Consider the following 144,179-nt stretch of genomic DNA (forward strand, 5'->3'; position numbering starts at 1 on the left):
TACCCCTATTTTTAACCTTTAAAATTTTCAGTTATAGGAAACTCTGGGGGCAGACAAATATTTAATTTAACTTCAAAAAGTTAAAGCTTTGTAACTGTTAAAATAGCAATTATCAACATCACATATCAAAAGATACAAAATAAATATCTTTAAATCAAACTCCTAAGTTCTCAAATGGCATTTTTCTTACTTTGCTTACCTGTAATGATGATTATTGATGGAAATATGTTTTAATGAGTTTGCACATGTAGGCTACGTCTACACGTGCAGCCAACATCGAAATAGTCTATTTCGATGAATAACGTCTACACGTCCTCCAGGGCCAGCAACGTCGATGTTCAACTTCGACGTTGCTCAGCCCAACATCGAAATAGGCGCAGCGAGGGAACGTTTACACGTCAAAGTAGCACACATCGAAATAGGGATGCCAGGCACAGCTGCAGACAGGGTCACAGGGCAGACTCAACAGCAAGCCGCTCCCTTAAAGGGCCCCTCCCAGACACAGTTGCACTAAACAACACAAGATACACAGAGCTGAGAACTGGTTGCAGACCCTGTGCCTGCAGCATAGATCCCCAGCTGCCGCAGAAGGAGCCAGAAGCCCTGGGCTAAGGGCTGCTGCCCACGGTGACCATAGAGCCCCGCAGGGGCTGGAGAGAGAGCATCTCTCGACCCCCCAGCTGATGGCCGCCATGGAGGACCCAGCAATTTCGACGTTGCGGGACGCGGATCGTCTACACGGTCCCTACTTCGACGTTGAACGTCGAAGTAGGGCGCTATTCCTATCTCCTCATGAGGTTAGCGACTTCGACGTCTCGCCGCCTAACGTCGAAGTTAACTTCGAAATAGCGCCCGACGCGTGTAGACGCGACGGGCGCTATTTCGAAGTTGGTGCCGCTACTTCGAAGTAGCATGCACGTGTAGACGCAGCTGTACAGTGAAAGTGTCATTTGCTAACAAGCCTTACCCTTTGAAGTTTATGACTGATTACCAATTGTCTGGGGAACCAATTTTAAAAATATTGGCATCCACCTAAGTGACTATTTATCTTACTACACTACTAGTCGTGAATGAATGCAGTTTGCCTAACATGTGGGACTTTTCTTTAAGGACCTGACTGTACTGTACAGTCATGGTGAAGGAAGAACTGAGTAACATTCTAGCTGTTAAGTATTAAAGAGGTAGCCATGTCAGCCTGTATCTTCAAGAACAACAAGAAGTTCTGTGGCACCTTATAGACTAACAGATATCTTGGAGCACAAGCTTTCGTGGGCAAAGACCCACTTCATCAGATGCAAGGGGGTCTTTGCCCACAAAAGCTTATGCTCCAAAATATCTGTTAGTCTATAAGGTGCCACAGGACTTCTTGTTATTCTAGTTGTTGTTAGTCACCTGGAACAAAAGGGAGTCCTACTCTTGCCAATAAAGTAGGCATAGAAGGTTTCCCAGCTAGTCACTTAGGCTGGGTCTACACTTGCCACGGAAAATCGAATGCTTAGGTTCAAACTTCCGGGTTGCTGTTTCGTGCATGCGCAAAACAACTCATTCCGGGGTCAATGTAGACTCCGGAACTGCTCGAGAGCCGCAAGGATTAAGGAATGCTGATGGGAGGAGCACTCTCATTGGCATTCTGCAGTGAGGAGAGAGATGAATATCAATGGCTGTAAAATCGATTTTTGGTGCGCAACTGACATACCTATAATTGTGCAGCAGCCATCGATATTCAAGGTAAGTGTAGACCCAGACTCAGACAAGGTTAACACCAACTCCATACTACTTTGGTTCCCCCCCACAAGTAACTTTTGCTTTCAGAATAAACTAAAGAGATTGACTGGCTGCATGCCTGATCTGGGAATCTTTGGAGGGGTCCAGGAGTGACACGGTTTCAACATATGCCCTTTTCCTTAGTGCTTGACAACTGATTAATGGAAGAAAACACCTGGGGTGAATTGGCTGCCAGCAAAGCTAGCTCTCCTACCCCACTAGATGGCACTGTCCTCTCAGTCTCTAGGTACCATGAATGTTACCTCCTGCTGGTCACATGATTTCCCACCTCTACTCTAAACCCTAGTTTTGCTTTGAACTCCCTCCCCGTCCCTCTCCTCCCCCACCAGGAAACCTGGTCCTAATCGGTAGGGCTGTGATACAAAAGCAGATATGATTCTAAGCACTCTCCCCATCACTTTATTGGTTGTTTGAGGCATTCCTTAAGAAAGGTATATGACCAGGTGTCTCTGTTGTAACAATAGTAGTGCCTCCGTTCCCACAATCTTTCCCTGGAGTTCTCTACCATCAGGAAGTTTATGAACTAAAATCTGTCCTAGGAATGACTTAGCCAGGCTGATGCAGGGCAGGTTGAAGAAGTCTGGTCCTAACCGGGAAGATGTCTTCTTCTCTTTACCGAAGTGACTTGCTTGTTACTGGAGAGGAATTCCCATCAAGAACAGCCGTCGGGCTCCTGGAGGTGTCAGCTGGAGAGAAGCTGGGTTTTCTCTGGACAGCTTATCTGGGTGGAGAAGATGAAGCTTCCAATTCAAAGGGAGGGAAACAAACTGCAAGAAATACAGCAATGTTCATGAAACCAGGAACCCTGTATGTGTACCAGACCTATGGGATTTATTTCTGCATGAATGTCTCCAGCCAGGGGGAAGGGGCTGCAGTCCTACTCCGTTCCTGGGAACCTCTTCAGGGCCTGGACACAATGAGGCAGCTGCAAAGTGCTCAGAGAAAAGGATTGGCCAGACTCCTGAAAGGCTGGCAACTGTGCAATGGTCCATCCAAGCTCTGTCAAGCACTCAGTATTAACAAGACCTTTGACCAAAAGGACCTGACTCAGGTCTGGATGGAGCCTGGTTCAGAAGCACCAGGAGAGCAGGCTGTGGTGACTGCAGCCAGAATTGGTGTCAGTTACGGGGGGAGAATGGGCACCGAAACCACTGAGATTTTACATACGAGGGAACAAATGTGTGAGCGTTAGAGACAAGGTGGTAGAGAGAGAGCAAGGTGCTGCAGAATAGAATAGAGGGTGGGGAGTGGGAGGCTGACTGATCAGAACTGGACCATTGATAAGGCCTGTGCTTTCATTAACTGTCAGCCCCAGGCCCTGGCCTGATGGGGGAGTGCTAATTTGGATGCTGTTTTTAACAGTACACGTGCTTTGTTTAAAAAAATATAGTAGTGACAGCTGATTAAACATAACACCCATTTTGCTAACTTTTCTGTGCTGTTTGCAAGGAGCTTTGTGAACTTTCTTCTATCAATAAAGCTTCTTTGTTTCTTGCCCTCCAGAGGAGACACTGGCAGAAATTCCCATAGAAAGAGGAAGCTCGTGTCAAATGGAAGTAAGTGGATTACTAGTGTTTGTAAAACGGGCCATAGACTTTCATCAAGAAACAGAGTCCTGTATTAATAAAGCACCGGTCTAGTCATCAGCTGTTTGTAAACCTGACTCTAACTTCCCCTGCCTTCTTGGACGGTAATTGCAACAATAAAATGAACACAAAACTTTCCTTAGTGCTGCTGCTTGCTCAGGACTCACTAGACTGGGGAGACAGTCTGAGCAAGTCTCTGCTGTGTGTGCCCCAGCAGCACAAGAGAGTACAGAGCAAAGTTAGCAGCAGCACCCACAGCTTCTAAATTGTGTGTGTTATAGGGAGATATTAATAATGGGGGCTGGATCTAGCAGGGTCCCTACAGGCTCAGTTCTTGGTTCAATGGTATTTAAAAGAGAAGCTGAAGATCAGCTCCAAGTTGAAGAGAAATTATTTTAGGGTCGTTCTCCGGCATGTCTTATACAGCAAATCTGACTAGATAGATTACCAAAGACCCTCCCATGTGGCTTTGGAATCTAGCAGTCTATGGAAAGTGATGGGATTGAAGTATTGCCACGAAATGTGGCAGAAATAACTGAGATCTTCACAGTACGATTAATGCCTGTATTATTTGCTCCCCCCTCCACCCCCTTTATATGCTTTTTGCCCAAGGTGGAACTTCTTTGAGCTCAGTTCAAATTTTTCTCACATTGTGTAGAAATGTACCAGATCCAAAATAGGTTTCAGCATCAAATGGCCTGGCCAAATGTCATTGTATGACCCACTGCAGTTTTGGCTTGTAGGAAAAGCAAAACCATTCACAGGGTATTGACTTGATCACCGAGCCATCAAGTTCCTAAAGTGTCCCTAAGGACTTTTAGTAGAATACATGTGCTAATAAAACAGGTTTAATAAAACAGGTTTCCACTTAATATGTTGAACTTCACATATAAGAAAGACACATGCCCACAAATAGGATATACAGATTCAACAGATTACAACTTTTAAAATGACATGTTGTGCAATCTATTTTACATAAAGCGTCTTCAAGTTATGCATATTCATAAGCCAATTTTCATAAAGCATGGGTGAGGGCTCATTGCATATGGAAGTTTGATAAATACTTAACTGAAAAAATAGAGACGTAGCTGATTTCAGTCGAAGAGGTGCTTGTTGAAGAATGTCAATAATGATGACGTTGGTGACACTATAGCCAAAACAGGAATTACTATAGCAAGTTCCAGCTCCATCCCTGGCAGGGTGCATGCAGCTGACTCTAAAGATGGAAGAAATGTTTGATTCAAAGACAGACCATAAGTGGAAGTAGGGACAATGTCTCTGACAACTCCAACAGAGTTGCTTTCAGGCAGAAAACAACTCTTTAATTGTACTCCATAGCCTCAGGCATCTATGGAATAGAGATGAATTTAAAAGATATTTGGAGAATCCATAACCCCATTGGATGTGACTACTAATGATAAATAATCCAGTGAGTCGATACCAGAGCCAACCATCATTTGGTGTCACAATGCACAGCACATCACTCATCACCAGTCTATTCACTTATAATTTCAGACCTAATGCTCACCTCAGCTGCTGTGGAACTGAGGCCTTGTCTCCACTATGCAATGGATCAGTGTGGCAGTGATCCATCCACTGGCCATTGATTCATCATGTCTGTTGTAGACACAATAAATCTATTTTCGAACTTGGACAAGTTGATGCTACCAAAACGAGAAGAGTAGCTGGTGTTGAAAGGACAGCAGCCTTCATCAGCCTCACCAAACACAAGATTCTTGGTAGGTATGTCAACTTCAGCTACCCTATTTGTGTAACTGAAGTAGACCCATGATGCAGGTAAGTGTAGATAAGCCCCTGAGTAGGGCTAAAACAAAAGCTAGATTTTAGAGACTTCCTTCATATACAATTGGTCAAAAATTTTCCATCAGACCATAGGATGGAAAATATCTTTTGGCTAAATGGCAGTTGTCACCAAAATGTCCATTTAACACCAAAAATGTTAGTTTTGGGCAATCTGCCAATGCAGGTGGTCTCAGGGAAGGTGTTGCTCAGTACTATATGTAGATCATGATTTGTCTCTGGCTCTCCAAAGCCACAGTTCTGTTTAACTCACCGCATGGTTCACAAGACAATTCTACAATATTGGGAGAGGGTTTAATTTAGATTATTGCTCAATGAAACATCAATTCATCTCCCTTGATGTTTCTTAGTCAAAGATCATCAAACACAGAGTGCTAAATGCATACCAGTCTCTAGAAAACAGCCTTGCAACTCAAATCTATTCAAAGAATCTCCCTTGGTGGTCGCTTGATAATGAGTAGGATATCTTCATGTTACCGTCCTATTTGTGAGTCCATTGATGAAAGCTCCAAAGAATAGGATCTCGCTTCATTATATTTGTACACCTCTTGTTTACAGATTTAAGCAGGATTTGAATGAACTCTCCCCGGACAGCCAGTTGGGGTGGGGAAGAAACTTCAGGAGAAAATTGTGTTTACATGAACACAACTACTCTATGGCTATGTCTACACTAGACATGGAAGTCGACCGCTGATACACAATTTTAGCTATGCCAATTGCATAGCTAAAATTGACTTATCAGTGGTCCAATTCCATGTCTGCCTACATGGAAGAAGGTCAATAGGTTTGTTTTTCCTGTTGACCTGCCTTATTCCTCGCCTCTTGACTTTGACCCCTGAAAGCGTTATTTCGCACGTGCGAAATAAAACTCTGGCAGATCGACTCTGAGAGGGTCGATCTTTCCTGGTAGTGTGGCTCTAGCCTGAGTAGGTGTCTAACAGACAGGAGCTGTGTAGCTCCAAGCAATCAGCTTGGGCTTGTGTTGGGTGACAAGTCAATTCAGGATCCTGGCTAACACACCGCCTGCTGTGCATTGTGTGACTAGAAGCCAGCAGAACTGTGCTGAGCTTGTCCCATCTGAAGGGTAACTGTCCTCCAAAAGGAACTTTCTATGCCAAGGACTCGAAAGCCAGACTCCTGTGAAAGTAAGAGGGGAGGGTATGGGAGTCCTGACTAAGAGTTATGGATTCTCCCTAAGGGCTCCCTGTCCACTTTAACTCATCAAAGAAAGAGCTAAACCGGCTTAATTAGGAGCCTTTTGTTATTTTAAGTATTGAGGTAATTTGTGGGAAGGGCAATATTTCTGCCCAGCCTGCTGAGAGTTAAAAAAATCACTCTGAGACTGGCCTATAGAGGTCATAGCAGAGAGGCAGGTAGCAGCAGCAGACAAATGACAGGTGGCCAGTGAGAATGACAAGCAGTCAGCCATCAGGAGCAGCCAGTGACAATGGTGAGGCCAGATAGGTGGCAAGGCACAGCAGCTGGCAGGGTGGCCAGGAAGAGCAGCTAGCAAGGTGGCCAGCAGAGAACGGTGGCTGGTGGGACAGCCAGCTACAGCAAGTTCTCAGATGGTGGAGGGAGCCAGGTGCTTTCTTCCCTGGGTGGGAGGTGAACTAGCACAGATACGCTTCTGAACCCTGGGTCCTCACTCACCAAGGACAACCAGTGGGCGATGGGGAAGGAGATGCCTGATAAGGCCCATCTGGTGTTTCTGCCAGCAGAATACAAGACCATGTGAGCTGTGTGCAGTGAATGAGGAAAGGGGCTGGGGAAGCTACTGTATAACACGCCTGCAGGCCCCAAAAGGCAAGAATGGAAATTTCCTCATTTGCTGCACACAATTCACATGGTCTTGTATTCTGCTGGCATAAACACCAGATGGGCCTTATCAGGTGGCCTTGACCGCGTTACTGGCTGCCTCCCAGACACCTCTAGCTGAGAACCAAGTAATGAGGCAAACAACACTGGCCCATGTTTCAGCTCTGTGGGAATGTCATGGTGGCATTGAGCCAGCGCACAAACACCCAGTGAGGAAAAAAAGCTGAAGTATAAAACCATAGGGAATCTCGTCCCTCAGTGAATCTTGCCAGGGACTTCAGCTATTTCCCCAGCTGGAGTCATGTCCACCATGGCCCGGGTGTGAGTCTTCCAGACTGGGGCTCCCTGTGAATGAAGGAGGGTAAGCATTCCAAGTGCCTTTTACTTCTTTTTCTTAATTCATTGTTCTGCAATACTTTTGCTTGCAAAAGTGTGCACTGTCATGGTAGTAGCAGTGATGTAGTAAACTTAGTAAATACACTATCCCTAATCAACTCTGTGCTTAAATGAATCCCACAATCCTATCCATCTTTGGCCCTGTGCCCTGACGTGGGCAAAGTAGAGAGACTTTTGGTTGTAGAACTCAAGAACATGAGGCAGAAGACCCTGCCCCACACACTCTGGGGTTGTCATCTCATAGTATTAAGACTATGAATCCTGCTTGTGTTTTTTTCCTTAATTAATGTTGGGTGACTTGCTTCTCTCCTTTTATTAAAAGTTTCTTTTCTACACTCACATTCTGTGCTTGCAAGTGGGGGCATATTGCTTCTCAAAGGCACCCAGAGATGATGTGTGATTTTCCCAGGTTATTGGATGGGGGCTCAAGTTAGTTCTGGGTTGTACTGTTGAAAAAGAACCCTTAGATATTGAACTCAGCCCTACTTGCTCCCTGCTCTACCTGACAAAAGGGTTACACAATTGCCAAAAAGGTCTCCAAATTTCACTTAATCTTTCCATCTCCTCAACTTAATTTCAGCTTTTTTCATTTCTTTCCTTCTCTTGGCTCTGTATCTTTTTTTGGGGGTGGGGGGATATGGGAACATATGTGCCAATTATTTCTAGCACCTGGTCAAATTATTGCTAAGATTTTATCTAGTTAAAGAACATCAATTATCCCTAGAAGATTACCAACACTGCTTATAGGTGGCATCACTTCTGAAAGGTTCTACATAAATGATCAACAAGCATTACATACAATTTACTGTAAGCTTAACATGAATGCAAAGAATATTGGCAGTTTGGTTCATAGTCAGCATAAGTGCAAAAATACAAATTCTTCTAACAGTATAATAACACATAAATATTACCTACCAAGACATAGCTACATCATCTCTCTGCTTAGTCTCCTTCTTCTCCTCTGCCTGTCTCCTTTCTGTCTCTTTCTCCTTTCTTCTTACAACTACATTCACTTGATCCTTAGTCATATCAATTTATGGCCACCATGATTCTGTATTTGCAGCATTGCTCCTGCCATGAAGATCCCAGGATAGCTGAAAGGCCAGGTAGGCTAGACATTGTCTTGACTGGATCATCTGAAGAAGATCTCTGTGTAAGCTCAAAAGCTTGTCTCTTTCAACCCACAGAAATAAGTCCCATAAAGATATTGTCTCACCCACTTGTCTTTCTAATGATACTTTGTGTACTTTATGGTAGTACTATAGAATAAAGATTCTGTTTGGGGTACCCACTCAATAACCACAGCTGGTCTGGTAAGTAATTGTCTTAAGAATGGACCACCCCTCATTCTGGTTACCCCCACAGTATTACCAGCCATCCTAGCATGATAAGAACCTGTTTCTAAGCTGCTTTCTAAGCAATTATACATTGCCTTCATTGGTGTTTCTGCACAGGCTTGAAGAGAAGACGTGCAAGGTAGGTTAGAACTGATACTCCTTTCCTCACCTCTGTTTTTATGATGGCTATATATGAAGCCCTATTATCATGAGCAGTTACAGAAAGTCCAAATTGGATCCAAAATTAGAAGTAGCAGAGGAAGAACTGGGGGGTGGGGTGAGGGGAGAGAGAAGGGGTGGCTAGCGATAAGCATGCTTTAGTAACAGGGAAGGATAGCTCAGTTAGAGCACTGGAATTGTAAACCTACAGTTGTGAGTTTAATCCTTGAAGGGGAAGCCTTGTGTTCTGGGGCAGATTAGATTTAAAAAAAAATCTGTTAGGGATGGTGATAGGTCCTGTTGTGAGTACAGGAGAGTGGACTTGATGACCTCCCTAGGTCCTTTGCAGTTTTATGAGATATGCATATCTCCATATTTCAAAATACGTATGTGATGGAGATGAAAAAATACTGAGGTCTTCATGCTACAGAAGGAAATAAATCAATGATCTTTTTTCACAGATCTTCTTCAATGATCCTGTTACACAGAGCCTAGCTAGCAGGTCTCTAATTCTGCACAGTTTGATTAAACATTTAGGTTTACTTTCATTTCAGGAATGTAAAGCTGGCTTCTCAATTCTATAAGTCAAAGTACAGTGAGCACTGACAAATCAACTGAAAAATAGCATCTGTAGCAACAACCAAGCTTTTTATAACCCTTGTCCTTTTAACTTACTGCTGCACCTGGTTTGCTGACATAACTCACTGAATTTTCTCAAGAAGAGCCTGGAGAGGCTATGACCCACTGTACTGTTTTGTACTTTATCATAATGCTGCTGTGCAATGCTTGTCTAGTTGACAGTTCTCCAATGACGTGGATCAGGGAGGTCAGCCAGAGATGCTCAAGAAGGGACACTGTTCTGGTCAGCATAACCAAAAGGAAGCCAGCTCTCCTTAAAGAACACTTTGCATTTGCATAGCCAGTATTTGCTTTGTGTGATATTTGCTGCTGCGTTCATAAAGTGCATGTGATGATCTCTCATTTTCTCACACCCTTTCTCATGGTACTGTCATCTGTTCCTGGCTAGGAGCTCCCCTTCTACAGCCTTGTCATCCATCAAGGCATAAAGGTACATAACCCTCCAGCCAGGTTTTTCTGCAGATCTACACCTTTTGGATCGTTGGAGTCCTTCACCAATATCAACACCCATGTCTTGTCTATACTTACTGGAGGGTGAACGCTCCTGAATTTAATCTTCCGGGTTTCGATTTAGCAGGTCCAGTAAGAACCCATTAAATCAAATGCTGAAGGTGGTCCCATCAATACCAGTACTCCTTGTAGTGACAAGGAGTAAGGGAAGTCAATGGGAGAATATCTCCTGTCGACCTTCCACTGTGGGGAGAGCACAGAAAATCATTGGAAGGTATGTCGACTCCAGCTACACAATTCACGTAGGCGTAGTTGCATACCTTACATCAGTTTTCTCCCTTAGTGTTGACCTCGCCCCAGACAGCAAATCTCAGAGGTTTGCCCCAAAACTGACCCCTGCAGATCCCTATTTTTATCCATTTCCAGCATGACTGTGAACTGTTGATAACTACTCTCTGAGAATGGTTATCCAGCTGGTTATGCACCTACCTTGTAATCTATCTATGTTGTATTTCTCTGGTTTATTGATAAGAAGGTCGTGCAGGATTGTATCAAATGCTTTACTGAAGCCTAGGCAGATGACATCAACCACTTCCCCCTTACCCACAAGATTGTTATCCTGTCAAAGAAACCTATCATGTTGGCTTGACCGGGCTTGTTCTTGAAAAATCCATGCTGACTGTTACAAAAAAACTTCAAAAATAAAATGGAGAGAGAAATTTCTGAGCTGCAATTCATTTGCAAATTTGACTCCATCAACCAAGGATTAAACAGCAACTGGGAGTGTTTGGCCCATTACAAAAGCAATTTCTCTGCTCTTGATGTTCACACCTCCACATTAGCATCTGACAATGGGCCACATCCCCCCTGACTCAACTGACTTTTCTCCTCTCTTGATGTTCACTACTCCACATTAACTACCAATAATGGGCCATTTCCACCCTGACTGAATACACCTTGTCAGTTTTGGCCCTTCCCTTTACTGAGACAACCCTTGTTTAAATCCTCCTCTGAACCTCACGCCCCACACATGTCTGATGAAGCAGACCTTTGCCCACGAAAGCTTATGCTCCAAAATATCTGTTAGTCTACAACGTGCCACAGGACTTCTTGTTGTTTTTGAAGATACAGACTAACACGGGTACCTCTCTGATACTTGTCAATTAAACAACCTCTTCAAACTGGGACAGCTATCACTTGCCACCTAGTCTATGTGCTTCCCTGTGTGGAGAAGGTGCAGGCTCTGTTGGTGTCTCCAGCTGGGTACCAGCAACAGCCTTTGTAGGTTCAGGCCTGTTTTTTAAGAGCTAAGACCATGGTCAGCCACGCATTGAATTAACCTACCTGCACTTTGATCACGTTGAATGAGTGACCATGGACCATTGCTGCAGAGCAGGAATTCTTCTGGTTTTGGGATTTTCCTCTAGTTATTCCTGACATACCTACCAAACAGAGTCCAACTGGTTGTGACTGACAATTGTGTGTCACCACCGAGGACTCCCTCCAGGATGGAGCCAGCCTCCCAAGCCTCCCTGGTGGTTCAGTGTCTCTAGAAAGTGTCCTGGCGAGGTAGGGCTAGAAAACTGTCAGAAGCCTGGTACCTCACTGTACAATTCCTGCCCCTAAGCTCTTACAACTGCACCACTGCCCTGGGGGAAACAGGAATGATACTGCTGGCTGGATGTGCAATAAAGATCTCACCTTCAGCCCTGGCAATAGAGGAAATGTGCTCGTTAGCCAAAGCCCGTTCTAGGACTCAGGACATTCAGGACATTCGATTTCATCCTGTGCGGCTTTCAGCAAGTGACAGATTGTCTCTGCCCGCTTGTAGAATAGGCATAACTGGGATGCCGCACTTCACAAGGCAGTCGAGAGGGTAAATACGTTCGTGTCTGTGAGGTGCCTGATTCGACAGTGATGTGAACCGAAGGGGAAGGTGAGGGGGCATACCACAGTACAGTGGTCCAGGCACACTGCTGAGAGCCCATCTTGTCTTGAAAAATGCCTCTGTGTGGCTGTGTCTACACTAAAGGCTTTTGTCAACAGAAGGGGCCTTCCGTCGCCATACCTCAGGGAGTGTCTGCACACATAAAGCGTTCTGTGGACAGAGAGGGCTTCTGGTTCACCGGGCAGCCCTGTTTGCTGAGCTTCTGATCAGCCCTTCTGTCAAGAGAGCGCAGGGCAATCTGGCGGCTCTCTGGCGACAGAAGATTGCTCTACCGATGTACTTTTGTGCGTAGATGCACTCTGTCGACATAGTTTCTGTTGACACAACTCTGTTGACGTATCCTTCTAGTGTAGTTGTAGCCTGTAGGACTTGACTACTGAGCGTGCACTGAGCATGCTCAGACGAACTGCTCAGTAACTCTCCGGAAGGCACAGCCCTTCAGCAGCAGCAGCAGGTAACTCCCCGCATCTCGACCCCCCAAAAAATGCTCCCAGCCCTGACTCCTGCACCCCCCACACCCCACAACCTCTGCTCTAAGCCCCCTGCGCTCCACCCCACACTTAAATTTCTTACAGGTACTGTCATATCAGCTCTCCCACCCGCTGCCCTGAGCCCCCCAGGTGTGTAATAGAACAGTACCTGTAAGAAATTCAAGTCGCTTTCACCCCTGATGAGAACCATACAAATAGCAAGTGAGCTAATGCAAAAGAGAAATTGTTTAGAGTGAAATATACACAGCAATAGTTGCAGGCCCATAAAGCAAGGATTTAAAATTCCTTTCACATTTATTATCCCAAGGTGTCACAGCTGTACTCTGAAGATCTCACGCCTCTGAATAAATGTGTTGAAATGTCTTGTTATATTTGTCTTGCAGTGCCATTTCACTTTCATCGCACTTTTAAAGTGGAAACTCAATAAGGAGTAAATTCTCAAAAAAACAATGAGTCAACAAGTTTGTAATAGCTGGTTTGGAATATGTACATATTGTTAAAATTCAGTTAGTGTAGGAAATGGGACTGACTCCGACACCTGGTCTACTGAGACACTTAATTTCCACAGCCTGTATCACCCCCGGAGGGAGGTGCGCACAGAGCACTTTGTACATGTAGCAAATGTTGGTGGATTTGCTTTTCCATATTTGGAAGCGAGGTCAGCCTCCCAGCCCCCATCCCAATCATGCTTGCAATGATCCAGCTCCTGCCTACAGAGTTTGCAGAAGATTCAGGAAAAGGAAAATGTCTCAACATTACAGAGTTGTGTAAGACAGTTCCCATCATGAGCTAGAAAACTCATTAGCCCCTTCCTTTCCTGCTTTGTTACAATGCAGTGTATATATAAAGTAACTCTATGTCCTGCTTTTACTGGGAGTCCTGATTTTTCATATGATGTCCCAGTGACCCTGGAGTTTGCTCCGTATTTCTCATGAGCAATCAGTCTGGTGGAACAAAAGTTCCATGCGATGAACAGTTTGGAGTGGGAAGAAAAGATTGTTGACTGAGTCTAATCAACTCTATCTTTACCCGGTGGAGAAGGTCACATGGGGCTAGGACTGCTATCCATAAAGTCCTCTCCACAGAACACCTATCCCCACCTTCTTTTCACTAGGATTTGGCTTAGCGAGTGAGGTTCAGTTGAGGGTGGCTCCCTCACTCGGGATGCCAAGCAAAGTTCTGCCAGCCCCCATTACTCACACAGGAAGGATAACAGCATTGCAGTACCTTGCATTCAATACTAAAAGTGATTTGCAACCCAACACCAGTCAAAACTGATCACTTTGGCAATGCAGTTCTGCCTGCTGGATACCTAAACAGAGTAAGTGTGTTTATGCAAATAAGGTCGGGTCCTCAAATCCCCCTCCCCTCACCCCAGCTTATCACAAGATGTTAAGGTAGGGGCCATGCAAACCCTCCTTAAAGCTGGAAAATATCTTCTTCTCTGAGAAAGAAGCTTATGTGGCTGTTGTGTCAGAAGCTGGCAGCAGCCACACCAGGACACGTAGTTTTTAAAAAGCCGTACTTCTCTAGCACTACCTTGCAAGCTTCCAGAATGTTGTCAGGAAGCTGAATCCTAGTTTTTCATTTTGAAATGGTAGCCCCATAGCTAAGCAATGAGATCAGACGTTCTACAATTTAGCAGTGGCATTTAGTGGAGCAGCTTTAACAATATCACACGTTACACTGAGGTAGCCGTGTTAGTCTATATCGTCACAAAACGAAAAAAGCAGTTATGTTAGCACTTTAAAGAGTTCGGTCTGCCCCACAAAAGTTCATCACCTAATAATTATTTTGTGAGTCTTTAAAGGGCTACAGGACTGCTTTTTTGTTTTGCTTTCACGCATGTATCCTTTACTGCCAGTTGATTACACTGGTCTTTCTGGCTTTACCCACCACACAGAGCCCTTCTCAGGCTGTAAATGAGAAAGCCCACAAGTAGGAGAGAGCAATGAGAAGCAATTACATCCAAGTGCTCAGATTCATGGCAATACACTCATGGCCTGATCTGCAGAGTACCCTTGTGTGACGGGGTTCAGGAGTCCCCAAGCACTACACCCCGTCCGCAGGCAGGAGTGACTCTCACTCAGCAGGTAGAACAGGAAGTTTATTAGGCAACAGAGGCACAGCTCAGCACAGAGGTGCCAGTACAGCTGGCAGAGACAGTCATTCCAACCCATCCTGGGGAGAGGAGCCCGAGGGGTGCCCCTCTGGGGTGTAGCTTCCCCTCTAGCCAGGCTGGCTCTTTCCAACTTTCTCTCACCACAGCTTCTAACTGCTGCCTCAGATTCAAACCCAGCTCGGGTCCTCCCTTCTCTTTGTTCGGGTCAGAGGTGTTACCTGCCACCTTAGGTTACAGCCCCAGGGGTCATCCTTAGCCACCGTGAGCTGCTCTGCCTGTCTCACACACGCATCCAGCCTGAGTCTCACATGCACTCCCCCCACTCCATCACACCTTGACTAGCATTGAAGTGAATTTCCTGTGATGTTACTTATCATTTATTATTTCTAGAACCACACTGAGTTAGATAGTGTGTTCTTCAGAGAGAGTCAGAGGGAAGAAAGTAAAAGAGAGGCCATCAGTTATTTCCATAAAACGTCATATTTATATGAATAACTTCACAACCAGATCCAGGCTGCAAATTCAGTCTGATTTCCAAGTAGGAACAAAATACAAACAATGACAACCCTATAATCAAAGCACCAGTCCCCTGCCTACATTATCCCACTTACCTCCCTGTGGCTCAGGGAATCAAGTTGTGCTGTTAGAGAAGCATAATTCTTTAAAAACAGGGGAGGCAAAGATTTTTCAGTTTCTCTGTATCCAATCACTTTTAGAAATCTGACCATATTTACTTTGTGTTTTCCACTGTACCATTTACTGTAGTTTGTCCTTATGTATTATAATCAGCTCTGAAGCAACTTGGATACTTTTAAATAAAAAGAACCCTACAAATACAGGCTATGTTGCATATCCAAATGAAATACAATAGTCCACTGCTAAAGAGATGGGTCTATGGGATGCATGGAGGATGGACAAAGTAGCTTCTCCCTGGTCTTTGTTGTATAATAGAACTTTATTTCTTCCTGAAAATTAGGTTGTCCATATTTTGTTTTACTGAGTCTTCATTTCCAACAGCCCTAGATTCTGAAGATTTCAGACTATCAGATCACAGTTGCTGATGGGGAAGCAGAAAGTATACAGCAAAGCATTACCATAATTGCACTTTTTGTCATGTTAACGTTCCTTATCCTCTAGATGACTTAATTCCAGACTCTAGCAATGGGGAAAGGTGTGCATGTACCAATATCTCAACTGCTTCATTGGGTGTGTCTACACTAGCTGGCTACTTCAAAGTAGCCAGCACAACTTTGAAATAGCACCCATCGCGTCTACACACGCTGTGTGCTATTTCAACGTTGAAATCGACGTTAGGCAGCGAGATGTCGAAATCGCTATTCCCATCCGAAGATGGGAATAGCTCCCTACTTCGATGTTGAATGTCGAAGTAGAGTGTGTGTAGACAATCCGCATCCCACTACTTTGAAATAGCGGGGTCCTCCATGGCGGCCATCAGCTGAGGGGTTGAGACGCTCTGTCCAGCCCCTGTGGGACTTTATGGTCCCTGCGCGCAGCAGCCTTTAAAGCACCACAGACCTGGATTTCCTGTGGTAGAAAGCTGAGAGCATGCAGGCAACAGCACACGCTTGTGCTAGCCCTGCACGCCCTCTACAGGCTCCGACCCACCCACCCACCACCTATGGCATCGGGCCAGCCGCCCAAGCACCCCCAGAGCTCCCCTCCTGAGGGGACTCAGGCACCCCCGGCAGCCAAGTGGGGGGCCAAAAAGAGGCGGGTCCCCTCCTGGTCAGAGGCCGAGCTCCAAGACCTGCTGGGGCTCTTGGGTGAAGAGGGCGTGCTCCATGTGAGGGGGAGCAAGTGGCGGCATGCTTCCCCCAGCCGCGGCAGTGGATGGTCAGGTACGTACCTACAGGGCACACACCCACGGGCCATGGGACGGGGGCACCAGACATGACCGGGAGCGTCACACACCCCCAGCAGACCCCAACCCGCAACCGCTCAGCCACAGCATGGTCCCAGGACGGTGGCATGGCCATCAGCGCCCGTCAGCACCTGCACCCATGGACAGCACTGTGCCCTAATCCCAGGGGTGGGGGAACAATGCTACGGGGACAGCCAACAGGGACTTCGCACCCACCAAGGGGGACAGAGACCCAGCACCCAAGGGGGGGCGGGGGAAACGAGCCACGGGCCAGGGCACTGTACTAACAGCCTTCCCCTCCCTCTCTCCCTCTCTGCAGCTGCACCATCCAATGCACCTGGCAGCCAGGCACCCTCCATCGTCCCCAACAGCCCGCCGGAGGTCAGCCATTGCCAGTGCCCGGAGACACCCCCAAGGCCAGCGGGACGGTCCTGCCACTGCTGGACGCTGAGGATGGCCCCTGTGGACCCCGAGCTCCTGGCAGCTCTCCGGTGGCAGACGGAGGTGGCGGAGGAGAGACTCCGCTTTGACCGGGAGGAGTCCACCCAGCGCTGGGCAGTGTGGGAGGACTTCGTGGGGGTGTTCCAGGACATAGCCGGGTCGATCCAGGAGGCCGTTGCCCGGCTCCTGCCCCCCGCTGCCTCCAGGCCGCCCTCCCCACCACTCCACCTGATGCCCCCCCGCCGCGCCACCTGCTGCCCCACCTGCTGTGCTGCCTGCAAGCTCCACAGGACCAGAGCCCACTGGGGCTGAAGACCGGCCAGTGGAGGCATCCCAGCCGTACTTGCTGGTTCTCCCAGCCCCCTGCCAGCCACGCCAGGGACCGTGGACATGGGGTGAGGGTCACAAGCCATACCCGCCAGGGGTCATGCCCCTCTACCCCCACCTCAGACTGATGAGACAACGGCCGAGCTGTCCGCCGGGCTCCCATGTATATAGTTGTCCCCCATGTATATAGTTGTCCCCTTTTTTGTATATTGGTTGCAGTTTCTGTTGTGCACAAAACAAAGTTAGCAGTTTTCAGAAGAAAAAAATGGTTTTATTTTCCAAATAGCTGGAGGCGTATGCTTGTTGGGGGGGGTGGCATGCAAGTGTTGGGGGCGGTGTGCGGGCTGTGGAGGGGGTCCTCTGGGGAAGGCCAGGGAGGTGCTCAGGGGTCTCCCTGATCAAGTGGGCCCACAGGGCCTCACAGACCCATACCCCCTCATGGTGGGCCTGGCGGCTGGGTGTGGTGGCCAGCTGGGGGAAGCCCCTGCTGGTGTCGACCGCCCATCCCTGGACGAAAGCCTTCCCCTTGCTCTCAACAATGTTGTGGAGCACACGCCCACACACGCCCACAACCTGGGGGATGTTCTGGAGGCTGACGTCCAGTCAGGCAAGGAGGCACCGCCAGCAGCCCTTCAGACAGCCGAAGGTCCTCTCCACCACCTGGCGGGCGTGGTTCAGGCAGGCATTGAACCATTCCTGGCTAGCGTTGAGATGGCCGGTGCATGGGCGCGTGACCCAGGGCTGGAGGGGGTAGGCCACGTCTGCCACGAGGCAGAGGGGCACGGTGATGTCCCCCACAGGGATCTCCCTCTGGGGGATGTAGGTCCCCACCTCCAGCCAGTGGCGCAGGCCTGAGTTCCTAAAAACACGGGCTTCGTGTGTGCAGCCGGGCCAGCCCGCATACATGTCCTGGAAGCAGCCCCGACTGTCCACCATGGCCTGCAGGACCACAGAGTGGTAGCCCCTGCGGTTTATGTATCTTCCTCCGCTGTGGTCCGGGGCACGGATGGGGATGTGGGTCCCGTCCAGGGCCCCGAAGTAATTTGGGAACCCCATGGCGGCGAATCCAGCAACAGCTGCATCCAGGTCCCCGAGTCGGACGACTCCCTGGTGCAGCATGGCATTAAGCACACGGACCACTCATGGGGGGGAACACGCGCACCCATGAGGGTGTGCAGGGTGCCCCAGGGCCCTCCCCCCAGGCTGCCCTCCTGGGCAGCTCCCCAGGTACCCCCGTGCCCAGCCTCTCCCTCCCTGGCGCCCACCCCTCCCCAGCCCCACACCCGGCCCCCTGCCCCCCAGTGGGTGCATGCCTGGGCCTCCTTACCTCCATGACAATGGCCCTGACCATGGCCTTTCCCACTCCAATCTGGTGTCCCATGGAGCGGTAGGTGTCTGGAGTGGCCAGCTTCCAGACGGCTATTGCGACCCTCCTCTCGACGGGGAGGGCGCGCCGCATCCGGGTGTCCTGGTGCCTCAGTGCGGGGGTGAGCCACTGGCAGAGCTCCAGGAAGAGCTGCCGGCGCATGCGGAAGTTCTGCAGCCACATGTTGTCGTCCCACTCCCGCATGACCAGCTGCTCCCACCACTCGGAGCTTCTGCAGTAGCTCCAGAGGTGGCGAAGCACCCGGCAGGGGAGGAAGAGGGGAGCCCAGTGGTCAGGGGCATCTCCGTCTGCCTCCAGGGAGGGCTTCTCTGGCAGGAACCATTGGGCGGCCTCCCAGGCAGCACCTAGCGGGACGCTTGCCCCCTGGATGACTACCTGGAGGGCCTCCTCTTCCTGCTGCTGCTGCTGCCGCTGGGGGTCCAGATCTGCTGTGACTTGGTCTGCGAGAGTGTGGCTAGTGCTCTGCAGACCTCATGTTGTGCAGGCCGGGTGTGTCTGGGAGGGGCCCTTTAAAGGAGTGGCTTGCTGTTGACCCAGAAGGGCTAGCCCAGCCTGTGACCCAGTCCGCAGGCTTTTCTGGCCCCTTATTTAGACAGGGAGCTCTTGTGTGTGTGGAGGCTCCACGTTTCCTTCCGGGGTGGCTCCTTTTGACATTCCCCATCGCTACTTCGACCTTGAACATCGACGGCACCAGCCCTGGAGGACATGTAGATGATACGTGTCGAAGTAGCCTCTTCCGATGTTCTTACATCGAAATAGGCTACTTTGACATAGTGTGCTAGTGTAGACGTAGCCAATGAGACCTTCTTTCTCCAGCAGTCACAGTGGGCACAGCAAGTCATGTTAAGAACATGTTCAATGGTCTTTTTCTGACTATAGAAGCATTGGATGGGCAGTAAAGAAACACTGGAGCTGAGAGTTCTCCATGGCATATATGAGGCCTGACACAGATCATTGCACACATCTTTCTCTAATGCTATGATGCGTTTATCCAGAGTTAGCAGAACTCAGCTCTTTCTTTTTACACCACGGCATTAAATCCATACTCTGGTGATTTCCTACCTGACTTATTGCACTCCCTTCTTTCCTGGTGTTTCCCTCTCATCCACTCAAAAGGTAGCTCTTAAGATTGCCTTCCTTCTTCATCTCTCAGGGTAGATCTACACCACAGCAGAAGGTCAAATTAAGGTATGCCATTCCAGCTACATTATTTACGTAGCTGGAGCCAACATACTTTAATTCAGGCTTCTGTGCCATCTCAGCTAAGGGAGATCTATGGGAACATTCACTGTCAACTTCCCTTACTCCTCGCTAGGGGCAGGAGTAGCAGTGCTGACACAGGCGGTCTCTAAGTTTGATTGATTATAAAAAGTTTGATTATGTTTTTCCGTCTTGTTTTAGCAGGAAGGGGAGACATTTCCAGCCTCTGAAGGCAGCAGATTCAGACCCCTTAAAATAAACATTCAGCTCCAAGAGTTAAATTCAATAGTAATTCAATTTGCTGTAGGATGACAAAGAGCAGCGTTCCTCAACAACTCCATCCTTCTCCATAGCATTCCAATATGAACGTTAGCTATAAATGCAGCCACAGAGAGAAGGAGGAGGGGAAGACATTTCCCATTATTCCAAATTTTTGCCTTCCTGTTGCTGTCTCCCTCAGTGTAGATCCACAACTTGTGCATTTTCACACCAGGTTTCCCATAGCTTTTCTAAAGTACACTGTTATATTATTCTGGCAGTGACAGACCTTTCAGCTCAGATCATTGTGTTCTGCCTTGTTACATTGCCCCCAGGTGGTTTTAATTAACTGGTTTAGTCCTCATGATAATCTCCTAAATAGGGCCCTGGCAAATGAGCATTGCAAGTCACCCAAGAATGCAGATAGCCTTATGCTGGTGGGTGAAGGAGAGGTTCTGTTCTCCGCTCTCATAACACAAGAAGAAAGGGACAATTCATGTGTGAAATTGAAAAGTGGCAAATCCAAAACTGCTAAAAAGAAGTACTTTTTCCACACAATGCATAATAGACCAAGAAACTTATTGCCACATAATATCACTGAGCCCAAGACTTAGCAAGATTCAAAGAGGGACTGGAGATTTCCATGCATAACAAAAATATCCAGCATTATAACGATGAGTGCTAAGAAAAATCGGGAGGATTATAAAACCTTATGCTTGAGGAGCTAGCCAATCTCAATTAGGGTCTAGGATAAAATTTCAGAGGGGCAGATGACATCACATTGACCCACTGCAGTGTGTCTCATCTTCTGAAGCATCTGGTGCTGATCAGCATTGGGATCAGGATACTGGATGAAATTGACTAGGGTGTGTCAGATCTTAAGGAAATAGAATACAGACAGAGACAGAGAGCCTATAAGTTACCTTGTTCTCTGGTCTGTCTTTTTGAGAGGTATAAAAGCAAGGCAAATTAATGAGCTGAAACAAGGTAAGTCCTTTCTTTGTTTTTCACATGATGGTGATCTGTGCATGCTCTTCCCTTACCCTCATACCCTTTGTACTTTTTATAGAAGGAAGATGAGGAACAAAAGTCTGTATTGCCAAGAATGAGCAACATTTATCCTTTTGTTCCCGAAACACACGGAAGACCAAAAAAAATTACCCTTCTACACATGGCAACTTTGTAAACAGTATTATCTTCATCTACCACATCATCAGAGCAGACCACATGCACGTAAAAGGATGTGTTATCAAAATATCTATAATGGTGACCTTAAAAAAGGTGCACAAGAAATGCTTATGATTTTCTTGTTATTTTAGAAAGGGACTTTTTTGTTCTGTTAGAGCAGAGAGCTTCCTGGAGCAAAAACAAAGAGATGCTGTCTTTATATGCGAGTTTAAGAACTCTTTAAATAAGTTTGTATCATTTCTATTCAGTTTTTCAATTAATGAAAATTAACAAACAGTAATATTGCTTAAAACTTCTAGCATTGTGCATGTTCCAGTGGCTACAGCATCATTAATAAAGACAATGCTCGAACACCCCACTGAAGAAGACAAGGATTATTAGTATCATTTTACAGACGGAGGGAAATGAGGCAGGGACGTGACTTAGGGTATTTCTACACTTCATGAAAGATCAGTCTTGTTAGGGTTGATCCTCCAGAGTTCAATTTCACACACCTGGTAGCATGAATTGAACTATCTGGGGTCAGCAATCAATATTGCAAGAAGTAAGGGAGGTCGATGGGAGAATTGCATACCTTCAGTCGATTTACGTGCCTAGTGTAGATCAGGCCTCTGTCAAGGCAACGTAGTTAGTCAATGGACATGCCAGTACTAGAATTGAGGCATTTTAACTCTCTGCTCTGGGTTTGTTCTTCTACATCTTGTTGCCTCTTGGGCTAGGGCTACACTAGGGGAAAACTTCGAAATGGCCGTGCTAATGGCCAAGTCAGAGAATACTAATGCAGTGCTGAAATGAATATTCAGCACCTCATTAGCATGCTGCTGGCCATGGCACTGCGAAAGTGCTGCGTTTCACTAGCGTGGCTCATCTACACGGGGATCCTTTCCAAAAGGACATTGCAAACATCGAAATCCCCTTATGATAGGAATAAGCAAGGAATAAGGAAGGGGAAAGATTTCTAGCCTCTGAATAAGGGGATAAGTAATAGGAATAGGAATAAGGGGATTTTGACATTTGCAGGGTCCTTTCAAAAAAGGACCCCTGCATAGATGAGCCATGCATGAGCGAAACACGGCACTTTTGAAGTGCCACGGCTGGAAGCATGCTAATGAGGTGTTGCATATTCATTTCAGTGCCTCATTAGTATTCTCAGATTTGGCCATTAGCATGGCCATTTCAACATTTTTCCCCTAGTGTAGATGTAGCCTTGGTGGCAGAAGCTGCAACTTATTCCAAGATAGTAACAAAGAAGATAGTTCCACTTGCTAACTCCTTCTGTTCCTTTATTACATTCCAGTATTTATTATTAATCTTTCAAGAATGAAATTGGAAATGAAGAGTGCTTGGATAGAGCAGTTCAGAGGAAAATCCAGGCTGCTTCTAGGTGTCCTATGGAGGCACCACGCCTTGTTAATTAGTACTGTTGCTAGGTGGCGCTGTGCTACAGAAAATGCCGTGCTTCAGAGATGATAAACAATGAAGGTTTGCCTACCCATAGTTACCATAGGATGCCACAATCATATTGCTCTTCAAGACCAAGAGCAACAAAGCTGACTGTGGAAATTACCTGGGCATCTCTCTTCTCTCTACTGCTGGGAAGCTCTTGGCTTGAGTCATCCTCAACTGTCTAATCACCAGCATCTTAGAGAATAACCTGACAGAGGCACAACTTGGTTTCTGCCCAGGCCACAGCACCATTGACATGATCTTTACTGTCTGTCAGGTCCAGAAAATGTGCACAGAGCAAAACTTGGATCTATACTCTGTCTTTATAGACCTCACCAAGGCATTTGACACCATCAACAGAGAAGTCCTTTGCATTATCCTTTCAAAATTCAGCTACCCTAGAAGATTTGTCAACTTCATATGCCTGTTCCATGATGACATGACTGGCTTTGTTCTTTCGAATGGCGAGTGTTCAGATCCATGAATGGCATGAAGCAAGGGTGCATGCTGGCCCCAGTGGTATTCAACCTCTTTTTTCATGTGTGTCCTCAGCCACACAGTTAGGGACCTGGACCAAGGAGTCTACATAAAATACAGGATTGATGGGTCACTTTTCAACCTTTGCATGCTAGAACCAAGATGCTCGAGGGGCTCATCCTTGAAGCCCTTTTTGGTGATGACTGTGCACTTAGGGCACAAAAGGAATCTGATCTCCAACTTCTCAACAAGTTTGCTGAAACCACTCACCTCTTTGGTTTGACCATCAGCCTAGGAAAGACTGAGGTACTGTTTCAAGCCTGCTCCAGGATCTACTGCTTTCTCCACCACCTTCAATCTCTATTGAAGGAACAGAATTAAAAACAGTGGATGAGTTCAAGTACCTAGGCAGCGTGATTGTCAAGGGAGCCATCAGTGGCTAAGAAATCAATGCCAGGATCTGCAAGGCCAACCAGGCACTAGGATGTCTATGAGCACAAGTGTTGAATCAGCACACTATCCAACAGTCCACTAAATTGAAAGTTTGCAAGGCTGTAGTCCTGACCAGTCTCCTGTATGGACGTGAAGCCTGGACCTTGTACAGAAAACATGTGAAACTACTGGAGCGCTTCCATACATATGCAGCCTGAGGTCAATACCTCATATTTGATGGCAGGACAGAGTCACAAACCTGGAAGTCCTTGACAGAGCAGGGACCACAAGCACTGAAGCCATGATTCTGAAAGCCCAGATTCACTGGACAGGGCACGTCATGCTAATGGAGAAGTCAAGAATCCCGAAGCAACTCCTCTATGGTGAATGCTCCCAGAGCAAAAGGAATCAAGGTTGGCCTTGCAAGAGGTATAAAGACTGCATGAAGGCCAACATTGCTCATGATGAACTAAAGCCAAAGCAGCTACAGCAGCATGCAGAAGACCGAACAGCCTGGCGTGCTCTCGTACCACGTGCGTAAGACAACTTCAAAGAACAGCAACGCATATGCCTGATTGACGCTCGTGAGAGAAGAAAAGCAACAGCAGCAGCCACACTGCCAGAGCCAGGATAATTCACTTGCCCCTGCTGTGAGCGCCCATGCTGTTCAGGGCCTGGACTCCTCAGCCACATGCGAGTCCACGACCGATGAGCCTGTGCAAGCTCAAGATGTCGTCGTTAGACACTGTGGACCACCAAGATTGCTAGGCAGAACTGTGCTACCGAAAATGCCAGCTTCCAGAGATGATAAACAACGAAGGTTTGCCTATACATAGCTGTTATATTTGCCATGATTTTTTTCCCACAGAGAGTGGATATAACCTGGCCAAATTCCAATTGGGGTGACTATATTCTACTTCTCAAAAATCACCTTCTGTGTTCAAAATAACTTATTCTTAATACTTCCTGCTAAAAACTAAACCACCTACCCTGTTTTCTGCTCCGGACCAGAAGAGCGAGAGCCTGTGGGACTCTCATCAGAGGTCAGAATGAACTGTGTCATGACTACGTTCAAAACACAATGCAAAGTCCTCTTTTCCCAAGCAAAAGAAAGAAAAAAATCACTCTAAATATTAGTAGTGGATTCAAAGGCAAGGAAAAGCCAAGTTCTTTTCAAGCAAAACTTAATATTATATTAGGTGGCTACATACTGTGTTATCTTGGTGGGCACTCTATAAATAGAATAGACAGACAACCAGTAGGCAGGTATTGTCATCGGATTATCCTTCGCCACATTTCCATATTTCATCATAACACTTCTTCCTGTGTCACACATGAATATACCGACACATTGTGTCTGGAGAATTTGGCACTGGAAACCTTAAAAGAGCAAACAAAACATTAATAAATGAGCCTATTCATTGTCTGCGGTATTTATTACTCACATCAAACATTTTTGGTTTTCCATGATAACAGCTGATCAGAGTTTTTTTAAAGCAACATTTTGCATTGATGTAGACACTGGGAAGGTAACGAATGTTCCTGTTTTCAGGATCTCAGCTGATCTGTCTTTTTCAGTAAATTACATTTAAAAATTACATTAAGAGAAATTTACAGGTTGCTGAATCAGGCTCTCAAAAGTTAAGAAATGCCAGACAACATTAATTCAGCCCCTTTGTCTGTATGCATTAAGATACAGTCTTTAATGGTACTGCATCATTATTTTTCCTATAAATTCCCTTTCCTTTGTTTGCATCACCTTTAAGTATCCACATGTGCATAGTACGGTTCTGCCTGAGGGAGCTGGCTCCAGAATGAAACGTGCAAACTTTACCATCATGGGGCAGAACACAGCAAGGAAATGTATCAGAGGGGTAGTCGTGTTAGTCTGGACCCTTCGTTGCTGTTACAGCAAGGAAATGGTGACTCATGCTGCTAACATGTTTGGAGTTGAGCTGAGCTGTTGTGTGAAAGTCCACAGTAACTCTCCAACCTGATTTCTTATTTTTGTCCCTGACTGGGGTGATTTATTTAGGGCTGATCCTGCTTTGGGCAGGGGGCTGGACTTGATGGCATCTTAAGGTCTCTTCCAGCCTGAGGCTTCTGTGACTTTCTTGGCTGAGCGGGCTGCAGAGGCAACTAGTCAGGGAAGCGGTATGAAGCCCTGTTTCACTGGAAGAGTGAGGGCTTTATTTAAGGAGCCGCATTCACTGCTATCAAAAGAGGCCCCAAACAGTTCACCGTGTCTGGGAGCACAGTGGTGATAAAACAGGGTCTGGATTTAAACTAAGGCTTCATAAAGGACAGAGAAGACCCCTCTAGGGTTAGGGTCAGGCTATTTTAAATAGTTGCAGTTGTTCACGTCAGATGGACAACTGAAAGGCAAGCAGCAACAATTGTTTCATTACAGGGCCCCAGGGCGTCCCCCCACAAGATGGCTTTGGCAGGTGTACATCGTTCATTTTTTCCCCCATCCCAGCACGGAGCAGCCAAAGCACTAGAGCTGGCTGAAACATCGTCGAGCTCTCAGTACTACCGATGCCTCCTTAGACAGTTTCACATCCGCACAGCCTACGTCCCAGAAACAAAAGGGGTTGAACTGTGAAGGTTTTTTTAAAGTTCACTGTGTTTCAGGATGTATAATGCCATACATAACGAAAATATGATCCTCCGCACACACCATGTTGTCATTGTAGACTGACCCAACGACCATCAGCAAAAGCTGCCGCTGCTATTTTGAGCTAAGGGAGCAAATCAGCCCACTGTCAACAAATAGTAGGTGTTATTTATTTCTGCTGAGCCCAGCAACTGGGAGATGTGATCACAGGCTCTAGCTAGTGAATTGCACATGCACAATTACAGCAGATGGAGTTTGCTTATGTCAAGGAAAGCTGACTGGACACTTAAAATGCTAAAGTGTTCTCTGCCATGTACAGCAGACCAGACCAGAAGTATTTCTGTTGGAGAGTGGAGATAGAATCATAAAATACAAGAACTGGAAGGGACCTTGAAAAGTCATCAAATCCAGTCTCCCACTGCATGTCAGGACCAAACACCATCTAAATCATCCGCATTAGTTATGTCTCCAACCTGTTCTTAATTATCAACAATGATGGAGATTATACAACCTCCCTAGGCAATTTATTCCAGTATTTAACCATCCTGTTAGTTAGGAAATTTTTCCTAATGTCCAACCTAAACCTTCCTTGCTGCAATTTAAGCCAATTGCTTTTTGTCCTGTCCTCAGAGGCCAAGGAGATTATTTCTCCCTCCTCCTTGTAACACCTTTTTACATACTTGAAAGCTGCTCTCATGTCCCCTTCTCAGCCCTCTCTTTTCCAAACTAAACAAACCCAAATCTTTTAATCTTCTCTTGTAGGTCATATTTTCTAGAACTTTAACCATTTTAGTTGCTCTTCTCTGGATCCTCTTCAATTTCTCCACATATTTCCTGAAATGTGGCACCCAGAACTGGACACAATACTCCAACTGAGGTCTAATCAGCTCAGAGTAAAGCGGAAGAATGACTTCTCGTGTCTTGCTCACAACACTCCTGTTAATACGTCCCAGAATGGTGTTTGCTTTTTTTTTTTTTTTTTTTTTTTGCAGCTGTGTCACACTGTTGACCCACACTCAGCTTGTGGTGTACTATGACCCCCTAGATCTCTTTCTGCCGTACTCCTTCCAAGGGAGTCACTTCCCATTTTGTGTGTGTGAAACTGATTATTCCCCCAATGGAGGACTTTGCATTTGTCCTTATTAAACTTCATCCTATTTTCCTCAGACCATTTGTCCAGATCTTTTGAACTCTGACCCTATCCTCCAAAGCACATGCAATCCCTCTCAGTGCAAACTTGATAAGCGTACTCTCTATGCCTTTACCTAAATCATTGATTAGGATATTGAACAAACAGTAGCCAAAACAAACCCCCCGGACCCACAATTGTTATTCCCTTCCAGCATGACTGTGAACTCTTAAAAATTATGCCTAGCTGTGTCTACATGTGCACAAAATGTCGAAATAAGCAGCCCTCTTTCGAAAGAGCGGAAGAAGCATTCACATGTGTAATGCCGCCTTTGGGAAGGAAATCAAAGGAACAGAGCACAGACATCGAAATCCAAACCCCGATCCCATATTAGGAAGCTCAGCCCCCGCCCCTCGAAAAACTAAATCGAAAGAGGACACGTGTAGATGCTCCACATTCCGCTTTTTCGAAATACGGGCCTGCCATGGTGCCAGTGAGCTGCAGCACGGGGCCGCTCCAGCCTGCAACAGTGAGGCTCTCAAAGCTGGACACAGAGGAAACTAGTGGCAGGAAGCTGAGAGCGTGCTAGGAGCAGCCCGTGCATGTGCTCCAGCCCCATGCTCCGGCACCGCAGCCATGGCTAACAGCCAGCCTCCACGCAAGCCCCTTGCCCCCCTGCCCCAAGCCCCCGCAGGGCTCCAGGGTTGGGAGGGGAAGGGTCCCTTCCTGGATGGAGTGGGAGTTGTAGGACCTCCTCGACCTGTGGAAGGAGGAGGATGTCCTGCATGTGATGGGGGTCAAGCGGCGCAATGCCAGTGCTTTCGGCTACCGGGCGCAGGGCCTCCACACCAGGGGCCACCCGGAGCGTACCACGGAGCAGGTACGCTCCAAGGTCAAGGAGCTGTGGCAAGGCCATGCCAGGCCAGGGACCAGGCCGGCTGCTCTGGGGCAGTCACAGCCACATGCCCCTATGTGTGGGAGCTCCGGAGCTTCCTGGGTCCCCAGGACAGCTCCCCACCTCTGGTGTTCCTCGACACCTCGGGTGACGAGCCGCAGCCGGAAGAGGAGGAGCAGCCCGGACCACAGACCCCAGAGGGCGAGGCCACCACGGAGTGGTCGAGCAAGGAGGGGGACCTCGCCGTATACATCCCCTCTCGCTCCTCCAGCCAGGCGACCGGGAGCCAGGCATCACTGGATGTCATCAAAGGACCCTCTGGTACTTACATGGAGGGGCGCACACCTGCTTCACAAGGTGGGGGTGACACAATGGCTAGTCGGCTGCACACAGGCCCGGTGGTCCCGGACCTCACACAGGTCAGCCCCACATGGTGTGTGGCACCCCACAGTGGCCCACCAGTGAGGCCCAGCTCCTGCCTTCTGTGGACAGCCCCACAAGCCACACACAGGGTGGCGGCTGGTCAGTGCTGGACAGCACCTGGGGGTGCACACCCGCATGAGAGACCATTGGATGCACCCCCCCGCCATTGGCCGGGAGGCCAGCCTGTGTGGGGGGTGTGGGTCGGTGACCCTTGGGGAGTCAGTGTCCCGTGGGGGGACCCATAGGGGGACTCAGGCAGGTGGGTCACAGCCAGGTTCCACCGTCCGGGTCACATTACTGACATGCTGTCTCCCTCTCCATACAGCTGCACCATCCATGGGCCCGGACAGCCCTGCACTACCCTTCGTCCCCAAGAGTGCCCCCCTGCAGCCCTCGGAGGCGCCCAGACACCACCCCAGACAGCACACCATCAGGGCCATGGCCAGAGGGCCCCCTGCCAGGCTGAGAAGGACCCAGCCAGCCAGCACCAGGCCAAGGTGGCCATGCAGCACCTATGGCTCACCGAAGCCGAGATGGAGTGGCGGAGGGTGGCTGGGGAGAGGCTGCTGATCACCCTGGAGGGCATTGGCCAGACCCTCCAGGAGCATGCGACCAATGTTGCCCCCTCCTGGCCCCCCCCATGCAGCTCCCTCCCCTGAGCCCGCCCCCATCACCCCCGCTAAGTCCGCTCCCACTGCCCCCACCGGGCCCACTCCCTGGCCATACCTGCCGGTGGTCCCTGCACCCTCTCCTCTCCACCAGGGATGCCACTCATGGGGAAGAAGGGGTTCCAGTGACCAGTGGGGCTCGTGTCCAACCACCCCGGCACTGGAATGAGCCCCCCCACCTTCCAGGTTCAGGTTCCCCCCAGCTGTACATAGTTCACCATGCTCAAGTTCCCGATAAATGTTTATCTGCTATACACCACCCCATGCTGTGCGCCTCAGGGGGATGGTGGGTGGTGGATGTGTGGGTGATATGCTGGTGGGGATGGTGGGTGGCAGATGTGCATGGGATGTGGGTGTGCATGCGGGTCAGAGATGGCCATCAGCAAAGGCCTGCCTGAGGGCCTCCTGTAAGCGGTGGCCGTCCTAGTGGGCCTGGCAGATGGGGGTGGTGCCCAGCTGCTCACAGCCGGTGTCGTCAGGAGAGCCCCTGGACACATAGGTGTCCAGCTTTCCTTCCACAACATTGTGGAGGACGCAACAGGCGCCCACCACCTGGGGCACATTCAGGATCCTGACCTCCAGCCACGTGTGGAGGCACCTCCACCGCCCTTTAGGTGCCCAAAGGCCTGCTCCACAACGTTGTGGGCATGGTTGAGGCACTTATTGCATGCCTCGCGGGTGGGGTCGAGGTGTCCTGTGTATGGCCTCATGAGCCACGGCTGCAGGGGGTCTGCTGCATCTGCCACCATGCAGAGCGGCATGGTAACGTCCTCCACCACTGGGATCTCCTGCTGGGGGATGAACGTGCCAGCCCCAATGGGCCGGCAGAGGCCAGAGTTCCAGAAGACCAAGGCATCACGGGTGTGGCCGGCCCAGACCACATAGATGTTGGTGACCCAGCCCCTCGCATCCACCAGGGCCTGGAGCACCACAAATGGTCGCCCTTCCTGTTGATGTACTGGCCGGCGCTGTGTGGTGGGGCACGGATGGGGATCTTCAGAAAGCCGAGGTCCTGGAAGCTGGTGATGGTGTTGCCCAGATCCCCCAGGTGGATGACCCTATGGAACAGCATCGCGTTGATGGCTCGGATGACCTGCATGGGGGGGAGGTGGACAAGTGCTCTAGTGCAGGTGGCAGACCGTCTCTCCCCCTACCTCGGGCTCATTCTGCCCCCCTCCCATCCGGCCCCAGCACCATACAGCCCCCTGCTCCCCTCCCATCTGGCCCCTTGCAGCGGTGGGTTCACCTTGCCCCAGCCCCCTTGCCACCTGTGGGGGACACGTGACCCAGCCCTACCTTACCTCCAGAAGTACGGACCCAACGGCGGCCTTGCCCACCCCGAACTGTCGTCTCTTAGAGCAGTAGGAGTCCAAGGTGGCCAGCTTCCAGATGGTGATCACGACCCATTTCTCCAGGGTGAGGGTTGGCCGCATGCAGGTGTCCTGGTGCCGGAGTGACAGGGGGCGGTGAGCCAGTGGCAGATCTCATCGAAGGTCTGCCTTGACACGTGGAAGCTCCACAGCCACCTTTCCTCGCCCCACTCCTCTAGCACCAGGCGCTCCCACCAGTCAGTGCTGCCGGGGTGGGTCCAGAGGAGCTGAGGCACCTGGGGGCAGGGGGGCGCCCAGCAGTGCCCTGGGTGCCAGAGGGACTGCCCAGCCACCTGATGGTACACAGCACTATCAGCAGGGTGTCCATGATGACGGTGCCCTCTTGCAGGAGCTGTTGCTATGCCTCCATTGTGAGCACAAGTGGGCTCTGCTGGGCTGGGAAAAGCTGGGCAGCACTCAGCTGGTACAGAGTGGACGGTGCAGGGGGGGCCCTTTAAAGGGAGCAGCTGGCTGCAGCCCCAGAAGGGCTCGTCAGCCATGGGACCCCGTCCACGGCGTTTCCTGCCTTCCTTCTTTCAAAAGAGGGCTTGCAGCTGTGCGGATGCTCCCTTTCAAAAGACCTGCAGCAGCACTTGGAAGGAGCAGATCGAAATGCCAATCTGATAATTGGTGCTCCCTTTCAATGGCTGCTATTTCAACCTCCAAGGCTACGTCTACACGTGCAGCCAACATCGAAATAGCTTATTTCGATGTTGCGACATCGAAATAGTCTATTTCGATGAATAACGTCTACACGTCCTCCAGGGCCGGCAACGTCGATGTTCAACTTCGACATTGCTCAGCCCAACATCGAAATAGGCGCAGTGAGGGAACGTCTACACGTCAAAGTAGCACACATCGAAATAGGGATGCCAGGCACAGCTGCAGACAGGGTCACAGGGCGGACTCAACAGCAAGCCGCTCCCTTAAAGGGCCCCTCCCAGACACAGTTGCACTAAACAACACAAGATACACAGAGCCGACAACTGGTTGCAGACCCTGTGCCTGCAGCATAGATCCCCAGCTGCCGCAGAAGCAGCCAGAAGCCCTGGGCTAAGGGCTGCTGCCCACGGTGACCATAGAGCCCTGCAGGGGCTGGAGAGAGAGCATCTCTCAACCCCCCAGCTGATGGCCACCATGGAGGACCCGGCAATTTCGACGTTGCGGGACGCGGATCGTCTACACGGTCCCTACTTCGACGTTGAACGTCGAAGTAGGGCGCTATTCCTATCTCCTCATGAGGTTAGCGACTTCGACGTCTCGCTGCCTAACGTCGAAGTTGGTGCCGCTACTTCGAAGTAGCGTGCACGTGTAGACGCAGCTCAAGTGTCGATTTTCGCCCTCTAGAAAGGGTGCTCATGTGTAGACCCAGCTTCTGTGACGCACCAGTTACGCACCCATCTGATAGTAGCCCATCTAGGTTGCATTTCCTTGGTTTCCTGATAAGAAGATGATGTGATACTGTATCAAATGCTTTAGTAAAGTCTAGATATACCACATCCACTGCTTCCCCTTCATCCACAAGGCTTGTTATCCTATCAAAGAAACCTACCAGGTTGGTTTGACATGATTGGTTCTTTACAAATCCATGATGGCTGTTACCGCTCACCTTATTTTCTCCCGGATGTTTGCAGATGAATTCCTTAATTACTTGCTCCATTATCCTTCCTGGCACAGAAGTTAAACTGACTGGTCTGATATTCCCTGGGTTTCTCTTATTCCCCCTTTTATAGATGGGCACCGTATTTGCCCTTTTCTTGTCCTCTTATACATATCGGCCAGTGCTGTTTTACTGTGCGACTCAAGGACACACAGTACATTTTAGAACAGCAACGAAGGGTCCTGTGGCACCTTATAGACTAACAGAAAAGTTTTGAGCATGAGCTTTCGTGAGCACAGACTCACTTCTTCAGCTGCTCATGAGTCTGTGCTCACAGAAGCTCATGCTCAAAACTTTTCTGTTAGTCTATAAGGTGTCACAGGACCCTTCGTTGCTGTTACAGATCCAGACTAACACGGCTACCCCTCCGATACAGTACATTTTAGGGTTAATCTCTTTTCTGTGTGAAGAGTTGTAGGAGCAACTGCATTTTAAGCCTGGTCTTTTCAGCCTTTTCTCTGCCGCCAGATTTGGGGCTCATTCTGAAGGAACTGATTGATGCTCCATAGTTAAAGCAGGGTTGAGTTTGCCCTTCAATAGTGAGTTCTGTTTTAATTTGTTGGCTTCCCTTACAAATGCACTGAGGTGACTCTGGGCAGCATTTGATGTGAGTTTACAGATACAGTTTTATATATAAACTACATGCTCGGAGGTCCCGGGGTGCAGCACCGTTTTCTCAGGGTGGTAGCACAGTGGAGCCAGGACAAGTCTTTCCCATCATAGTTGTCTGGCTCAGCCTTTTTCTTTGTCCAGTCAGTTTTCCACTAGTGCCTAGTTTAGTCTTTTCCAGTGTGGTGCCTGCTCTTTTTCAGCCATTTCTGTCTCCTCCTGTAGTTTTTCTATGCAACTGTAATTCTGCTGCTCTGTGTCACAGAATCATAAAATTCCTAGGGCTGGAAGGGACCTCAGGAGGTCATAGAGTTCAGCCCCCTGCTCCCAGCAGGATCAACCCCAACTAAGTCATCCCAGCCAGGACCTTGTCAAGAGATTCCACCACCTCTCTAGGTAACGCATTCCAGTGCTTCACCACCCTCCTGCCGAAACACTTTTTCCTAATATCCAACCTACACATCACGCTCTGTAACTTTAAACCATTGCTCTTTGTTCTGCCATCTGTCACTCCTAAGAACAGCCTCTCTCCATCCCTTTTAAAGCCTCTGTTCAGGAAGCTGAAGGCTGCTATCAAATCGCCCCTCACTCTTCTCTTCTGTAAAGTAAATAAGACCAGATCCCTCAGCCTCTCCTCATAGGTCATGTGCTCCAGCCCCCTAATCATTTTGATTGCCCTCCATTTGACCTGGTCTAATGCATCCACATCCTTTCTATACTGGTAGTGGGGGAGAACTGGACATAGCACTCCAGATGTGGCCTCACCAGTGCTGAATAAAAGGGAAAAATAACTTCTCTATAGCCGTGTCTACACGTGCATGCTACTTCGAAGTAGCGGCACTAACTTCGAAATAGCTCCCGTCGTGGCTACATGCGTCGGGCGCTATTTCGAAGTTAACTTCGACGTTAGGCGGCGAGACGTCGAAGTCGCTAACCCCATGAGGGGATAGGAATAGCGCCCTACTTCAACGTTCAACGTCGAAGTAGGGACCGTGTAGTCGTTGTGCGTCCCGCAACGTCGAAATTGCCGGGTCCTCCATGGCGGCCATCAGCTGAGGGGTTGAGAGACGCTCTCTCCAGCCCCTCAGCTCCATGGTGGCCGCATGGAGCGGCCCCTTAAAGGTCCCCTCCCCCTCCCTTCCTGTGCAGGAAGCTGAGGGATCGTGCAGGCGGCAGCCTACACATGCGGCCAGCCTGCACCTCCCTCAGCCCCCCCACCCAGCTGCGATGGCTGCCCGGCAGCCCCCCCAGCGCCCCCAGGGAACCCCCCCCAAGGGGAGCCAGGGCTCACAGCCCAGCCAGAAGGGCAGCCAGGCTGGCAAGCGGCAGCGGGGCCCCTCCTGGACGGAGGCCAAGCTGCGGGACCTGCTGGGGCTCTGGAGCGAGGAGGAGGTGCTCCAGGTAATGGGGAGCAAGAGGCGGAACACGGATGCGTTCGCTTGGCTGGCCGACGGCCTGGCTGCCCGGGGTCACCCTGCCTGCACTCCTGATCATGTCAGGAGTAAGGTGAAGGAGCTGCGGCAGGGTTACTCCCGGGCCCGGGATGCGGCCGGCCGATCTGGGGCCGCCCCCATCACTTGCCCCTTTTACAGGGAGCTATGGGACATCCTGGGCCCCCGGCACACCTCCTCCCCTCCGGCCACCCTTGACACCTCAGCCGACAAGCCCCAGCAGGCCCTGTAGCCGGAGTCCGCCCCGGAGGTAAGCCCTGCACCCCGGGGGCCCCCCCCAGAGGCCACCCCTGGGACATCGCGGCAGGAGGAGGAGGAGGGGTGCTCCTCCTCTGCAGAATCCGGGCTGCAGATCCTCCTCCTGCCATCCCGGAGCAGCAGCAGCAAGGCCTCCGCCCCCCGGGGATCTCCGGACCGTGGGAGTGGACCGACAGGTAGGTACCCCCCTCTGGTGTACACCCCTGGGCTTGAGAGGCGGGGGTAATAGATATGTGTCCAGGGCCCCCCACATGCTCACATGGCCATGGCCCCAAGGACAGCAGGGCCATGGCCCTCACAGCACTGCATCAGCCCCTGCCCCCCACCCCACCCCACACGACAGTGCCATGCCCCATCCCTGGGCCAGGGGGGAGCGGAACCTCGAGGGGCCCCCGGGAAGAGGGGATGGGACACCCCCCAGCAGCAGCATGTGATGGAGTGGGGGGAGTGCAAAAGGGAGACTCAGGCTACATATGAGCAACAAGAGCCGAATAGCTCCCAGGGGCAAAGGAGGATCCTGGGGCTACAGCTGGCAGGTGACACCTCTGCCTTGAACAAAGAGGAGGGAGGAGCCGAGCTGGCTTGGAATTGGGGGGGCGAGGGCGGGGGCCACAGGTAGAGGCTAAGGGAAGGGAGAGCTGGAAGGCAGCCAGCCTGAGGAGGGGGAAAGCTGCATCCCAGAGCAGCTTTGGGTCTTCTCCCCACGACGGGTTGGAAGGACTGTCTCTTCCGACAGCTGGTGCTGTCACTCCTGGCAGAAACTGGGCATCTGTGGCCTAAGAAACCTGTCCTGCTCTCAGACCCTGCGGGGTGAAGTGAGAGTCGCTCCCACCAGGGGACGGGGTGCAGGGCAGGGGGACCCCTGAACCTCATCCATCACAGCAGCATCTCCCAGGGACGGGGATGGGGAACCTGCAGCACAGGGCTGGGGGGACAAAGGCCACGGCTCGGGGCCCATACTAACGCCTGTCTCCATTCTTCTTCCCCCCCTCCTCTCCTGTGTCCTGCACCTGCACCATCAGAAGGACTGGAAGAGAGCGCCGGCGAGGCCTCAGTTGTCCCGGAGAACCCTGCGGGACCCTCGCTCCAGGCCAGCCCCTCGGCCGAGGACCAACCGGCCCCACGGCGGGCTAGACAGCGGACCCCCCCCACCACCAGCCGACGGCGATGGACCCCCAGCTGCTGGCCATCCACCGTCGGCAGCTGGAGGTCGCGGAGCAGCAGCTGCAGCTGCAGGAGCGGGCGCTGGCCTGGCGCCAGGAGGCATGGGGGGCCTACATGGAGACTTTTAACCGCTTGGTGGACTACCTGGACCCCCATGCCGCGCCGGCCGCTGCATCGCCCGCCCTGCCTGCTCCACCAGCCCCACCACCAGCTGCTCCGCCCGTCGCCGTCCCGTCCGCCGTCGCCCCGCCACCCACTGCCGAGGGCCGGAGCGCCGAGGGACCCCTGGAGCCAACTGAGACTCGCCGGCCATCCTACCTTCCGGTCCGGCCCGCCCCCAGCCAGCCCCGGACAGGGCTGCGACAGCGGCGGGGCTCCCGGCCGCCCATGCCCAGTGCCGGGCTATAGGGGCAAGGGGCCCGGGACGTGGCCCCCCCCTTGTATATAGTTGGACCCTGTTATTTGTTGCCCCCCGTTTGCCCTGTCCCCCCCATGTAAATAGTTCTCCCTTTTATCCTCCCTGGTTTTCTTTTTATTATTGAGGACACTTGTTTCTTTGTATTGTTTTATTTCTGTACATATTATTTTTTCCCACGTTTGTACATAGTTTGTTCTTGGTTCCTATATTTACAGTTAAAAAAAAGGGTTCGGAAACAAAAAGAAGTTTAAGTTCAGCCACAAGTGCGTGCTGTCATTTGTCCAGGAAAAGTGGGACGGGGGTGCGGTGGGGTGCTCCATGGTGTGGGCGTTGGGGCAGGAGTGTGGTGGAGGAAGGGGCGGGCAGTGGGGGGCCTGGGCAGAGTTCACCCCGCAGCCTCATCATTGAAGTGGGCCCGCAGGGCCTCCTGGACCCGGGTCCCTTCGGGGTCCACCTGCCAACTGGGGGCAGCAGGTGGCTGGATGTCTGCCCTGCCGGCCTCCGCAGCCCAGCCCTGGAAAAAGGTGTCCCCCTTGCTCTTTACCAAATTGTGCAGGGCGCAGCAGGCACCCACAATCTGGGGGATGTTGTTGGGGCCCGCATCCAGGCGGGTGAGGAGAGATCTCCAGCGTCCCTTCAGGCGGCCAAATGAGCGCTCCACCACCTGGCGCGCGTGGTTCAGGCGCTCGTTGAAGCGCTCTTGGCTAGCGGAGAGATGGCCCGTGTAGGGGTGCATGAGCCACGGCCGGAGGGGGTACGCCGCATCTGCGATGATGCAGAAGGGCATGGTGGTGTCCCCCAGAGGGATCTCCCGCTGGGGGATGTAGGTCCCCGCCTCCAGCCGGCGGCACAGGCCCGAGTTCCGGAAAACCCGGGCGTCGTGGGTGCTGCCAGGCCAGCCCACGTAAATGTCCTGGAAACATCCCCGGCTGTCCACCAAGGCTGGAGGACGACAGAATGGTAGCCCTTGCGATTCACGTATCGTCCTCCACTGTGATGCGGGGCGCGGATGGGGATGTGAGTCCCATCCAGAGCCCCAAAGCAGTTGGGGAAGCCCAGGGTGGCAAAGGCCGCGATGGTGGCATCTGGGTCCCCCAGCCTCACGAGCCTGTGCAGGAGCATGGCGTTGATGGCACGCACAACCTGCAGAGAAAGCACAGGGGACAGCACCAATGAGGGGTGAGCAGGGTGTGCATGGCCCTCCCCTGCCCTGCCCTCCTCTGCCCTCCCCCGCCCTGGCCTCCCCTCCCCTCCCCTGCCCTCCTGTGCCCGGGCCCCCCTCCCCTGCCCTGCCCTCCCCCCGTGGGTTCTCTTACCTCCATGAGGACAGCCCCGACGGTGGCCTTGCCGACACCAAACTGCTGCCCCACGGATCGGTAGCTGTCGGGAGTGGCCAGCTTCCAGACAGCGATGCCGACCCGTTTCTCCACTGTGAGGGCACGCCGCATGGCGGTGTCCTGGTGCCTGAATGCGGGGGTGAGCCACTGGCACAGCTCCATAAATGTCTGCCGGATCATCCTGAAGTTCCTGAGCCAGCGGTCGTCGTCCCACTCCCCAAGCACCAGCCGCTCCCACCAGTCGGTGCTGGTGGGGTAGCTCCACAGCCGCCGGCATGTGAGGCGGGGGGGGGGGGGGGGTGCTGCAGGGTTGGGGGTTGAGCCCTGCTGCCCTGGGGGCAGCTCCTCCTCCGGTGTACCAAGGAGGTGCTCAGCTGCCTCCCGCATGGCACGGAGCAGGGCAAGCCCTGCTCCTGCCGGGAGGGCTGGGTGGACCTCTGGCTGCTGCTGCTGCTGCTGCTGGGGGTCCATGACTGCAGCACCCGGGGTCTGTGTGCCTATGGCTCCTCAGACCGCGTGCTGTGCAGGCTGTGTGTGTCTGGGAGGGGCCCTTTAAGGGAGCGGCTAGCTGTTGCCCTGGAAGCGCTAGTCCGCCCTGTGACCCTGTCTGCAGCTGTGCCTGGCATCACTATTTCGATGTGTGCTACTTTGGCGTGTAGACGTTCCCTCACTCCGCCTATTTCAATGTTGGGCTGCGCAACGTCGAAGTTGAACATCGACGTTGCCGGCCCTGGAGGACGTGTAGACGTTATTCATCGAAATAGCCTATTTCGATGTCGCTACTTCGAATTAGCTACTTCGATGTAGCGTGCACGTGTAGACGTAGCCTATATCTGCTGGAATTGTTCCTTCTAATGCACCCAATATGCCATTAGCCTTCTTGACTGCAAGGGCTCACTATTGACTCGTATCCAGCCTCTCATCCACTAATCTCCAGGTTCTTTCCTGCTTCACTGCTAATTAGCCAGTCAGTCCCCAGCCTGTAACAATGCTTGGGATACTGCCATCCCAAGTGCAGAACTGTGCACTTGTCCTTATTGAATTTCATCAGATTACTTTTGGCCCAATCCATCAATTTATCTAGGTCACTCTGGACCCTATCCCTACCCTCCAATGTATCTACCTGTCCTCCTAGCTTAGTGTCATCTGCAAATTCGCTGAGGGTGCGACCCATCCCCTTAACCAGGTAGTTAATAAAGATGTTGAGCAATACTGGCTCCAGAACCGATCCTTGGGGCACCCCACTTGAAACCGATCACCAACCAAACATTGAGCCATTGATCACTCCCTGTTAGGCCAGATCACCTAGCCAGCTTTCTCTCCACCTTACAGTCCATGTATCCGATCCATATTTCCTTAACTTATGGGCAAGAATGTTGTGGGACACTGTATCAAAAGCTTTGCTGAAGTCAAGGTATGTCACATCCCTTGACTTCCCCATGTCCACAGAGCCAGTTCCCTCATCATGGAAGCTAATCAGATTGGTCAGGCAGGACTTGGTGAATCCATGTTGACTATTCTTGATCACTTTCCCCTTTTCCAAGTGCTTCAAAATGGATTCCTTGAGGATCACCTCCATGATTTGTCCAGGGACTGAGGTAAGGCTGACCAGTCTATAGTTCCCTGGGTTGTCTTTCTTTCCTTTTTTAAAGGTTGACACTACATTTGCCTTTTTCCAGTCAGCCGGAACCTTTCCCGATTTCCACAAGTTTTCAAAGATGCAGCAGTCAGGGCAGAGGGTGGGAGGCTGCAGGAGTCAGGGCAAAGGCCTGGGGAGAGGCTCAGGGCAGGAGGCTGGAGTTGTGTGTTGGGAGCTTGGTTCTGGCAGTGTGGGCAGCCACTGCTCAGCCACTCCAGATGCCCAAGCACTAGGGTGGGATGGAGTGGTGGGGTCCATACACCCAGCAGCCAATCCTTGGGGTTGTCTGGAGCATGGGGACCACACTGACTGGGCTCGGGATCTCTGGGGCTGGCTGGGTGGCAGAGAGGGACAAAAGTTCCCTCTAATTTTTTCCATCCATGGGCAGAATAAAATTTGTTATGTGCACCAAGGCAAGTGTGGGTGTGCACCACCAAAAGAAACATGCTGCTGGGCATGGGTAATGGTGGGCACTCTGCTAATCAGCTGGGTGGCATTTGACTCTCCTGAGTGGCTGCCCAAGTGCTCAGCATGCTGGGAACACTGGCGGAGACCACTCTGCATGGCCACCCGAGCCCACAGAACCCCATCCCAGCTGGCCAGTCTCTGATCAGTGCACTGCATTAGGGCTCACCCACTCACTTTCACATTTGAGGAGCAGAGACAAGCAATAAAAACTCATTTGAATGCAAAGGGTGCTGCTAACCAGCTCTATCATCCATCTTGTATCTCTCCAGTCACTTCCCCTGCCTGGCTCCAAAATTCCCTTTATTAGCACCAAACCTCCCATCACTGCCAACAGGCCTGGCTGCTTTCTATTGCTCCTAATTTAGTTCTGCTTTCCTGGGCGTTTACTACCCCTTGAGTGGGCGTGTCATTGCCACATGTGATCCTGCCTGAATTTGCACAGGAGAAACTCTGGAAAGTGACTTTCCTGCGGTAGTAACAAGAGTTGAAGGGAGGTGGTTGGTTCTGACAGTGAAGATGCCGGGGGGGGAAAAGAAAAAAAAAAAAAAAGAGCCACGTACTCCTGAAACAGTCCAGGGCTAGCTACACCTCACAGGAAGCATCACTGCTTGAAGCCTAAGAAATGCTTGACCACAGTGTGAGAAACAGCTCAGTGAATCATTTGTCACGTTGAGTCCCTGGTTGCATATAAAACACCTCACTGGAGGCCATTAACCAGCTGGGGACTTCCCCAGCTTATAATTTCAGACTAGAAATAAGGCATAAATGTTCAGCCACAAGCATAGTTAATCACTGGAACAATTTACCAAGAGTCATGGTGTAGCTGGGTCTTCCAGGCAGCAGGGTGACCGAGGCCTTGTCTACACTAGCCCAAATCTTCAAAATGGCCATGCAAATGGCCATTTCGAAGATTTGGGCTCGTGTGGACATAGCCCTAGTGTGTAGGTCCCAGTGCTAATGGAGACCCCAGGTTTAGGCCTTCCAGCTGCTTACCAAAGTCTGCTCCTTCAGTTTGGGGCTTGTCCCTAATGGTCCACTTTCCCCCTCCTCAGTGTGGTTTTCCTTCTGGTTCTCCCCCAGGTGAAGGCTTGGAGCTGCTGTGGCTCTGGTTCAGTTCCTGCAGAACCAACTCCTGCCTCTTCATTTTTTCAGCCCTGAGCCAAGGCAGATTCCCTGCTTTTATCCTCCCTGCAGGCCTGGCATTGGCTGCAGGAGAACAGGGAGGAGGGGACCTGGGGGAAAAAAAAAAAAAAAAAGAAAGGCCTTGTTTAACCCCTGCACTGCCAGGCTCTCCTCTCACTCGCTCACACACAGTCATAAACCGTGACCACGTTTACATCAAGACTGGCTGTTTTTATAAAACATATGATCTAAGAATTATTTTTGGCTAAGTTCTACGGCCTGTGTTGCAGTATAGGAGGCCAGGGACTAGAGCAGGGTTCCTCTAACTATGGGTGGGGAACTAGAACAGGGTTGCCGGAGTGTTTCAAAGTGCTGTGTGGCAGCCCTTCTCCCATGGGACTGCCTGAGCTCATCTCCCTGGTCCAGGCACTGCAACCTCGGGGGCAGGAGTGGAGCACAAACCACCGGCCGGGGTGGCAAGCCATCAGCCCTGCCCCTTCCATACGTTGCTCGACGCCTTCTGCACCCTTTGAAACCCAGAGCCCCCGCCACGGCCACCAGTCCCTGCCACAGGCTGGCTGCTTCCCTCAGCCCCTAGCCCAGCCCTGGAGTGCCAGAAGTAAGAGCATATGGTATTGCTGTAGCCTCCTCAGCCCTGGAGCAGCAGGAGAGAGAACATGTGAGGCCATCACAGCTTCCCAGCCCTCCCCGATCCCCAGAGTGCAGGGAGGCAGAGCACGCACTGCCATCACAGCCCCCAGGTCCCTGGGAAGGCAGGCAGTGAGGCCCAGGCCCTGGAGCCCAATGGTGCAGCTGAGGCTGGAGTCTGGAGGGCAGAGCATGGGTGAAGCCACGCCTGGTTGTGTGGGGAGGCACATCCTCTCTACCTGCCACCCGTGTCCTGGGGCCCCAGAGCCACTCAGGGTTGCAATGCCCGAAGCAGAGAGCCACGCCTGCCGGCCCCACAGCAGCCACGTGGGATGGGAGCCAAGCAGGACATGATCAACTTGAGGGGCAGGGCCTGAGGGAAACCACCCCTGGGTCTCCACTGCCAGATGATTTCCTATGTTGCAAAAGGCCCTAAAAATTTACCAATGGGTTCTGAGCCCAAAAATGCTGAGAACACTGGGCTAGATCATCACAATACTTCCTTCTGGCTTTGGAACATCTGAATGCACAAAACAATCACTTTCAGCACAGAGAAAAGACCTGTCTGTTTTTTTAACTTGATTGATGAGATTTGACCTTTCTACAGTTTCTTTTAATTTTCTCACCATAGCAGCTTCCTTCCTGGGGATCTCAGCAATTTTCTCACACAGACATGGGGTATAAACCTAACCATAAGCGAAAAACCATACAACTCAGTCTAGCTGAATTAGTGGGGAAATGAACTTTCTAAGTATTTCCTCCTAATTGGCACACAGTTGCTTTGGAAATTCTTCCTCAGTTCTGACAGAAAGAATCCTCAAAATGTGTATTCAACAAAAGCTTTTCTCCTCAAGAACAAAAGCACTAAAGCAAAGGAACCTGAGAATTAAAACGTTTCAAATGTTATGGTTTGGTAAATGGGCTGGCTGACTAAGCTTAATTCTGGGAACCTTTGCACCAGTTTTCTGAAGTGGTAAATGCAGAGCTGAATAAATATGTCCAAATCAGCCAACATGTTGATATCATCATAAATTTGTACGACTGAGACCAGTCATATCCTCATTCAACTGATCTCTACCAAGAAATATATACTAACCTCTAGGTATGACAGAAGGCTCAATAAACTGTCCCAGGTCCTGGGCTGTAAGTAGTAGAAAGAGTTATTTGTCAGCCAGAAGGTTCACCAATACTGGTATATCATGAGATTCTAACAGTCCGAAGTGATACAGAAATAAAACATAAAATATTATACTTTGCAATGGTACAAGTGACCATGTTAATTATCCCTCTCTTAATATTTTCTACACATTTTCAGTGTCCGGACTCTAATTATAAAAGGGTGCTATATTCTGGAGAGAATTTACTCTCTGACTGTCTACAGTATATAATATTATGTCACTTTGAATATTGCCACCAGCAGATTCCTCCAAGCAAAGTCAGATGCAGACCTTGCTAAAGCCAATGGGTGGGCCAAGCACTCTCTTTCAGGCTCACTATCAGGAGCCGTCAAGGCCTTTTGTCTAGCATAAAAAGATGGCAGGTAATGTGTGGCAGCAGCAACCACAAGCTGCATGGCACATCAGAGGGAAGCTGTATAAAGCAGAGAGGCTTGGCTGCAGCCTGGGCAGGTTGGAAGCAGAATCCCAGAGAAGGAGTGTGACCTTGAGTACAAGCAAAGAGGTAGGGGCTTCCTGGCAGGCCCAGCCTTAGGGCAAAGCAAACAAAGTGGTTGCCTTGAGCTCCGGACCTTCATATCTCTGCGCTCCAATTGACTATACCATCTACTTCCCAATGGCCAGGCCCAGCCGTCAGCACATTGCCTTGGGCCCCACCTGTTGGCCAGGCCCCACTGGTCCAACTCTGCTTCTTGGGTGCAAAGACAGGGCTTCTACAGCAGACATGGAGATTTCTGGGTAAGGAAACTGCTTAGTGTTATTTGTTTCTACTGCGTTCTGAGAACAGGACTTGGTACATTTATTTTATAGATAAAAAAGGTTATACCAAGAATATACCACAGAGCTATCAGATGTTTCCTCGGTTTCTCTTCCCATTCTATTGTCTACAGACTCTTATCACCACTCTAATATTTCAACATCTTCCAGTAGTGTATTGAGCAATGCGAAAAATATCTGCCACATGGTGGTGACTTTCTCATTCTCTTCCCGGGGGGAGAAGTGTGTGCGCTGGAGTGCTTTACTTATTTTTTACGTTGATTTTTCGAGGTGGTGGCAGTTTGGAGGTAAGTGTGTTATTTTGTTTGGACAGTGGGTAGTTTGTTAACAACAGAAACAACTCTGCAAGTGTATGAAGCAGCTGGCTGTTCAGGCCAAAAGGACAATTGCCTACAAAGCTGAAACTATTTCACAAGAGTTCCAGATTGCAAAACCAGCCCTTCAAACTTAGCATGCAGCACATTTCCCCTTTCCCCTGTATCTCAAAAAAAACAGGTTGCAAGAATTTTTTATGGTGCATTAGGCAATCAATGGCTCACTACCCAGCCCCACCCATAAAAATAACACAGCCCACAGCCCGCTCAGTATATGAAACTTAAAAATACAAAAAGATCTTTTAACATGGACCCCAGGCTTGGCAGATGATAAGACTGAGGAGGATTGGTTTGAAAGTCAGGCCTTTTAGAGCTCTTCTCCCAGGACATAGGTTCAGTAAACATTCACTCCCTTGGTGTTTCATTTGTACAGAGAAAGAGCACTGTCTAGGGGATCTTTGTAGAGATAAAAGGGACTATTCCAGGCCAGCTTTAGCTAAACAAATCTCTTTTCGTATAAACACCCTATGATTGAAGATGGGGAATTGTGTAACCCAATTCTCACGAATTTACCATGGCTCTACCATCTTTTTCAAAAATCTGTTTCTTGAAAACCTTATGAAATGATGTCATGTCATGAATTTTCCCTTATTCAGAATGGCAACTACATCCTGGTATGTCAATGGGACTTAAGCCAAAAGATGGCCACCATTTCCCCATAGCCCACCTGCATGTAGAGGCGAGACAGCCCTTAATAAAATTGGCTGCCTCCTCCCATGGTTTTCAGTGAAACTGAAACCATGCTCACAGGCAAAATGACTGCTACTCCATGATTGAGAGGGGTGGCCAGGACGGACGGTGTGGAGCAGCAGAGACATGATGAAAAATGAATGAGGAGGGGGGTGTGGATCAGCAGACAGGGTTAGGAGATTCAGGGAGTTGCTGGACAAAATTGTAAAGTAAGGGGAAGTGACTCATGATTTGTCCTCACTCTCACTGGAACATTTGGAAGGACATCTGGAGGACAAAGTCTTTGAACTGGGGAGGGTAGTCACAGGCTGGAAGGGAGTGGCAACCTGTGTATTGAAACTGTGACTTGTTTGTACCATCTGTTAGGGTCAGACAGTGCTTTAGTCAAATCCCATCGAGTTTATAAAACTCGGGCTGCAAATTTACTTTTATTCCTTAAATAACCTATTTGATCTCATTCCTACCTATTATCACTTAAAAACTATCCTGCTGTTGGTAATAAACCTATTTTATATTTTACTTAAAACAGTGGCTGTTGGTTGATGTGCTTGGAAAAACTCAACACAGTTTATGCAGGCTAGTGTGTATCTTCTCCACGTTGAGGAAAGGGTGGACCAGGTAATGTACTTACACTGGTTATCTTCTGACTAGGGCAAGATGATGCAGTTCTGGGGTGCATGGCTGGGGATATTGTAGCAATTGGCTGGAGCATCTCTTTGTTAGTTCACGGGTGGCTGGCAAAGCATTCATGGGACTCATTGGGTGTGTCCCGGCCTGTGAATTTCTAAGTGCAGAACCTGCCAGAGTTTTGTGGTTAGCAACAGCATCACAATGCGACAGGGTCCCGCCCCCAGGTTAGTGGGGTGCAGGCTTGACAGTTCCACAGTCCAGGTGGCATCTTGGTCACCCCATCACAGCTGGATGCTGCCCCGTGTCAGGGACGTTTTGTTTCTTGTAAAAGTCTGAACCAATCCCATATTCATAGCATCACGGGCTATGTCTAAACTAGCCCAGAAGATCGATCCACACAGGGTCAGTCTTCTGGGTTCATTTTTGTGCACCTGGTGGGGACACACAAAGTCAATCTCTCAGGGGTCACAATCGACTCTTGTACTCCTTGTGACATGCAAGGAGTAAGGGAGATCAGTGAGCGAGTTTCTTCCGTCAGCCTCGTTCAGTAGGGACAGCCAAGTAAGCCAAGCCCAGATATGTCAATTCTAGTTACATAATTGCTGTAGCTAGAATTGCAGATCTGCAGTTGACTTATTTTGCCTAGTGTAGACATAGCCATATAAGTGTAGGCTGCATCTGACTTTTCCTTCCTAAGTGCTGTACTTCACTTTTTTGAATTTCATCTTGTAGATTTTGGACCAGTTCTCCAATTGTTTAAGGTCATTTGAATTCTAATCTTGTCCTCAAAAGTGCTTTCAACTCATCCACACTGAAAATTTTGTAATTATATTCCATGGGCCATTACCCATTATCCATATTGCTTTTACTGGGACGTTATCATTATTTGAATGACCGATAGAAGCTCTCACATAGATACACTGTCATTATAGGGTCATTTCTGGATTATTACATATACTTTCAAGTCTTTTCTTTAAATACTGAAAGGAAATTACATAACACTGTGCTTCCTTAGGAGGCTGCCTTCCAGCTAGCTGCCCACTAGATAACACTGACTAGTTGTCTCATATCTATTTGTTTTTTTATTGCAGGGCTACACAAACACATAGGTGACATGTGTGTGGGGTGCGGTGGTGCACAAGGAGCCGCATGCCAACCCTAGGGTCACCCTCCCACCCCTGCACTGATCGTCAGTGCCACGCTGCTTCTGGCAAGTGCAGTGGAGTTCCCACCCTTCCCCTCAGAACGGCATGGTCTGAGAGCTGCTTTGAGCAGCTTTCGGGCTGGGCCACTTCAAGGGAGCGGGGGACTGCCCTCGCATTCCGTGGAAGCCGTGTGGCACCTCTGCAGAAAGAGGTGAGAGGGGGCAGAGCAGGGAGATGGGAGAGGGTGGGATGTGGGCAGACGGGCTGAATGGGGAGAGTGGATGGAGCAGGGTTGGGGCAGGAGGACGTGGCCAATGATCCCCCTAGAATCCCTGCAAAACTCGCCTCTGTACAAGCATATGGATTACGCCTATGTTATGACAGAGCGTGCTTCTCTTCCGCTGTTTTGCACAATGTAAAATATTCATGTAGTCTAAGACCCCCTTTCCAGACACATTCCTCTGCACCCAGTTCAGCTAAGTCAGAAAACAGGAATTAATTCAAAGTGTAATCCATCAACTAAAAATAACCTAAGTTCTACGTGTGAGCGTGACTCATGATGCATTAATCAAGTCAGTGGTTTTCAAACCGTTACCTTTTTCTTACCAAAGGAAATAAGCTGGGAAGGGAGAGACTTAAACCAGTAATTGAAATGGATGGCAGTTCCCTTAATTTAGTGAGCAGTTATGGAATCTCTATCTCAGCAGTTAGGGAGAGGCATGCATTTTTGTGTGCATTGACAGTTGAAATTTTTATCTGAAATTCTCTCTCTCTCTCTCTCTGTCTCTCTCTGTCTCTCTCTGTCACACACACACACACACACACACAGAGAGAGAGAGAGAGAGAGAGAGAGAGAGAGAGAGAGAGGAGGAGAGTAGAATTACAAAGTCAAAAAGACTAAAACATGTGTAAGGAGATGCTGTGACTGATGTGCCGTTTTGACACCTGTTCTGCTCCCGGCTATGTGATAACCTTTGGCTGCGTGCATATTTGCCTCCGTTGGATGTTAGTGGTGGCTCTGCGCAGCTAGCCTGCCCCGTGGACTTTTGAGAGCCCCCAATAGCCCCAAATCAAGTGAAGTACGAAGGAACTGGAACTAGATTTATCGTCAGTAGCGCATGGGCTCCAACACCCAGTGAGTCTCCACTATGACTCACCAGTTTACATTGGTACATGCATACGCTGTAACAATGAGCACAATTCAATTGACATCATGGAGGCTTTGTCATCCCCTAGGTCACTCAGTGCGCCTCAGCTGAGTAATGCTTTTATACCCAGGTACAAACAAGTTACGTATCCCAGGGGCCTCCCCTAACTGTAATAAGTTGGCACCCCTTGATGTAGTCATATGGTGCCCACTACCCTGTTTATGTTAGTACCATCAGACCAACACTATCCATCATGTCATCTTGACCCTGTACTGAACCTGAGCCGGAATGTACCTGGTGCTAAGCTGCTATCTATGAAGAGGGTCCTGGTGTCATGCAGAATGCCTTGTTATCTGCCTAGAATGTGTTTGTGTATCACTGAGCTATTGGCACTTTGCGGTAGTGTTCTGATCAGCCACATTCCTGCAAGCAGCACCTGTCTAGCTCACAGCTTGCCCTTTTGCTCTTACCTTTGCTCTACATTAACACAGTTAACCCTATGCTGGTCAGGCTTGAGGTTCTTTAGCTCGGCATTGACCATTGTTTAGGTGTTAGGTCTTTAGCCTTCCACCAAACCTGATTGTAAGGCCCTCCCATTACTACATTCCCCAGCTTTTTGCCATTTTATGGGGATGATGTTTACCCATTGTCCCAGGAAAAAGTAATGCATAGACTGAAAGTGACCCACTGGGCGAAACACTGTTATGTGGCCACCTGTATTTCCCAGTCCATACAGACGTGCCCAATCTGTCCCAAAGTCTGCACATTCCCTCGTAAGACTGATGGGCTGTGGCTACACTAGCCCCCACTCTTTCAAAAGGGGGAGGCTAATGAGCCACTTCGGCAGGTACTAACGAGGCACTGCATATGCGGCACCTCATTAGCATAATGGCAGCGGCACGCGTTTCGAAGGTGCTGCTTTTGAAACGCACACTGCTGGTGTACACGGGGGCCTTTCTAAAGGACTCCCAGATTTCAAAAGCCCCTTCTTCCAGTTTGGTTTTGGGAAGAAGGGGCTTTCGAAATCCAGGGGGTCCTTTCGAAAGGTCCGTGGCTACACCGGCGGCGTGCATTTCGAAAGTGACACTTTTGAAACACGTGCTGCTGCCGTTATGCTAATGAGGTGCCGCATGTGCATGGCAGGACCTCATTAGCATCTGCTGAATGGTTCATTAGCATCCCTATTTTGAAAAGGGGGGTGCTAGTGCAGACACAGCCATGGGCAGATTTTATTTGTCAGTTGCGATTAGTCCCCTATAATAGGCATGGCAATGTTAGGCCCGGGACCATAACCGCAATGTGGGGTTAAATAAGTGCAGGTACACAAGATGGCATTGGTCACTGTGTATTTATTTGAGAACAAGGGCTTTAGTCCTGAATATAAATGTGCATAAATGCTTATAACTGATTACATGAAACTTATTGAAATAATTAGAATAGGTGTATAGGTAATATGCATGGGATATTGCCATATAAATAGGGATAGGAGATGTGAGTGGGGCTATGAGATATTAGGGCCTCTTTTGTTCTGGCTAGCAAATTATGTATGTCCAGCTGTAATTGTACCACTGCAGGAAACAAATAAACCAAAAGATCTTGCAGGTAGCTGGGAGGAGTGAGCATTTTAGTAGTGGTGTTAACACCGCTTATTGGCCAAAAGGCATGGGAACCAATTTGGATTGTGCTGGTAACAGGCACACAAAATCCAATATCATTGGCAGTACATGTGTGCCCAGGTAGGGAAAAATTTGAGTATCCCAGAGCACAGACCATATCTTGTATCCGTATCACTTCTGCGACCAATTCTTTGTGTACCATACAAGCCCAGCCTCATTTAGGATTACTGTTATCAGTTGTAGCATAGTATTCACACAACCACCATCTGTTTCATGCAGCAAGCCTGATTAACCTCTAAGCCGGTATCAGTGATCAAATGCATGGAGAGGTAATGTCGTATGTAGGCAATTTGCATGATACACCTTGACCGGCTCTTGCATTCATCTAGGGATGGCCATCATGAGGTAAAATTTTACTATTCTCATGGTATGATTTAGATATTTTGTTAAATGTAGCAAATTGTAAAAACGCTGGCTGAATGTGATTTATTCCTTGTTTTTGCACGTTTTATGATGGCTGCGTGACCCAGTATCCTTGGCCAGTTTTGTAGCTGCTTAATTTTGTTTGGTATGTATGCCTGTTTAGGAGGTTTGTTAAGTTTGGAGGTATTACTGGAACCTGTCTCTAAAATTACAGTAAAAACAAACACATAAACAAACAAAAATACACCAACAACAATTAAGAACCACGTGAACCATCCTGCAACAAACATATGTTTCCTGTGTACTTTTCAGGAAAGTCATTTTTTTTACGATTCTTCCTCCATTGTCATCAATTTTGTTGTACAGGAATTTTTCATATTTGCAACTGTCCACCTCCAGGCTCTCTTGAGAGCAGGTGGCATGACTCTGTTTTACTTGTTGCCTTGCTTCTGTTTCACACCACCTTTAGAACAGTTCCAACTGGATCGGTTTGGCTTGCCATCTGTATCATACTGGCAGGTGATAAGGTCACTGGTTACAAGTTCCATACCACTGCATAAGTCTGATTAATCAGTGTGGTATCAGAGAGACCCGCTGTTGGATAACACACATTGGCCGTGTCTGCACATGCCCCAAACTTCGAAATGGCCATGCAAATGGCCATTTTGAAGTTTACTAATGAAGTGCTGAAATGCATATTCAGCGCTTCATTAGCATGCGGGCGGCAGCGGCACTTCGAAATTGATGCGCCTCACCACCGCGTGTCTCGTCCAGACAGGGCTCCTTTTCGAAAGGACCCCGCCTACTTCGAAGTCCCCTTATTCCCATGAGCTGATGGGAATAAGGGGACTTTGAAGTAGGCTGGGTCCTTTCGAAAAGGAGCCCCGTCTGGACGAGCCGCACGGCGGCGAGGCGCGTCAATTTCGAAGTGCCGCGGCCACCCGCATGCTAATGAAGCGCTGAATATGCATTTCAGCACTTCATTAGTAAACTTCGAAATGGCCATTTGCGTGGCCATTTCAAAGTTTGGGGCACATGTAGATGTACCATTGTGTTGGATAGCATCCATATTCAGGTTGGTAAATACCTGTGAAAATAAAAACCAAACAAACGTTTTGCTCTCCTATAAGACTGTATAGCCACATGTAATTATTATGATTATTATTTTTTAAAATCATGATACATAAAGGCTGCATGTACACTGGCAATTTCTTTCAAAAGATCCCATGGAGCGTCTAGACACAAAAAGCATTCTTTCGAAAGTAAATCGAAAAAATGTGGTGTTCCTTTCAAAATCGCTCTTCCTTTCCCATTTCAGGAAGAGCGCCTTCTGTCTAAAATGTCTTCTGAAAAGAAAACGTATGTAGATGCTCCACAAGTCCCTTCTTTCAAAAGAGTGGTCCTTGGGGGGCCTGATTTTTCCATCCCTGGACTGTTCTTTTGAACGCAGGAGGGCTGTGTGGAGGTTCTTTTCTGAAGGAGCAGATCGCTCTTTCAATCCACTTTTTTGGGTGCGGACATGCTCTTTTGAAAGAAGTTCTTTTGAAGAGACCTTCTGGAAGGGCTTCTTTCAAAAGATCTCTGTAGGGTAAACGTAGCCTCTGTGTCTTAACAGCACTAGTCTTACTGCAATGAGGTTTACTAATTTTGAAATAACGCACCCGCTATTTCGATTTAATTTTGAAACAGTGTGAGTGTAGTGTAGATGCTCACAAAGGTATTTCAAAATAATGCTTAATGTAGACGTAGCCTGTGTAGATTGTGTGTGCCATACCTGACTTGAAACCCCAGGGTCTCACTTGCAGGAGCGCTGAGCACTCACAGATGCAACTGAAGTCAATGGAAGCTATACTTTGAACATATCAAGTGCTATGTAATGCTAAGTATACTGAAAAATCAGATCTGAGGTATCTCTAATTGGGCACCCAAAATCGGTGAACACTCTCTTCTTCTTCAGTTTCCCACCTGTAACCCCTCATCACCAATGGGTATGGTGAAGATAAAATTAATAAATATTTGCAAAGTACTTGCACTGTGGTCATGAAGACTAAAGAAAAGCTCATGAGGAAATGAATAATTCTGTCTTCAGCGCAGGCTATGAAGAACGTGCGGTAAAAAAGGCCTGGGGCCACATGCTCAGCAATAAGGAGAAAACAGAACGTTGAATGACTGCTCATTAAATGAGTACTGTCCACCTTGAGCACTGAATGAGACAGGGCCCCTGTGGAAAAAGTAGGATTTGATCAGGTAATTAAAGAGTATATCGTAGTACAAGGACACAGGGAGGCAGAACTACAGTTGCACAGACAAGCTACAGGAGGAGAGAGAACTGGCTGAAAAAGAGCAGGCACCACACTGGAAAAGACTAAGGTAGGCACTCGTGGAAACCTGACTGGACAAAGAAAAAGGCTGAGCCAGACAACTATGGTGGGAAAGATACATCCCAGCTCCACTGTGCTACCACCCTGAGAAAACGGTGCTGCACCCAAGGACCTCTGAGCATGTAGTTTATATGCAAAACTTTATCTGTAAACTCACGTCAAATGCTGCCCAGAGTCACCTCAGTGCATTTGTAAGGGAAGCCAACAAATTAAAACAGAACTCACTATTGAAGGGCAAACTCAACTCTGCTTTAACTATGGAGCATCAATCAGCTCCTTCAGAATGAGTCCCACATCCTGCAGCAGAGAAAAGTCTGATAAGAACAGGCTTAAAATGAAGCTACTCCTTCACACAGGAAAGAGATTAACCCTAAAACTTACTGTGTTTTCTTGATTCTCCCAGTAAAACAGCACTGGCAGATAAATTATTTTGTTTGTCTTTAAAGTGTTACTTTACTGCTTTTTTGTTCTGATAGTATATAGACTAGCACAGCTCTCTCTCTGTTACTGGCAGATATGTGTAAGAAGACGGGTGAAGGCCATATACAGTGCCCAGCTATAAAAACGGGAATAAGAGCAACCCAGGGAATTACAGAACAGTTGGTTTAACTTCCGTTCCAGGAAAGATAATGGAGCAAGTAATTAAGGAATTCATCTGCAAATATCTGGGAGAAAATAAGGTGATCGGTAACAGCCGTCATGGATTTGTAAAGAACCAATCACGTCAAACCAATCTGATAGCTTTCTTTGATAGGATAACAAGTCTTGTGGGCAAGGGAGAAGTGGTGGATGTGGTATACCTAGACTTTAGAAAGGCATTTGATACAGTCTCGCATGACCTTCTTATCAATAAAATGGGTAAAGATAACTTAGATGGGGCTGCTATAAGGTTACTATGTAACTGGCTGGATAACCATTCATACAGGGTAGTTATTAATGGTTCACAATCATGCTGGAAGGGCATTACAAGTGGGATTCCACAGGGGTCTGTTTTGAGACCAAGTCTGTTCAATATCTTCATCAACAGTTAAGATATTGGCATAGAGAGAGAGTATGCTTAGTAAATTTGCGGATGATACCAAGCTGGGAGGGGTTACAGCTGCTTTGCAGGATAGGGTGAAAATTCAAAATGATCTGGACAAACTGGAGAAATGGTGTGAGGTAAAAAGGATGAAGTTTAATAAGGAGAAATGCAAAGTACTCCACTGAGGAAGGCATAATCCGTTTCACACATACAGAATGGGGAGCGACTGTCTAGCAAGGAGTACTGCAGAAAGCGATCTGGGGCTCATAGCAAAAAAAGCAGACATGATTCTGAGATGCATTAACAGGAGTGTTCTGAGCAAGACACAAGAAGTCATTCTTCTGCTCTACTCTGCATTAATTAGGAGTATTGTGTCCAGTTTTGGGCACCACATTTCAAGAGGGACGTGGAGAAATTGGAAAAGGTCCAGAGAAGAGCAACAGGAATGATTAAAAGTCTAGAGAACATGAACTGTAAGGAAAGACTGAAAGAATTGGGCTTGTTTAGAGGAGACTGAGAGGGGACATTATAGCAATTTACAAGTACCTAAAAGAGTGTTACAAGGAGGAGGGTCAAAATTGTTCTTCTGAGCCTCTGAGGAAAGGATAAGATGCAATGGGCCATTTTACCTGAGCAGAAGTTTGCAGAGAATGATATATAATGACCCCTCAACTTCTTCCTTGGGTAGTAATTTAGACCTCATCGTTCTGTATCTATCGTTGGGCTATGTTTTCCAATGTGCCTTACTTTGCATTGAATTTCCTATCTCACTTTTGGAGCCTTCCTACAAAAACTAATAACTATAACCAGTAAGTAAAATTCATGCAAAATATTTGCTAAATATAATTGTCCATAAAATGTCACATAAATCATCCCCAAACAGCTACATACTTTTTATTTTACTTTATGTTACCTTTTGGGACATTATAAGCAAGCAAATATATGAACTCTTAATCTGTATATTTCATTTCTCATTCAAAAGTTATGAATTCTAATGTAGTTGAGTTTTCCCCCAAACATTCTTCTAAAACACACAACAAATTAGAAAAAAAATTAATGTTGGCTCCATTTTAAAAAGAGGAAGAACAAAAAAGCCTTTCACTTGATAATTAAAAAGATAATGTTATAATAGCAACAGAGAGATAATCATGTAAGTCTGTATCCTATCAAAACAAAAAAACAGCCATGTTGTACTTTAAAGACTAACAAAGAAATTTATTATGTAATGAGCTGTCATGGGACAGACCCACTTCTTCAGATCATAGCCTTACCAGAACAGACTCAATAAAGCACAGAGGTCCAGATTAGCCAACATGGGTTTCCGGTGAGCTCTCAGTCACCTGAAAATACTCCTAGTAGTTCAAAAGTTATTATCTTTTTCCAGTGGAAATGTGCTTTCTGTTTCTAGCAATTCACTCAGTAATTCGAAATAAAGTCTTAAACATTGTAATCTATTTTTCTCTGAAAACATCCATTCAACGTGCAGCAGCCGTCAAAAAAGCAAACAGAATGTAAGGCATCATTTAAAATCATTCACAAAGGATAGAGCATAAGCCAGAGAATGTCTTGCTTCCTCTGTATAAATCCACAGTACACTCATATCTTCAATACTGCGTACAGCTGTCTCATATCAAAACAGATATCTTGGCACTGGAAAAAATGAATTAAAAAAGGGGTTCGGAATGGGTGCTTTATGAGCAGAGATTAAAAAGACTGGGACTTTTCAGCTTGGAAAAGAGGAGACGAAGGCATCGGCGGGCAGGGGGAATGATAGAGGTATATAAAATCATGACAAGTATGGAGAAAATAAATAAGGAAAAGTTATTTACTTGTTCCCATACCATAAGAACTAGAGGTCACCAAATGAAATTAATAAGTAGCATGTTTAAAACAAGGAAAAAGGAAATTATTCTTCATGAACTGCACAGTCAGCCTGTGGAAATCCTTACCAGAGGATATTGTGAAGACCAGTGCTTTAACAGGGTTCAAAAAAGAGCTAGATAAGTTCATGGAGCATAAGTCCATCAATACTTATTAGCAAGGATGGGTACAAAAGGTGTCCTTAGCCTCTACTTGTCACAGGCGAGAACTGGGTGACGAGAGAGAGATCGTTGTTCAGTTCAGTCCCTTCGGGAATCTGGCATTGGCTACCATCAGAAGACAGGATATGGGCTAGGTGGACCTTTGGTCTGACCCAGTATGACCATTCTTATTTATAGAATGCATTTGATATTTCTCTAGGAAAAAAAGAAAACACGCTCCACCAGATCAAGGTACTAACAGTATAAAAATTCAAAACAAAAATGAATTTAAAAATCAAGCTGCTGCTTACAATTGACTGATCTAAATGCTTGTTTTAGCCTCTGGAAACTGTTCAGTTCTTATAATTTAATATAGAAGTCCTGAGTCCTTATCTACAGTAACCCAACTGAAGCATTCTTAAATGTATCTTAATGAAAATATTACACCATACTTCTTGTGTGTTAAGAACATTTACTCTCTAAACAGTGTCATGTTCAAGGACATACTCAGACATTAAGGAAGATAGTAAAGAGATCTGTTCTGAGTCTGCAACAAACTAACAGGATTAAGAGCACTCCAGGAATAGTAGAAAGAAAGAAAGAAAGAAAGAAAGAAAGAAGTCCTAGGAGGTATATAGACTAATTGAAGAAAGAAAACGTTTATTTCCTGATTCAATATAGGTGCTGTGCGTACAATAACTTCCTATGATTTCCACCAAGAGCAACTGAAATGTAGGACAGCATTGACTGTTACACAAAATAAAATGAATCAACTTTGTGGGAGAGACTTAAGGAGGCCAGCTTTCATCCTGTCTCTTCTCTCCCTCAGGGCTAGCCAGAAACTGCTCTCTCCAGGCTCTCCTGTCAGCTGAGTAAGGAGGAGCTATTTACTCACAGGAAGGATTTTGAGTGCCTCTCTGGTGCTGGGACTGCACAGGCTCACAGTGGATTTCTAATGGGCACACAGCCTCTCAGATGCTTAGCCAGAGGGGACATTTGGGAGCCTCATTAGCAGCCCTGTCCTAATGAATTTGGATGCCCTGTGTGGCCCTAGCACCTGCACCTCCCCATCCCCTGCCGGGGAGTGGGGCAGCACTTTGCAGAGGGTGGGCTGTGCTCAGGGCTGTGGGGGCAGGAGCTGAGCAGGGAGGTTGGTGAGGGAACATGTGAAAGGGGGATCAGTGCAGCCCACCAGAGCTGTGGGCTGGGAGGTGGAGCAGGGGGCCAGGGGACTCGGGCCACTACAGCTGGGAGGTGATCAGAGCAGGGGGCCAGGGGCTGAGTGATTGGGTCACCGGGACTGGGTGGCAGAGCAGGGCCTGAGGGACCAGGGGACAGAATCATAGAACACGAGAACTGTAAGGGACCTCAAGGAATCATCAAGTCCAGTCCACCGCCCTCACACCAGGACGGAGCACCATTGATTGGGTAGCCAGGCAGAGCGGAGGCCAGGGGATTGGTGCTGCTTGAGGCAGCACGGTCCTCCAGTCACACAAGGCCCACACAAGCACAGCACAGGCCACTACTTGATTTTGCCCTGCACAGAAGCGTACTGTGTGACTGCCTAAGGATGGCCCAGCTCGTTAGACACCCTGCGAAGGCTGGGGGCGGAGACAGCAATACCGACAGCTTTCCCACTCCCCAAGCTGCAGCCACCCACACGGCTGGGGCACGTACATTCCCCACAGCCCGCAGCTGAGGGGGAAGAGGTAACTGCTGATCCAGGTCTTTGGGGACAGCCCTGTCAGCTAACAGCAGCTTCTAAGAGCAGCATTAACAGTTCACTTTCCTGTTTGCACTTCATTGGGATATGAAATTGGTGGGGTGGTGGAGCCCCCATCCCTAAATGGTAGCCCTAATTATAATTAACAAAGACAATGATCATAGTAATGTTAGGAGGAACTTTGGGCAGGGGGCTAAGGAAACAGGTGCTTATTGTTGCAACGTCATGGTGGCAGTCCTAAGGGGAAGAGAGCTGGCCAGACGCTACCTTAGCTGGAACGATCGGAGGAAGAGTAAGGTGAGGCCCTGAAGGCTTCATCCTCCTGGAAGTGGCTTGAGAGTCCCACAAGCTGCTGTACATGGAAGGGGGCTGTTAACCCTTAGCTGACACTGCATATGGCGGTGGGTGGGGGGGTGTTGGCTGCCTGTCTGCCAACACCAAAAGAAAGGGGAAGGGCAGATGAGAAATCAAGAGCCTGAGACTAAGAATCCCCAGGACCCATATTCCTATTCAGGAGGGGTTGACAGGGCAGGTGGGCTGATGAGGGCGTCAGCAGCCTGGAGTCCTCCTCCCCGCTCTGTGAGCTAGAACTGCCTGAGACAGAGTGAGGAAGAGAAGTGTGAGGGGGAGGACAGTGGGACGGGAGGACCCAGTGCAGGGATACTTCGTTGGATAAGAAGACTGATGGGCTGGACTTGGAGGTGAGGAAGTGACCAGTGGTCCCTGGAAGCTGTGCACTTGGGCAGCCACACAGTAGAGAGTCAGATGTCCCCCAACTGATTAGCCGAACTCCCACAGCTTGTTTTTTTTTTTTGTTTCTCTTGGTGGAGCCCATTCACACATGCCTTGATGCACATACATGTTTATTCTGCACGTGGATGGAAAAAAAATCCACACATGAATGAAAAAGACCAGAGGGAACATTGGACCTGACCCTTCCTTCCTTTAACCTTTCTCACTTTTCCTTATTTTGCTCGCAGTTGTTGACTACATTGTATTTGATTTGATGTTAAAGCCATGATCAGTGGGCTGGGGAGTGGTCAGAGGTATCCACCCCCAGGCAGGTTCAAGCCTGGGATCTCTGGAGCTTAGGGCACACACCTTTACATCTTGAGCTAAAGGCCAGCTGCTGTTCAGCTTAGGCTGTGGAGGACACATTCTTTCTCTGTGAAGTGAGCTAGGTACCACTACATGGGACAGTTAACCACACCTAGGTGTGTGGGTTACAGAGATACCCCAACCCTTGGCCACAACGAGGGGGTTAAGTTTCCCAGGAATCCAGGGCCCAGCCTTGTTGAGGTTACAATAACTCTTCTGTATGTCCTCAAGGCCAGGTGAGCCTAATGGTAAAGAGAGCAAGGCCTCAGACCCTTTCACTAGTGAGTCAGCAGGTGGAGTGCATAAGCTATGAAAGTTCCCCACAGTAATGTGATTATTTCCCTACTTACATATAGCAGCTGGTGGGGGAGGGGGAGGAAGAAAATCATTTCTGGATTTTGAGTTGGGATACCATTTTTGTGGGTTCCTCATCCTAATATGTTCTGCTTCTTACGGTATTGTAATCAATACCCTGGGTTTCTTTAGTCTCTCAACATCAGCTAGAAGATAGACAATCAGCTAGACCTAAGTTAGGTTTCTGTTCCTGGCTTCATGGCTCTGTTTAGCACCTTCACAGATAAGAGAAAAGTGTGCAATAAATAACAAGCAACAGTTTGGTTAGGCCAGGTTGCTGCAACTTGTGGCTCTGGAGCTGCATTCAGCTCTTTAGGTGTTTCTTTGTGGCTCCTGACACTATAATTGCAAAAAACCCTCCTGAACACTTTCAATAAATGGTGAATGTCCAAAAGCCCAACAATGAACAGCTCATATCTAAATAGGAAATGATGTGATCTCGAAATGTTGGATAACTCCTCCTTAGCGTCCTCCAGAGAGAGAGAAGGTTTGGGAGTGAAAATCAGGAAGACAGTGGTACGAGCACACAAGTGAAGTGTGAGGAAATAGAATATGTAAAAAGTTTGTGAATGGCCTACAGTAAATGTATCACATTACACTTCTTTGTGTGTGTGCAGTTCTTAAAATAGGGGCTCACAAAAAGTAGGGCTTGACATTATTTATTAAGAACTGTCACATACTCACATGCATTGCGGCTCTTGAATTATTGAGTTTTTTACCAAATTGTAAAAAATGGGCCTTGTTATTTTGGTTGCTCACCCCTGAGTTAAGGGATAGAAGTGGGATCTGGGCCCTGCTGGCTGTATAATAGGGTCCTCCCAGAGCACTTGAGGAGGCTGGACAGACCAAGTGGGTAGGGTATCCCCTTCTCTGGTTACCAGCCCATTTCCCCTGGTTTCCATTGTCCAGTTGAGAATATGGGCCACTAATAGGATGTTGATCTGCTGTCTCAGCTGATTCCCAGCACCTGCATGCTGGATTACCTCTACCACACTCTCCTCTCAGGCTATTAAAGGGGAAGATTGTCCTCTTATGCAGTCTTTATTTCATCATTTCTTTGGTTGATAAGCAAGGACATAATTTCAGATTTTGATTTGGGGAAGGCAACTTTAACTATGATTCCAGGGACTATTCAGACTATACTTTTTTTCTGGCAAATAATTTAGCAGGTGGCTGACAGAGGCCCTGTATCTAACTCCATGCTCAGTGTCCAGCTGAGCAGAAATGACAATTCCATTCTCTATGCTTAACTCAGACTCAGAATAACTGATTACCTTCCAGTAGCAAATTAAGCAATGAGGTTAATACCTGTCATGTGACAGATCTGTGCTCTCATCCCCTTCCATACGGGAGAAGCAGGTGCAGTGGGGTGTCCTGTTTAGGTAGGGATTTAGGGTTTGTTGCGGCTCTCTCTCTCTCTGGAGAAGTGTTGAGGAAAGACCCAAATAGACTTCATCTCGAAAGACGGATCCTGAAGGAAGCTTCAAAGCCAACTAAAAATTAGGGATTCTGATGGCACATGAGGTCAGCTCTAAGACTAAGCAAAGAATATTTAGGAGAGTTAGTAAAGTGATTATGCAAGGAAATTGAACTATTGTTTTGCCAGCCTGTGAATAAAACCAAAGCATGCACGGCACCAGTAAGCAGTCCCAGGGAGTTTCCAAAGTGGTCTGGCTTGCACATATTCATCAAGGACTGCATCAGTGGTAGACGGCTGGTGGAAGTCCCCACACTTAGTTCAGTGTCAGATGAATATGGAGTATGGTGCCATCCCTGTATAGTCCCTGTCTACCAGCAGCACTTCAAAGATGCTGATTGTTCTCTTTGTCGCATCCTTTATAATTTTTATCTATGACAGGTTTTTGGCCATAGACTGTAACTTCCTGACCAAATGTAAACACGTTCCCAAGATCCATCAAAGCAAAACACTCATACCAGGAGATTTTGCACCGTGAAGGAGAAGGAGCTTGTACTAAATGGGCTATCACCTGCCACATGAGGGTAGTTCTGGGTTAACCTCAGCAGCAATTCACCAGAACCAACAGCACTATGCTTTGGAATGAACATAGGTGATCTTTGCAACTGGCCTTCACAGCAGAAGAGATTAATCTGGAATCTTTTGTTTCAGTCGTTACCACAGCTGTCAGAATAATTTTTTGCAAAACCAGATAGGTTTGGTCATATTTTAGAGTAAGGCTCCGTTTGTAAAAGGTTTATAAAGGGTTATGAATAGACAGGAATAGAATATGGGTATAAGTGAGTCAGTAGAAGATGTTATAGGTGTTTCTAAGCAACTGAGCGATTTGGTGGACTCAAATAATTGCTTAAACAGTTATTAAAAGAGACGTTAGAAACCATACAGAAATAGAACTTTGATATAAAGTGTGCCCTGTTTTTCCGTTAACTCCAGCTTCTTTCAAGGGAGTATGTCAGAGAATGACTCCAACAAGGCACCTCAATTTGGAAAGAATTATATTCTACCTTTATGTATGGCCAACTAGAGGTGGAAAAAGTACCCAAAAAGTTACTTGAGTAAAAGTGCAGCTGCTTTCACTTGCTTGAGTACTATCTAGATGTGGGGGTGTGTGTGTGTGTGTGCGCTTTTATTCAAGTAACATTTTGGTTACTTTTTCCATCTCTGAGGCCAACAAACCCACGTCTTCGGCAGGAGGGAATGAGTTTGTGACCTTAGGGGCTAAAGCCATCTGCCTGTACTGTATGAGCTAAAAAAAAGGTGGCTCCCAGCTAAGGCTGCAGCGCAGAGACATCACTCTCCCCTGTCTGGTGGTCTCGGGGCCTCTGGGGATACATTTACTTTTCCATGAGAACCCAATGCATTGTAAGAATGGGAGCAGGACATCCTCCTTCCCAACCTGCCAGCACTCTTGAAGGCTGTTATTCAGACGGACCCACCAGTTCTTTGGAAGTTCACCCATTGCATGTTGAAATTACATTTAAAAAAAAAAAGTGCCATAACAACGGGCACTGCAGATTTCCAGGGGTCTTTTTGCTAGCAGAAGAACACCACTGCAAAGCCAACATGACATGACCCTGGGGTGTTCCTCAGAATTGTAACCGACAGTATGGTATATGAATTCTTTTATAACACACCCCCAAAGCCAGGTACCATCCAGCTTCTGTCCTAGGGAAAGGGGTTTCTTTTTGCTCTCTGTAGCTAAATCCAGAAGGATGGAATTTTTCCATTTGATGGCAAAGTGTCCAAACCTGGCAGTTAAAGATTTTTCCCCATTTTATTGTCCTGCAAATGAAATGAAGCTGAAGGTGCAAATAAGAACCACCTACCTATTAAACCACTTCCTACACATCACAGCTAAACTATATCTCACGTTGACAGTTTCATTCTTTCGCACAGATCTAGACAGCAAAAGGATGATATGCTGACCAGAGAGAAAAGCCCTAGCTGTACCCTTAAAATGGTTCTCTCTTTTTCTGTCAGTGTGCAAAAGACAGATCATCACTTCACTCAGGGAAAGCCACGTAACCTTTGAAGAAACCTCCTCATCATCAGTCTTGTGCCGAAAATCTGTGAGCAGATTACATGGAGCTTGTTTTTCTTTTGTTGTGGGGCATTCTCAACTCCAAAGCAGTAACTGGACTTGGAAATGGTAAGAAATCATCTCTGCTTTCTGGAAAGTAAGACTCAGTTTACTCTTACTTGGTTGCTGGTGTATTGACACCTCACCACTTTAAGGTTAGGCAAAAGGTTAATAGTTTAAAGGAACTTTGTATTCTAAGGAAGCAAGAGAAATATGCCCACAAACCATCAACCGGAGACTATCCAAGGTGGGAGCATTTAATATTTTGTCTGAGTAACCTATGACTCTTCCAACCCATCACTGGAACAGTGGGCAGATCAAAGGAATGCTAAGTACTCTCATATGCATACAGCTCTTTGATTTTTTTTTCCATTTTGCATGAAACTTTAGGAAAAATAAAAATAGAAGTTGAAATGTCAATAACCTTCTCAGATAACTTGCAAGTCAATTTGATGTTCTTGCTAGTAGCAGATCTTGTTTGCCAGATATGTGATTAATTCCATTTATGCTTTTTCACTCCCATATTAAATGTTGTTTATTCATTTTAGAAGAAATTAGGACTACTGCTCATCACACTCTACAGGTTTATGTTAAAATTGCCCTGTTGGAGTATTCACATACCCTAAGTAACTGGCTGACTTTGAGGAACAAATTGGTAATATGTAAGTAACTGAGAGGTGTGTTTGAGTCTGAACCAATATGTTTAAATGCAAAGGGATCTATAAATTGTAATGTCAGTTCATGGGATATTTGTATTCTAAACATTCCAAGTATTTCCAGCTTCAGAGGTAAGAGCTGGGTAAGAAATTGAGAAAGAAATTCTCCTACGGGAAGGAAACTAGAAGGAACTCAAAACTTTATTGTTAATTGCTCACTTCCAGTTGGCTGTGTACAGAAATTAGACCAGGGCAATTGTGATCTTGAGAGATTGTATTGTGTATAAAGGAACACCTGACGTGGCAGTTGCCCTAATCTGCTCATAAGAAAAACCATTTAATCTGCAGGGAATTTTATCTTCAAAGAATAATGCATTGAAACATCTGCATCTTTTTATTAAGTGGAGCCCTTTTAATGGCAAAATGAAATGCCAGCATCCCCTGCATGATTTTAAATGATGCCTGTGACAGTCTCACTGTGAACTGTTCAGCAGGAGATATGTAAATGGAATCAGTTCCAGGATGAGTCAAGTCCTGTGTTTCATGTTCTCTATATTACTGTGCACTGGGATGCAATTGTGAGAGCACAGTTGAGATCTGCCTTTATCAGAAGCCTTTCTTAGAATCATGGAAAAACTGAGGTGTGTCTAACACTTGCATGTTGTGCTGTATTCTGCGATTGAATTCTGCAATGATTTTATAGACACAGAAGATTAACTGGTCGGGAAATATTGTCTCGCTCCTGCATTGCACTCCCCCACCTCTTTCCTTTGCTTCCTGTGCTTAATTTGAATGCCTTCATTTTGTTATTCTCTTTATAACAATGGCATTTGGTACTGAAATCTAACTGTGTACCCAATTCTTTCACCCTCCTATTTAAACAAAAAAGCAGTTAAGTAGCACTTTAAAGACTAACAAAACAATTTATTAGCTGAACTTTCGTGGGACAGACCCACTTCTTCAGACCACAGCCATACCAGAACAGACTCAATATTTAAGGCACAGAGAACCAAAAACAGTAATCAAAGTTGACAATCAGAAAAAATTTATCAAGGTGAGCAAATCAGAGAGCAGAGGGGTTGTGAGGGGGGGAGTCAAGAATTAGATTAAGCCAAGTATGCCAAAGAGCCCCTTTAATGTCCCAGAAAATTTGCATCCCGGTTCAAACCATGTGTTAATGTGTCAAATTTGAATATGAAAGAGAGTTCAGCAGCTTCTCTTTCTAAAGCAGACTGAAAATTCTTCTTCAATAAGACGCAAACTCTTAAATCATTAACAGAATTGCCCACTCAACCAAAATGTTAACTAACTGGTTTGTGGATCAGGAATGTTTTGATGTCTGTTTTGTGCCCATTAACTCTTTGCCTGAGAGAGTTTGAAGTCTGTCCAATATACAAAGCATCTGGCATTGTTGGCACATGATGGCATATATGATGTTAGTTGAGGAACATGAGAATGTGTCCATGATTCTGTGGTGAACCTGGTTAGGTCCAGTGATGGTATCGCCAGAATAAATATGTGGACAAAGCTGGCAGCAGGCTTTGTTGCAAGGAAAAGTCCCAGGACTGGTATTCCTGTGGTATATACTGTGGCTGTTGGTGAGAATCCTCATGAGGTTGGGAGGTTGTCTGTAGGAGAGAACAGGCCTGTCACCCAGGGCCTTCTGGAGTGTGGCATCCTGATTAAGGATAGGTTGTAGGTCTTTAATAATTTGTTACAGTGGTGTGAGTTGTGGGTGTAGGTGATGACCAGTGGTGTTCTGTTCTTGGCTTTTTTGGGCCTATCTTGGAGTAGCTGGTCTCTGGGTATTCGTCTGGCCCTGTCGGTTTGTTTTTTTTAATTTCTCCTGGTGGGTAATTCAAACTTATTAATATTTAGTAAAGATCTTGTAGTTTTTGGTCTCTGTCAGTTGGATCAGAGCAAATGCGATTGTACCTAAGGAGCTGACTGTAAACAATGGATCTAGTTGTGTGTGCAGGTTGGAAGCTAGAAGGGGGTAAGTAAGTATAGCAATCAGTGGGTTTCCGGTACAGTGTGGTACCGATCAGGCCATCCTTGATTTATACTGTAGTGTCCAGGAACTGCATCTCTCGTGTGGAGTAATCGAGGCATAAGTTGATGGTGGGGTGCAGATTGTTAAAGTATCTAGCTGCGTCTACACGTGCACGCTACTTCGAAGTAGTGGCACCAACTTCGAAATAGCGCCCGTCGCATCTACACGCGTCGGGCGCTATTTCGAAGTTAACTTCGACGTTAGGCGGCGAGACGTCGAAGTCGCTAACCTCATGAGGAGATAGGAATAGCGCCCTACTTCGACGTTCAACGTCGAAGTAGGGACCATGTAGACGATCCGCGTCCCGCAACGTCGAAATTGCTGGGTCCTCCATGGCGGCCATCAGCTGGGGGGTTGAGAGATGCTCTCTCTCCAGCCCCTGCGGGGCTCTATGGTCACCGTGGGCAGCAGCCCTTAGCCCAGGGCTTCTGGCTGCTTCTGCGGCAGCTGGGGATCTATGCTGCAGGCACAGGGTCTGCAACCAGTTGTCAGCTCTGTGTATCTTGTGTTGTTTAGTGCAACTGTGTCTGGGAGGGGCCCTTTAAGGGAGCGGCTGGCTGTTGAGTCCGCCCTGTGACCCTGTCTGCAGCTGTGCCTGGCATCCCTATTTCGATGTGTGCTACTTTGACGTGTAGACGTTCCCTCGCTGCGCCTATTTCGATGTTGGGCTGAGCAACGTCGAAGTTGAACATCGACGTTGCCGGCCCTGGAGGACGTGTAGATGTTATTCATCGAAATAGACTATTTCGATGTTGGCTGCACGTGTAGACGTAGCCTCTGTGGAATTCTTCTAGAGTTTCTATACCATGGGTCCAAATCATAAAGATGTCATCAATGTATCTCAAGTAGAGGAGGGGTAATAGGGGACGAGAGCTGAGGAATCATTGTTCCAGGTCAGCCATAAATATATTGGCATATTGTGGGGCCATGCGGGTGCCCATAGCAGTTCCACTAATCTGGAGGTATAAATTGTCCCCAAATTGGAAATAATTGTGGATGAGAACAAAGTTGCCGAGGTCAGACACCAGATTGGCTGTGTTGCCATCAGGGTTGGTATTCCTGGTTGCCTGTAATCCCTCTTTTTGTGGAATATTAGTGTGTAGAGCCTCTACCTCCATGGGGGCAAGGCTGGCGTTGTCAGGAACTTTTCCGATGTTTTCTAATTTCCTCAGGAAGTCGGTGGTATCTCGCATATAGCCGAGAGTGTTGGTGGCATAGGGTTTGAGGAGGGAGTCGACGTAACTGGATAGTCCGGTGATGAGGGTGCCAATGCCTGAAATGAAAGGGTGTCTGGGTTTCCAGGTTTGTGGATTTTGGGAAGTAAATAGAATAATCCAGGCTGGGGCTCAGATGGTGTGTCTGAGTGCATAAGATCCTGGGTAACAGCAGGCAGTTCCTTAAGTAGTAGTTGTAATTTCCTTTGGAATTCCAAAGTGGGATCAGCAGAGAGAGGTCTGTAAAATGTGGTGTTGGAGAGTTGTTTGGCTGCCTCCTGTTCATAGTCTGACTTATTCATGATGACAACAGCACCCTCTTTGTCAGCTGGTTTGATTATAATGTCTGGGTTATTTCTGAGACTGTGGCATTCAGCATAGTTGAAATTGTGCCTCATTTGGCATTGTTTGTGTATAATGTCAGCCTGAGCACGGTTGCGGAAGCATTGTATGTAGAAATCCAGGCTTTCACTACAACCCTCGGTGGAGTCCACATAGAGTTATTCCTCTTTTGTTGTTGGTAGGGGGTGGTCGTGAGAGTCAGACTGTTGTTCATAGGTGTGCTGGAAAAATTCCTTTAGACAGAGGCAGAGAGGTTACCCGAACACTTCAGGTGCTAGTGCTGCTAGTTTTTTTCCTTCTTACAGGTATCATGTAAAAGACACTGAGGAGTCTTGCAAGCATACAGAACTAAAAAGAGAATAGGCCAAATTATGGCCAAATTTGACAAAGTATCTTTGTAATCACCACGTCTTCCGTGTTTATGGTAGGTACCCTATCATTTACCCTTCAATTTTCCAGGACTGCAGATAAATGCCATAAAATAAATCATGTCCAGTTCATACAGCACAGGGTTTCTGGGCAAATACACTGTCAATAATGAAAATTTCTGGAAAGGGAATGAAAAAAATACAGGTTGAACCTCTCTAGTCTGGCACTCTCTCGTCCGGCAACATCCATAATCCGGCATGATTTTAGTTAGCTGGATGATCACTTATCATGGGTGTGGCCAACTTTCCCATGGTCCCACCAGTCCTGGCTTGCAGAGTTCTGTGCTGTTATTTAGCTGTAATTCACCCCTAAATGTCTTCCAAGAGCCCAGTAAGCAGTGGAAGTGTTGGTAATGCTGCTAAACATGACTGACATCCCATGGTTCAGCAAAGTGTCTGGTTCGGCACCACTCAGGTCCTGAGGGCGTTGGACGTAGGGAGGTTAACCTGTATTTAATTCCCATATAGCACTTTTCATCTGTGGCTCTCAAAGAGCTTTCCAAAAAGTGGTGATGCATCATTTCCCTCATTATCTAGGTGGAGAATCCGAGCCAGAAAATGATCACTTACTTATTTGAGTTGCACATCGGGGCAGAGAATGAAAGAGAACCTATGTCTCTGGGCTTCTGGTTCATTGAACAGTCCATCTCCTAGCTTATTATTATTCATTGTCAGTGTTATGATAGCAGTTAGATGCTCCAGAGACACACATATCTGTTGTGCTCCACAAACACAACAACAACAACAAGAAAAAGATAGTTCCAGCCCGAAATAGTTGCTGCCCAACTAATCATTTTACATTAATGTAGAATCATTGTCTATATGTTTTAGAAATTTTGTGTGTCTGTCAGTCTCTGTGTCTGTTTGTTCAAGAACACCTACATGAAAAGAACTAGGGCAACCAAATTTCACAGGCAGCTTCCTTTTATTATAATTTAAAGCCGGGTTAGGGTTTGATTGTGCCAAAGTAATGGGATGTGCCTGGAATGGGATTGTTTTTCCTCAAATGGAAAGGGAGGGGCATGATAGCAGGGACAGTCATACCCCAGAATGACCACAGGGAGGCAGCGAGTACCCCCACCCCCAGAGAGCAGCTGGCAACCAGGTCGTGCAGCCCCACCACCACTCCAGCTACCCCTGGGGAGAAGTACCAACCACACTTCATGGTCCCTGCTGCCTCAGGCTGTCCCTGGGGAGCTATTGCTGGCCACCCCTTGCACTGAGCCCATAACCCTGTCCTCTGAGCCCCTCCCCATAACTCCCAACCCCCTGCCCCAACTCTTGTACCACTTACCTGCCCTGAGACCTCCAACCTCGACACTGTGTCCAGCCTTACCCCTACCCTGTCTTCTATACTCCCACAACTCCAGCCTCCCACTCTGAGCCCCCCCACAAATCTCCAGGCCTCTGCCCTGATTCCTGCAACCCCACAATGCAAGCCCCCTGCCCTGCAGAGCCTGAGCAATGCCGGGAGAGTTTTCTAGAAGAATCATATGAGCAAAGGTTAGAAGGGACCGCTAGGGTCATCTAGTCTGCCTGCCTGCCAAATGCAGGAGTTGTAGTGTCTAAGCCATCCAAGGCAGATGGTGATCCACCCTCCTTTTGGAAACCTCCAGTGATGGAGATTCTGTGACTTTCCTAAGCAGTTTGTTCCATTGCCCTACTGTTCTTACCTTTGGGAAATTTCTCCTGAAATTTAATCTAAATCTATGCTGTAGTTTGCACCCATTGCCCCTTGTCCTACCCTCTGCAGCAGGAGAGAACAATTTTTCTCCATCTTCTGTTTTTTTCATGGCAGCCTTTCACATATATGAAGTCTGCAATCATGTCCCTGTAGCAAGGTGCAGTGGCCTTCCCCTGACTCAGAGGCTGAGGAGGCTTCTCAGAGACTTTAGTGGACAAGTCCAGAGCACCCGTGCCCCGCTCCCAGAGAGCAACACATGGGTCTGGAAGTTCCAGGGGTGGGACTCCAGGCTCATTAAAAGGCTGGCCTCTGAGCAGGGTGGAGGCCTCTGAGCACACTCCTGGGAGCCAGACCTCCAGGCCAGCAAGAGCCAGCGGCCAGCTGCCCTGACCAACCCAGAGGGCTGCAGCCAAGCCTGCTGTTAGCCAGGTACCTGGACTATTCTGATTTACCAGGGCCCTCAGGACTGCTGCGAACCCCACACCCGGAGGGCCTGCCACAGCTGGAGAGCCTGTCCATGGCCAGCTAACACAGGGATCCAGACAGGCACGAGCCTGGACTCCTGCCTGCCACCTGCAACGCCGAGGCCTCGGACCTGCCAGAGCCCATGGTCGTGCCCCCTATACAGTACCCAAATGATGTGGAGACGCCCAACTGGCCAGACCCACCACTGCAACTTACCCAGAGGAGATCCGCCTTCCAGAGCTGGCCAAACACTCCGAGTGGGACCAAACACCAATGGAGGTGGAGGTAGGAAGTGGCCCAGGGAATGCTCCACCTGAGCCCATGACAGTGTTTTGGGGCCTAGATCCCCACTGCCCAGCTCACGTTGAGATCTGTCACTAGGGCCCTGGGGCCAAGATGCAGTGAAGAGGGAGGGCCTGTGTCCCTCTACCCCACCCGTGGAGAGGCAGCACCTTGCCTTTCCCAAGCCATACGGCTTTGGTGGCTAACTGGCCTGCTGCCCCGCCCTGAACCAGGGCCAGCTCCCTAACTGTTTGCCCACTGTCCAGGCCAACCAGGGCGTGGGTGCATACCCTGCTGGTCGGCAGCCCCATAAAAGGGGGCAAAACTCCCGGGGAGATGTCTGTCGGCCCCAAGGTTGGCCATACACAGACTGGGGCAAGGTGTGGGGGCCCAGAACGCCCAGAGGAGGAGCCCACTGCTGGCCAGGACACATGGTGGAGAATGTGGGTCCCCAATCCCAGGCCCTGAAGCAAGGGGTTAAGAACATGCTTCAGTAGTTCAAAAAAAATTCATTTTCTTCATCCCCTCTTCCGTCTTCTTTGCTCCTACATAATGGAGATGAATAAACTGCTTAAGTATCTGGTGGACGGCCAGCAGAAGCAGCAGGATGCCCAGTTACAGCAGCAACAGCAGCTGCTCCAGCAGCTGGGGGGCGCAGCAGACAGAGCTGCTGAATGAGTTGACCTCCCAGAACCAGGAGCACCAGAGACAATGCTTGCAGCAACCGGCACCTCTGGTGCCCCTCCCAGCAGAGCCACAGCCGGGAGTCTCTGCAGAGCCCCACGCATCAACCCTGCTGGTGCGACTTATGAAGATGGGGCCTGTGGACAACCCTGAAGCCTTTCTGGTCACTTTTGAATGTGTGGTGCTGTTTGCAGGTTGGCTCCAAGAGCAGTAGGTCACTCTCATGGCCCTCTACCTGACTGGAGTAGCCCAGAAGGCATATTGGGGCTTGTCTGCTGAGGCAGCAAGAGACTACGACCTCATGAAGGCAGCAATCCTTGATGCCCTGGATGTCAGCCCAGAGACCTTTTGCCAGTGGTTTTGGATCCTGACCTACCCTCCGGGGCCTGGGCCCAGTGCGTGGTGCAAGAGTTGATGGACGCACGCCAGTGGTGGCTGCAACCGGAAAGGAGGACCACTGGGGAGCTCACCGAGCGAATCATCTTAGAGCAGTTCCTCCACATCCTGCGGCCAAGCGGACGGGTGTGGGTCCTGTGTCACCAACTCGCCACTGCACAGGCTGCTGTCACACTCCTGGAAGACTTCCTCGCTGCCACAGAGCCCGGAATACCCGCTGCCCAGGCCCAACCACCTCAGGCCTGAGAAATGCAAAGGCTCCTGCTCAGATCCTCGAAGTCATCCACGAGAGCCAGCCAGCTCTAACCAGGGTCTTCAACTGAAGCAAAGGCCTATGAGCCCAGGAGGAGGGCCCAAGGGGGCTGCTCGCAACCTGCCTCAAGATCCAGTGGGACACCCTGCGATGACGCGGGCCGTGATGCTGCACAGCAGAATAGCCTCTGGGAAGTGTATCTGGGTGGGCTGCTCAGGGCAACGCTGGACCTAGTGGACTCAAGAAGTGGCCAGATCTTGGTCTGCCAACGAGTGGGGCTGAAGGCCGACCCCTCCTTGGACGTCATCCAGCTGCAGTGTATCCATGGGGATGTGCGGCCATACCCGAGGGCTTGGGTGCCACTGACCGTCGCCGGCATGATGCATGTGATGGTGGTTGGTCTGGCCCCCCAGCTGGCCTATCCAGTCATACTGGGTTGGGAATGGCCAGGCTTTGGCAGGGTCCTTCGCCCTCCATCTGGCCCCCAAGCTGGAGGCCACCCTGGCCCTGGAGGGGGATACTCCCGAGGCCCGACCCAGAGGAGCCAGTGCTAATCCCTGAGTCACTTGCTGAGGAGCCAGCCAAGGCCCCAGAGGTGACCAGCACCGAAGCCAGGGGGGCCTCCAACTTCTGCCAGGACCATACGCCCAGGTAGCCGCCATTGATGGAACAGTGACCAATCCCCACCTAGTGACCCCACTTTGAGCTGCAATGGGAGCAACTGTACTGAGTGGAATGGGACCCCCCACACCTGGGAATTACAGTCCCAACTACTCATGCCTAGGTGTCACCATCAGGCCATGATGAAGCTGGCCCATGACATCACTGCTGCCAGCCTCCTGGGCCATGAAAAGACACTAGCCTGAATCCTAACCCAGTTTTTCTGTCCAGGGGGTTCACCAGCAAGTGAAAAATTATTGCAATGCCTATCCAGCCTGCCAGCTCACTGCCCCACTGCAGGTCCTCAAAGCCCCCCAAGTTCTGATGCCGGTGGCGGACACCCCATTTGAGCAAGTCACCATGGCCCTGGTGGGCCCACTCCCAAAGACTGTTGCCGGGTTCCAGTTAGTGCTGGTTCTTGTGGACTACACAATACACTTCCCAGAGGCTCTTCTGCTGCGCAGCTTCACAGCTCACGCCATCGCAGGAAACTGATGAAGGTCTTCACCTGGGTGGGCCTAGCCCAGGAGCCTCTAACGGACCAGGGTACCAATTTTACCTCCCAGCTGTTGAAGCAAATCTGCGCCCTCCTTGGCATCAAGCAGCTGTGCACCTCTGTTTATCACCCGCAGACAGGTGGCCTAGTGAAACGCTTTAACCGTACCCTGAAGGAGATGATGTGCAAGTTTCTACCCCAGGACCTGCACCGGTGAGACCAGCTGCTCCCCGCTCTGCTCCTGGCCATCTGGGAGGTCCCCCGGTCCTCTGCCAAATTTTCCTTCTTCGAGCTATTATATGAGTGCCAACCCTCAGGAGTGCTTGACCTCATGCAGGAGACCTGGGACAAACCTCATCCCCCCTAAGGGACTCTTGGATTATGTCTTCCAGCTCCAGGAGTGCTTGGAGCAAGTGGGGACCATGGCCTGAGAAAACCTGAAGGCAGCACAGGAAGCCCAAGCCCAAACCTATAATCAGGAAACGCAGGACCACAGCTTTGCACCAGGCAACCAGCTCTTAGTCCTCCTGTCCTCCAGTGAATCTAAGATGCTGACTCGATGGCAGGGACCATATGAGATTATCTGGGCCATCAGGCCAGTTACTTATGAAGTCCATCACCCGACCAGAGAAAGATGGTACCACATCAACCTTTTGAAGCCATGGCATGATCAAGAGGCCTTCCTGATAAATTCTTGCCCCCATGGGCCTGAATTGGGGCTGCAGGTGCCTAGGGATGAGAACCAGGCAGATCCATCGCTTGGGCCAACCCTCACCGAGAAACAGTGCAAGCAGGCCCAGTGCTTCCCTCAGGCCTTTCGGGGAAACTTCACCACGCTCCCAGGACACACATCACTAGTGTGTCACTGAGCCAGGGAAGGTCATCTAGGAGGCAGCCTACTTACTGCCCTTCCGAATGCAGGATGTCGTGGAAGAAGAGGTACAGGCAATGTTGGCCCTGGGGGTCATTGAGCCGTTGCAAAGTGAATGTCGTAGCACAGGGATGTTGGTGCCCGAGCCCAAAGGCATCTGGCAATTCTGCATCAACTTCAGGCGGGTCAATGCCATCTTGAAGTTCAATGTGTACCCAGTGCTCTGTGTCGATGAGCTATTGGGCCAGCTGGCGGAGCAGCACCCTCGACCTCAGCAAAGGGTATTGGCAGATCCCTTTAGCACACTCCTCCAAAGAGAAGACCACTTTTGCCACCCCCTCAAGACTACCAATTTCCTTGGTTGCCCTTTGGCCTCCATGGTGCCCCAGCGACCTTCCAGCGACCTGTGGACCATCTCCTGCAGCCAAACCAAGACTATGCAGTGACATACCTTGATGACATCATGGTGTACAGCCGCCACTGGGAGGAGCACCTGAACTGGGTGGCAACGGTCCTAAGGTCCCTGAGGGCAGCTGGCTTAATGATAAACTGGAAGAAATGCCGCATTGGGAGGTGGGAGGCGACGTATCTCAGCTACACCATAGGAGAGGGGCAGCTAAAACCCCTCGTAGACAAAGTGCAGGCTCTGGCTGCCTGCCCACCACCCACCACCAAACAACAGGTACGATAATTCCTGAGACTCGCGGGCTATTATCAGCATTTTATTCCCCAGTTTGCCTCAATTGCCACCCCAGTAACAGAACTGCTAACCAAAAATCAGCCCCACAGCGTGGTATGGACTCTGGCCTTGGAGAAGGCATTCCAGAACTTGAAAGATTGCCTACCCCAGGAACCAGCGATCTACAGCCCCAACCTTGCCCGTTGGTTCATCCTTCAAACGGATGCATCCAGGGTGGGCCTGGGGGCCATCCTATCCCAAGAGGTCAAGGGAGAGGACCATCCAGTGTTCGACATCAGCCGAAAGCTGTTCACACGGGAGAACTGCTTCACTGTGGTAGAGAAGGAGGCCCTCACAGTAAAATGGGCTTGTGATGCCCTAAGATACTATCTTTTGGGGGCCCCGCTTCTCTGTGGTGACAGACCATGCCCTGTTACAGTGGCTGTCCAGAATGAAGGACAACAATGCCAGGACTGTGCGCTGCTATTTGGCACTGCAGCCGTACGCCTTCAACATGCATCATCAAGCAGATAAAGCCCATGCCAATGCCAACTTCCTATCCTGCCTGGGGCAGATGGAGGAGTCTGCCCCCAAAGCGTGGGAGAAGGACTTCAGGGGTGTGTGTGTGGCGAGATGCAGTGGCCTCCCCTTGACTCAGAGGCTGAGGAGGCCTCTCAGAGACCTTGGTGAGCAGGCCCAGAACACCCGTGCCCTGCCCCCACCCCCCCAGAGACCAACACCTGGAGCCGGAAGTACCAGGGCAGGACTCAAGGATCATTAAAAGGCTGGCATCTGAGCAGGGCAGAGGCCTCTGATCGGGCTTCTGGGAACCAGAGCTGGGGGACCCAGGCCACACCGCCAGGCTGGTGAGAGCCATGGCCAGCTGCTCTGACCAACCCAGGGGGCCACAGCCAAGCCTGCTGTTAGCTAGGTACCCAGACTTTTCTTATCTACCAGGGCCCTTGGGCCTGCAGCGAACCCCACAGGCCCCACCTGAGCCAGAGAGCCTGCCCGTGGCCAGCTTCCCCAGGGATCCAGATGGGCACAAGCCTGGACTCCTGCCTGCCTCCTTTTCAGTTTCTCTATATCCTTTCTGTATAGCATGGCCCAAACTTGGAGCCAGTAGTCCAGGTGAGGCCTAACTAGAGCTAAATACAGTGGTATTATCACATGCTATAATTTGCACACTGTGTCTCTGTCAATACAACCCGAAATTCCATTTGCTTTTTTTTTCCTTGCACCACAGCTTTGCTGACCCATTTAGAGATTGTGATCCACCACAGTTTCTAGACCCTTTTCAGCTGCACGGTTGTCAAGTCAGTTATCCCTCATTCTATAGCATTCTGGTTTCTCCTCCCTAAACTGGTCTTTGTTGAGTTTCTCGTTGTTATCTACAGCTCATTGTTCGAATTTATCAAGATCCTTTTACATTTTAATGGACAGTATGGAGGTGTAGCTCATCCCTAGAAACAACTAAAATTAAAAAGTGAGTAGGTAATTTAAAATTTAGAGTGCCGGGTCTCAGAAATGTATATGCCAAGTATGTACCTGTAATTGTATTTGTCTATAACGTTCATCACCATGGGATCTGGGTTACATGAAATGTTAAATCATCCAATGCATACGGAAATGTTCAGGGGACAGACCAGACAGTCAGCTACTTTATAGCAATCCCGTACATGCCCAGTTACAGCAACCCTTTCTAAGTAAATGCCCAATATAAAAATAAGCCTTGCTCTGCACTAATAGACTGCCAAACTCAGGACCTGATGGTCTAGGAAAGATGGCAGTTGCTACAGACAGGAATGCCCTGTGGTATCTCCACACTGGGATGAAAACATTTCCTCTGGCTCCATTAGAGTCGTAGAATCATAGGGCTGGAAGAGACCTCAGGAGGTTATCGGATCCAGCCCCCGTCCAAAGCAATCAATCATCCCAGGCAGGATTTCTTTGATTTAAAAAACCTTTAGGGATAGAGATTCCACCACCTCTCTAGGTAACGCATTCCAGTGCTTCACCACCCCACTAGTGACATAGTTTTTCCTAATATCCAACCTAGACCTCCCACACTATAACTTAAGACCATTTCTCCTTGTCCTGTGAGACCAAAGAATAGGGTTTGAATCTATGTGCATGCAAATACTTTTAATAACCTAATCTCCTTCTCAGCAGAGCACCCTTTTCTTGTGGGCATGAACACAGATGAGGCCAATGTTACAAAGACCACACCAGAATGAAAGTGTGGTCAAGTGTATTCAAAACTGAAAATGCCATACACCAAAAGAATGTGCTGCTCACGCAATATATTCAGCACTAAATGAGTATGTTGCTACTGCAATGAACTCAGCTGTTGCCTCAGAGACAAACAGGCTTTGATTTTACTCCAGTGATAAAAGGGGTATAAGAACCTAAAGAGAACAAGATAGAAGAAGAATCTCCCATCTTGTTCTGTATGCCTTATCTACAGAGCTCTCGTGCTTGGAACAATGTCTTGGCCACGTATGAAGGGCTCCCACTCTCTTCCTTAGCACCCTTTTTAAAAGCTCTGACTTCTAGTCAGGAGTCCCTGGCATGGCTGCTCTGTCGAGGGCAGGTGTCAGCGATGCTATAGATAGTGCTGTTAAGCCTGACAAACTGAACCAGATTTTCCATTGCTTTGTATATTATAGCATCACATACAGATCAATAAAAAGCATATGAAATACTATCACATCACAAATCTTCACTCGTGTACTCTGGGGGTGGCATTTCATGCCCAATTGGCACTCACTTTTGCACAGTGTAAATTATGACACAAGGTAAAAGGCAATGGAGAATGAGACCTGTCATGTTAATTAGTCCACGAGTGAGAGAGCCAAAGTGAACCACGGGGCTTATATGGGGCCAGGAAACTGAATAAAAATATATATTTATATATATTTATTGCAACTGAGTCCTGTCTCTTCTATACCTCAAGGAAGAGTAGGTTCCTCCTAGCTGATCTCCTTTTCCAAGAGAGAGCAAAAACTCAAACCTTTATCAAAATCCAGAGATTCCCACAAAAGGATACCTGTCTGCCACACCAATACCTGATTTCCTCATTTGTCATGTATTTGTGTCATTTACATTGTAAGCTCCTTGAGGAAAGGATCTTGGCTTCTTATGAGAGTTTGTTAAGTATTGCATATCTTTACAACATACAGGGCCCAAAATTTTAGACACTCCCAAACTTTAGGGAACCAGATCCAAACTTCATCTCTCAGATTCATTGCTAACTTACCTGTATAAACAGCAAATGACATCGATAAAATGTTTCAAGAGGGAAAACTTTACAAAGATAGTACCACTACCCATTGTTTTCTTTTAGAGCAAAAATAGTTGGAAAAGTTTTCAAAACTGGAGCACAATAGTTACCATTTCAGTCCAGTAGATGGTACGAGTTCTCCCTCTTCACAGGTCAGTTCCAGTGGTGGGATACCATCTTGATAAGATATAGATTTACACACGGTATTAAACCTTGTGGGAGAATGAGCTCCTCAGGTAGCCTTTTGTGGGAATCTCTGGATTTTCATGGCTGAGTTTTTCTTCTCTTGCGAAAGACTTTTTTTCACTCCTGAACTATTTGAGTTTCTCTGCTGTATGGTTTTCGCCAAACATTTCTGCCTAATTCTTCAGAGCTGCCAGCCTACAACTGTTCCCTTCCATGTCACCCTTGTACTTAGGGAAAACATATTTTCCCCTGTATGTTGAAGTTTTAAATTCTGCACCATACCATGTCAAATCTAAAGTCACATGTCCTTCTCCTACCCCACCACACAAAAAGGAAATTCTGAGTTCAGATTACCATGGCTGCTGACTCACTATGATGTGTCTATCTAGTACTCCACGTACACTCATCAAATTTCCCCCTCACTTATTTTAGTTAAAAATAGATGGCTTTCTCTCTGCATTCCTGCATCAAACCAGTCCTTAACTTGAATATTAGTGGGAAGTAGCCATGCAATTGGTAAATATTCTAAAGCCATGATTTGATCAGAATCTGAGAACTAATTAGTTTTTGGAACTTTCACTAATGTATTTGGATAGGAAACTTCTGGGAAACAACTAAATTCTAAATTAAGTGGTTTTGGTATTGAGGCATTTCTTTTTTTTTTTCCAGCAGTATCATGGTTTTGGCAGATGATGAGCTAATGAAGTTAATATCTTTGAATAAAATCTAAAATGGTGATTATGACCATTAAAAATCCCATGGCACTTACGCTAGAGCAGAGGAGCTATCTTAATGTCCTAACCATATTTGAACATAGCTAAATATATTGTGCAAACCTAAATTTCCCTTCCAAATCCAACTTGCGTTAATCTTCACTTCTCCAAATCTGTTGTTAGTGTCACTCTACCTGGCTCAACTACTGACAAGCAAAGTGAGAAAAGAAATAGCTTAGGTAGACAACTACATAATAGAAGACATGTACATATAGTTTGTAAAAATCAGTAAAGTTAGAAAACCGCTTTGGCTACAGTTACTGTAGTGAGTTTTGCCGACAAAAACCTGGTTTTGTCAACAAAACTGATGGAACATCCACACACAGAAAGAGTTTTGCCAACAGTTTGTCAACAAAACTCAGCAGTTTCGCCGGTAGCGTTCTGTCTCTCAGCCCTGAGGCATAACACTGCTGATGGCAGAGTCTGTTGACAAAAAAGCTGTGTGGACAATCTGGGGGGGGCTTTCTCTCGACAGACAGGGCATCCAGAACAATGGGCAGCCCTGTCTGCTGTGCTTTCAGGTGCCTGCTGTGTTGAGACAGTAGCCCAGCAGTCCAGCTGCTCTGTTGACAGAGTGGAGCTCTCTGCCAATTGGCTTTTGTGTGTGGCCGCCCTCTGTCAACAGAAATTTTGTTGGGAAATATCTTCCGACAGTGACTTCTGTTGACAGAGTGCTGTAGTGTAACTGTAACCTTTGAGTTTCATTTGGACTTTGGATTAAAGGCCCTATGAAACTGAGAGGTCATTATCTTTAAGAGCCATTCATCTTTATTATGCCTCATATATAAGCATGAGCCATAAAATGGTATCAGAGACAAGTATTTTTTCAAAGAGCTGTTTACTAATTTGAGAGGATGTCATGTCTAATGGATCAACTTGTTCAACCAAAATGTTGAGAGATCTTTATAAACAACACCATAAGCCTTTCCTTCAACATTCATTATGTTTTGGTATGTTCTGAAACTTCTGAAGAAATGCATTCAAAAGCAAGCAAGGAATCCCCAGCCATAACAAAAGAACTTTACAAGGCAGGAATGCTCTGTTGGGAAATGCTGACTTTGTCAAAGTGTTGTAACATAATTTTTATATATTAGGAAACCATTATTGCTAGCATAAATGCCTCATCTTGGATACAGACATTGGATAACCTTCCAAGCAACATGTCACAGGTCGCCTTAGACTTGGTGCCTGAATACTATTAATGAGTCAATTAATTATTAATCCGATAAGCTTTAATCAAATACATAGTAATGGCCAGGAAAAATGTATATATTTTCACAAGGTATCAAGTCAGAACTATTCGCATTGAGTTCTAACTAGTTGCAAAATGTCAATATTAAAAACTAGTAACATACATGGCATAGACAGGAGAAAACATATAAGCCTAAGAATTTTCTTTGCCTTTCTCAAAAACAGTTTTGGAGGATTACCAACAGAGACACTCAGTAGAAGTCTTGTCCTCACTTGTCTGATTAGAATTATAAATGGCTGTGAGTTTTAATCTGTAATACACCCACACATCAAAACAATAGGAACCTTTGAGGCCCAATATTCAAATCACAGTTCCATTTGCAGATGAACAACATTGAGTGTACTGGCATCAGATTTCATTCATAAGAAGGAAATAGTGACTGGAACAGTGAAAGCAAGAGCGTGTTTGAAGGCAGTGGATAAGATCTGGAAAAGCAAAGCTATTAGCTTAGTAATGAAGCTGAGCATCTTGAAAATGTGTGTATTCATTAGCATGTTGTATGGATGTGAGACATGAGTAAGAAAGAAAGATTCGACGAGAAGGATATTGGTGTTCAAGAGCAGTTATTATAGAAAGATCATAAGAATAGGATGGATGCAGAAGGTCACCAGCAAGGAATTATATAGGAAGATATAGTCAAAAGAGAACCTACTGCAGAAGGTTATACAATGGAAGTTACAGCTATTCGAGCAATCTGTAGAATGAACAACAAATGAAAAGTCATTATTTGGCATAACGGATCGCTCAAATAAGAGAGGCAGACCCCCACAGAGAATGGGTAGATGATACAGTAGATTGGTGAAGATCTAGTCTACAGAAACGAACTCACTCTGCGCTGGACAGGGAAAGTTGGAAGGAAATAGTGAGGGAGGCATCAGATACCAATGGGCACTGACCCATAGTTGTTGATGATGGTGATGATGAACGTTCAGTGTGCAATCATTTTTAGTGTCGTTACTATTTGTATTATTTTATCACATAGGAACCCCAGAGATGGAAGTGGACTCCATTGTGTTAGGGGTTGTCCAAATACAGAAAAAAAGACAGTCTTTGCCATAAGAGTTTATAATCCAAGTATAAGAAACCAAGACAAGTAGAGACAGATGAATACAAAGGAGAGTTTCAAAGGAAGGATTTGCAGAAGTGGCTTTGCAGGTGTTTATGGAGAGCTCTTTGAATGTAACAGACAACATGGGAAAAGCACAAATATGCTCTTTTAAAATATAATAAGTAGGTGACAAAGAAGCAGGCGTCAGCATCTCTATAGCAAATTAATATCACAACTTAAAAAAGAGAAGTTCCACAAAAATGAAAAATCTGGAAATTAAAAAGAACAGTCACAAGATGGATATTCATGCAAATTGCATGGAGACTATCTGTCGAAGTGGGTCTTTGCCCATGAAAGCTTATGCTCCAAAATATCTGTTAGTCTATAAGGTACCACAGGACTTCTTGTTGTTCTTAACAGAGGGTTAAACTAAATGTATATTTCAAACAAAAATACAATAAGAGGACCAAAAATAAATGCCAGTCTGGCTAAGCAGAACAGCTAACGAGGTGGTTAGAGACAAAAAGGCATCCTGTGATAACTGGAGCTCAAATTCTAGTGAGGAAACTAAGAAGAATAAACTCTGACAAACTAAGTGTAATAAGGCAGGCCAAGAAGGACTCTGAAGAACAGTTAGCTACAGACACAAAATCTAACAACAAAAATATTTTAAAGTACATCAGAAGCAGAAAACCTGTCAAAAATTCAGTGGGGGCCACTGGATGATCAAGGTGTTAAAGGAGCACTCAAGGAAGACAAAGGTTTTATAGAGATGTTTAAATAAATCTTGAGCCATTCTTTTTAGGAACCAAATCTGAGGAGCTTTCCCAGACTGGTGTGTCAATAGGAGAGATGTTGGAACAAACTGATACAGTAGAATGTAGTAAGTTATGGGGACCAGTTATTTCCAAAGGAACTAAAATATGACATTGTGGAATTGCTGTGGGATGTAACCTGCTGTTCTAATCAGACTCTGCACTGGTTGAATGACGTAAATAATATGATTTTAGAATGAGCTCCACCAGCAAATTGACTGAAATTATAATAACAGAATTATCAGACACATAGCTAAGCACAGCATGTTGAGGAAGAGTCAATCTGGCTTTTGTAAAGGGAAATCATGCTTCACCAGTCTATCTGAATTCAACAAGCACGTGGGCAACAGTGATCCAGTTCACATAGTGTATTTGGACTTTCAGAAAGCCTTTGAGCGGGTGTCTCACCAAAGGATCACTATCTGCTGGCTGGTTAGGTTACTTAGCAGGGAAGGTCTTCTCCTGGATTTGTAACTTGGTAAACGATTGGCACAAAGGATAGGAATGAATGATTGTAAGAAAGGCAAATAGCAGTGGCCAGTAAGGGTCATGGCTTGTCTGGATCTGGACCCCAGAGCTCTGAGGTGGGGAGGATGGTAGGGAGCCCTGAGCCTAGCAGGCTGGATAGAAAGCCAAAGTCTGATTCCAGATGGCAGGCTCTGCCAGGGACTGGGGAACAAGAAATGGCTCCAGGCTCCACTGCCACTTGCTGCTGCCCCCACAACCAAGGGAAGGGAGGGGGAGCAACAGTGGTCTTGGCAGCCTGCCAGGAGGCTCCCTCCCACTGCTTGGATTGTCTGGAATTCTAGGCAATCAGAGCAGTGGAGGGCTGTGCCTGGGAGCAGAGGGAGGCAGGGCAGAGCCATGTACGTCTGAGGGTGATACAAAGATAAGTACACCCCCATTGCCCAGATCCTGCACCCCCAGACAGCTCCTGCAACCCCTCCCATCCAGAAGCCCACTCCTACCCCCTTCCTGCACCCACTCTCTCCCACCATGACCCTCCCTCCCAGACTCCTCACCGCCACCAAGATCCCTCCCTTACAGAGCCCACACACCAAACCCTCCTGCACCCGTCCTCCCGCCCAGATCCCCCTCCCTCAACCTGCTCTTGCACCCCACTCCAGCCCAGATCACCCCACCTGTAGCCCACACCTGCACCCTCCCTCCCACCCTGATCTCCACAGCCCTTGCCCCCATACAGGCAGCGACCATATCAGTGAATTTTTTTGGTTTGGTTTGTGCTTCTCACTTGTGTGGCCCTGGACTGATTTGTCTACAGGTCAGTGGCCCTGACCCAAAAAAGGTTCCTTGGCCCTGGGCTGAGGGGTGAGGGATAGTTCAGTGCAATGCTCACTGGGCTGCTAAACCCAGGGTTGTGAGCTCAGCACTTGAGGGAGCCATTTAGGGATCTGGGACAAATAGATTTAAAAGGGAAAAAAAGGGAAGGGGGGTGCTTGGTCCTGCCAAGAGGGCAGGGGACTGGACTTGATGACCTCCCAAGGTCCCTTCCAGCTCTATGGCTATGTCTACACGTGCCCCAATCTTCGAAATGGCCATCAAACGGCCATTTCGAAGTTTACTAATGAAGCGCTGAAATGCATATTCAGCGCTTCATTAGCATGCGGGCTGCCGCGGCGCTTCGAAATTGATGTGCCTTGCCACTGCGCGGCACGTCCAGACTGGGCTCCTTTTCAAAAGGACGCCGCCTACTTCGAAGTCCCTTATCATGGGAATAACTTCGAAGTAGGCGGCGTCCTTTCAAAAAGGAGCCCAGTCTGGACGCGCCGCACAGCAGCAAGGCGCGTCAATTTCGAAGCGCCGCAGCAGCCCGCATGCTAATGAAGCACTGAATATGCATTTCAGCGCTTCATTAGTAAACTTCGAAATGGCCATTTGCGTTTGGGGCACATGTAGACATGGCCTATGAGATGTATATGTTCTGGGCTAGGAGGACCTTTAGTCTGGCCTGGTATGGCTTGTTTAATATTCTTTTTCAGATGCTCGGCAACGGGGGGCTAATTCATGAATGTGAAGATAAATACTTTGTCTGATGCAGTGGAGAAGGGTGAGATGGTGGAAGTGAGCAAAGAAAGGGGTGACATGGTCAAAGGGACAAGACAGGAAAACAGTCCTGGCAGCAGCATGCTGAAGGGTGGGAGTGGCGTGACTGCACACCAAGGCCATGGAAAAAGAAGGTGGGAGTCTGAATGAGTTTTAGCTGTGTTTATGGACAAGAAAGTTCGCGTCTTAGAGATGGCATAAAGGAACACTCAGCAAGATCTGGAAACAGCCTGACTGTGAGGGGCCAGAATGAGATCTAACCTGAAGCTGACACACACTAAGGGTCTCAGCAGCAGGATGGGTTGAGGTATTGTCCATAATCACAAGTATCATTTGTTTTGCACTGTTGTGCCCAGTATAACCCCAAACATCTCGCCTGCTTGCCAGCTAAATGAGGAGTTACCCTTTGCAATGAGCATGTTAAATGGTGTGAGTTTTAATTCAGAAGAACCTAAAGAGAGGTAGGTTGGAATGCTGTTTGATGAGATTCAGATCTAACAGTTGCTTTAAAGAGATGTTTGAAGTCTTGAGGGAAATGTGTTTTCAGCTTTAGGAGAAAGTGAGAGTACAAGCTCACAAAATATCTCTAATCTGAACTCTTTAATTTTAATCACACTGACGGGCTGTGGTAAAGCATGTGGTTAACTATTTCGGGTGCAACAGCTTTTCTCAAAGCCACAATCAGCTGCTATATTGTACAGGGCAAATCCTTTAACAGCATAGAGACGTAGGTGGATTGAAGATATTACAAAAAGTTCAGATCGTTGGTTCACAGTGGTTGACTTTGTCATCTTCCCCCTTTTCCTCCTGTGTGCTCACTTACCCTTAGCTTTCACTGAAGCGGAAGAGGATAGAGGAGAACGAAAGAGAAGCACGACAAACAGTAGGTGACAGTGAGGGTAAAGAAAAGGCAGATGGAGGATGGTATGGCACTGGGTCTAGAAATCACAGGTTTCCATGGCTGGAGGTAATATCAGCAAGGCCAGGGATGACATCTTGGGAGTCATGGGAAGAAGAATTATAGGCTGATGGCTGTCTGGAGTTTGAGGTTCTTTCCTAGCCCCTGTCTTCTGGAGGGACTGCATTACTGTTTCTTGTCACAGGAAATGGGAGGAGGTGCTGAGTGGAGAAGTCTCACAAAAGCAACATGTGATGAGTATTACAGATAAATAGCCACACTTGACCACAGTTGTCTTTTCGTTCTGTTCCTACATATGCCATAGGCCCTCTGCCTCCAGCTCACCCCCTTGTCTTTAAGGTTCTCTCTCTAATGGCTTCATCAATTAAATACTGCTCTTCCTGACACAGCACCCCACATTAAGAGAGCCCTCCAACTCCAGAATCCTATCTTTGAGCTTCTCAAGGTTCAGGAGTCTGGGGCAAATGATTCCAGGACCTAGTTTGGAAATGTATTAATCTAACACTAGGTCCACAGTGAAGCCTGATCCTGTCTCCTTACCAGCATTAAAAGTGCATGTTCTTAATTAGGCCAGGTGACTGAGAATTATATTCCGATGTCATCTGCAGCAGTCATAACAGTTCTTGTTTTCTTGGATGAATTATTTTTGGGTTTACAACCTTCACTTTCTCACTGCAAGCTTTCTCCAGCTGCTCTCTTTGGCCAGAATTCCAGCCAATCAGAGCAGTGGTGGGTGGTGCTTGGGAGTGGAGGGAGGGAGAACCGGGCCATGTGTGTTCAGGCATGGCTTGGCTGGTTGCTCTTCAGTTCATTGAGACGCAACTGTGACTCTCCTAGTTATCGTGTGTCTTAGTGGCTGTTGTAACTATTACACTGCTCAATGACTTTGTGCTGGACTCTCCGTCCTTTTCCAGAATTACACCATTCAGCCAAGGATGCAACTACTGATGCCGACATTGTTTAACTTTAAAAAATATTTCTTTTAATTTCATTATGAAAATAAAATACTTAAACAGAATATCAGAACTTGTTCTTGTGCCTTTAAACTGCTATAGTAAGCTGAAGGTTGAAGCCCACAGAGCACAGGCCTAAGATAAAACAGGGCTCAAAGCAAAGCTAATCTGCAAGCAAGAGGCAGGCCTCTGCTGACAGAACGGGGCTCAGACAGGGCTGAGAGTACTAATAGGTAGTTGGCCCAGGTGCAGAACAGGAACTGGTACAGTTCACAAGTTGAAATCACAAGGTACCACCAGCTCATTGGAAAAGCCCTTGGTACTTACTCCTCACAGATACAGCCCCAGGTTCAGGAAAGGCTCTAAAATGACACCATGATGGATAAGAGATGATCTAACCAAACCATGGGGTACAGGGTGATGAGTATTACCTAAGCAATGTCAGAGGGTGGCAACCTGGCAACATCAGAGGGTGGCAACCTGATATGTCAGCAGAGAAATGTGCTTTGTTTGTACCTGTACATAACAGTGTCTTTGGGGTAGGGGGTTGGCACATCGTTATCTGATGTAGTGGGGCAGTGTAATTTCCACTGACTGCATCAGTCCATTGCAGCAGGTACATATGTATAGTGAATCAGTACAGTATACTTGACAACTGTTATTTGTACCTTGCTTGGCAATAAACTCGGCTGGGCACCTTTGCTCCTTATCTGGTCTGTGGTCTCTGGGGAACCTCATGGGGTCCGCTGTGATCATTGGGCCCACATCACTGAACACACATACAAGCAGCTGGCTGGGTATCATCACTGATGGAGCCAAAGATCCATGAGGACACAAAGGTAGTAAACCCACCAAACTACAACTACTGGTATTTACGGTAGTCAAAATATGACCTTTGGGGGGAAAAAAGTCTGAATCTAACAAAACGAAAAAATGGGCCAGGGTATTTTAATTAATTTTACACAGTGTTTCTGACCCTCATATTAGGGACCCACCATCAAAGAAACTGGTCATGAATATTGCTATATACTGAGGTAATGTTATTGGCATTTCACATAGGGCTGCTGCTACATAGGATCAGGAAGTTTTATCTGAGCCCAGACAGCAAGGGGCAGGCACAAGGACACACAGCTGTTGTTTGCGGTAACCATTCCCAGCCACCATGGAGCCTTCTGTCTCCTGTTGCTTCTCTCTAAAAGTAAAGAAGTGGGAGTTGAACCAACCCCTCCTATCTTGGTTTCTGAAAGTCATCCAGCAGCACCATACTTGCTGAGTAAACAGTGCAGAGAATCAGTGATTACATCAGATTTCTTCTCTGAGACTACAGCCACACTACTACAAAAGATTGACCCACTTAGTGTCGATCTTCTGTGGGTTCGTTTTATACATATTTGAAACAGCGCTTTCTGGGTTCAAAGTCAACCCTGGAACTCCTCAAGCTTACTGGGGATTAAGGAAGGTCGACAGGAGAAACGCTCCTGTTAACCTTTATCCATGTAGACAGCCATTACAGCTGACTTCTGATAAGTCGATTTTAGCTTTTGGCATAGCTAAAATTGTGTATCAGCAGTTGACTGCTATGTCTAGTATAGACACAGGCTGCTGGATTAAAGGCTTTGGGTGAAATCTTGTCTTCACCAAAGTTAATTACAAAACTCCCAGGATCAACATTCTCCCAATATCCCTTCCTCCTCTTGTATGAACCTGGCTGCTAATATTATTACTGATAAAGTGCATGACAGTCTTCACTGGAGCCCATGAAGTAAAGCTTGCATGGAGATCCTTTTTAAAGTAAAAATAATATAAGGCCAAAATGTTCAGAAGTTTGGAAATTCCACAAGTGCTGTTGATGTGCCTATTTTGGGGCTCAGGTGAAAGTTGAGTGACATGATGGTTTTCCACATCTACCCACCCTACCGTCTTGCTCCACTTCCCTTTGAAATGCTTTTTGTACTACCAAACTCTTTTTACTATGCATCATGCTTTACAATCAAAAGAAACTCTTGTGACCCAATGATTTCTTATCTCCTTCCCACTCCCCACCCCTAAACTCTGCTGAATACTTGCAGAAGAAATTAAAACTCCAGAATAGAGAAAGTTTTGTCTTTTCAGTCACAAAGGCTTTTTGTTAATGTAACAGTTTGAGGTTTGGACATTATTTAGTTTAAAGATGTTACAACCTTAATTTAGTGGTGATTTGATGGCGCAGGACTCTTCAGGGGAAAAAGGTTAACAAGCAAGTCTTCCCACACTGACTCAGGGGAGTTTTGGATGTGTCCCAGAAGCTACTTATAATTCTGACCCTGAATGGAAGGAATGAATGGGGTCACTTCCAGTGGATGTTACCCTCTGTCTGGATTGTGGTAAACAATGTCTGTCAGAGATGACTGGTGATTTAATTATGGTGTCACAGTACTTTCCCAGGGAGAACATACTGGCCGTGTCTACACTTACGAAAAACTTAGAAATGGCCACCCTAATGGCCAAATTGAAGAATACTAATGAGGCACTGAAATGAATATTCAGTGCCTCATTAGTATGCTGCTGGCCATGGCACTGCGAAATTGCTCTCCTGCGGCTCGTCTACACAGAGGTCCATTTTGAAAGGACCCTGCCAACATCGAAATCGCCTTATTCCTATCAGTTGAACCTCCTGCCCAGGTCCCAGGTGGTTGGTCTTGTTCTCCTGAGGTCCACAACATGAGGCCACTCTCTGCAGCCATTAGGGAAACTGCTTCATTGTCAAGCAATCTGTCACACACACTCCTTCCCCCGCTGGGCAGAATCTGGGTAAATTGTTCCAGACCCACAGTTTCAGCTATTTGGACATCAATCACCAGACTGATTCCAGCTCTGATTCCAGCCACTGCCAACAGGGATCTTGGATTTGCTGTGTCATGGCTTTGGCCCCAGCCACCAGCAGGCACCACTTCTGTTGGTGTTGCTGGCTTCAGGGTTGATCCCTGTTTGGTCTGAGATGGCTGCATTGACTTTAGAATACTCCAGTGCCTCATGGGGTCAAGGTTGCAGTACACCAGCTGCACCAAGTCAGTTAAATACAGAGCTAGGAACATGGCCCAGTGTTCAGGGGTCCCCAGGCAGAGGTAGAGACCTGCTCAAAGCTACCAAGGAAGGCCTCCAGGTCATTACTGGGTCCCATAATTGTCAGTCATACCAGAAGGCTGGCCAGGCTACTCCCAGACTCTGTCCCAAGCAGGGAAGGGCTGGTAGCAGGATCACAACAGGAATGTCATCTGTTGAATCAGATGTTCTTGTTGTATCTGCTGATGATGGCCAACTTCTTCATCATCTGGTGGTGTTGCTGTGAAGCCAGTTGCTGGGGCAGCTGTGCTTGCTGTTGCTGGCTGTCTAGCTGCCATTTCAGGAGCTTTTTGGGCTCCATCTGTCAGGTGCAGACCCTTTTAGTAATCCCAATTGTTGCCCACATTCTCCACCACTTGTCACAAGACTGATACAGCCCGTCACATGTAGGGACAGGGAGGCGAAGGACCAGCCCCACAGTGAAGTTTAAAGGATGTTCCACATCTTGGGACCATGCGGTTCAGTGTCTGCATCCTTTAGTAAAGCCAGAATAGAAAGGCAGTGTGGCCTATTGGTCTGAGTCAGTTGGATAGTCTTCACGGTCCGGTGGCCAGAATCACTAACAGTCCCCTGTGGTCAGGATAGCTTGTTCAAATGTCCAGAGATGTTACAACAAGCTACTATGGTTGGGGTAGCATTACCCAATGGCCAGCATCACTACAATTGGCAGGCTGGACCATCATCCCAAAGTGGGTGGTGGGCAGTGTAGGGGTACCCTGCCCTCCCCCTCCACAAAGTTCTAACCCAGGGGCCTGTCAATGGTGGGGATCCAACCTCAACATACTGAGCCTTTAGCTAATAGTTCTAACACCATTTCCCTGCTAAATTTCCCAGTGTCACTTCTTACCCAAGTCTCTGACGTATTTGGTATCTATGACTTCGTGGTCTTTATGATGGCCTCCATCTGTATGTTAGGATCTGCTCCTGCTTGACTGGCATCCAAGCCTGGGAGTGCAGGTGGCCCACTTTCTAGAACTAGCAATGCACCTCCTTCTCCTCCACTGGTCAGCCCTGACTGAGCACCTCCCAGGCTTTTCATACCCTGGCTCCAGCTAGAGAATGCCCAGCAGAGCTGAGCGTGTTTGGCCTCTTCAGCTCACAGAGAAAAGTTAACCCCTGGTGTATCAAGGCAGGACTGATACACCCCATCATACTTCCTTAGAACACTTAGTAACTACATCTCAGAGCTTCATTATCACCGATCAGCAGGTGCCTGTGGACTACTTTGTTGGCTGTTTGGAAATGTAGATATCACATTGTAGCTGCGTCTACACGTGCACGCTACTTCGAAGTAGCGGCACCAACTTCGAAATAGCGCCCGTCGCATCTACACGCGTCGGGCGCTATTTCGAAGTTAACTTCGACGTTAGGCGGCGAGACGTCGAAGTCACTAACCTCATGAGGAGATAGGAATAGCGCCCTACTTCGACGTTCAACGTCGAAGTAGGGACCGTGTAGACGATCCGCGTCCCGCAACGTCGAAATTGCTGGGTCCTCCATGGCGGCCATCAGCTGGGGGGTTGAGAGATGCTCTCTCTCCAGCCCCTGCGGGGCTCTATGGTCACCGTGGGCAGCAGCCCTTAGCCCAGGGCTTCTGGCTGCTTCTGCGGCAGCTGGGGATCTATGCTGCAGGCACAGGGTCTGCAACCAGTTGTCAGCTCTGTGTATCTTGTGTTGTTTAGTGCAACTGTGTCTGGGAGGGGCCCTTTAAGGGAGCGGCTGGCTGTTGAGTCCGCCCTGTGACCCTGTCTGCAGCTGTGCCTGGCATCCCTATTTCGATGTGTGCTACTTTGACGTGTAGACGTTCCCTCGCTGCGCCTATTTCGATGTTGGGCTGAGCAACGTCGAAGTTGAACATCGACGTTGCCGGCCCTGGAGGACGTGTAGACGTTATTCATCGAAATAGACTATTTCGATGTTGGCTGCACGTGTAGATGTAGCCTATGATAGATTAGACAAGAAGTTGTCAATTTTGAGGGGTTCAGAACTATTTGTAAACCTTGAAAGCCTGTTGATGACCCAGAACGTGCCCAAGGTGCCCCCAGACTTGATATGTCCCCCCAGAGGGATTCACTGGGGAAGAGATTTGGTGCACCTCCTATCAGCAACTGGAGAGAGGAGCAGTGAGTTGAGAAATGCCCCCAGACACCCAACCTCTCCTTCAGCTGATGGGGAGTAGAGGATAAAGGGGTACTGGGCAGCCTGAGGGTTGGAGTAAAGAAGGAGTTGGGGGTTCTGGAGAGCTGGAGAAGGAATTGGGAAAGCAGAGGGATGTGTGATTTAGTGAGGGGATGATATGGGATCGGGGGACGGCTGGTGAGCCAATACCTCCCTGAAAACCACATAAGTCCCATGTGTGGCTGATGTGGGGATGGAGGATAAAGGCGTGGGGAAGATGTGGGGGTCCTTGAAGCAAAGTTCAGGATCAGGAGGAAGAATTGGAGCTGAGATTACTGGGGGAGATGATCTGGGAGCCAGACTAGCTGATTTACTAGAGATAGATTTATCTATTTGTAAGGCTGAAAGGAAATTGGGCAGTGGAGTGAGGTGATACTTACTGGAGGTCATGAAACCCACTGCTTCCTCACAGCTCCTGTCCCTACTGAGGTTGTCTGGGCTTAGCTCCCTGCTCTGGGGTTGTACCACTCAGGTTTGCCCCAGTCCCCTAGGTGAGCTAAATATGTGTGAGTTGCGTTGCAGTCTGGCACATGGATTCACAATGCAGCTCACGCAGTCTAGCCCAGCTGGCCTCCCAGCATCGCAGGGGGTGGGACAGTGAACGCTATCTGAGCAATGCTGCAACCTGGGCACCAGGTCACAATGCCCAGAGAGGCGAGCTCTGCCCTGAGACGCTTTGACACATACAACAATTTTGGAATGTAACCCACCGTTGATAGAACCTGATCTAGTGGAGCTGCCTGATGGGTTAGGACCCCATCCCAAGGGAGATCCCACTGATCTGGAACAGATCCTCTTCGTGTCATTTTCCATCCAGACCAGGGTTTTATCTTCATTTTTTGTACCATAAAGATGTAATTCTCTAAAGGAGAGCTCCATGTTATTGGCAGCTTGGCCTGGATTTGTCTAGGGCTGCTTTCAGCCTGGGCTGAGGTTTCATCTTCCTGAGTCACTGAGGATAAGAACTTTTAAACACTCCTCTGCCCTCATTTTTAAGCATTTCCCTTCTTTATAATTCCATTGCCTTCTATGGAGCTCCTGATTTACATCAGCAGGACTGACAAAAGGATCAGGGCCCAGCTCACTAGTTTACCTCTGTACATGATTTTCCATTATCAGTGAATCTTTCAACTTCCAAACCAACAATGACCGGGTGACCATTTCTCCATGTCCCACACACAGGACAGTGAGATATGGAGTGAACAGGCGGCTCCTCCTGGCTCCATCAAGGCCCGGGCAGCTGGGAAGGAGGCAGCAGCTGCCGGCTCTCCCTAGGAGCCCTGGGGAAGTGGCAGCGACATGGCAGCTGCCCACACTCCCGCTGCTTCCCTGAGGCTCAGGAAGTGACCTACGTGTTTTCTGGCACACGCAGCTGCTGGCAGAAAAGGTCAGCAGGGAGAGGGCCCGAATATGGGACAATTAGTCCCTTTTAAAAAATAAGTAGGGATGCCTTTTTGGTGTCCCAAATACAGGACTGTCCTGCCAAATACAGGACGGATGGTCACCTCAGACACGGTATTAGAAACCTTGCATTGAAATGGGGGGGGAGGGGTGTCTGTGTGTATTCAAACATGTGACTCTCCCCGGCCGTTTGCAGAGATGAACTTAATCTAGTGCCCTTATTGGCCATCATTTCTCCCTGGCTGTCCAAAATCAAAGTGATTCAAAGCCTTCCAGCCATGTGCTGTTACCCTAATGGACATTGTCTCTCTTTTCAGGCAAGTGCCCTGAGCCACCCTATACTGCGTTTGCTGAGATTACCGTTGACAAGATCATGGTGGGCACCAAGGGGCTACACTGGTGCGGACCTGGCTATAAAAGGAAAATTGGAGCCAGTAATGTTATTTACTGTAAGAATGATACAGGGCGCATTCAGTGGACTTCAGAAACTTTTGCATGTATCCGTAAGTAATTTTCTTCCTTCCTGCATGGGCTAAACACCTCTCTTATACACACAGGCAATTTTCAGTTGATTGTGCTAATCTAGCAGCAACACAACACTCTGGGAATGCACTATCTTCTGTGCTCCTACATCTCCCTTGCACATCCACCATGAAGATATTGATGCCTTCTGACAGCACAAAACCTAATATACACGGAACTGTGCACAGTAGTCCTGCAAGTTATGTGAGGGTTGCGTTCCCACGCATCCTCGCATAACTCGAAGTTCATGTAAATGGGGTCTGCAGCTGGGGAAGCAGCAGGAGTACCTGGAGATCCTTTTCAACGATAAGTGCTGGGGCTGGGAGGAGAGACGGTTGGGGAGAATTAAGCCTGGCGGTGGGTTGGGGCCATGGGAGAGGAGCAGGGGGGTTAAGCCTGGGGTGGGTTAGGGCTGCAGGAGGCTGGGTGGATGGAGTTGAGCCAGAGCCATGTGCGGGGGGAAGGAGCTGAGCCACACGAGTCTGTGGGGGAGCTGGAGCCAGGCTGTGGGGGAAGGGAACGAGCTGGAGCCACACATGGGGGATTGAGCTGGAACCGGGGCTGCACACAGGGATTTATCTGGAGCCACATGCAGGGCAGGGTTTGAACCAGGGCTGGGGGGTTTGAACTGGGGCTGTGTGGGGCTGGGAGATTTTGAGGTGCGCTTAACTCTCTTTAATGCTACTGGAAACCATGCATTTGGAGGGTTTACTGTAAAAGGAAAATTAAAACAATGAGTTTTTAACTACTTAATAAGCATTTACTGAAGAGCTAGAAATGCCACATGGTTGATCTAATACATAGGAAAAGGAAAACAAAACAGACTGGAAGTTGAATGGATAAAAAGAGTGGAAACACACAGCTGACAAAACAAAAGATGTATGTTACCTTGGAGGCCAAAGCTTCTGTCAGGAACAAAACAGGGATGGTCACAGACCACAACTCCACCTCTGAGCTATGGAAGAGTCTGTATCTGAATACAAATCCAAACAGCTCTTCATTTATCTAAGTTGTCATGAACGAATGCCTACAGCGAGGGTTAAATCCGGAGTGTGTGGGTTCTCTGTTGGCAAGCAGCCAGGGCTGTGTCTACACTATAGTGATCCTGCATGAGAAGTTTTTCCAGAAGAGATCTTCCAAAAAACTTCTTTTGAAAGTGCACATCCACACACAAAAGAGCGGCTCAAAAGATCGACCTGCTCTTTCAACAGAGAGCATCCACACAGCCCCTGCTCTTTCAAAAGAATCAGCCTGGGATCAAACACTCCAGCACCAGGAGGACGGCTCTTTCAAAAGAAGGGCCCACGCAGCATCTAGGCAGTGTTTTCCCCCCAAAGAATCTTTTCCTCATCTTGGAGAGGAAGAGTGCCGCATGAAAAAGGGCCACATTCTTTTGTATTCAGATCCAAACAGCACATTGTGCGTGTAGATGCGCTGCGGTTTTTTTTTTCCAAAAGCCCTGGCTTGTCTGAAAAAATTTGCTAGCGTAGACACAGCCCAGGTGAGTGAATGGGAAGGGTGTGGGGCGGGGGAGGATATTTTGAATTGAAGCAGTTACCTGAAGAGGAGTCTTTCATTTCTGTGGCCAGATGAGAGAGACAGATGTTTAAGCCTGAGCAGGCTTATGGAATTCAGTAAATATCCAGGCCTCAAGGAGATCTGGATGTACAGATATGTAAGTAGAAAAGAAATGTTTAGTCAGGTGCAATCAGATTATTTTTCATTTTGGTTTTGGTTTTGGTGCATGAATTTTTAAGCTGGCTGATGTACTCCCTGTACACTGCAACTTTTAAAGTGGATCATGGGAAGTAATTCTCTGTGCTTTAACCTGCGCTTTTTTTAGTTGATCTGTAAGACATACTTATCGAGTACGCTTCATCATGCAAATCTTTTATTTTATTAATAACTCACCTTTTTCCAGGCAATGATTTGATTCTTGTGTATCCTAGAGAAGTGTCTGCATGTACGCATGCCTAACACTTCTTCCTCCTTGTTTTCAAGCTCTCTCCTAAAAGTGGATTAAGAGCTTAGGGTTACTCCACAGGGAAACATCCCAAGTGTGTCATCCTGGGTTCTAGAGAGGGGTTTTCTCACTTGGGCAGTGGCAGCTACCTCCCTGGACCAGGGAATCTGTGACCTTGGGAAGCTTTTAAGCAGAAGCCTATAGAGGCAAAGAATTTGTAAGGTCTCTGGCAGGCCCCCACTTTCTGCCCTCGGAGTGTCAGAGTGGGGACCAGCTTTGACGTAAGTGTTTGTACGATGCTAATCATTCTATTTCTGGAGTGGGTCTGTCGCTCATGCCCAGTTCTAGAATCAACATGCAGGATATCAGAGACAGTCCCTGAATGACATAATCTATTTATTTATGACTTGCTGAGGGCTGACAATGAACTCAGTTCTGTAAGGGTCACAGAGAAAGAAATGGTTCCTGCCCTAAGGAGTTAATATACCTAATAGCATACGAATCAAACACAAACCGCACTGGCTGCCCAACACAGTTTGACCTGTGGGGAGAGGACTTCCTATTTGCTGATACCATTAACATGACTCTCACTGCTGCCTCTGTGGTTTAGTGTCTTCTGATCACAGTGGAGTCTTCATGCCTCCTGACCTACTTAGCAGCGGTATGAATGTTCAGTTTGCTGGTTCCATGGGACCACTAGCAATGAGGCAACAGAGGGTTTTCTTGTCATGTCTCCATCTATCACTCTGTCCCCATGACTGACTCATTCTTCTGCAACAAAGAAAAAGCCTTCTGACCTGATGCAGCCACCAAAGCTATTCTAAACTATTTCAAGCTGAGCTGCTGGAATGAACTTGTATCTGTCACTGTGTTCCATTTGGGAACACCCTTAGTTCTCTTTTAGGACCCCTGAGCATCACAAACATGCTTGATGCTCAGTTGTGTTCTGTGGTTGTTGTTATGTATACTATTGACACCGGTAAGAGTGGATAGTGGAGCCAATCACATGGGCTCAGTCACATGCTGCTCAAATGAGTGTATGGGGAAGTTTCCAAGGACTTAAACTCCAGGGAGATATGCCAGGGTCAAATTTGTCCTGTTATATTGTGGTTAGGGTGAGACATGGATCTAGGGACGGCATATCTGATAAGGGAAATCACAGATTTGTATAGCAAAATCAACTGTGTGCTGCTTAATGTTTCTTTATAGCAAATCCAGTCAGGTACCATTAATCAGTACATGAACACACCAAGTAAGGAAAATTATCTTTACCTTCAGACAAAGAATGGGAAAATGTAGGCAAAATGCAAGGAAAGTTTTCTGGCATTGAACTGTAGTGTACTGGGCCATGGAAGTCTCCCTAAGGAGGTAGTAGAAACTCTATCATTTGTGACCTTTTAAACTCCACCAGAACATAGAAGTTGCAGATTGGGTCAGACCAACAGTCTGTCCAGTCCAGCAACCAACCTGAAAGTGGCTAGACCCTTTTCTGCTGCACAGAAATATCTTAGAATCCCACAACAGACACATATGGAATATTTTAAATTATGTGGTATAAGGAACTACCCAGTATTGGCAGAGGTTGGCCTAGACTATTAAATGGGGCTTTTCCATTTGTGAGTCTATAAAATACCAGCTTCTCTTACTGGAAAAAAAAACAAACGTAAACTTAATCTCTTCCTTAGCAGACTCCAGGGCTACTTCTCAGCAATCACGAAGAAAATCACAGAGCAGTAGACCTAGGAATCCAGTCACCATAGTGCCATCTGACACACCAGGTACCAGTCATTAATTATGGTAACATATTTCTCCTGTTGGCTTCTGTGGCAGCAGAAGCCCAGTGTTGTGTGTTTTCCAGATCCCAGCTTTTAATGCCATGTGTTAGATTTTGTCATCCATCTGGCAGCAGCAGTTATTAATGTGGGTATTTTTCATTTTGCCTCAAAGAATTGCGGGAGGGACTAGTTTTCACTGGCGCATTATGTGCCACTGAAAATCTCACTGAAGTGATAATATCCCCACTGTGTTAAAACATTTGTCTGATGTTCTGTGTGGCTCCTTTGGATTCCATAGGTTATTGTGGGATGCCCAAGCCAGTGGAATATGCCACAGTTAGCATGGAATATGTCTTGGGCCAGGAACTGCATTACAAGTGTCTGAGTGGTTATGAAGCTCGACCTCCGACTTCTGATATCAGCGTATGTAAGGAAGAAGGTGGGAAAATCTTCTGGACAAGCCTACGTCTGCAGTGCCATAATGACAGCAGGGCTGGAGAAGTGACAGGTAAGACTGGTTGTCCTGGTGTTGTCTAGTCCTGTATGAATAAGATGTTAATTTCAGATCAGATTCATCTCCCTTTGTGCAAACATGAGCCATCTCCAGCTAGCTGTGAGATAGGTGTAGGAACAACGGGGAATCTTCAGAGGTTCTGATAGGGATGTGGAATCCATCCATGGGGAGGGAAGAGGAAAGGCTGGTATTGCATTTCATTCACCATCTTGGTCCCATCATGAAGCAGGTGGCTGCCAGCAAAAGCAAAGATAGATTCAGGCCAGATTGTGCCAGACCCTTGTGCAGACCCAGTTTCTCCAGACACAGCACTGGCAGATAAGGGGAAAAAAGTGTCCTTATCACAGATGAGGTCTGCAAAGCCTCCCAGTCCATCCCCGTTAAGTGCCACTTCTCAGAGCTTATCTGCCATTCCCACGAAACACTGGAACTAAATCACGCCTTTGAAAATTCAAAAAAATCATCTCATCTGAGTCCCCCTTGCAGCACTGGGAATTTTGGGACTACACTGCACTCCAGGCAGAACTAGAGAAGGTCTTTCAGCTTCCAAGCCAATGATGAGCTGGCAGAACCTAAGAACAATGCACTGGAAGGTGGGGGAGGGGGAGGTATTCAAACCTGAGTGCCCTTTTTCCAGTATGGAACTATGCAGGTTCCCTAAGCATATGACTGCTGTTCCTCCCAGCCTGTCCAAAAATCGAAGTGATTCAAAGCCCTTCAGCCAGGTGCTATTACCTTAATGGACCTTCTCCCTCTTTTCAGTAAAGTGCCCTGCCCCACTCTACCTTGAGTCTGCTGAGATTACCATTGACAAGTTCATGGTGGGCAGCAAGGTGCAATACCCGTGTGAACCTGGCTATAAAAGCACAGTCGGGCAGGCTAATTTTATTGTCTGTAACAATGACAACGGATTCATTCACTGGACCACAAGTGCTTCTGTATGCACAGGTAAGTAATCACCTTCCTTCCTGCTAGGTCTAAGCACATCCCTCATATCCACAGGCAATATTCAATAGATTGTGCTATTCTAGCGGCAACACAATACTGCAGTAATGAATTTTGTTTTGTGTTCCTACCTCTTCCTTGCATATCCACCATTCAGTTATTGACTCCCTCTGGCAATACCACACCTAATTCACATGGCTGTGCATACAATGAAATAAAACAATGGTTTCAGTTTATTATTACTATTTAACAATAATTCCTTCTAAGCTAGAAACGCCACATGGTTTGAGCTGGTGCATAAAAAATGGAAAGTAAAACAGACTTTAACCAGAAATTGAACCAGACCAATATAGAGTCACACTGCAAGCTGAGACAATAGGAAAATGGAAACACACTGGTTACACAGTGAAAGACATAGGCGACCCGTCAGAGGCCAGAGTTTCTGTCAGGAACGAAACAGAGCCAAAACCAAACTCCGCCTCTGAACCTTGAAAAAAACCTGGATCTGAATATAAATCCAGCCTGCCCTTTCTTTATTTGGGTGTTTAGAGCATGTTAAGGTGTGCCCCAGTGGCCTAATGGATAAGGCATTGGCCTCCTAAGCCAGGAATTGTGGGTTCAAGTCCCATCTGGGGTGAAGACTAACTTCATTAGACTATGTTAACCATCCTAATTCCAGAGTGGAGGACTTGCTGTTTGCTTATCCCAATCTCATGACACTAACTGCTGCCTCTGTGGTTTAGTCCTTTCTAACCACAGCAGGGCATCCAGGCTTCCTGATCTACTTATCAGAAGTATGAATGTTCAGCCCCATGGGAGCACTGGCAATGAGGTAACAAGATGGCTTCCCTCTCACATCTCCCAAAAACACCCTGTTCCCAACACTGCCTCCTTCTTCTTCAGCAAAGAGAAAACTCCCTCTGACTTCATGCACCCTCCAAAGCTATTTTGAACTATTTCAATCTGATTTGATGGAGGGCTCTTGTTTCTGTCACTGTGCTCCATTTCGGTGCACCCATAGTTCTAGTCTTCTTTGCTAGGAGCCCTGAACTTCACAAATGTGCTTAAAGCTCAAAGTATGTCTACACTACTGGGAAGATCAACCAGGGTCAATCTTCCAGAGTTCAGTTTTACTCAGCTGGTAGAGATGCGTGGAATCAAACTATCTGCAGTCGGCAGTCAACCCTTGTGCTCCTCGACACCATGACGCATAAGGGAAGTTGATGGGAGAAACTCTCCCATTGACATCCCTCTGTGTGGACAGCCAGGTGAGTTGATTGCAGATAAGTCGAGTCTAGCTACGCCATTGCTGTAGCTAGAATTGTGTATCTGCCATCAACCTATGTCCCTAATGTAGAACAAGCCTCAGTTGTGATCGCTGGCCATTGTTACATATACATAGACACTGGTAAGAATGGATAGTGGAGCCAATAACATGCTCCGCCACATGCTGCACTAATGTGAGTATGAAGCAATTTCCATACACTTAAGATGAAATATACAAGAACTCAATTAGTCCTGTTATGCCTGAGGTATAAGAGGCTGGCGACAGAGGGCCTTTTTGCTGGCAGAGGCATGTTCACACGGCCTCTTTACTGCCGGCACCCACCTCTGCTGAGCCTGAGCTCTTGTGTAGCTATGCTAATGAGCATAGGACCATGCTAATGAGCGGCCATTTGCAATTTTGAAGCTGCTCATTAGCATGGACCAGCTGTGAAATCTGTGCCATGTAGACCCAGCCATAGTCTAGTTTATATATTTAATCCTGCTATGCACCATTAACTCACACATGAACATACAACATAGGGAAATACTACCTTTACCATCAAAGTAATAATGGGAAGATATAGGCAAACCATGAGGAAAATTTCCTGGCATTGAGATTTAGTCTAATGGGCTGTGGAACTGTCTCCCTAGGGAGGTAGTAGGAATCCTGTCATTTGTGACTTTTTAAAATAGGCAACACCAAAAAACAAACAAAAGAACATAGGAATTGATAGATTAGCTCCCTGTATTGGGAGGGGCCAGACCCTGGTGCTTCAGAGAAAGACCTAAGAATCCCACAGCAGGCACATATGGAATATTTTGAACAATGTAGGGGCAAAATATATGCTGGAAGGAACTACCCTGTATTGGCAGGCATTGGCCTAGACCAGGGGTTGGCTCCGGAGACATATGAGACTCTTTAAAAACTTCTTTGTGGCTCCTGACTCTATAATTTGAAAGTAAAAATTATTTTCAATATTTTGGCGAACATCTAAAAGCCCAACAATGAACAACTCATCTCTAAATGGCAAACCATCTGTGATCTCAAAACGCTGGATGACTCCCCCTTTAATATGTGCAGGGCATTGTGGGATATGTGTGTGTGCTGTTCTTAAAATAGGGGTTACAAAAAGTACGGTTTGACCTTGTTTATTAAGGAGCATCTCATATTCACATGGTTTGAGGCTCTCAAATTATTCAGTTTTTTACCACATTTGAAAAAATGGCTCTTCTTGCTCTTTTGGTGGCTGACCCCTGGCCTAGGCAGTCAAATGGGGCTTTTGCGTTTGTGATTCTATAGACTACCTGCTTGTCTTACAGAAAAAAAAAAACACCGAACTTAATCTCCTCCTCAGGGCACTTCAGTGATGCTTCACAGCAGTCAGGAGGAACACCACAAAGGAGTGCACCTGAGAATCCAGTCACCATAGTGCCATCTGATGCAGCAGGTACCAGTCATCCATTTCAGTAACATGCTTCTGCTGTTGGCTTCCATGGAAGCAGAAAAAGGCCAGTGTTGAGGGTTTTCCACATCCCAGCCTGTGATGTTGTGTATTGGATTCTGTCATTATTGAGTCAGACACAACAGTTAGAAAACCCAAGTGCTAGGAGTTGTGAGCAGATGATGGCATTTTTCATAATGCACCAAAGAATTAGGAGACTGCTTTTCTCCACACAGACACTGATGTGATAAGAGCAACCGTGGGATAAAAATTGTGCCTAACTAATTGTCTGGTGCCTTTGGATTCCATAGGTTATTGTGGGATGCCCAAGCCAGTGGAATACGCCACAGATAGAGTGATGGAGTACACTGTGGGTCAGGAACTTCATTACAAGTGTCTGAGTGGTTATGATGCTCAACCCCCAACTTCTGACATCAGCGTATGTAAGGAAGAAGGTGGGAAAATCTTCTGGACAAGCCTACGTCTGCAGTGCCATAATGACAGCAGGGGTGGAGAAGCGATGACTCTATCGCTTCCAATTACAGGTACAACGGGATGTCCTGGTGTTCACTAGGCCCACATGAATGGGGTATTAGCTCCAGCTCAGATTCATCTCCCTTTGCTCAGGTGGCTGTCATCTCCAGCTGGCTGAGATAGGTGTAGGGAACAGTAGGAACTCTTCAGAGGTTCCAACTGGGGTGTGGAAACCACCCATGGGGAAGCGAAGAGGAAGTGACAGCTTGTAGTCTGGTCTTGGGATTCTTTCATCCTCTGGGTCACTTCACTAGGCAAGTGGCTGCCAGCAAAAGCAATGATCACTGTGGGGCTAGGCTGTGCTGACCCAGTTTTTCCAAATGTGTTGCAAAGCTCCTCCTCAGCCTTGGTGGGCCTCATGCTGGTTTGCTGGCTTCAGAGGCTTGCAGCAGCCCTGAGTTGAGGCACTTTCTCTAGGGCACCAGCTGCCATTTGTTGAGCTGCTCTCATCATTGTCCAGCAAGGGGCAAAGTGGGGAAACCCAATTCCATAGTCTCTGGTCACCTCCAAGTGGTACAGGGCAGGACTTACCAAAACCAGTCCTGTTCTCATGCTGTAATGGGAAGAGGGTGGTTTGGGGAGCCTGAGCTCACCCTCTTCTCTGGGCTCCAGCCCAGAGACCCTGTGAAAGAAGCTACCTGCAAACATCTCCAACAAGTCATCTAAGAGCTGCGACTCCCTGGGCCACTTCCTAGGGCCCTGTCCAGCACTTTCCTTAGCTGCATGTTCTTCTCTGGCATCTTGTTGCACTTGCTCCTCCTGGATCCTCCACAGCACCTTCTCTCCTCAGCTCTTGCACACAGTCTTAACTGGCTGTTAATTGACCCACATGTGTCCTAATTAGTCTGACTCCCTGGCCTCTGGGAACCTCTTAAATGGCTCCAGGTGCATTTATTGTCTTGAATTCCCTGATTGATTCTTGCAAGTTCCTGATAGTTCTAGAGTAGCCTCTCGTAGTTTACCCTGGGAAGAGGGACCTATTTAATCCAGGGCTAATATACTTCCCTTCTACTATTCTCCTTTAGCCCCCCCTGGCCTGATTCTGTCACAATGCCATTAGCAGGTAAGGAAAAAGAAGTGTCCTTATCATAGATGAGATCCAAAAGCCTTCCAATCAAGCAACATTAACTGCCACTTCTCAGAGCACACCTGCCATCCCAGCAACATGCAGGGGCTGAGTTCACCCATGTGAAAAGCTTCAGAATATGGTGGCTCATCTGAGTCCCTCCTGTAGTGCTGGGACTTTTGGGATTTCAGTGAGCTGTAGGCAAATCTATGTTAGGTTTTTATATACCTCATATTACCACAGTATTCAAGCACCTCACAAAGCGTCATTTATTTGTCTGTACAACACCCCTCTGAGGTAGGGCAGAACTATCATCCCCATTTCACAGGCTCAGATAGGATAAGGCCCAGATGCCGAATTGATTTCTGCAGAAGTTAGGAGTCTATGCACCATTTTGAATCCAGACCTAAGTAATGTGTTTAAAGTCACAGATCAAGCCTGTAGCAAAACAAGGAATTGAGCATTGGTCTGCTAATGTCTAAGCGAAGACCTTATGGCTGGACCATCCTTCCTTCCCAGCTGGCATAAAATAATATTGTGCCCCTTGGTGAGATCTCAGTTCCTCAGATGTTGCTGCTCACGTCACATCCATGTATAACAGGTAGTAGACAGGGCACATTCCAAGCCTGGAAGTGTTGTGTGGTTATTTAAAAAGAAAACATATTCACTCTCCTTTTTAATCTCTGTAATGCAGAGAGGTGAGTTCCTAATCCTTTCCATACACCCTTTTCTCTACATTAATTTTGGGAGAGCTGCTACTTTCTTTAGAACTGTACTAATCACTCTGGCTGTGTCTACACTTGCATTCCTTTTTCGAAAGAGGCATGAAAATGAAGGGAATTGAAAATGCAAACGAGGTGCATATTTACATATCTGGCACCTCACTTGCATATCCTTCTTTCAAAAGAAGAAAAGCAGTGTAGAAGGGTTCTTTTCAGGATGGGGTTTACTTTTGAAAGAGCCATTTCTACACTGCTTTTCTTCTTTCGAAGGAAGTATATGCAAATGAGATGCCAGATATGTAAATCTATGCCTCATTTACATTTTTGATTACCTTCATTTGCATGCCTCTTTCAAAGGAGAAATGCTAATGTAGACATAGCCTCTGTGACATTTCAGATAGTGTCATCTGCTAACAAGCATTATTTTTGTGTCTTTTCAAAAGTTGCTGTCATAGTCTTCCTGATCATTTTCATCATTTTGGCATGTCTCATTGTACAGAAACCATGGTAAGTAGCATGCATGGTAAGAATGAGTTAACTGAACCTAAACAATCTTTAGCATTCATGGAGGTGTTAGCTATATCACTCAATACACAGCAGGGGTGGGATTCATTGGTGTACTCTCTTGCATTTTATGAAGGATTAACTATATAATATAGAGACACAATTTTAAACCAATCAAGATTAGTGTTTTTAAGGTTGACATGGTCACCTGAACCTGCTTACTCAATAAAATCTTCAAAATGGGTCTGGGAGACAGAGGTATTAATAAAAGGAATAAGATGGCAAATAATGCGTGGACAACATTGCTAAGAGGAAAATGAGGTCTCATTGGTGCAAATGTAAATTTAAGGTGACAATGAAAGGGATTCTTTAATACCTGGATGATTAGGTCATACACATCCATAGGAAAAAAGTAGTCAAGTAGCACTTTAAAGACTAACAAAATAATTTATTAGGTGAGCTTCCATGGGACGGATACACTTCTTCAGGCCATAGCCATACCAGAACAGACTCAATATTTAAGGCACAGAGAACGAAAAACATTAATCAAGGTGGACAAATCAGAAAAAAAATTATCAAGATGAGCAAATCAGAGAGTAGAGGGACAGAAGGGGGGTGGGGAGAGTCAAGAATTAGATTAAACCAAGTATGCAAACGAGCCCCTATACTGACCCAGAAAATTCCCATCCTGGTTGAAACCACGTGTTAATGTGTCGAATTTGAATATAAAAGAGAGTTCAGCGGCCTCTCTTTCAAGAGTGTTGTGAAAATTCCTCTTCAGTAACACACAAACTCTTGAGTCATTAACAGAACGGTCCACTCCATTAAAATCCCGGCTAACAGGTTTGTGGATCAGGAGTGTTTTTATGTCTGTTTTGTGCCCTTTAACTTTGTCTAGGAGAGTTTGAAATCTGTCCAATATACAAAGCATCTGGGCATTGTTGGCACATGCTGGCATATATGATGTTAGTTGAGGAACATGAGAATGTGTCCGTGATTCTGTGAATAACCTGGTTAGGTCCAGTGATGGTATCTCCAGAAAAAGATATGTGGACAAAGTTGGCAGCGGGCTTTGTTGCAAGGAAGAGGTCCACCTTGATTACTGTATTTGGTTCCTGTGCCTTAAATATTGAGTCTGTTCTGGTCTGGCTATGGGCTGAAGAAGTGGGTCTGTCCCACGAAAGCTCACCAAATAAATCATTTTGTTAGTCTTTAAAGCGCTACTTGACTGCTTTTTTGTTTAGATCGTATATATTCTAGCACGGCTTCCTCTCTGTTACTATTCAACATCCATAGGACTTTTTGTTGTCTTTGCAGATACAGACTAACCCCTCTGATACTTGTCACCAGACTAGGTCTTATTGGCCTAGGTGTGGCACTATCATAAGTGCTAAATCTAGCACCACATCCTCTGTGCCCTCTGGCTTGAAGTGGTTTCCTTTGCATGCAGAAGTTACAGTTTGGTTCAATGGCTCTCAGCACCCCCATTTGGCAGATTGTTCCAGCATCCCTGGGCATAGAAAGAAAGTATAGAGTCAAATATAGTAAAATCTTAAAATGACTCAAACTGTACCATAGAATTTCTCTGGATAGACACATCATACTTGAATAATAAGAGTGTAGTAATAGGGGTATATTACCAATGCCCTGACCAGGATCGTGCTGGTGACTCTCAAATAACCAGGTAGATTAGAGAGACTATAAAAATACAAGATCAGTAATTCCAACTATCACCAGGTTCACTGGGTACATGTCACCTCAGGACAGGATGCAGAAATAAAATTTTGAGACACCATTAATGACTGCTGCTTGGAGCAGTTATTCTGGGAACCCACAAGAGAAGAGGCAATTATCGATTTATTCACAATTTTTGCATGGGTGCAAGAGGTAGATATTGCTGAACCACTTGGTAATAGCAACCAGAAGAGTCGTGTGTTTGGGGAGGAATAATAAAGAAGCCCACCATGTAGCACTGAACCTCAGAAAGGGGAGCCACACAAAAATGAGATAGCTAGTTAAATGGAATTTAAATGGACAAGTCATGAGACTGAAATAACTGCAAGACGCATGGGATTTTTTAAAAAAAAACACCAAAAAAGAGGCTGAATTAAATACCTCTCCCATATGAAAAAGAATCATAAGACAAAAAATATGCCACCATGACGAAACAACAGAATAAAAGAAGCAGCAAGAGGCAAAAAGGGCTTCCTTAGAATTTAAAAGTCAAATCTTTCCTGAGGAGAAGAGAAAAGAGCATAAACTCTGGCAAGTCACATAGAAAAGTATAATTAGACAGGCCAAAGAGGAATTGGAAGTGCAACTAGCAAAAGACTCAGAAACTAAGAGCAATAAATAATTAAATAAATAAATAAATAAATAAATACCTTTTTAAAAAGTATACCAGAAGCAGGAAGCCTTCCAAACAATCAGTGGGGCCACTGGACAATTTATTCCTTTACATAAGAACTAGGGGTCACACAGTGACATTAATAGGCAGCGGGTTTAAAAGAAAAGCTGTACTTCTTCCCAGAACTAGCAGTCAACCTGTGGAACTCATTGCCAGAGGATAATGTGAAGGCCAAAACTAAAACTGGATTAAAAAAGGATGTGGGTAATCAACGGAGGACCAATGACTAATACCAAAGTGGCAAGAAATGCAACCCTATGTTGTGAGTATCCCTATACCTCTGACTGCTAAATGATGGGACTAGATGACAGGGGATGGATCATTCCACAATTGCCTTGTTCTGTTCATTTCCTCTGAAGCATCCGTCATTGGCCAGTATCAGAAGGCAGGGTACTGAGCTATACAGACTATTGGTCTGACCCAGTATGGCCATTCTTATCTTCTTATTTAATAAGTCACTTTCTTTCTAGAAGCACAGTTGGTCACCTCTCACCCTAACTACATGTCCCTGATTCATCAGTCAAGCTGTGACCATATCAGGCGTCAGATTTATTTTAGTCTGGACTTTTTCCATCATGCTTTTTCCATCCTAGCTTATCACCAAGATCACATTACAGGGAAGATGAACAGTTATTATTTAGCCTTAAGCAAGGCCTGGAAACAACTGGTGCGCACCTATCTATTCCACCAGCATGCCTCTAGCGCTATGATATTGTTTTTGGCATTTCTACTTTCATTTTAAAAAAGGAAAGTCTTTAGCTGTTATGCATGGCAATGAAACCTTTGAAAAGTGAACCAGGATGCAGAGAAAAACAGAAGCAGGGGATGCATTGCGCATCAAGAATGTATTGTATATACAGGGTGCACCTCTCTAATCCAGAACTCTTTTGTCCAGCAGCATCCGTAATCCATAATCTGTAGTTAGTTGGACTACTGCTTTTCGTGGGTGTGGCCAAGTTTCCGGTGGTCCCATAAAGTTTATTTCTAGCCACTGGTCCTGGCTGTCTGTGTTCTGTGCTGTTATTGAGCTGTAATTTACCTCTAAACGTCTTCTAAGAGCCCGGTAATCAGTGGAACTGTTAGTAATGTGCTAGATAATACTGACCTCCCATGTTCTGGTAAATTTTCTTTTGTGGCACTGATCCAGTCCCAAGGGTAAGAGAGGTTCAACCTGTACTTATTCTGAGGTCCAGAAAGAGATGAGCAGCAGACATAAGAATTTAGGAACAGCTATACTGGGTCAGGCCAAAAGTCTATCTAGCTCAGTGTCCTATCTTCTGACAGGGCCCAATGCCAGGTCCCTATTTCAATGATCAGTTGAAAGCTTCAGGTTGAGAAGACAAGGGCAAAAAACATGAACAATGTCATGGTAGGGGTCTACCACTGACCACCAGATCAGGATGTGTATAGAGCTATTGAGGGTGGATGGTGAGCACACATGGGTTGCCATGTTTTCTGGCATCTGTCTAGAAGAAATCAAGGTCTGGATGACAGTTAGCTAAGAAAGCTCCACTCAAATAAGCAGGCCAAAACTAAAACTGGATTGAAAAAAGATGTGGGTAATCAATGGAGGACCAATGACTAACAGCAAAGTTGCAAGAAATGCAACCCTATGTTGTGGGTGTCCCTACACCTCTGACTGCTAAATGATGGGACTAGATGACAGGGGATGGATCACTCCACAATTGTCCTGTTCTGTTCATTTCCTCTGAAGCATCCGTCATTGGCCAGTATCAGAAGGCAGGGTACTGAGCTATACAGACTATTGGTCTGACCCAGTATGGCCATTCTTATCTTCTCATTTAATAAGTCACTTTCTTTCTAGAAGCATATATGATGTTGGAATCAGTTGCCTGCTGCATTTCTTATCCTTTGTATTTGACAAGCAGGCCATGCTCCTTCCTTTCAGAGGCAGGATCTTAGCAATTCTCCTGTGCCTTTTTCATCATTCTTGCCTTGTGCCTACCACAGGACTGGCATAGTACCATCAAACCATTCAGAAACAGATGCAGGACCTGTTTACTAAGCAGGGTCTTATACAGAAGGCACTTGGCTCCAGGGCTCTTTCTTCTGGTCAATTTCCAGTTTAAGCTTAAAATACTTGCTTAGGTTATTAAAATCTTATTTTAAATGAACTGTGCACATTCGCTTCAAGGTTTTATATGGTAACAGGTGACCTCAATCTCTCACTTCTATCCCCTACTATATCAGGGACATGCTGCATTCTAACCAAGGCCTGTGATTTTACTGTATTGCTACAGGAAAGAGAGGAGTTCCACAGGAAAAGTAAATGCTGAAAAGTACATTGCAACAGCAGCAGCAAAAGTGGAAATGAAGAATGAGGAGGAAGCTCAAAGACTAAAACTGGATGTGTAAAGGAAGAAACAGAGGGGTCACTTTAATACTTAAGCTGTCTTGCAATGGGACAGATTGATGTTCCCCAGCACTGACTCCTGCCTAGAACCAAGACATTTGGCCTCTTGGTGTTAGGAAAAAGCATATAGCATACACAGTATGGGCCAGATTATTATTAACAAAGAACATCTTTCACATTTCTTTCAAGTTACTATTATGTATGTATCTCTAAGAACTGTAGAATTAAAAAACTACACAATTAAAAGTATGGAAATTCCAGTTATGGACAGGTAAATACACATTCTAATACAGTCAGCATTCATGTAATCCCTTTTTAAAAAGTAACAAGTGTAAAGTTTCAGGTTGGGTATTCCAGAAATAGCTTTCACTCTGTGCCTTTATTTCTGAAGTTGTTTACTAGACATGCTCTTCCTCCTGCTCTCTTATATGTATTTCCAATACAGGTGACAAAGGCTCACGAACTACCATCTGGTATAAGTGGTCCACAGACCTGACCTGACTAATCATATATAGACACCACTGTTACTGTTAGTCAGACACCACTACCATGCTGCTTACTCCTGTCCAAGCCACATCTTTGACACTTCCCATCCTACCTCTGACGGCTTATCTTACTTTCCGTACATTGCCCAGCAGTGACACCTTTCTCCCACACTCACTGCTCCTTTTGAGGAGGAAAACCCAATTCACTTCAATCACTCTTTTCATGGGAGCTGAAAAGTCTCATCATACCGTCTTCCTCCTCCCACTGAAATAGAGGCTTCCCTTTGCCATTACAGACCACACATCCATCTTCATCCTTGCACTCTACCCTTATATTGCAGACTATCCCATTCATCAGAGCAGACTAGGACATTGTTTAGCATAAAGGATGACAGCCTTGTCTGCAGACCAGTGCTCCACAAGCTGTGAGGAACACCTACTAGGCAGGTGAAAAGGAATATTTTTTTGAAGAGGCGTATAGCAGATCCTAGGCCAGCCCTCCAAAGGTGGTGGAGTAGGCAGGAGTGAGTCATGAACGAATGCCTGTAAAGAGTTAAACCCAGAGATAGTGGGTTCTCTGTTGGCAAACAGCCAGGTGAGCCAATGGGAAGAGAAAGGAGATTTATGACTTGAAGTAGTTACCTGCTGAGAGGTTCTTTCCTTTGTATGGCTAGAGGAGAGAGACACAAAGATGATCTGAGCCTGGACCAAGCTTGGAGAATTTCAGTAAATATCCAGTTCTCAAGGAGATCTGGGCATACAGATAGGTAAGTAGAAAGGAAATGTTTAGGCAGACATGATGAGGTTATTTTTTCATTTTGGGTTTGATATGGGACTTCTCAGGCTGGCTGAGGTACCCCCCCCATGTACACTGTAACTTTTAAACTGAATTTCAGGGAAGCAATTCTCTGTGCTTTAATCTACCTTTTTAAGTTGCTCTGTAACACCTAGCAACCAAGTATGCTTTAGCATGTATATATTTTATTTTGTTAATAAATCACGTTTATTAAAAAAAGGCAATTATTTGATTCCTGTGTCCTAGACAGACTTTTTTTATAATGTTACTTATTTTGTTGTTCTAATGTCTAAACAGGTAATGTTGGAAAATTGCATCCACACAGCTACAGCATTATAAAATGGCACATTCTTATACAGCCATAGTTCAAATCCACAACATTGCAAAAGGAGCCGTCACATGAGCCGGTAATAGTCATGATTTGTTCGCTCAAGTTCCTTTGCGACCTTGAAAGGGATGGGGAGTTGGCAAAAGCCGTGTGCAAGGTGGAGTAATTATTTTCAGGGAAAAGCTCTCTTATCTCAAATTATCCTGCTTGGCTGTGAGAACACCTTGGGGTGGGGGTTCCCCAGAAAAAAGGGTTTTTCTGAGGGGAAAAAAATAGTGTAGACAAGCTCCTAGAGAAGGGTCTGTGTCTATGTATTCCTAAGACTGAAAGGTCAGCCTTGTTGCTTTCAAGCTCTTTCCTACAAGAGGGTTAAGAGCCCAAGGTTAACATCATCATCATCATCATCATCATCATCAATAGCTGTGGGCTCAGCACCCGTTGGTGTCTGATGCCTCTCTCACTATTTCCTTCCATCTATCCCTGTCCAGTGCGGAGTGGCTTAGCTTCTGTAGACTAGCTCCATGCCAATCTACTGTATCATCTAGCCATTCTCTGTGGGGTCTCCCTCTCCTCTTAGAACCGTCCATTATGCTGGATACCAGGGTCTTGATTTTAATTTTGTCGTTCATTCTGCAAATATGCCCAAATAGTTGTAGCTTCCGTTTTATAACCTTCTGCAGCAGGTTCTCTTTCGGCTGTATCTTCCTATATAATTCCTCATTGGTGACCTTCTGCATCCATCCTGTTCTCAGAATCTTTCTATAACAACTCCTTTCGAACGCCAATATTCTTCTTTTGGAATCTTTCGTTATCACCCATGTCTCACATCCGTACAACATGCTGCTAAATACACACGTTTTCAAGATGCTCAGCTTCGTTCTTAAGCTAATTGCTTTGCTTTTCCAGATCTTGTCCATCACCTTCAAACTCACTCTTGCTTTCGCTATTCTAGTTGCTATTTCCTTCTTACAGTCTAGATCATGCGTTGTGTTGCTCCCCACATATGTGAACTTCTCTAAATTTTCTAGTTCAATAACATCAACACTGATCTTCCTTCCTATTCCCTTAGCTCCAAATACCATTGTTTTTGTTTGATTGATGTTCATAATCAGTCCCTACTGCTTCTCTTCTTCATTTAGCACCTGCACCATTTTCGCTAGCTTCTCCTCATCTTCCTCAATGCTAACTAGTAATAGTCTGAAGTTGAAGAGGGAGAGGTGTAGGTTAGATATTAGGAAAAACTACTTCACCAGGCAGGCAGTGAAGCATTGAATTGCGTTGCCTAGAAAGGTGGTGGATTCTCCATCCCTTGAGGTTTTTAAGTCTGGGCTGGATAAGGTCCTGGTTGGGATGACTTAGCGGGGGTTGATCCTGCTTGAAGCAGGGGGCTGGACTAGATGACCTCCTGAGGTCCCTTCCAGCCCAGGGGTTCTGTGATTCTGTGAACAAAATCATCTGCAAGCCTCAAGTTGTTAATTCTTTTCCCATGCACAGATATCCCTTCTACCTCTTCCTTGATCTTGCCCATTGCTCTCTCCAGATGTGTGATGAAGATACTTGGCAATATTGGATCTCCCTGTCTCGTACCTCTACTTGTTTTAAAGCAACTTCCCAGCTCCCCGCATGTTCTTACTGCTGCCTCCACATTGTCATTGATATCCTTCAACAAGGTTAACCCACAGGGAGACATCCCAAGTGCATCTTCCTTGGTTCTAAAAAGGGGTTTTCTTGCTGGGTAGTGGCAGATACCTTCCAAGGTCAGGGATTCTGTGACCTTGGGAAACTTGCAAGCAGAAGCCTATAGAGGCAAGGTCATTTTAAAGACTCTTGTGGGCTCCCACCTTCTGCACTCACAGTGTCATAGTGGGGAACAGCCTTAACAGAGTGCCATCCAATTCCAGCCCAAGCTGCAGCTCTGCTCTGCCCCCTGCTCCATCCCAGCTAGCTTATCAGTGGATGGTCCTGTTCTGCAAAGCTCATTGGTCCCAAACAACTCTTCACCTGTCCTAAGACTTACCCACAAAGCTCATTGCCTACTAAATAAAATTGTTAGCCTTTAAGGTGCTACAGGACTGCTTATTATTACAGATCATTAGCCACGAAATAAAATCCTTGTTAAAATGAACACTACAAATGTATATAGCACACAGGTTGAGAAAGCGTTTCTGTACATCAGGGCGTCATGCTCGGATAATTTACAAATGAACGTTTTGCTCAAGAGCCATGCAATACATATAGAAAAAAATCAGCACTAATCAAGTTTTAGGTGTGCATGTTTAGCAATAGTTTTTGGATTTAGAAATCAAATATTTAGGTGCATCACTCATGGAAAGTTTTACAGAGAGCTGGTAGCAGAAAGCAAATGTGTCAATGAACAGAGATTGTCGCTCAGGAATCAGAATTTAGGATAGGCTGTCTGTTGAAAAATACAATCCATCAGGGAAGTATTTGAGTTGCTTTCTTGGCTGCACCACATCTGCTCATCTCTCCTTGTATTTCCCATGTTCAGTGATGTGGTCTGTGTAGATGTCTCTCAACCACCTGATGGCATGCGTTGTCACATCAGCTGAGCATAGTGTCAAGGGACCCAACTACACAATTATACGTCCCCAGTAGCCTTGAAGCTTGTTACCTCTCCCACAGTTCTGGTGACTCATGAGTTGCTTTCATGCCCTCCTCTTCCTTTCAGTTTTTTGAAAATATTCCTCTCCTGGCTAAAAGAGACAAGCTTTCCCAGTGCCCTAACTAAGTACAAGGTGGAGCAGACTGTTAAGGATAAGGAGTCAACACATACTGCAAGAGACCATTCAAAATGAAGTGGGCAGTTAGCACTTCTGCAGTATCCTGTCAAAACTGGGCTGCCCGAGAAGATTCATTAACCTCATACGCCTGTTCCATGATGACATGACTGGCTTTGTTCTTTCAAATGGCGAGTCCTCAGATCCATTTGAGATATCCAATGACATGAAGCAAGGGTGCATGCTGGCCCCAGTGTTATTAACCTCTTTTTCACGTGCGTCCTCAGCCATACGGTTAGGGACCTGGACCATGGAGTCTACATAAAATACAGTCTTGATGGGTCACTTTTCAACCTTTATCATCTGAATGCTAAAACCAAAACGCTTGAGAGGCTCATCCTTGAAGCCTTTTTTGCTGATGACCGTACACGTATGGCACACAAGGAATCTGATCTTCAGCTCATTGTCAACAACTTTGCTGATGCCACTCGCCCCTTTGGTTTGACCATCAGCCTAGGAAAGACCGAGGTACTGTTTCAACCTGCTCCAGGATCTGGTGTTCTCCCTGTTTCAATCTTTATTGAAGGAACAGAGTTAAAATCAGTAGTGGAGTTCAAGTGCCTCGGCAGTGTGATAGCTAATGATGGCTTCCTTGACAAAGAAATCAATGCCAGAATCTGCCAGGCCAGCTGGGCACTAGGACGTCTGAGAGAGCGAGTGGTTAATCAGCACAATATCCGACAGTCCACTAAACTGAAAGTGTACAAGGCTGTAGTCCTGACTAGTCTCCTGTATGGCTGTGAAACCTGGACTTGTACAGAAAACATATAAACTGCTGGAGCACTTCCACTCATGCAGCCTGAGGTCAATACTGCACATTTGATGGCAGGACAGAGTTATGAACCTGGAAGTCCTGGACAGAGCAGGAACCACGAGCATTGAAGGCATGATTCTGAAAGCCCAGCTTTGCTGCACAGGGCATGTCATGCGAATGGAGGAGTCAAGAATCCCTAAGCAACTCCTCTACGGTGAACTCTCCCAGGGCAAAAGAATCAAGGTAGGCCTTGCAAGACATATAAAGACTGCATGAAGGCCAACATTGCTCATGCTGGTTTAAAACCAGATCAGCTAGAGCAGCATGGAAAAGACCGGACAGGCTGGCGTGTTCTTGTATGACATGCGTATGAAAACTTTGAACAGCCACAATGCATACGCCTCATTGATGCTCATCAGAGGAAGAAAGCAACAGCAGCCGCACCAATAGAGCCAGGACAATTCCCTTGCCCCCACTGTGAACACCCATGCCGTCCAAAGCTTGGACTCCTCAGCCACATGCGAGTCCACAACTGATGAGCCTGTGCAAGCCCAAGACGTCATCGTCGGACACGACGGACTACCTACTACTAGTCCTGGAACAAAAGACGGCTAGTAGGCTGTAAAGAGACAGAATCCATGCATTTTGGTGTCTAGCTGAGTTGACTTGAAGCTTCCAGGTTTGACTTTTGAGCATGTTGTGGAGGTTTCTGTGAGGATGAGGACTGATGGATTGCCAGAGTGCAGGGGGCAGCAAGGTAGGGATAACTTGTTGGTTTATAGAATTTACCTCTAATTAAACAAGGCTAACAGTTTCCGACCAGCTCTCTAGTATGACTATCAATTCCTGGCCACCATGCTACTGTGTGTCTCCTCTGCTTCATACTCACAACCCCAAGGTGCCCTTCATGGGCAAAGGGCCAGCACATCTCCCCATATGGCCTTTGATCATGGTCAACCCATGGTGGTAGTTCATGTGTCACATGAAAATAAACCCCCAAATAATCTGGAGCAGCTTTTGGTCAACTATAATGAATGCATTTGAGAAAATCTTGTAACACCAAATGCCGTGGGCAGTGCCTGCAACAACGATTTGGGAGTGATGAGAAAGAGACCTGTCAAGGCATTATTAGTCTTTTTCTGGCTCATAACCTCCCTTTCTGTAGGTTTGCCAGATGATCAGGCACAAGACTGAATTCAGGCCCATTTGCAAGAAGGGTGTGCAAAATTTACAAATGCACCCCCCCATCTGGTTTCTCTTCTTACCTCCCTGCAAGGTATCATGGGAGAACCCCAGGCACCCTGGGAGCTGTAGTCCCTTTGCTAGCTCCCTGCCGAGAGAGCTGCCCTGTAGTAGGGAAGGGGCTACATTCCCATTATGCCCTTGGCCTCTAGCTCTTCTTTCATAACTGGAGAAAGGGATCAGTAATACCTGACAAGGTCAAAATGTCAGTGTGTGCTCAGTACCCACTAGGTATAATTTCACTCCAGGTATGGAGGCAGCAAAGCATCAAATAAAATGAAAATCAGACTCTGAACATACTATGCACCTTTCACTGAATCTGGGGGAAATCCACAGAGCTACACAGTAGGCAGAGGAGTGGAGACCCTCATTGTGACTCCAGCAACCCAGGGTAGAGTTATTACTCATGCATCTGACGAAGCGGGTCTTTGCCCATGAAAGCTTATGCTCCAAAATATCTGTTAGTGTATAAGGTGCCACAAGACTTCATGTTCATTAAGACTTGTGCGCCTAGCAAAGCTTTCAGAAGAATAAAGCCAAAGACCAGAGAGAGCTTTCCCAGAAAGCTAATGATCACAATAAAGACACTGAGTGGGGGTGATCAGCAACAGGGGGAGGGTATCAGGACAGAGGCTGCAGCAGTGAAGGGATGCTTTGCATAGTGGGGGTGCTGAGAGCCATCGAGCCAACCTGTCAGCTCTATATATGGTAGAAATCATCTCAAGCCAGCGAGTGCAGCAGAACCCATAGCATCCTTAATCTTAGCACAAATGGGAGGATCTGTCTTAACCACAATGAGCAGTGTGATTGCAGCTTGGGTCGGCTTGCCTTTAATCTAACCAGTGCTACTAAAATAGCAGCGAAGAGGCGGTAGAGTGGGCTATGAACATGAGTCCATCCCAGGGATCGAGGCAGACTTGTCTAGCCTATATTGCAATGGGTGCCGCCTCTCTAATTTTCCAGCTGAGCCAGTGGACACCCAGCTGGCCGGTGTAAGCCTGCCCTTATTGCAATCATGCCTCCAACTGCAATGCAGCCCCAGGATGAGACCACTTGCTTAGTGACATGTGTAACTTCACAGCACTCAGGCTATTTACCAGGAAGGAAAAATGTTGCAACAAACAGCAGCTGCCCTCTCCCTCCCATTTCCCAGCCTAGTAGACACTCACAGGAGGTGTAGAAACATCCTTCTCCGACATAGGCTTGGCAGGCGGAGCTCTCTCCTTTGCGGATTCCATGCTGAGCAAGGTCAGGTGCTTGGGACACGGATCCCTGAGGTGGGATTTGGGTCACCACTGCACTCCACATTATTGGCTGCTTCATTTGATTCCCTGGGATTAACCCAGTCACAGAGCTCTCCTGTGACTCCGCTATGCTCCCTGCACCAGTAGGTGATGGCTCCTGACAGCTGCTGGGGCTCCTGCCCTGAGCGGGTCACAGCTGGGTCATTCATTCCGTTGGAGTCCCAGGTATTTCACGCTGTAACCAAAGGGAGCAGGACATCTCTTGGTGTAACCAGAGGAGTGGCCGAACTTTCCCAGGGCTGGGGCTCTGTGAGATGCTAGAGGAGTGTTTTAGGTAGTGGAGAGAGAGGTTACTAGTCAAATAGGAGGAGGATTCTAAGTAGCACTGGAAAAAGAGAGAGGGGGTTTCCACTGTAAAGAGAGGAGGGGGCATTGTGAGCATGACTGTGGTTTCTAGCCTCTCAGAGGTTGGGGGGATGGCTTCTGAGCACTCTAGGAGGTAGATGAAACAACAGAGCGTGTGAAGGGAAAGGCCCATGAGTAACCAGAGAGGTGGCTGGTAAAACCATTCATCTCCTACTGCTGATACCCTGGATGCCCTCATTTCTCTGAAACAGCGTCACTGGGTTTTGCCTGTGCTTTAGTCCAGGCCAGTACCAAGCCTTTGATAATGCTTTAAATTCGTGATGGGGAACAAGAAGGAGCAAGCCCTTGACCCGGGGGATGCCTCAGCTCAGTACCCCCATGTGCATTCCTCCAGGGGCAGTTACCATTCAGTGGCTCTTCTAAGTGGGCCACATTGCTTTTAAACAAACAGTTTGGTAGTTCTTCTCTGCCTGCCTGAGACTCAGTGAGCTGCAGGACTGAGCGAAGAAAATATTATTGGTTGTATTACAAAAGCATGGAGACATCCTAGGACCAGGTCCTGCTAGACAAAGGATACACATCACATAAAAATAAGATCTCACTCTATAGAGTGAACAGGTGGGTGAACTAGAAGAGGAGGGTGGGAGGGAAATGCTAACAGTAAAACAAATCCACTTTTGCATAGTCTGGTGCAGTCTCCGTTTATTTTCCTCACTCTTATCAGCTGGCAGCATTCCGTAGGCGTCGGGTGGGATTCAACAGGTGTCCCTTTGGGCATTCCTGGTTACTCTCTCCATATTGTAGTTATGTAATTGCTCCACTAACAGCCCCCAGTTCCCCAATTTATTTCAGTCTGCCAGATGCCAGAGGTCAGTGAATCACGGGGTTTTCAATTTGCCAGCAATCCTGAAATAAAGGCTCAAACTGACAATAACATTTTTTCAAAATTTTTGAAGAATTGAAGAAGTTTCAGGTCAGGTCAAACCCAAATGGCTCATTTCGACCTGACTCAAATTTTCCTTTTGATTTTGGGCACCTTGACAAAAGTCAGGGCAGACCAGAGTCACAAAATAAGGGTGAGGGAAGCTGCAGACCCTTCAGCCCAGGGGACTCACTCAGAATGGGAGGGATGAATTGTACCTGATGTGAAGGAGGGCATCGTGCTTGGCTCTGCCACAGTAGAGAAGAGAGCACTGGGCTAGGCTGGTATAGGCTGTGTTCTGTGGGAGCTATTCCACTCCATAAATAATTGAATAGTCACTGAAGCAAGGACTCAACCCTCCCACACTCTGACAGCTCCGATTTCTAGGCTATAGAATCTGTCTCATCAGGGTTCCCTGACCCAATGACTATTCCTTGTCATCTGCAGACTATTCCCTGAGAAAATTTACCCAGCTGTAGCCAATGTCCGAGTCTGTGCTAGGAAATGGGGTGGACGCTGAATTGGTTAGTGGAGGGGCAGTGGAGTGGTCGTCATGCACTCTGGTACCATTATCAGGAAAAGTCACACAGCCCACGCTCTATCACATTTCCCCCTTAGCGCTGCCTTTTAGGGTGACAGGACTGGCTAGGCTGGGAGACAGACCCAATGGCGTTTGCAAAGCCCACTTTCCTGATGGCACCACAAAGAGGAATCTCTCTGAGATCTCTCCTAAAGATTGACAGCTGAAGAGCTGCCACCCTTAACTTGTTACATGGGAGGGGAACAACAAGGTCCCAGACACCTTCCTCTCCTAGCAGAAGTTTGGGGACACATACGTACACCAGGTAGGGGAGAGAGAGCTACACAAGCATTTAATAGACAAAGCTGCACGGCTGAATTCAGTGTGTGTAATGGTCATGACAATGCAACTCGTGGTGAAGGCTCCCACCCCTCTGTCCTGGGGTGCGAGTGGGGTCAGGAGTTTATTTTCGGGGACAATCACTGTGAAAGAGAAGGATCTTCTCCTTTCTGTACAGGTCAGCCAGCTTCTCCTCCAGCTCACCCAGAGTGAGCAGCTCAGCCACATTCTGATCGTTGGGAGCAATGACTGCCCAGGACTTCCTGTGATTGTTATCAATCTCGCAGCAGGCAGAGACCAGATGTGGCTGGGCTTATTCACTCTGCCTGCAGCAATGTAATTGTTGCCAGGAACTGCTCCCACAACAACGTATGTCATAGCACACCCTGCAGTCCTATTCGCCATTATTTCTTGCTCATAGTTGTTCCATTTGCCACTGTTGAGAGCTATCAGCTGTGGCACGATGTTGGTCAAGGTGAAGGTAGCAGCCTTATAGTCAGGATCGGGCTGGTGCCCATTGGGGTTCAAGTGACCCCTGTTGAAATTAGTTAGGTTCTTGTAATCTTGGAGGACAGCCTGGCTCTCATTAAGCAGTCGCAGGTCAACACCAGTATTGTTTAAGAGGATCCATTCTGTTGCCATTTCCTTTTGGTAAGTTGGACCCATCAGCTTGAAAGTCAAAAACAAACAACAGAGTCAGTCGTGTGTAGGAGAAATGGAGCAGATGCCTTGGAGGTCTAAAGCAATTGGGAGCTCTAAGTAAGAGAGCTTACAAGGGATCTGTGTTCTTGCCTCTGGGGCCCCCAGGGCCTGAGAGTCACCTGAGAGGAAGCTCACTAGGGCTACATCTACAAGACAGCCCTATTTTGAAATAAGACATTCCAAATGGCTATTTCAAAATATCTTATTTTGAAATCACACAGTCAGACACGAAATTTCAAAACAGCATTTCCAGGTCCATAGCACTGTTCTGAAATAGTGCGATTGGAGCCCATTATGGTCTATTTCGAAACAGGCTTTATTCCTCAGGCCACGAGGTTTATTGGAATCAAAATAACACACCCGTTATTTCGAATTTGTTTGGAAATAGCGTGTGCATCTTTTAGACACTGCCAAAGTTATTTTGAAATAACTGCTTTTATTTCAAGATAACTTGGACACGTAGACGTAGCCTAGCACCTTAGTCACAGTCACGACTCGTGAAAGAGGAGCACCACTTCGACCAGGTTGACACTAGACCTTGAAGTTGATCATAGGCATGCAATTCCAGACACCGCAATTGGGTAATTGGAATTGATGTACCTATGATCGACTTACCTGGCCGTCGTCAATGAGGGAGATTGACAGGACAGTGTCTTCCATGGACCTCGCTTACTCCTCATGAGAATGAGAAGTACAGAGGTCAACTGTTGACCCTGATAGTTTAATTTTGCACTTCCCTCTAGGCCCACAAAATCGAACCCCAGAAGATTGACCTTGACCAGGTCGATCTCCCAGGTAGTGTAGACGTACCCTACTTCCCTGCTTCCTGAAGGCTGGATTATGCCCCAGTTACAGTGTACAGAGCTAGCCTGGCCCAGAGGAACACAGAAGTCAGCTGCCAGTTTGGGGCCACATGTTCTCAGAAAAAGGGGTAGGAATTCTGAAATGAGTTCTAGAGGGAGCAGACAAGACCCAAGGTCTCTACTAAAGGACAGGTGTCTCAACTCTGTCCTCATGAGCCAGAAACAGCATGGTTGGTACATAATCCCTTGTCAACATGGAGATGGTATTAGTACAAAACCAAAGTCCATTTCTGACCACTATCTTTTTTGGAGTTCCATAAGAGAAAATCATAAAAATGCTTTGCATGACTGCAGCACCTCTCCTCCAAGGAGCTCAAAGCACTTGAAAAGATCAATTTTCACAATAAGATAGATAAGCATTAACATCTCTATTCTTTAGCTGTTGATGACAGGGCACAGCCCAGGTGTGACCTGCCCAAGGTTGCATAGCAAACCAGTAGAAGTGAGGAACAGGATCCAGGCATTCCAGCTCCCAGTGTCCTGCTCTAATCTTTGTCACAATGATCTGAGTCTGCACTACAGCTTGGGACAGGGAATTCCCAGTTGTGTGTGTGAGAGAGAGAGAATGCATGAGACAGAGATGGGAAAGTGTATTTGGGGATTTATTCTATATGGCAATTTTTAATATCCAAGAATATGTCCTATTATAATGGAGAGGCAATCAGGAGAGCATCTTACCTGAGATTCTACCATCCAGCTATCAGGTCTCTTACCATAACCCGGCTGGTAGATATATGCGGAGTATGTTGGGATGCGGTTGTCCCTGTCGTACAAGGTGGCAAAGCGATACTGATTCTTGTAATCCTGGCAAATCTGGGCTGGATTGGCAGGTTTGATGGCATCCTTTGGGGGGCGGGGGTTAACCTGAAGAAAAGCTGAGGGCATGTGTTTTCAAAAGATGTCACCACCTCACCGTTTCCCACCATGAAGCACCATACGGAAAAATGGAGCAGGAGCAGCAGCAGCAGCATAGGAATTAGTTAGAGCAAGAGGTTCTTCTGTACCTGGAGAACAAAGGTAAGTAGAATGTAAGCTTGGCATGAACATGGTCTCCCAGAGGAGGAGTGAGTGGGTCTACCCAGGCAAGAGCTGTTTACCAGACAACCACCTTGCCTCAGAAAGTGGAAACCAACATGGAAGTTAGTGTCACTTCTTGAGCCCTTGGAGAAGAGGGTTATGGATCAAATTTCAAGAGGAAGACACTGGTGCCATCACTTCTGACAGTGTTACACACCTAGGAGGGGGCAGGTAGGCTATGTCTACACAGCAGCATTATTTCAGAATAAGCTATTTTTCAAAATAGCAGCTTTGCTGAGTAGATGCTTGCAAAGTGATTTCAGAATAATGGTCATTATTCCAAAATAACTTTGCTGTGTAGAAATGCCTGAAGAGAGCTATGTGAAGGGGTTGATTCACTGCATAGACATAACCATATTTCTCCATCAGGCTGATTAGAAGTCCACACTTCTCCCCTATTTTTGTGGCTACAAATTCCTGTTTTCAAAGGCAAAATGCAGCATTTCAGGATCATTTTCCTGAAGGTTTGTCTATGTCAGGCAGGATTTGACTCAAACATTTCCATTTGGAACACAGTAGCTTTGCCAGCCACCTTGCCTCTCGTTTTCCGTCCTTAGTTGTTAGCAGGACAATATCCTGTTTCTCAGAGAAAACAACCTATATAATCCCCCAACAATGCCAGAAAACCTGGATGCTTTATCCTATTTTGATCACATCCCATGATGTCAGATAAACTGATCCAAGACTGGGTTCTTCCAGTTTCACTGGGATCTGCAAAACCTCAGTTGTTGTAGCTGAGTAAGTGCTATTAAAATAAGTACATTTTGAAACTCTCTAGTATGGCATTTTCTCATCCAGCAACATCCATAAGCCAGCATGATTTTAGTTAGCAAGACAACCATTTATCATGGGGATGGCCAAGCTTCCTGTGCTCCAGTAAAGTTTGTTTACAGACACCAGTCCTGGCTCTCAGTGTTTCGTGCTGTTATTTGGCTGTAATTTTTCCCTAAATGTCTTCTAAGAGCCCAGTAAGCAGTGGAAGTGTTGGCCATGTACTAGACAATACTGATCTTCTGCGGTCTATCAAATTCTCTCATTCAGCGCCAGTTAGGTCCCCAGGGTGCCGGATTAGAGAGGCTGAACCAGTAGTGTATACATCTGTGTCTGATGCCACCAGAACAGAATGCTTTCTGCTTCAAGTAACTGGATCATGCTATGATGCCAATCAAACTGTATTTGGATAGCTGCTGCTACCAAGCAAACTACTACAGATCAGCTGTTCCCTGCTGTCAGGAGCTTGGGTGCTTAGGACATGATCTGAAACTCAGGGTTTTCCATTGTTTTTAACATGTTCAGAGCTGACTGCCCTAAGACAGAAGAAAGAGAACCCAAAACAAGTCTTTGTATTAGGTCTTGCTCCCCAGTGCTGGCGTTTTCTCTCAAGTGACAATTGATAGGCTTTCACTGAAATCTCTTCTACTTGGCAACTCATGATTACACAAGCTATAAATAATATTATTTTTCAGAAATAAACCAACCTACCAGGTGAAAGGAGTGCACAACCAACTTGCCAATTGGCTTGGTCCTGTTTGTAGCTGTAGTGGATTTTTCAAAAGCTGCTGTTACAGAATGAGCCTATAAGCTCGAGCTTGTTTATATACACCCTTAAAGAAGGGAGGCTTGTGCGTAATTAGAGCTTCCTCTAGCAGTGTGAGTACTACATGGGCGGAGCTTGGATCAGCATTACAATTGATTGTTCCATGTTCTCTTTCAAGACATCGCTTACAGAGCTAGCTGGCTGTATGAACCATTTCAAGTAATTTATAAGTGAAACAACTGAATTAAGTTCCTGACCAGGTTTTGGGTGGAGGGTTCTCAAATGTTTTATTATACAAGATGCTTTATGGCATTTGTAATGATCCCAGACCACAGTTCCTTTGACCAAACAAAACACTTTGAATCTATGGCTACGTTTACACTAAGACACTATGTCGAAGTAACAACATCAAAATAGGCTACTTTGACACGTATTGTCCACACATCCTCCGGGGCTGCTGTCGTCGACGCTCAACGTCTAAGTATCGACAGGGAACATCAAAAGGAGCCACCCCAGAAGGAAACGTGGAGCCTCCACACACACAAGCGCTCCCTGCTGAAATAAGGGGCCAGCAAAGCCTGCGGAAGGGGTCACAGGCTGGACTAGCCCTTCTGGGTCAACAGCAAGCCGCTCCTTTAAAGGGCCCCTCCCAGACACACCCGGCCTGCACAGCATGAGGTCTGCAGAGCACTAGCCACACTCTTGCAGACTGACGCACAGCAGCCATGGACCCCCCCAGCAGCAGCAGCAGCAGCACCTGGAAGCTTTCCAGGTTGTCACCCAGGGAGCAAGCGCCCTGCTAGGTGCCGTACGGGAGGCCGCCCAGCAGCTCCTGAAAGGGGGATCCTCCCCAGAGGCAGACAGGGACACCCCTGACCACTGGGTTCCCCTTTTCCTCTCCCACCGGGTGCTCCGCCACCTCTGGAGCTACCCCACCAGCTCCGACCAGTGGGAGCAGCTGGTCATGGGGGAGTGGGATGACGACATGGCTGCAGAACTTCCACATGCACCGACAGACCTTCCTGGAGCTCTGCCAGTGGCTCACCCCCGCACTGAGGCACCAGGACACCCGGATGCGGCGCACCCTCCCCGTCGAGAGGAGGGTCACAACAGCTGTCTGGAAGCTGGCCACTCCAGACAGCTACCGCTCCGTGGGACACCAGTTTGGAGTGGGAAAGGCCATGGTCGGGGCCATTGTCATGGAGGTAAAGAGGCCCAGGCACGCACCCACTGGGGGGGTGGGGGGCCAGGGAGGGTAGCCGGGTGTGGGGCTGGGAAGGGAGGGTGCCGGGGAGGGAGGGGGCTGGGTGGAGTCTAGAGAAGGGAGGAGTACCAGGTAGGGAGGGGGTGGGGGGGTGCCTAGGGAGGTCCCCGGGAGGGGGGCCTGGTGGAAGGGGCCTGGGGCACCCTGCACACCCTCATGGGCACTTGTGTCCCCTCCCCACAGGTGGTCCATGCGCTCAATGCCATGCTGCTCCAGAGGTTTGTCCGAGTCGGGGACCTGGATGCAGCCATCACTGGATTTGCTGACACAGGGTTCCCGAACTGCTTCAGGGCCCTAGGCAGGACCCACATCCTCATCTGCACCCTGGACCACAGCAGGGGAAGATACATCAACCAGAGGGGCTACCACTTTGTGGTCCTGCAGGACACGGTGGACAGCCGGGGCTGCTTCCAGGATGTCTACGTGGGCTGGCCCGGCTGTACACACAACACCCGCGTTTTTAGGAACTCAGGCCTGTGCCGCTGGCTGGAGGTGGGGACCTACATCCCTCAGAGGGATCTCCCTCTGGGTGACACCACCATGCCCCTCTGCCTTGTGGCGGATGCAGCCTACTCCCTCCAGCCCTGGCTCAAGCGCCCATACATCGGCCACCTCACCATCAGCCAGGAGCACTACAACACCCAACTGAACCACACCCACCAAGTGGTGGAGAGGACCTTCGGCCTCCTGAAGGGCCGGTGGTGGTGCCTCCTTGCCCGCCTGGATGTTGGCCTCCAGAACATCCCCCACATTGTGGGCACGTGCTGCATTCCCTACAACATTGTCAAGAGCAAGGGGGTGGCCTTCATCTGGGGTGGGCAGTCAACGCCAGCACGGGCTTCCCCCAGCTGGCTGCCGCACCCAGTTGCCAGGCCCACCACAAGGGAATACGGGTCTGTGAGGCCCTGCAGGCAGATTTTGATCAGGGAGACCCCTGAGCACCTCCATGGCCTTCCCCAGAGAGCCTCCCGCACACCACCCCCACTACCCGCACACCAACCCCACTGCCTGCACACGATCCCCCAAACAAGCACACATCTCAGGTTCTGTGGAAAATAAACCTGTGGCTTATTGAATACTAGTAAACTGTCTTATGTGCACAACAAAAACTGGAACCAATATACAAAGGGGGACAACTATATACAAATGGGGGGACAGCAGATGGGTTGGCCATTGGCCCATCAATCTGGGGTGAGGGTAGAGGGGCGTGACCCCCGGCAGGTACGGATCGTGGCCCACCTGTTGTCCACAGTCCCCGGCGTGGCCAGCTGGAGGCCAGGAGGACCAGCAGGTACGGCCAGGATGCCTCCACCAGCTGGTCTTGAGCCCCAGTGGGATCTGGCCCTGGGGGGCTGGCAGGCGGGGCGGCAGGGTGGCGTGGCAGGTGGGGCAGCAGCGAGGCAGGTGAGGCGGTGGGGGGGCATTGGGTGGAGAGGCAGGGAGGGCAGCGGGGGAGCAGCGGGGGGGCTGGAGCTGGGCAACAGCCTCCTGAAGCGACCCAGCTATGTCCTGGAACACGCCCATGAATTCCTGCCATGCCGCCCGGCGCCAGGTGCACTCATCCTGGTCAAAGTGGAGCTGCTCCTTGGCCACCTCTGCCTGCCATGGGAGAGCCGCCAGGAGTTGGGGGTTCACAAGGGCCATCCACTGGGTCCGGCAATAGTGTGCCCGTCCTGCTGGCCTCGGTGATGTCCCCAGGCGCTGGTGGTGGCTGACCTCCGGCGGGCTCTTGGGGACCACAGAGGGTGTCTGGCTGCCTGGGGCCTCAGATGGTGCAGCTGCAGAGAGGGAGGTAGGGAGGGGAAGGCTGTTAGTGCTGTGCTCTGGCCTGTAGCCCATGTGCCTCGTTTCCCCTTGGGTGCTGGGTCTCCGGCCCCCGTCGATGGGTATCGTGTCCCTGTTGGGTCTCCCCATTGCATGGTCCCCCCGCCCCTGGGGTTAGAGCACAGTGCTGTCCATGGGTGTGGGTGCTGACAGGTGCTGATGGCCGTGCCACCGTCCTGGGACCATGCTGTGGCTGGGCAGTTGCGGGTCGGGGTCCACTGGGGGTGTTTGGGGCTCCCAATCATGTCTGGTGCCCCTGCCCCATGGCCCGGGGGTGTGTGCCCTGTGGGGTACGTACCTGACTGTCCACTGCCGCAGTCAGGGAAACCCAGTGGGCAGACACCCGTCTGGTGCTCTGGGAGGGGAGGTCTACGAAGAGCCACCACTCCTCACTGCTGGACCCCTCCTCTGCTGTCCCACGATGTGGTTCCTTGGGTGGACCCCAGGGCATGGGGCTGGCCCCTGGGCCAGACTCCAGCTGTGGGCCTGCTGGGACTCCTCGTCTGTGGTGTCCGATGTGGCCTGGCAGGGAGGAGGTGTCCCGTGGGCCCAGGATGGCCCTGAGCTCCCTGTAATAGAGGCAAGCAGCGGAGGCTGCCCCAAACCGGCTGGCTGAGTCCCGGACCCGGGCATAACCCTGCCACAACTCCTTCACCTTGCTGTGGACATGATCCGGAGTGCGGGCAGGGTCACCCCAGAGCTCCAGCAGGTCTCGGAGCTCAGCCTCTGACCAGGAAGGGCCCCACCGCTTTTTGGCCCCCCCGTTTGGCTGCTGGGGGTCCCTGGGTCCCTTCAGAGGGGAGCCCTGGGGGTGTACAGGGGGCTGGCTCGATGCCATGGCGTTGCATGGTCGGGTTGGGGCCCATAGGGGGCATGCAGAGCTAGCACATGTGGGCGCTTCTGCCTGCATGCTCTCAGCTTCCTGCCACAGGAACTCTGAGTCCATGGTGCTTTAATGGCTGCTGTGTGCAGTGATCATAGAGCCCCGCAGGGGCTGGACAGCACGTCTCAACCCCTCAGCTGATTGCTGCCATGGAGGACCCTGCTATTTCAAAGTAGCGGGAAGCGGATTGTCTACGCACACCCTACTTCAACATTGAACGTCGAAGTAGGGCGCTATTCCCATCTTCGAATAGGAACGGCAATTTTGACATCTCGCCGCCTAACGTCGATTTCAATGTCGAAATAGTGCAGGGCGTGTGTAGATGCAACGTGCGCTATTTCAATGTTGTGCCAGCTACTTCAAAGTAGCCGTCTAGTATAGACACACCCTGTATGTTCTTGGAGTTGGAGGTTCAAAATCCAGACATGAAATTGAACTTTCCCAAATGTTGTGTGTTTGGATCAGATGCCTCAATCTGGGCCTATTTTAAAGGATCATCTGAGCTTAGACCTCAAATCCAATCCTGGAACCTAATTTGAGGTTCTGATCTGGAACACTGACCTGTACTTATTGGCAACCCACTTGGAGGAGGGGAAAGTGATTGGGAATAGTCGGCATGGATTCATGAAGGGCAAGTCATGTCTCACCAATTTGATTAGTTTCTACAATGAGATAACTGGCTCTGTGGATGGGGAAAAATCAATGGGTGTGATTTATTTTGACTTTAGCAAAGCTTTTGTTAAGGTCTCCCACAATATTCTTATCAGCAAGTTAAAGGAATGTGGATCGGATAAATGGACGATAAGATGGATAGAAAGCTGGCTAGAAGGTTGGCCCCAGCGGGTAGTGATCAATGGCTCAATGTCGGGATGGCGGTTGGTTTCTAGTGGAGTGCCCCAAGGTTCAGTTCTGGGTCCTGTTCTGTTCAACATATTTATCAGTGACCTGGGTGAGGGGTTGGATTGCACCCTCAGCAAGTTTGCGGATGACACTAAGCTAGGGGGAGAGGTAGATATGCTGGAGAGTAGGGACAGGGTCCAGAGTGACTTAGACAAATTGGAAGACTGGGCTGCAAGAAACCTGATGAGGTTCAATAAGGACAAATGAGGAGTCCTGCACTTCGGCCGGAAGAATCCCAAGCATTGTTACAGGCTGGGGTCTGACTGGCTCAGTAGTAGTTCCGCAAAAAGGACCTGGGAGTTGTAGTGGACACGAAGCTGGACATGAGTCAACAGTGTGCCATTGTAGCCAAGAAGACTAATGGCATTTTAGGTTGCACCAAGAGGAGCGTTGCCAATAGATCCAGAGAAGTGATTATTCCTCTTTATTCGGCTTTGGTGAAGACGCATCTGGAGTACTGTGTCCAGTTCTGGGCCCCCAATTGTAGGAAGGATGTGGATACACTGGAGACGGTCCAGCGGAGGATGACCAAAATAATTAGGGGGCTGGAGCATATGACCTATGAAGAAAGGTTCAGAGAATTGCGACTGTTTAGTCTGCAGAAGGGAAGACTGAGGGGGGACTTGATAACAGCCTTCCACTTACTGAAGGGAGGTTGCAAAGAGGCTGGAGAGAGGCTGTTCACAGTGGTCACGGATGGCAGAACACAGAACAATGGTCTCAAGTTGCAGTTGGGAAGGTCCAGGTTGAACATTAGGAAAAACTTCTTCACTAGGAGGGTGGTGAAGCATTGGAATGGTCTACCCAGGGAAGCAGCGGAATCTCCATCCCTGAGGTGTTTAAGTCTCACCTCGACAAAGCCCTGGCTGGGCTGATCTGATGGGTTTGGTCCTGCCTTGGGCAGGGGGCTGGACTTGATGGCTTCTTAGGTCTCTTCCAGCTCTGTTGGTCTATGATTCTATGATTAACCCACAACTAAATAATGGATATTACAGTGCAGTAGTCCCTTGACTCATGCAAGGGCTGTGTTCCCACGCACCCTCACGTAACACGAATTTTGCTTAAGTCAGGGGGGTGGCTCTTTTCCCAGGTGGAACTCACATTCTGCCGCCAGGGAAGCAGCAGGAGCACCTGGAGCTCCTTTTGAAAGGGAAGTCCTGGGGTTGGGGAGGGGCAGTTGGAGTGGGTTAAACCTGGTGGTGGGTTGGGGCCATGGGAGGGGGCAGAGGGGTTAAGTTTGAGGTGGGTTAGGGCTGCAGGAGGAGCCAGGGAGGGTGGTGAGCCATGGGCATGCGTCCCTTTGGGGGACTGAGCTGGAGCCATGCAGGGGCGAGGGTGAGCTGTAGCTGGGAGTGGGGCAGGCTGAGCCAGAATGGGCTGGGGGCTGGAGCAAACTGTAGCCAGGTGAAGCGGGGGCGAGTTGGAACTGGAGCCAGTGCGGGGGATGGTGAGCCATAGCCATGAGAGATGGGGGTGAACCAGTGCCAGGGGGCTTTGAACTGGGTTGGGGGTGTTTGAACCAGGGCTGCACAGGCTGTGGGGGTTGAGCCAGGGCAAGGGGGACTTTGAGTTTCGCTTAACACATGTTAAGGCGAGTTAAGCACAGCTCAAAATTGCACATTTCGAGAGATTACTGTACTTCAGAAAACAGTCTGAGCCTACTCCTACCTTCGTGACCCTGCCTCTGCCAGCCTGAGCTTGCATGCTTAACCATGAACGCTATTTATTTCCGGGTAGTAACCATACAAGGGCAGCTAAACAAACAAAGCAGCTACAAAACCAAATCTAACTGAAATCTGATTGCGAAAGTTCGGACTAGCAAACCATAACCGAGTACAAACGGCAGGATGTGGAGGGTTCACCGAGAGAGAGAAAGAAGAGGGCATGGTGACCACTGCTTGACACCTGAACTGATTGGGGCCCCCAGATGGAGATGGTAGCTGGGGCTCCAGAGTGTTGGAGACAGGCAGAGCAAAGCCCCCAGCGGTCGACTTTCCACAGACAGCCCAATGGGTTTGGCCCTGACCCCCTCATTGCTGGCACCCAGTGTGCATCCCCAGGAGCTGCTAGCAGCCACAGTGCCAAACACAATATGCAGCAACTCAGGAGCGACCCTGGCACGATGCTAGTCTTAGCTTACAGCACACCACTGTCGCACCGAAGGGGGGTGTGTGGAGGATAAAACGTTTATTTGTTTGAGATATCTTTGGGAACTGCCCAGATGAGCTGGCAGCTGAAATAACAATTTCTTAACTGAAATATCTTGTGTGCCTTCATGACATTTATGATCTTATCACAGTTTCAAGGCACTGCGCTAAAACAATCTCTCACACTCTGCTGACGGAGGCCTGACATGCTCACTAAAAATCTCATTTAGCAAATAAATTTGCCTCAGAATACACAAAGTCTCACAGTAACGTGAAAGTACACAGGGCAAGGGGAGGTACGCCCTACAGAACTATATTTTTAAAAAGGAAAAATTATAACAAACTTGGGTGCTTACAATCCATATTTAGGCATTTAATCACAGCTCCATCACCCTTCGTACATTCTAAAAGCATTTCTTCTGGTTATCAACCTCTCTGTTCACTGTTTCTACCAGATACTGGAAGAGGAATGTAGCATTTGATTAGCTTTAGATGCAGACCATAGGTTTAATAATTTGGGGGATTAACTGTTGTTGTAGTTGTACTAGTACAGGATCCACTTCTCTTAACCGGAATTCTGTCATCTGGCAACATCCCTTGTCTGGCAGCCTGCACCTGCTGTCAGCCACTGGCCCCAGCTCCCCACTGCCTGTGGGTCCCAGCAGCCTGTGACTGCTGTCAGCCAACAGCTGCTGGGAAATGCAGGCATCCAGGAGTTGGGGCAGGCAACTGCAAACAGCTGCAGGCTACTGGGGCCGGAGGTGGCAGGGAGCCAGGGCCAGTGGCTGCAATCAGTCACAGGCTGCCAGAATCTGTGGGTGCAGGATCCAGGGGCAGCCAAAAGCTGGGATCCGTCTCCCAGGACCTGCAGTCAGTGGGGAGCCAGCTGAGGGGAAGGGGGAAGATGACTTTCCCTCATTTGGAAAATTCTCTTATCTGGCTCAGGTCAGATCCCAAGGGGGCTGGATAAGAGAGGTTACACCTGTATAAGGTGCTTCCCTACAGACCAGCAACCTATCCCAGGACACTGGCCAAGTTCTGGGCCTTGGTTACGGCACAGTTGTATTGTCAGAGCCTGCGGGGCTTAAATGTACCAGCAACAAAGGGTCCTGATGAAGTGAGTCTTTGCTCATGAAGGCTCATGCTCAAAACTTTTCTGTTAGTCTATAAGGTGCCACAGGACCCTTCGTTGCTGTTACAGATCGAGACTACCATGGCCACCCCTCTGATACAGGATGACTAAAAGCACCGTCTTACAATGGGATGGTTTATTCCATTTGGGAGATGGGATCTTTCTTCAAGCCCTTTAGTTAGAGACAGAGCAAGAAAATAATTCACCCCACTTGTACTTTACCTTGATTAGCGGTTCCCCTCGATTCTGCAGGGTCTCCACCCATCTCCATCCGGACAGCTGCATTGATTTTCATTGATCCTCATTCCAGTCTGTGGTGAATCTTGGGATCTAGCCCATATTTTCCATGTCTTTATCCTCTTTTACTCTGGTTTTTCTTCTCTAAATCTGTCTTTTTTGCTTTGGTGTCTATGGTTTTGCCTTTCATTTGTCCCCTTCCTAACATAAACCAAAAGCTGACTGTCATAAGAGGGGATTCTCCTTTGTAGAGGCAGGTGGAGCACTATAATTGCAAGTTTGTTTTCTGTCTATGGTATGTACTTTTACAGCTTAATCAGGTGCTGAAAAGAACGCAAACGATGACATAAATACATCTGTATATAAAGGACAGCAAGGAGGGACACCAAAGGCCACAGAATGTTTGATTTTGTTGTCTCTAATTAAGTAAGGTGGATTCTTCAAACAGCTTTATCGCATGACATGAGTGGCTACAATCCGAGGCTTCTGGGAAGAAGCAGGAGAAATGGAGTATTTTTGCATTGTTCTGGACAGGATTGGTTTCAAGGGTTGTCAGAGCCAGGGGTGGTAGCAGGGATAAGCTCCCACTATCTATAAAATGCTCCCATGGCGTGCGTCTCCAATAGCCTCTGACAACCGAAGTCCAGCTCCTAGCCTTCACATGTGGCTTAGTTTCTAAGCCCGGCGAAACTGTTTGCACTGACAGGAGAAGGGGCGAAGGCGGGTGACTGGCGCCTTAAAACCAGCTGCTTCGGGTAGATGGGGCTCGTCAGCCTGGGAAGGCCACCCACCTAGGACAAGGAAATTCTGATTTAAAACCTTCGCTACCTCGCGGCGATACCTAGTCATGGGAAAGGCTTCGGGAGTAAACCCCGGGGAAAAATCCAGAGATGGAGCCCCTAAGGCAGTTTGAGGTTGTGCTCAATCTCACTCTGGCAGCTCCTGCAACAACATTGGTGCCAAGCTGTACTGGCTTTCACCTTTCCCTTGGATTACATCAGTGGCGTGGAGACGGGGAACCTGCTGCTGGGCATCAGCTGCTTCTTCAAACTTACTTGCCCAGGCCTGCGCCCTGGAGAGGACACTCCAGCATCGGATCTCATTGGGCAGCTACCACCCACTTCAAGCTGGGCAGCCCCGCCTCGGTCCACTTGCTCCACTGGGTGTGTGGGGCTTAGGGAATCACTGACAGGTGAATCGTTAACCTTGTACCAGGCAAAACAAACAAGCAACAAAATAATCCAGCCTTCAGGCTGGGCACATGGAATGTAAGGACTATGACTCCGGGCCTTACAGAAGACCTACAGAGCATTAGTAACCCCTGGAAGACAGCAATCATTAACGAGCTGAGAAGACTGCGGATGGACACCATGGCCCTCCAGGAAACAAGGCTATCATCCTCTGGATGTCTCAGGGAGAAGGACTTTTCCTTTTTGTGGCATGGGAAGCCTCCAGAAGAGACTAGGGAACACGGTGTTGGCTTGCAATCAGAAACAGCCTAGTTGGCCCAGTCATACCACCAAATGTGGGAACTGAGAGAATGCTGAAAATCCGGCTTCAAACACCAGTGGGCATGGTCAACATCTTCAGCGTCTATGCACCTACTTTAACTTATGCCCAGGAAGTTAAGGACAAGTTCTATGATGAACTTAGCATTGCCATCAGTGATGTACCTTCCCATGAGCCGCTATTCATCCTTGGCGACTTCAACGCCAGAGTTGGCAGCGACCACCACAGCTGGTCATCCTGTATGGGACAATTTGGAACAGGGAAGATGAATGAAAACGGACATCACCTTCTTGAACTCTGCTCCCAACATGACCTCTGCGAAACCAATACCTTCCTCAACGTCAAACCCCAGCACAAAGTTTCGTGGCAACACCCAAGCTCGAAACATTGGCACCAGCTTGAACTCGTCCTCACCAAACGCAGCCGTTTAGGTAATGTCAAGGTGACACGTAGCTACCACAGCACAGACTGTGACACTGACCATTTGCTTGTGTGCAGTAAGGTGCACATCCAGCCGCGAAGATTCTTTCACTCCAAAAAGGAAGGGAGGCCGCGCATTGACACTGGCAAGACTTGTGACCCTTCAAAAGTATGCGAGTTTGTCCAAGCACTTGAAGAGGCCTTGCCCCGCCTGGACGACACTGACATCAGCAAGAGATGGGAACAACTACGGGACGCTATCTATAATACAGTGATAGCTACCTTTGGGAAGAAGACAGTCAAGTCTGCTGATTGGTTTGAAGCCCACACTGAAGTGCTGATGCCCCTGACTGAGAAGAAGAGACAGGCACTGGCTGCATACAGGTCCTCTCTCAGTGAGGTGAACCTACAGGCACTCCAGTCTGCTCGGAGTCAAGTGCAGCAGGTTGCTCGGCGGTGTGCAAACGATTACTGGCTCCAACTCTGCTCCAAGATTCAGCAGGCCGCAGACACTGGTAACATGCGAGGAATGTACGATGGGATCAAGCAAGCCATCGGTCCATCACAAAGAAAGACTGCCCCACTTAAGTCAGCCACAGGTGAGGTCTTGAAGGACAGAACCAAGCAGATGGAACGCTGGGTGGAACACTACTCACAGTTGTATGCCAGAGAGACCGTAGTTACAGAGAGAGCCCTGAATGCCATCGAGCCTCTGCCCACCATGACTGAACTCGATGCTGAGCCCACCTTGGAGGAACTCAGCGACACGCTAAAAGCACTCTCTTCTGGAAAAGCCTCAGGGAAAGATGGTATTCCCTCAGAAATCCTCAAATGCACCAATGGTACCCTAGTTTCAGAGCTGCATGGAATACTTTGCCAATGCTGGAGAGAAGGCAGCATACCGCAACATATGAGGGATGCTAAAATTGTTACTTTCTACAAGAACAAGGGTGACAAAAACGATTGTAACAACTATCGCAGCATCTCCCTTCTCAGTACCGTGGGGAAGTTATTTGCACATGTTGTCCTGAAGAGGCTCAATGTTCTCGCGGAGAGAGTCTACCCTGAGTCTCAGTGTGGGTTCAGAGCTGAATGCTCCACCATAGACATGGTTTTCTCTGTTAGGCAACTACTAGAGAAGTGCAGGGAGCAGAACAAATCTCTGTATATTGCATTCATTGACCTGACCAAGGCATTTGACCTCATCAGCAGAAAAGGTCTGTTCATGATTCTGGCTAAGATCGGCTGTCCCCCAGCTTTGCTCAGCATTATTAGGGCCTTCCATGAAGGCATGAAGGGGACCGTCGTATATGACGCATCCACATCCAAACCCTTTGAGATTCTCAGCGGAGTGAAGCAGGGGTGTGTGTTGGCTCCAACACTGTTCAGCATCTTCTTTGCAGTTTTGCTCAAATATGCCTTCAGAACTGCTACAGAGGGCATCTCTCTCTGCACAAGAACGGACGGCAACCTCTTCAAACTGTCGAGGCTCAGAGCGAAGACCAGGGTGCTTACAAAGCGTCTGAGTGAGTTCCTTTTTGCTGATGATGCAGTTATTACTGCTCACACTCAGCAGGAACTGCAGTCACTCATAACTCGCTTTGCGGATGCATGTATGGAATTTGGCCTCACAATCAGCTTAAAGAAGACCCAGGTGATGGGCCAAAACGTGGGTAACGAGCAATCTATCAACGTGCTAGACTATGAACTGGAAGTCATCCATGAGTTCGTGTACCTAGGCTCAATGAGCTTGGACAACTTGTCACTTGATAGCGAGATCAACAAGCGCATTGGAAAAGCCGCCACAATGTTCTCCAGGCTGACGAAGAGAGTACGGGCTAACAATAAGCTCACTGTACACACCAAGGTGCAGATCTACACAGCCTGTGTTTTGAGCACACTGCTGTACACCAGTGAAACATGGACTTTGCGCTCAAAACAAGAGCAGCGGCTCAACTCGTTCCACATGCGCTGCCTTAGGTGCATACTCAGTATCTCATGGCAGCACAAGGTCCCCAGTAGCGCAGTGCTTGAGAGGGCAGGCATCACCTCCATGTTCACCCCTCTCAAACAGAGGCGTATGCGCTGGCTGGGCCATGTCTCACGCATGACAGATGACCAAATACCGAAGGACGTCCTCTTCGGCGAACTGGTGTCTGGAAAGAGGCCGAAAGGGCGACCTAAATTGCACTACAAGGACACGTGCAAGCGTGACCTCAGCGCTTTCTCTATCAGTGCAAACACCTGGCATTCGCTCACCTCAGACAGGCACGCCTGGAAACAGGGAGTGAAGGAAGCTCTTGTTATGTATGAAACTACCTTGGTGAAGGAAGCGGAAGACAGGAGAGCCCTCAGGAAGATCCGTGCCTGTGATACCAGAGCGACATCTGCCTACTGCTGCTCACAGTGCGGAAAGGACTGCCACTCCCGCATTGGATTGCACAGCCACAGAAGACGCTGCTCGAATCAGTCCAACTGGGGTGCAAACACATGATCCCTCGGGATCGAAGGATGCCTACTACTGGACAGGATTGTTCATGCTCGAACCTGCAGGAAGAGTCCTTCTGGACCCTCTGCCTTAATAGTGAGAGCAGGTAAAATGTACTTTGTTGGAGGTGGAATTTAATGGAAAAAAAACAGACAGTGGTAATTTGTGGAAAAATACTAAATCTCTGGTTAATTTGTCATAAATAGAATTTCAGCAATGCAAAGCAAGTTTTGTGTGTGTGTGTGTGTGTGTGTTTTCAAATTAATGCTTAATTTAAGCCAGGGATAGAAAGAGTTTGGATGTTTTTTAAGAGGAGTTAAAGTATTATTTTACCTGGTTTAAGTAATATTTGTGTAGTGGTAAAATTTATGGTTGAATTCCATTTATATAGAATATATTAATCAATTATTTTTGGTTTTGTTTTGGTGATTTTATTAGCATGGGTGATTCTGTCCCTCTTGAGGGATAGGCAGGATTTAAGGTTTTTGCAAGGGGTGGTGGATAAAAATGTAAGAAATAATATGAATAACATGGGAGCAGGTAGGAGTGGGTATTGCATGTAAGGATGGGAAGAGAATTAAAAAACAGCCCTGCACAGCGCTTGAGTTCATCTCTACCCAGCTAACTATGGTGCCAGAATTGCTTTTGTGCTATCCTACACAACTTCTCCCTGATGCATTCACTGTAATTTACCTGCCACATAAACATGAACATTTCTGTCAATTTCCTTTCCAGCTTCCAAAGAATTCCCCAGGTTACATGGCGGCTGGTGCAGTAACGAGAGTGCAGCATCTGCGTGATTGCTCACACAGCTACCTTTCCTTATTTACATGCACCATATGCTTATCATTCCCTGATGCTTTATAAACAATGAAAGTAGGGAAGGTCACAGACTGAGCCAACCAAACTTCACTGTAAGTGGCAAGTTACTGAAAGCCTTAGGAGTGTATGGAGGCAGTGTCCAACCCACATGTTACTCCATGGCAAGCTGGTACACTGCAGACTCACATGTTAGTTTCATCATCATCATCATCATAAATAACTGTGGGCTCAGTGCCTGTTGGTGTCTTTAACTTGTGGTGGTAAACAAGCCCTTAGATTACTTCAGAGGTGGACAATAAGCCAGAAGTGGTTTGCCAGGGTTAACCCTTGGTGGGCTGCTCATGCTTTATTTAGCTGCATCTCCACAGGTAGGGACACTTGCAGCTCCTGTTGGCCACAGATCACATTCCATCCAATGGGAGCTGCAGTAAGAAGCACCATGGACTGTGACACTGCTTCCTGCAGCTCCCGCTAGCTGCGAATAGTGAGCTGCAGCCAACAGAAGCAGCAAGCATCCATACCTGTGGAGCCATAGGTAAATAAAGTGCTGGGGGCCAACTGGGGTTAATTTTGGAGAAACCCTCCAGCCCATGGGCCTCTTATTGCCCATCTCTGAATTAGTTCAATGCCCTGCTACACCAGTGATGTACAGTCAGAGGAGCATCTGGCAAATCGACAGGTGATGTGCTGATATCCGACCACAGCACATGCATCAGTCTCTGGACTGGTCTTCAGGTTGACTTTATCTGACCTCTACTCAATGGTTGGCTTCGGATTTGTTTGTTCTTCTTAGTGCATGAGCAATGTACCCCTGGGGGCATGTGACCAGGATTCATCACCCAATTTAGGCCTCTGATGGGATGATTAGCTTCCGAGCTTGGACTGACTACTGAGATGTGATCACAGAGATATACCCTCCATAGGCGTCTTAACTGGTGGAAATGAAAAACAGCTGATGGAGGAGAAGCCCTTGGCCCGAAGGATATTGCAGCTCGGTATCCCAAGAGATATTTATTTTGGTGCTGTTACCCATTCAGGTGAGATTTCCAAGACAATTTGCATTTGTTTTTCAAATCAGTTGAGTAGCTAAGCTCTTTCCAGCTCAGTGGCTAGCAGGAGATCATGCACCAGTAATTTTATTCTTTATGAATATCACCTTTGCATAGTCACACTTGTAGAATTGGTTCCTGCTGGCAATGGATCGTGGGTAACACAATGCCCAGGGTTGCCATACCCCATAAGAGAGACAGTAGAGAGATCTTCAGGAAAGAGGAAAGAAAGGCTTCTTCCTGGTAACTATAGATCTTTGATAGTTGTCTCTGTGCATTCACACTTGTGGGGTATGATACCTCCTGGCATAGAGCCAGCTACACCTCATTGCCAGCATACACCAGATGCACAGGCAGGAATATGCAGAGGACACTTAGGCTATGTCTACACTACAGAGATCTTTCAAAAGAATCTCCTCCAGGAGATCTCTTCCGAAATAACTTCTTTCAACAGAGTGCGGCCATACCTAAGAAAGCAGCTCAAAAGAGTGAGCTGCTCTTTCAAAAGAGACTGTCTGCACAGCCCCTGCTCTTTCGAAACAGCCGGCCAGGGATCAAAAAATCAGGCCCCATGAGGACTGCTCTTTCACAAAAAAAAGGGTCTATGGAGCATTTACACTTATCTTCTTTCAAAAGGGGACACTCTTCCTGAAATGGGAAAGAAAAAGTGATTTCAAAAGGAGCACTTCATTCCTTCAATCTACTTTTGAAAAAAGGCTTTTTGTCTGTAGACGCTCCGTGGGATCTTTCGAAAGAGCCCCCTTCTTTGGAAAAATCTTTCGAAAGAACTTGCTAGTGCAGACGCAGCCTTAAAGAAGAAAAAATTATCATTGTTATGTGAATGATGGTAATAATTTTGCTATTTCTCTTCTTATAATGCATTATCTTACAAACATTTCTGGTACAGATAAATGAATATATGATATATAATCATTTTATTTTCCAGAAACACAAATTTTAAAGCAAAAACGCCTTTCTCAATCAGTCATGGCCGATTTTCCCTAGCAATTTTTATCTCTTTATCAATACCAGGAGCTGTGTTCATATTTGATCACGGTTCCTATTTACACTACTGTAATTTTTTTAAAGCCATCTCCTTCCCCAGGACTGATCTTTGAGTAGTCCATTTTGCGGCCGTACTGACTGTTCTTTCTTGTTAGCTTTACTCTTCAGAGGAATTATAAAGGTTGTTTATGAACCTGCCTCTGCTGAAGTCACTAGCAGAACTCATGTTGACAACAATGGTTCAAGGGTCACCTCTGTGAGCATGTGCACTTGACAAGAATTCTGAAACTGAGCATGTATGTGCAGAAAGAAAGGGGTATAGTAAGTAGGTAAATTATTAGAATTTACAAGAGCTTCAAGTCTATTTTCAGGATGAAGTTTAATAAAGACAAATGCAAAGTGCTCCACTTAGGAAGGAACAATCAGTTTCACACATACAGAATGGGAAGCAACTGTCTAGGAAGGAGTATGGCAGAAAGGGATGTAGGAATTATAGTGGACCACAAGTTAAATGTGATGCTGTTGCAAAAAAAAGCAAACACGATTCTGAGATGCATTAACAGGTGTGTTGTGAACAAGATACAAGAAGTCATTCTTCCACTCTACTCTGCGCTGGTTAGGCCTCAGTTGGAGTATTGTGTCCAGTTCCAGGCACCACATTTCAAGAAAGATGTGGAGAAATTGGAAAGGGTCCCGAAAAGAGCAACAAGAATGATCAAAGATCTAGAGAACATGACCTATGAAGAAAGGCTGAAAGAATTGGGCTTGTTCAGTTTGGAAAAAAGAAGATTGAGGGGGGACATGATAGCGGTTTTCAGGTATCTAAACGGGCGTCATAAGGAACACGGAGAAAACTTGTTCTTCTTGGCCTCTGAGGATAGAACAAGAAGCAATGGGCTTAAACTGCAGCAAGGGAGGTTTAGGTTGGACAAGTTCCTAACTGTCAGGGCAGTGAAACACTGGAATAAATTGCCTGGGGAGGTTGTGGAATCTCCATCTCTGAAGACATTTAAGAACAGAGTAGATAACTGTGTATATCAGGGATGGTCTAGACAGTACTTGGTCCTCCCCCACCTGCACCCCCTGTCACCTAGACTCCCCCTTCTCCTTCATCCCTCCCCCACCCAGACCTTCCCTTCTCCTACATCCTTTCCCCACCCAGACCTCCACTCTTCTCCTATATCCCTCCCCCACCCAGAACCCCCATCCTCAGCCTGCTCCTGCACCCCCTGCCACCGAGACCTGCCTTCTCCTTCATCCCTCTCCAACCCAGACCTCCCCTTCTACATCTCCCCCCCAACCAGACCCCAACTCTACTCCTACATCTCTCCCGCACCCACCCTCAGCCCGCTCCTGCACCCCCTGCCACCTAGACCCCACTTCTCCTTCATCCCTCTCCAACCCAGACCTCCCCTCCTACATCCCTCCCCCCCCCCAGACACCAACTCTTCTCCTACATCTATCCCTTCCCCTACATGTGTTCATATGATGACCTCTCAAGGTCCCTACCAGTCATAGCATTCTGTGATTCTATGATTCCATGGGCAAAGTTGGTGCCAGAGTTAATATGTATTATTCCACTACCTTTCACAAGGTCATTCACTGAGATATTTCTGTCTAAAAGCCACATCCACTCATGTGTAGGAAAAACAGTTCAATTGATTTCCTTGCCAGTTCCAAGGGAATTGACCAGGTGAAGCAGTATCCAAATATTTATTCTATAAGATCATGAGAGAATTTAGAACAGATATTGACTGGAATTGCAGGTGAAGAGCAGGCAGCCTGCAGGAGCAGCTTGCTTCTTTGTAATGGCTCCAGAGAAGAAATCTGCAGATTCGGAGAGAAGAGCATTTTCCAGGGAAAACAGCCCCCTGGCTCTGCATTCACAAACACCGAGGCTGGCAGAAGGGGAGAGAAACAGAGCAGCGCGCTCCTCCTGCAGCCATTGATCCAGGGAATATTTGGTTTGTTTTTTACCCCCCTCACCAAACACACTTCCTTATTACCCTGCTAAACTATGCCTCCTTCTTGTTTTATGAATTGGAAGGTTTGAAAGGAGAAGGAATGGGCAAAGGCACTAGGAAAAGCAGGGGAAGAAGGGTCTTTTGCATACTTAGCTTTTCCAAAACAAGCAGGGGAGGAAAAGATATTGGGGCCTTTTAGCTAGGGTCTGATTTAAGGGAGAGAGGTGCTGGCTTTGCATGCCAGCAGAACCTCCTGGCTGACATGGCTGCAAGGGTTGGGGAAAAAGCCAATTGTGCTGCTTCCCCCTTTAAAATTTCATCCCCCCCTTGCACACCACTGTTCTAGGCCATAAGGAGAGGTATTGCATAGCTGCCTCACTGCGGAGCAGTGGAGAGAAGGGATTGCAAGTCAGAAATGCACAATTCTCTCTCCTTCCTCTAGGAGGGAAGTAAGACAGCTCTTGATTATCCAAGGTGCAAATTATTTCCTTTCCTGCACCAGCTCAGCTCTGTTAGGAAGTGCACCAGGGCTGCTCCCACCTTTCTGCTTTGTCCCCCTGTGCCCCTTGTGCTCAGTCGGGTACAATGTTCTATCTAATAGACCTTTTCCTGTATATATAAGTGGTTAGTTGAAGGGTTGGCTCACTGAAGAGGACCCATTCTGAAAACTTTTCTGATTTTACTGACCTAATGTATGGAAGTGCTAGGTGGTTTTGGCTTCCCCCAGCCAATGTTCATGATTCCATTAATTGCTTTCTTGTGATGTTTCTAGGAGCATGATGTTCTGCTTGCTCTAAAACCTTGGGAACAACCCCAAAGACTTCTGTCTTGTTTCAGCTTGTACTGCTTCTGAGTCCTTTCAAGCACTTCAGTTTTGCCTATTTCTTTTTCTTTCCTTATTTAATACAGCATCCCTCTGAGACTTTAATTTAGTGAGGTTTATTCCATACCACTCTATGAAACTTGCTTTACAAGTAGCTTTCTTTTGTCTTTATTCATTTTCCTTGCCATCTGCTAAAGGACCTTGTTGTCTAATTCTTCTCTACTTCTAGTGAAGCTCATATGGGGACTTAATTATGTTGCAGACTGCTTCCTATAACTATCGGCTTGAGAGTTTGAATTGAGTATTTAAGACTTCTCTGTCCTGTACATGGATGGTAAGGTGCGGGTAGCTCACACAGGCTGTGTCTGCATGAAAGCCTAAACTGGAAATAACCCATGCAATTCCCACTGCGCAAGTTATTTCCACTTCTGAACTGACGAATAAATTATCAAAATGATCAGCAGCATTGACTTGCCTTGCTGAACAGTATTAAAAGGCTTCATAGGCAGCCACTGTGTAACCCTTCCTGTAATGCAGAGTGAGCAAAGTGGGGGGGAGGGCAGGGAAGAGCATGAAATTTAGTAGGGTTGGGGTACAGCATGATCTGCTGCTGGGTCTCAGGCTTGTCCATCTCATTAAAAATGTTGAAATATGTTAGTGGTTTTATGTCTGTGTATTCACGTTTCTATACTGATTAATAAAGTTTTTACATTCTACAGAGTTATTCTTTTATAGCTGCTGAAAGGTTTGTTTTTTTTCATATGAACATCACAGAAATTTCCATCAGTTTGGATTACATTACACAGGCTGGGGGGCAGGCCCTGCGAATTGCAGCAATGAAAATTGGGGCCCAACGTAAAAAGTTTGCTTACCCCTGCTGTAACGTACGGAAATTCTTTAGTTCCTTCATTAACTGCCTCTGGACAGCACGCAGGGGCATCCTGAAAAAAAATGGGACAGGCTTGTGGATGTCTGGCATACAAGGGCAGGCTAGTGTGCCGGACCAGAAACTGCGTATTCCAAGGAAACCGAGACAAACTCTGCAGGATGCCCAGAGACAGAGTCACGTATGGAAGGGGAAGGACGTCTAGACTCATGCAAGATGGAGAAGATCCAGAATCAGGAGATTTTTGTCCCATGGAGATTATGTCATGGCATAGCCAGTTAGTCCAGTCCTCCCAGCATCAGCTGATCCAGTGAGATAGGGTGAGACAATTGGCTGAGTTGGTCTGACTTCACTCTAGGAACTGAACTCAGAGAAAACCCTGCAAGTGATTGGTGCTGTTCACAGAGCACGGGGAGCACTAAGAGACAGAGGTGCCGGGAAAGTCCTGCTCCAGGAAAAACACTTTTTTCTGGCTCTATTCCCCACAATAGAAACAACAGCGAGTGGAGACACACAACAGCTAGTTTGGGCATGTCTGGCAATGAGATTGTAAAACCAGCAGCTGCCCTTTGATTTGTGTCACTGTCAGCACCTACCGGGGCACTAAATCAAACCCTGGAAGATCGACCCCCAACGTATTCATCTTCCGCTACCCTTAGATAGTCTCCATAAGAAAAGCTTAAACTTTCTAAAATAGCTGTGTCTCACTTTTCACCTCTTTGTTGCTTTTCCTGGGGAAATTCCATCCCTCTGAACTTAGCCTCATGTACAGGAGTGTTGAGAAAACTGCTTTTTATCTAAGAGTCAGTTACTCATTTGTTTGCCCTCATCAGATCTATGAGCTTGCTAGTAATCTGCAACAACTAACCTATTCATAGACGGAAATGTAGGAGCTGCTCCCCTGTGTCCTGAGCACAAGGAATCTGAATGCAGTGCAGATAAACATAAGGGCTTAGGTATACAGAGAATTCATAAACGGTAGCTGTGCAGATCATCAGACACCACAAGGGCAGGTTTCCGTATGTGGGAGGTCTAGGGCTGGGGAGTGCACATTAATGCTGAGGACTTGTCTAGTCCTGAACATAGGCTGCCCCCTTCTTCCACCCTTGCCCATTCCTGGGCTGGAGTCCCTTTCCCTCACAAGCCAATACAGCAGGCGTGGGGAACTCCCAGGCCGCCATCCAGATTTGGACTGTGGGTCATCTGGATCCAGACCAGATGCTTGGGCTGCATCCAGACAATGGGCTCTGCCGGGGGCTGGGGGCCGCGGCAAGGGGCAGGAAGTGGCTCTGGGCTCTGCCCCATTCACTGCTGTTCCCCCAGCCTCAGCAGCCTCAGCTTCCTCCTGCTACTCTGATTGGCCAGAATTCCAGCTAGTCAGGGCAGTGGAAAGCAGTGGGAGGAAAGGGTGGGGGAGCAGAGCCTAGTGCATCCAATGGTGAGCCAGTAAGCTGCACCTCCATTGCCCAGACCCTGTGCCTCTTGACTGCTCCCGCACCCCCTCCCATCCAGACCCTAACTTCCACCCCCACCCCGACCCCCCTCCCTTCTAGGCCCCTGACCCCGCCCCCAGATCCCTTAACCCCTACTCTGACCCTTCCCGCCCACACTCCACTTACTTGTCTTGCAACCCTCCCACCCAGACTCCCCAGCCACAACCGGCTCCTTCCCCCTCCATCCCAGATCCTTCACCCCCACCCTGACTCCTCCCTTCTACACCCTACATGCCAACCCGCCTGACCCCTTCCTCCCACCTGGATCCACATCCTCAGCCTGCTCCTGCACTCCCTGCCACCCAGACCCGCCCTTCTCCTTCATCCCTCCCCCACCCAGACCTCCCCTTCTCCTATCTCCCTCCCCCACCCAGAACCCCCATCCTCAGCCTGCTCCTGCACCCTGCCGCCACCTCCATACAGTCGGGAGAGTTTTCTTTTTGTTTGTTTGTTTCTCATTTGTGTGGCCCCAACTGATTTGTCTATGGGTCAGTAACCCCCCCTCCCCGACCCATAAAAGATTTTCCACCCCTGTAATACAGCCTCTGTTAGTGGGTCTGCAGCAATGTAACTGATTGGCACTTGATAAACAATTCTCAGGATGCACCACAGGGAAGGACTCCAGCTCACTTTTACCCTGCCTGTGTTCTCCCACAGGGGGAGAAAGCAGGAAAAAGAAATGAGTCAGCATAGCCAGCAGATGTGGCAGAAACAAGCACAGGGAACAAACCTGATGGGTAAGAAGGTGCTATTTCCACAAGCACTTTTTGGAACATGTAATCGTATTGTCAATTTACTGCAAACATTTCTTAGAAAATAATTCCTTAGTGTGGGGACTGTCAAAGAAAGATAAATATTGTTTTTATGTTATGGTAACAGCTAGAGTTCCCAGCTGAGATCATGACCCCTCCTGCTACACACTTCTCACAAATAGATAAGACAGACAGAGCAAATGCTGTTATCCCCAATTTATGGAGCTGGGGGAGGAGTGGGATTAAGGCACAGAGAGTAGATGACTTATCCAAGGTTACGTAGGGAGTCTGTAGCAGAGCTGAAGACAAAGCTCCCAAGTCCCAGCCAGGGCCTTATCCACAGTCCCATTCTCTCCCTCTGCTAGCATCCCAAACAACATCTTTAAAGTCTAGCTATAAAGAATAACAAATGCATGATGGCCCTAACTCCCCCATTCCATGGCTTCGTGTGAGTCAACCTGCTGGAGCAATGATTCCCAGCCTGGGGTCTCCCAACCCCTGGGGGGTCCATGAGGGTATCGCAGGGGTCCATGAAAAAAATAAAAGATGAATAGAAATGATCATAGAAGATACATTTTAAATAAATCACATAGTTACAATCTATTATTATTTTTAAGTTAAATATCTTTCAATAATGTTATTTACGGCTGCCTGAAAAACTGTGCTGTGGCTTCCTTTTTCATTTAATGAAGTGGTTAGACTTGGCTTTGATGCGCATCCACAAACAGTTTGGGGGTGATTGGGGGTCCACAAATGGTCTGAGGGGAGTAATTGGGGTAGCAGGTTGGGAACCACTGGACTACAGAATTGGCAAAGTGTAAGACTCATTGTCTGCCCCCCAACCCCTATATAAGCCATGGTACTAGGACATAAAGATGAGATAAAGGGATTTCCAGTTCATATAGGAAGGGTGGTTTGTGCCCAGTGGGTTTTCTTTTCCATCGTGGGACAGTGGATGGGGGAAAAATGGATGGTTTCTCGGTCACAACTAGAGAATAACACGAGATACGCTGTAATTGCCAGATCCCCGTGGCTGCGACCGGGGAAAAATGACAGAATACGAATAGCCAAAGGCTCACTCAGCCACGTGTCCACTTGCTAAGCAACCCTGCATCCACCAAACAGAGTAGCTATTTGGTTAAGGACTGAAAGGAAAGAGTAACCAGTTAATGAGCTAATTCAGCTCATCAGCTGAAGTGCAGTTAAAAAAGAGACAGGAAGAGGGGGGGAGAGAGGAAGGAAGGAAGAAGCCTGAAATCTCAGGCAGGCGAGAGCTCTCCCCCCTGCCGTGCCTGCAGAGAAAGTAAAAGCCTTGCAGGTGGTCATGGACGTGCGCAGCACAGTGTAACTAGAGCACTTGGTGCTGAACTTGTTAGTCGTGTGCATGAGGTGTCCAGCGTGAGAGAACTCAGACCTGGAGCTTGTCCAGGATCTTCCATTCTGTGGTGCAGACGACAGGGTGAAAGGTGACACGTACCCAATGCATGGAACACTCAGGCTGGAGAGTGGGAAAGCAGGAGTTAAAGAAAACCCTCCCCGAAGCTCAGCATGGCCCATAAGAGGAAACAGTCCTTGCTGTCCTGAACAGAATCCAGAAGTGTATTCCAGGCCAGGCACAGGTGCAGCAAAAAGCCTGGGGAGAGGCTGGTAAGTTTCACGGCAGGTGGATGGGGCAGTGGGTATGGGACAGTGCACAATGTGCATAATGGATAACCCTGGTGCCTTTTTATTCAGAGGGTGGCTTCAGGAGCAGACTGGGAGAGGAGTGTATGACCCTCTGCTTGGCTCCACGCCTCTGGGGAGTTCACATATGGCTCCAAGTAAGGCATGTGGCC

The 144,179-nt window shown here is 47.7% G+C and overlaps 1 protein-coding gene, 1 non-coding gene and 2 pseudogenes across 5 annotated transcripts; 3 read left to right on the top strand and 1 right to left on the bottom strand.

Moving 5' to 3' along the window:
* Nucleotides 1–2,383: 2,383 nt before the first annotated feature.
* Nucleotides 2,384–29,451, top strand: LOC142020006 (DNA-3-methyladenine glycosylase-like; annotated as a pseudogene).
* A 16,910-nt stretch (nucleotides 29,452–46,361) lies between these two features.
* On the top strand, nucleotides 46,362–108,247 carry IL2RA (interleukin 2 receptor subunit alpha). 4 transcript variants are annotated; one of them, XM_074984185.1, is made up of 10 exons: nucleotides 46,362–46,468; nucleotides 61,503–61,671; nucleotides 91,057–91,242; nucleotides 94,910–95,002; nucleotides 95,298–95,507; nucleotides 96,276–96,461; nucleotides 99,080–99,172; nucleotides 99,478–99,711; nucleotides 101,932–101,995; nucleotides 106,661–108,247. In XM_074984185.1, exons 2-10 carry the CDS (start codon nucleotides 61,605–61,607, stop codon nucleotides 106,773–106,775), a joined length of 1,248 nt encoding a protein of 415 aa, XP_074840286.1. In that variant the 5' UTR covers nucleotides 46,362–46,468; nucleotides 61,503–61,604; the 3' UTR covers nucleotides 106,776–108,247. The 4 variants fall into 4 exon arrangements, with proteins under 4 accessions (XP_074840286.1, XP_074840287.1, XP_074840289.1 ...); XM_074984186.1 differs by having other exon boundaries at nucleotides 94,913–95,002; XM_074984188.1 differs by lacking the exon at nucleotides 101,932–101,995.
* On the top strand, nucleotides 97,023–97,095 carry TRNAR-CCU (transfer RNA arginine (anticodon CCU)). Its single transcript has one exon. It is a non-coding gene; the product is annotated as a tRNA-Arg (tRNA).
* Nucleotides 108,248–116,606: 8,359 nt separating the features above from the next.
* Nucleotides 116,607–120,734, bottom strand: LOC142007520 (endonuclease domain-containing 1 protein-like; annotated as a pseudogene).
* Between the last annotated feature and the right edge of the window lie 23,445 nt (nucleotides 120,735–144,179).

The sequence above is a fragment of the Carettochelys insculpta genome, chromosome 1, assembly GCF_033958435.1.
Source record: "Carettochelys insculpta isolate YL-2023 chromosome 1, ASM3395843v1, whole genome shotgun sequence".
Lineage (NCBI taxonomy): Eukaryota > Metazoa > Chordata > Testudines > Carettochelyidae > Carettochelys > Carettochelys insculpta.

Bases quoted from the DNA above. Each gene is read 5' to 3' on its own strand.
- IL2RA (XM_074984185.1), top strand. From the start codon at position 61,605: ATGGAGCTTGTTTTTCTTTTGTTGTGGGGCATTCTCAACTCCAAAGCA. The intron at 61,672-91,056 runs GTAAGAAATCAT...CTCTCTTTTCAG, and splicing joins AGTAACTGGACTTGGAAATG to GCAAGTGCCCTGAGCCACCC. The intron at 96,462-99,079 runs GTAAGTAATCAC...TCTCCTCCTCAG, and splicing joins AAGTGCTTCTGTATGCACAG to GGCACTTCAGTGATGCTTCA.